Consider the following 144,179-nt stretch of genomic DNA (forward strand, 5'->3'; position numbering starts at 1 on the left):
CCAATCAGCGACGGGCACACTCCGGCGGCAAAATGGCCGCTCCTTACTCCCCGCAGTCAGTGCCCGCTCCATACTCCCCTCCAGTCAGCGCTCACACATGGTTAAAGGGAACCTGTCACCCCGTTTTTTCAGTAGGAGATAAAAATACCGTTAAATAGGGCCTGAGCTGTGCTTTACAATAGGGTATTTTTTGTCCCCTGATTCCCTACCTATGCTGCCGAAATACCTTACAAAAGTGTCCTTTTCGCCTGTCAATCAGGCTGGTCAGGTCAGATGGGCGTGGTCACAGCGCTGTTTCTCCCCCACCACATCTTGCTTATGTTCCCGTTGGTGGCGTAGTGCTTCTCGCATGCGCAAGTGCCGAATGCACTGCGCAGCTGTAGAAAAAGAGCGCGCTCGCCGCTATTCAGTGGTTTCTCGGTGGGCGCGGCCATCTTCCTGAGGCCGCGCGTGCGCAGATGGAGTCTCCTGCTTCCCGGGGCTTCAGGAAAATGGCCGCGGGATGCCGCGCGTGCGCAGATGGACATCGCAGCGGCCATTTTCCTGAAGCCGAGTTTGAATCCCGCGGCATCCCACGGCCATTTTCCTGAAGCCCCGGGAAGCAGGAGACTCCATCTGCGCATGCGCGGCCTCAGGAAGATGGCCGCGCCCACCGAGAAACCGCTGAATAGTGGCGAGCGCGCTCTTTTTCTACAGCTGCGCAGTGCATTCGGCACTTGCGCATGCGAGAAGCACTACGCCACCAACGGGAACATAAGCAAGATGTGGGGGAGAAACAGCGCTGTGACCACGCCCATCTGACCTGACCAGCCTGATTGACAGGCGAAAAGGACACTTTTGTAAGGTATTTCGGCAGCATAGGTAGGGAATCAGGGGACAAAAAATACCCTATTGTAAAGCACAGCTCAGGCCCTATTTAACGGTATTTTTATCTCCTACTGAAAAAACGGGGTGACAGGTTCCATTTAATGGCAGCGCTAACGGGCCACGGTGTAACGCACTCCATTAACGCTGCTATTAACCCTGTGTGACCAACTTTTTACTACTGATGCTGCCTATGCAGTAAAAAGATCTAATGTTAAAAATAATTAAAAAAAATAAAAAATAGTTATATACTCACCGTCTGTCGGCCCCTAGGATCCAGAACAGGCCTTTCCCGCTCTCCGCGACGCTCCGGTGACCGCTCCATACATTGCGATCTCGCAAGATGATGATGTAGCGGTCTCGCGAGACCGCATGTCATCATCTCGCGAGACCGCAATGCACTCTTCAGACCGGAGCATGCGAGGAGCGTCGGTAACCGGTTCAATCCGGGGACCAACGGATTGTGAGTATATAACTATTTTTTATTTTAAATCTTTTTTTAACAGGGATATGATGCCTACATTGCTATATACTATTAAATAATCAGAACAGAGCCACATATAGTGTCACGACGAGTGTCAGTAAACAGGGTACAAGTGACTAGTCTGCTGGACTCAGGAAGTTTGGCAACCCTAGTGAGGGCCACAATTCCTCATCGGCTGATTCTTGGGAAGAGGGTGGGGGTCCGCTATATCCATGGTGACGCTAAGTACTATCCTGTGGCCCAACTGGTCAAAAACACAAACTGTGGCACTGAGTCCAATGAGGTCAGTGTAGTCAAGGACCTATTGCACCCTATTTTAATAGGGTGGGACTTTGTGTTATTTTGGGACTTGTGGGGAAAAGGGAGGACAACAGCCAGGTTTCTCCCGAAGAAACCTCGTCACAGGCTGCGGATGACAGATTTCCATTTTGTGTACTCGTTGGCAATGAGGATGAGGCTGCATCCACTGAGGCCAGTGTCCCTGAGCTGGAGGTATTTGGGGGAAACTTTGGAACTGCCCAACTCAGGGACCTAACTCTTAAAGGGGCATTTGAAAATGTAATGGTATTAAATGGTGTGCCTCAGGAGCCGGGGGCTGATAATCGGTTCCCCCATTTTGTTGTGATTAGGGATCTGCTTTATAGAGTAATAAAGCCAAGGAATGAGGATAGAGCAGTTACTGGTGACAGGGCCCTATAGACGCAGGGTGTTAGACATGGCTCATTCCCATGTTTTGGGTGGTCACCTGGGGGCAGATAAGACCCAGGAGCGCATTCGGCAGAGATTTTACTGGCCAGGGTATTACAGAGAAATCTTGAACTACTGTTGTTCCTGTTCCACGGGCCAGCTGACCTTCCCAGTGGCCAACTTCCGCAGTCCTCTGGTACCATTGCCTATCATCAAGGTGCCATTTGAGCGAATAGCGATGTACCTGGTGGGACCCCTGGTAAAGTGTGCAAGAGGACATCAATACATATTTGTGGTCCTAGATTATGCTATCCGGTACCCTTATGAAATGCCTCTGCCAATTTACCTCTAAGGAGCTGATCCATATCTTCTCTCGAACAAGGTTGCCGAAGGAGATACTGACGGACCAAGGGACCCCCTTCATGTCGAAGGTCATGAGGGAGTTGTGCAAGACCCTACAAATTTCCCAGCTCAGAACCTCAATGTACCATCCCCAGACTGATGGACTGGTGGAGACGTTTAAAGGGAACCTGTCACCCCCAAAATGAAAGTTGAGCTAAGCCCACCAGCATCAGGGGCTTATCTACAGCATTGTGTAATGCTGTAGATAAGCCCCCGATGTATCCTGAAATATGAGAAAAAGAGGTTAGATTATACTCACCTGGGCGGGCGGTCCGACCTGGGGCCTCCCATCTTCTTACGATGACATCCTCTTCTTGTCATCACACTGGGGCTCCAGCGCAGGCGTACTTTGTCTACCCTGTTGAGGGCAGAGCAAAGTACTGCAGTGCGCAGTCGCCAGGCAAGGTCAGAGAGGCCCGGCGCCTGCGCACTGCAGTACCTTGCTCTGCCCTCAACAGGGCAAAGTACGCTTGCGCCGGAGCCGTGGCGTGAAGACAAGAAGAGGACGTCATCCTATGAAGATGGGACGCCCCGGACAGGATCGCTACGCCCTTCGGACCGGACCGCAGTGGGAACGCCCCTGGGTGAGTATAATCTAACCTCTTTTTCTCATCTTTCAGGATACATCAGGGGCTTATCTACAGCATTACAGATTGCTGTAGATAAGCCCCTGATGCCGGTGGGCTTAGCTCAACTTCCATTTTAGAGGTGACAGGTTCCCTTTAACAAAACTTTGAAGGCTATGCTGAAGAAAGCAGTGGAGAAGGATGGCTGAGACTGAGACTGTCTGCTTCCTTACCTGTTGTTCTCCATCCGGGAAGTTCCCCAAGCTTCCACTGGTTTCCCCCATTTAAACTGCTCTATGGATGACACCTTCGATGGTTCCTGGATGTGGTGAAGGAATCCTAGGTGGCTGAAACCACCTCCTATCGAAGCGTGGTAGAGCATGTCACCCAGATGCAAGAGAGAAATGCCAAAGTGATACCCATTGTGAAGGAGCACCTCCTCAAGGCTCATGAAGCCCAGTCCAGGGTGTATAATAGGTCCACCAGGTTAAGACAGTTTAACCCAGGGGATCGAATACTTCTGCTGGTGCCCACGGTGGAGAAGAAATTCCTGGCCAAGTGGCAGGGTACTTATGAGGTAATGGAGAAAGTTGGTGAGCTCAACTACAAAGTCTACCAACCGAGGAAGCAGAAGCCCTGCCAGGTGTACCACGTGAACCTGATCAAACCGTGGCAGGACAGAGAACCCGCTCCTAGCTCCTTGCCTGCTAGCCAAGTCCAATGTTGGTGTGGAGGATGTTAAGGTGGCAGACACCTTGTCTTGCTCACAGAAGCAGCAGTGCCGACAGTTGCTACAGCGTAACAGAGACCTGTTCTCAGAACTTCCAGGTTGTACGAAGGTCATAGAACATGACTTCCTGACGGAGCCTCATGTCCTGGTCAACTTGAAGCCGTACAGGATTCCCGAAGCACGTCGAGAGGTGATTTCAAAGGAGGTGAAGCGGATGCTGGGCCTGGGAATCATCGAGTAACCCAAGAGTGGCTGGACCAGTCCATTAGTCCTAGTGCCAAAACCAGATGGAGAATAGTGATTTTACAATGACTATCGGAAGCTGAACGAGGTTTCTAAGACCGATGCCTACCTGATGCCCCGGGTGGATGAGTGACCAGGTGGTTCCTAGCACTTCAGAATTTTAACTTCCATGTGAAGGATACGCCAAGGAAATTGCATAGCAATGCTGACGCTCTCTCGAGAGTCCACTGTTTGTTGTCAGAAGATGCCAAGCCCCCCGGCTTTGGGCAGAGGGGGAGAGCATGTAAGATGGCAGCTGGATGAGTCCTTGAGGGCAGATATGTGTCATCGCAGCTATTAGCTGTGGTGATGTGAGCTTGGAAGCATGCTCCAGCACATATAGTGCTGAGAGAGTTATTTGGCCATTCCAGGGCCAGGTTATACGAGCGGTCATAAGAGATGGGTGGGAATGACCACTAATAATAATAATAATAATAATCTTTATTTATATAGCACCAACATATTCTGCAGCGCTTTACAGTTAAACAGTTTCATTCACAACGGTCATAAGTAACAGCGTTAACAATAATATAATGATTAAAGCAAAATAAAACGAACCTGCTTGTGAGAGCTTACAATATACAATGAGGTGGGGGAGATACAAAGTACAGGTGTGTATTTACAATGATGTATTTACATTGAAGGTCCAGCCATCTTCAGGGGGTGGGGGATAGGTGGAGATAGTGAATGGGCTACACAGGCACACTGACACATAAAATGACTTTGATTAGGGAACGTGATAGGCCGCTCTGAACAAATATGCTTTAAGGGAGGGCCTAAAACTGTACAAGTTGTGGCTTGTCCTAATTTCTTGGGGTAGAGCATTCCAGAGGATTGGCACAACGCGGGAGAAGTCTTGGAGCCGGGAGTGGGAGGTACAGAATAGTGCAGAGGTTAGTCAAAAGTCATTTGCAGAGCACAGTGATCGGCTAGGCCGATAGACAGAAATGAGGGAGGCGATGTAGGGGGGTGTCGCACTCTGGCCTGCTGCCGGGATGTTATTATGGTGTCACCCACGGAGGGGGAAATGTCAGATTTAGGGAGATTAGTAGACGGCGGGAGTAGAAAATGTTTGATTTTGGAAAGGTTGAGTTTCAGATGGAGAACGGACATGATGTTGGAGACTGCGGACAGACAGTCAGTGGCGTTCTGTAGTACAGCGGGGGTAAGGTCAGGGGATGACGTGTATAGTTGTGTATCATCTGCATAAAGATGGTACTGAAAGCCAAATCTGCTGATGGTCTGTCCAATTGGGGCTGTGTAGAGGTAGAAGAGAAGGGGGCCAAGGACTGAGCCCTGAGGTACCCCGACTGTGAGAGGAAGAGGAGATGAAGTGGAGCCAGCGAACAGAACACTAAGGCTATTTGCACACAAAGAAAGATCCTCTGCAGATTTTTTCCGCAGCTGGAAAGCCGCTGCGGTTTTTACTACGGATTTATTGCGGATTCTACTGCGGATTCCGCAGCGGTTTTACATCTGCAGTTTTCTATTGGAGCAGGTATAAAACCGCTGCGGATTCCGCACAAAAAATTGATATGCTGCGGAAAATAATCCGCTGCGTTTCCACGCGGTTTTTTCCGCAGCATGTGCACTGCAGATTTCATTTCCCATAGGTTTACATTGTACTGTAAACTCATGGGAAACTGCTGCGGATCCGTAGCTGTGGAAACGCTGCGGATCCGCAGCAAAATCCGAATCGTGTGCACATAGCCTGAAGGCGCGGTCAGAAAGATAGCAAGAGAACCACAAGAGAGCAGTGTCCTTAACGCCTAGTGACTGGAGCCTAGAGAGTAGGAGACGTAGGTCGACAGTGTCGAAAGCTGCAGAAAGGTCAAGGAGAATGAGCAGAGAGTGGTCACCATTACATTTTGCTGTCAGAAGGTCGTTGGTCACTTTGATGAGTGCAGTTTCTGTTGAATGTAGGGGGCAGAAGCCGACTGTGAAGGGTCTAGGAGGGAATGAGTGGAGAGGTAACGGGTAAGGTGGAAGTAGATCAGGCGCTCCAAGAGTTTCGAGATGAAGGGGAGATTGGAGACTGGTCTGTAGTTGTCTGTGCAGGATGGGTCGAGGGCGGGTTTCTTTAATAATGGAGTAATGATAGAGTGTTTGAAGGAGGAGGGGAAAATGCCAGAGGAGAGGGAGAGATTAAAGATTGTAGTTAGGTGAGTTGTAACAACTGGAGTGAGAGCCTGGATGAGATGTGAGGGAATGGGGTTGGTGGTGCATGTAGTCGGACGAGAAGAAGAGAGGAGCTTGGAGACTTCTTCTTCTGTGATGGGATCGAATCTGGAGTGAGCCAGGGGAAATGCAGGGAGGGATGCGTGTCACTGCACTTGGTGGCTGGGAGTGGATTTCCTGACGGATATTATCTATTTTCTCTATAAAGTGGGAGGCCACGTCATCAGCACAAATGTCTGTGATAGGGGCGTGTGCTTTTGGCCTGAGGATGGAGTGAAAGGTGTCAAATAGTTTCTTGGGGTTGTTGGATAGTTAGATCAGGGAGGTGAAGTAGGTCTGTTTGGGGAGGTGAAGGGCAGAATGATAGTTTCTTAACATAATTTAACATATCCCAACCCCAGGGGCGTGGTTTGGCAGATAAAATGGAGGCTGGTGTTTCTCATTCAGGGTCTGTGGCTGGAGGTGTGGAAACCTCCAGTGTGTGTTGTTATAGACACTGACCTGAACGGGCAGTGCTAAATGGACTATTTACTTGCAGTTCGTGTTCACCTTCAGTGTCTGTTGCTAAAGACACTGACCTGAGCAGGTGAACCCACAATACCATATGGACTATTTGTTTTCAGTTTGTTTTTCACTTTGAAAAGCATTGTACTATTTTGAAGTGGCCTTCTATGAGCCCTGACCTAAATCCTATTGAGCATCTTTGCAGGTCTGTGTACGCATAGTCGGCATGGGATTTCTTAAAAACCAATCCACTATGCTGTAACATCTGGACACTGCACAAGTAGGCAGCGTCCAACCCGCATCATTTAATGACCATGTGCACCTACCCTTACTCCGACTGAGGAAGAATGATTGGTACAGATAGTCCTTGATACAGTATAATGCAGGTCCCATATAGTAATAATAATAATAATTTTATTTATATAGCGCCAACTTATTCCGCAGCGCTTTACAAATTATAGAGGGTTTGTACTCATAAGTAAGAAAGTGTGCGGCACTCACCCCAAATTCTGCAGTGGAAAGCGTGAATTTTAATGGAAAACTTCAACAGATAAACATCCGTTACAACATAAGGTAAGCAGGAGGGTGCGGTGTTGGAGCTTGGACAAATGAACTATTAGTTTTCAGCTGCTGAGCACCTAGTACCCCGTAGTAAGCGTGACGCCTAATACTCTGGATCCCATCTCAAGTCCTGACTGCTGTATATGGTATCGCTCTAGTGCCGTCCTATTCTATAGCTCTATGTGGATTATCAAATTATAGAGGGGACTTGTACAGACAATAGACATTACAGCATAACAGAAATACAGTTCAAAACAGATACCAGGAGGAGTGAGGGCCCTGCTCGCAAGCTTACAAACTATGGGGTACATATAGTTAAATGCACTCCCAATGGTCCCTGATAGAGTATAATGCAGCCCCCTGAAAATATACTGTAGCTCTCCTCAGAGTATGCTGCAAACCCCTTCAGAGTATACTGCAGCCCCCCTCAAACAGTATAATGTAGTCCCCTCATGGAGCATAATGCAGCCCCCTCTGAGTATAATGCAGCCCCTTCAGAGTATAATGTAGCCCCCTCAGAGTATAATGCAGCCCCCCACACACAGTATATTGCAGCCCCCTCAGAGTATAAAGCAGCCACCACAGAGTATAATGCAGCCCCCTAGAGTACAAAGCAGCTCCCTCATAGAATAATGCAGCCCTCTCAGAGTATAATGCAGCCTCCTCAAAGTATAATGCAGCCCCCCCAGAGTATAGAGCATCCCCCTCAGAGTATAATGCAGCCCCCTCAGAGTATAAAGCAGCCCCCTCAGAGTATAATGCAGTTCCCTCAGAGTACAATGCAGCCCCCTCAGAGTATAAAGCAGCCCCTTCAGAGTATAATGCAGCCCCACAAAGTTTAAAGCAGCCCCCAGAGTATAAAGCAGCCCCCTCAAAGTATAATACAGCCCTCCACACATAGTATAATGCAGCCCCCCACAAACACACACAGTATAATGCAACTCCTACACACACATAATATAATGCAGCCCCTTCAGAGTATAATGCAGTCCCCCTAAAAGTATAATGCAGACCCCTCAGAGTATAATGCCACACCCTCAGAGTATAATGCAGCCCCCTAACCGTATAATGAAGCCCCACACACACACACAGTATAATGCAGCCCCGTCAGAGTATTAAGCAGCCCACTAAGTATAATGCAACCCCCTCAGAGTATAATCAAGCCCCACACATTTTATAATGCAGCCCCCCACAAACACACACAGTACAGAGCAGCCCACCACACAGTATAATGTAGTCCCCTCATGGAGCATAATGCAGCCCCTTCAGAGTATAATGTAGCCCCCTCAGAGTATAATGCAGCTCTCAAGAGTATAATGCAGCCCACTCAGAGTATAATGCAGCCCCATCAGAGTATATATAATGCAGCCCCCTCAGAGTATAAAGTAGCCCCACACATAGTATAATGCAGCCCCCCACAAGCACACACACAGTACAGTGCAGCATCCCAACACAGTATAATGCAGCCTCACCACACATAGTATAGTGCAGCCCCCACATACACAGTATAGTGCAGCCCCCCACACACAGTATAATGCAGTCCTTGATACAATATAATGCAGATCCCATATTGTACATATAGTTAAATGCACTCCCCATGGTCCCTGATAGAGTATAATGCAGCCCCCTGAAAATATACTGTAGCTCCCCTCAGAGTATACTGCAGACCTCTTCAGAGTATACTGCAGCCCCCCTCAGAGTACACTGCAGCCCCCCTCATAGAGTATAATGTAGTCCCCTCATGGAGCATAATGCAGCCCCCCTCAGAGTATAATGCAGCCCCTTCAGAGTATAATATAGCCCCCTCAGAGTATAATGCAGCCCCCTCTGAGTATAATGCAGCCCCTTCAGAGTATAATGTAGCCCCCTCAGAGTATAATGCAGCCCCCCACACACAATATATTGCAGCCCCCTCAGAGTATAAAGCAGCCACCACAGAGTATAATGCAGCCCCCTAGAGTACAAAGCAGCTCCCTCATAGAATAATGCAGCCCTCTCAGAGTATAATGCAGCCTCCTCAAAGTATAATGCAGCCCCCCCAGAGTATAGAGCATCCCCCTCAGAGTATAATGCAGCCCCCTCAGAGTATAAAGCAGCCCCCTCAGAGTATAATGCAGTTCCCTCAGAGTACAATGCAGCCCCCTCAGAGTATAAAGCAGCCCCTTCAGAGTATAATGCAGCCCCACAAAGTTTAAAGCAGCCCCCAGAGTATAAAGCAGCCCCCTCAAAGTATAATACAGCCCTCCACACATAGTATAATGCAGCCCCCCACAAACACACACAGTATAATGCAACTCCTACACACACATAATATAATGCAGCCCCTTCAGAGTATAATGCAGTCCCCCTAACAGTATAATGCAGACCCCTCAGAGTATAATGCCACACCCTCAGAGTATAATGCAGCCCCCTAACCGTATAATGAAGCCCCACACACACACACAGTATAATGCAGCCCCGTCAGAGTATTAAGCAGCCCACTAAGTATAATGCAACCCCCTCAGAGTATAATCAAGCCCCACACATTTTATAATGCAGCCCCCCACAAACACACACAGTACAGAGCAGCCCACCACACAGTATAATGTAGTCCCCTCATGGAGCATAATGCAACCCCTTCAGAGTATAATGTAGCCCCCTCAGAGTATAATGCAGCTCTCTCAAGAGTATAATGCAGCCCACTCAGAGTATAATGCAGCCCCATCAGAGTATATATAATGCAGCCCCCTCAGAGTATAAAGTAGCCCCACACATAGTATAATGCAGCCCCCCACAAGCACACACACAGTACAGTGCAGCATCCCAACACAGTATAATGCAGCCTCACCACACATAGTATAGTGCAGCCCCCACATACACAGTATAGTGCAGCCCCCCACACACAGTATAATGCAGTCCTCGATACAATATAATGCAGATCCCATATTGTACATATAGTTAAATGCACTCCCCATGGTCCCTGATAGAGTATAATGCAGCCCCCTGAAAATATACTGTAGCTCCCCTCAGAGTATACTGCAGACCTCTTCAGAGTATACTGCAGCCCCCCTCAGAGTACACTGCAGCCCCCCTCATAGAGTATAATGTAGTCCCCTCATGGAGCATAATGCAGCCCCCCTCAGAGTATAATGCAGCCCCTTCAGAGTATAATATAGCCCCCTCAGAGTATAATGCAGTCCCCTCAGAGTATAATGCAGCCCTCTCGAGTAAAATGCAGCCCCCTCAGAGTATAATGCAGCCCTCCACACACAGTATAATGCAGCCCCCTCAGAGCATAATGCAGCCCCTTCAGAGTATAATATAGCCCCCTCGGAGTATAAAGCAGCCACCTCAGAGTATAATGCAGCCCCCTAGAGAACAAAGCAGCCCCCTCATAGTATAATGCAGCCCTCTCAGAGTATAATGCAGCCTTCTAAAAGTATAATGTAGCCCACCAGAGTATAAAGCATCCCCCTCAGAGTATAATGCAGCCCTCTCAGAGTATAAAGCAACCCCCTCAGAGTATAATGCAGTTCCCTCAGAGTATAATGCAGCCACCTCAGAGTATAATGCAGCCCCCGAGAGTATAAAGCAGCCCCCTCAAAGTATAATGCAGCCCCCCACACATAGTATAATGCAGCCCCCACAAACACACACACAGTATTGTGCAACTCCTACACACACATAATATAATGCAGCCCCTTCAGAGTATAATGCAGTCCCCCTAAAAGTATAATACAGTACCCTCAGAGTATAATAGTAACATAGTAACATAGTTAGTAAGGCCGAAAAAAGACATTTGTCCATCCAGTTCAGCCTATATTCCATCATAATAAATACCCAGATCTACGTCCTTCTACAGAACCTAATAATTGTATGATACAATATTGTTCTGCTCCAGGAAGACATCCAGGCCTCTCTTGAACCCCTCGACTGAGTTCGCCATCACCACCTCCTCAGGCAAGCAATTCCAGATTCTCACTGCCCTAACAGTAAAGAATCCTCTTCTATGTTGGTGGAAAAACCTTCTCTCCTCCAGACGCAAAGAATGCCCCCTTGTGCCCGTCACCTTCCTTGGTATAAACAGATCCTCAGCGAGATATTTGTATTGTCCCCTTATATACTTATACATGGTTATTAGATCGCCCCTCAGTCGTCTTTTTTCTAGACTAAATAATCCTAATTTCGCTAATCTATCTGGGTATTGTAGTTCTCCCATCCCCTTTATTAATTTTGTTGCCCTCCTTTGTACTCTCTCTAGTTCCATTATATCCTTCCTGAGCACCGGTGCCCAAAACTGGACACAGTACTCCATGTGCGGTCTAACTAGGGATTTGTACAGAGGCAGTATAATGCTCTCATCATGTGTATCCAGACCTCTTTTAATGCACCCCATGATCCTGTTTGCCTTGGCAGCTGCTGCCTGGCACTGGCTGCTCCAGGTAAGTTTATCATTAACTAGGATCCCCAAGTCCTTCTCCCTGTCAGATTTACCCAGTGGTTTCCCGTTCAGTGTGTAATGGTGACATTGATTCCTTCTTCCCATGTGTATAACCTTACATTTATCATTGTTAAACCTCATCTGCCACCTTTCAGCCCAAGTTTCCAACTTATCCAGATCCATCTGTAGCAGAATACTATCTTCTCTTGTATTAACTGCTTTACATAGTTTTGTATCATCTGCAAATATCGATATTTTACTGTGTAAACCTTCTACCAGATCATTAATGAATATGTTGAAGAGAACAGGTCCCAATACTGACCCCTGCGGTACCCCACTGGTCACAGCGACCCAGTTAGAGACTATACCATTTATAACCACCCTCTGCTTTCTATCACTAAGCCAGTTACTAACCCATTTACACACATTTTCCCCCAGACCAAGCATTCTCATTTTGTGTACCAACCTCTTGTGCGGCACGGTATCAAACGCTTTGGAAAAATCGAGATATACCACGTCCAATGACTCACCGTGGTCCAGTCTATAGCTTACCTCTTCATAAAAACTGATTAGATTGGTTTGACAGGAGCGATTTCTCATAAACCCATGCTGATATGGAGTTAAACAGTTATTCTCATTGAGATAATCCAGAATAACATCCCTCAGAAACCCTTCAAATATTTTACCAACAATAGAGGTTAGACTTACTGGCCTATAATTTCCAGGTTCACTTTTAGAGCCCTTTTTGAATATTGGCACCACATTTGCTATGCGCCAGTCCTGCGGAACAGACCCTGTCGCTATAGAGTCACTAAAAATAAGAAATAATGGTTTATCTATTACATTACTTAGTTCCCTTAGTACTCGTGGGTGTATGCCATCCGGACCCGGAGATTTATCTATTTTAATCTTATTTAGCCGGTTTCGCACCTCTTCTTGGGTTAGATTGGTGACCCTTAATATAGGGTTTTCATTGTTTCTTGGGATTTCACCTAGCATTTCATTTTCCACCGTGAATACCGTGGAGAAGAAGGTGTTTAATATGTTAGCTTTTTCCTCGTCATCTACAACCATTCTTTCCTCACTATTTTTTAAGGGGCCTACATTTTCAGTTTTTATTCTTTTACTATTGATATAGTTGAAGAACAGTTTGGGATTAGTTTTACTCTCCTTAGCAATGTGCTTCTCTGTTTCCTTTTTGGCAGCTTTAATTAGTTTTTTAGATAAAGTATTTTTCTCCCTATAGTTTTTTAGAGCTTCAATGGTACCATCCTGCTTTAGTAGTGCAAATGCTTTCTTTTTACTGTTAATTGCCTGTCTTACTTCTTTGTTTAGCCACATTGGGTTTTTCCTATTTCTAGTCCTTTTATTCCCACAAGGTATAAACCGCTTACACTGCCTATTTAGGATGTTCTTAAACATTTCCCATTTATTATCTGTATTCTTATTTCTGAGGATATTGTCCCAGTCTACCAGATTAAGGGCATCTCTAAGCTGGTCAAACTTTGCCTTCCTAAAGTTCAGTGTTTTTGTGACTCCCTGACAAGTCCCCCTAGTGAAAGACAGGTGAAACTGCACAATATTGTGGTCGCTATTTCCTAAATGCCCAACCACCTGCAGATTTGTTATTCTGTCAGGTCTATTAGATAGTATTAGGTCTAAAAGTGCTGCTCCTCTGGTTGGATTCTGCACCAATTGTGAAAGATAATTTTTCTTGGTTATTAGCAGAAACCTGTTGCCTTTATGGGTTTCACAGGTTTCTGTTTCCCAGTTAATATCCGGGTAGTTAAAGTCCCCCATAACCAGGACCTCATTATGGGTTGCAGCTTCATCTATCTGCTTTAGAAGTAGACTTTCCATGCTTTCTGTTATATTTGGGGGTTTGTAACAGACCCCAATGAGAATTTTGTTACCATTTTTCCCTCCATGAATTTCAACCCATATGGACTCGACATCCTCATTCCCTTCGCTAATATCCTCCCTTAAAGGGAGGATATTAGCACCCTCAGAGTATAATGCAGCCCCCTAACAGTATAATGCAGCCCCACACACACACAGTATAATGCAGCCCCCTCAGAGTATAATGCAGCCCAACACATAGTATAATGCAGCGACCCAGAAACACACACACAGTACAAAGCAGCACCCCTAACAGTATAATGTAGTCCCCTCATGGAGCATAATGCAGCCCCCCTCAGAGTATAATGCAGCCCCTTCAGAGTATAATGTAGCCCCTCAGAGTATAATGCAGCCCACTCAGAGTATAATGCAGCCCCCAAGCACACACACACATTACAGTGCAACCCCCCACACACAGTATAATGCAGCCCCACCACACACAGTATAGTGCAGTCCTCCCACACATAGTATAGTGCAGCCCCCCACATACACAGTATAGTGCAGCCCCCACATACACAGTATAGTGCAGCAGACACACACACAACACAGTATAGTGCAGTCCCCCACACACAAAATCATGCAGCAGACACACACACATGCACAATATTTACCTCTCCTCCTCGTTCCCCACTACTCTGGTTTCTGCAGATAGTCTCAGCTCTCATCAGCTCCCGCTGGCACACGCTGAGTCAGAGGCAGAGTGATGGGAGAGGGAGTGTCACATGACGCTCTCTACTCCATCACTGCTTTCAACTGTATCTGCATCTATGATGGCAATAAGTTGAATACACGATGCGCTGGGCCTCTTTTATTCAGGGGCCCCATAGCGGCGGCGTGGTGTGCCGCTATTAGCGGCACGCCACTGGCTGTGGGCCCTAGACAGCTGCCTGGTCTGCCTGCCCCTAACCTGGGCTCTGCTTATCTGCTTAGTAATTAGGGTGTCAGGCTGACACCTTTTCATTAGTATGCCTAGAGCTAGGTGTCAATGACAGCTGCTGACACCAAGCCCTAATCCCATTACCCTGATGCCATACTGCATCAACATGAAAAAGGTGGTTTTGAACCAAAAAATTACAACACAAAACTTAAATATCTTTATTTAGCTCAAAAAGCCTTCATTGCTGTACAAAAATGCATGCAAAAAATGCATACAAAAATGTGGTAAAAACGCGTGTTTTTGCCGTAGTGTTTTTCCAGCTAAGAGATGGAGAAACCTCTGCAAGCAAATGCTCAACGTGCGCACATAGCCTTAGAATTGGTTTTTTAAACCTTCAAACAGGGCCGGCGTCAGCACCTGGCGCACCTGGGCAAATGCCGGGGCCCTGGGGAGAGAGGGGGGCCCACTCATGCTGTCATAGATACAGCTGGGAGAGCAGAGCAGGAGATAACATGCTCTCTCCGCCCACAAAGTCACTGCTGGCTGCGTTCTCTTAACCCCTATGTGCCAGCTCTGACACAAGCATCTTCTCACTCAGTCAGTGCAGCCAGGCAGGCACACATAGGGGTTAAGAGAAGGCAGCCAGTGTGACATTGTTTGTGGGTGGAGAGAGCACGTTCTCTGCTCTGCTCTCCGCCCCTGGCTGGCTGCCGTGCTGCTGAAGTTATGAGGCAGATTCAGGAGGAGCTCCTAGTCCTACCAGTGCCTGAGTGAGTGGCGCTGCTATATACTACGTGGGCTGCGCTGCTATATACTACGTGGGCTGCTATATATTACGTGGGCTGCGCTGCTATATACTACGTGGGCTGCTATATACTACATGGGCTGCGCTGCTATATACTACATGGGCTGCGCTGCTATATACTATGTGGGCTGCGCTGCTATATACTACGTGGGCTGCGCTGCTATATACTACGTGGCTGCGCTGCTATATACTACGTGGGCTGCTATATACTACATGGGCTGCTATATACTACGTGGGCTGCGCTGCTATATACTACGTGGGCTGCGCTGCTATATACTATGTGGCTGCGCTGCTATATACTACGTGGGCTGCGCTGCTATATACTACGTGGGCTGCGCTGCTATATACTATGTGGGCTGCGCTGCTATATACTACGTGGGCTGCTATATACTACATGGGCTGCTATATACTACGTGGGCTGCGCTGCTATATACTACGTGGGCTGCTATATACTACATGGGCTGCTATATACTACATGGGCTGCGCTGCTATATACTATATGGGCTGCGCTGCTATATACTATGTGGCTGCGCTGCTATATACTACGTGGGCTGCGCTGCTATATACTATGTGGGCTGCGCTGCTATATACTACGTGGGCTGCGCTGCTATATACTACGTGGGCTGCTATATACTACGTGGGCTGCGCTGCTATATACTACGTGGGCTGCTATATACTACATGGGCTGCGCTGCTATATACTACGTGGGCTGTGCTATATACTACATGGGCTGCTATATGCTACGTGGGCTGCTATATACTACATGGGCTGCTATATACTACGTGGGCAGTGTTATATACTACATGGCTGTGTTTATATGCGATCATGAATCGGGATATGTGTTAAAGGGGGGGCCCACTGAGATTCTTTCGCCCGGGGCCCTCAAAAACCTGGAGCCGGCCCTGCCTTCAAACCTTTATGCTGCTCCTCGCTGCCACTCACCCAAAGTAACAGAGCTAAAGCTGGTTTATCATTGAATAGTTTCTTACTCCCCCAATTTTTTTTTTTTTTGCCGCTTACTAGTGCAATAATGACATCAAATTCTGATAATAAAAAACTTGATGCCCTGAGGTGAATACACATGAAAGCAGCTACAAGGAATATACAAATGGCACAAAAACGAGCATCAAAGTGTGCACTAAAGGGTGTTATCGAAAAGGGTTTAAATGACTTGTGCGACAGATGTCACACCATTAGCACACAGATAAGGATCCCCCCCCACATCAAACTCAAGTCACTCCAGGGTGGCTCAAATGTATCCTTGGCATAAGAGCTGGCATCAAATTAGGTAGGCAGTGACTGTTCACAGATTTGAATAAGTAGCCTGTGTTATTAAAGAGTTAAAAGACTTTGATCTCACACTGCAGACACATAGAAGAAGATGCCCGGCAGCAAAGTCAGCTCAGTCCAAGCTGGCCCAACCACGTGCTGGGTATATGAGTTGGCATCAATGTGGGCAAGTGGTGTTTTTAAAACTTTAGCATTGTTCCAAAGTAGCAAAACTGTCAGTGGTAATGCAGAGATCAGCGGCACAACAAAAGGGTCAGCGGCAGCACAGAACAGGGGTCAGCGGTAACAGGGAGGTTAATGGCAGTACAGAGGAGACATCAAGGGCAGCACAGAGGTGTCAGCGGCAGCACAGATGAGGGGTCAGCGGCAGCACAGATGAGGGGTCAGCGGTAGCACAGATGAGGGGTCAGCGGCAGCACAGATGAGGGGTCAGCGGCAGCACAGATGAGGGGTCAGCGGTAGCACAGATGAGGGGTCAGCGGCAGCACAGAGGAGGGGTCAGCGTAAACACAGAGAGGTCAGCGGCAGCACAGAGGTGTCAGCAGCAGCACAAAGGAGCGGTCAGCAGCAGCGCAGAGGGGTCAGCATAAACACAGAGGTCAGTGGCAGCACAGGAGAGGGGTCAGCGTAAACACAGAGGTCAGCGGCAGCACAGAGGAGGGGTCAGCGTAAACACAGAGAGGTCAGCGGTAGCACAGAGGGGTCAGCAGCAGCACAGATCAGGGGTCAGTGGCAGCACAGAGGAGGGGTCAGTGGCAGCACAGAGAAGGGTCAGCGGCAGCACAGAGGAGGTGTCAGCGGCAGCACAGATGAGGGGTCAGCGGTAGCACAGAGGGGTCAGTGGTAGCACAGATGAGGGGTCAGCGGCAGCACAGAGGAGGTGTCAGCGGAAGCACAGATGAGGGGTCAGCGGCAGCACAGATGAGGGGTCAGCGGCAGCACAGAGGAGGGGTCAGCGGCAGCACAGAGAAGGGGTCAGCGGCAGCACAAAGGAGGGGTCAGCGGCAGCACAGATGAGGGGTCAACGGCAGCACGGATGAGGGGTCAGCGGCAGCAAAGAGGAGGGGTCAGCGGCAGCAGAGAGGCGGGGTCAGCGGCAGCACAGATGAGGGGTCAGCGGCAGCACAGAGGAGGGGTCAGCGGCAGCACAGATGAGGGGTCAGCGGCAGCACAGATGAGGGGTCAGCGGCAGCACAGAGGAGGGGTCAGCGGCAGCACAGAGGGGTCAGCGGCAGCACAGAGGAGGGGTCAGCGGCAGCAGAGGAGGGGTCAGCGGCAGCACAGAGGGGTCAGCGGCAGCACAGATGAGGGGTCAGCGGCAGCACAGGAGGGGTCAGCGGCAGCACAGAGGAGGGGTCAGTGGCAGCACAGAGGAGGGGTCAGCGGCAGCACAGATGAGGGGTCAGCGGCAGCACAGAGGAGGGGTCAGCGGCAGCACAGAGGGGTCAGCATCAGCACAGAGGGTTCAGCGGCTGCACAGAGGAGGGGTCAGCGGCAGCACAGAGGAGGGGTCAGCGGCAGCACAGATGAGGGGTCAGCGGCAGCACAGAGGAGGGGTCAGCGGCAGCACAGAGGAGGGGTCAGCGGCAGCACAGAGGAGGGGTCAGCGGCAGCACAGAGGACGGGTCAGCGGCAGCACAGAGGAGGGGTCAGCGGCAGCACAGAGGAGGGGTCAGTGGCAGCACAGAGGGGTCAGCATCAGCACAGAGGGTTCAGTGGCAGCACAGAGGAGGGGTCAGCGGCAGCACAGAGGAGGGGTCAGCGGCAGCACAGAGGGGTCAGCGGCTGCACAGAGGAGGGGTCAGCGGCAGCACAGATGAGGGGTCAGCGGCAGCACAGAGGAGGGGTCAGCGGCAGCACAGAGGGGTCAGCATCAGCACAGAGGGTTCAGCGGCTGCACAGAGGAGGGGTCAGCGGCAGCACAGAGGAGGGGTCAGCGGCTGCACAGATGAGGGGTCAGTGGCAGCACAGAGAAGGGGTCAGCGGCAGCACAGAGTTGGGGTCAGCATCAGCACAGAGGAGGGGTCAGCGGCTGCACAGATGAGGGGTCAGTGGCAGCACAGAGAAGGGGTCAGCGGCAGCACAGAGTTGGGGTCAGCATCAGCACAGAGGGGTCAGCGGCTGCACAGGGGAGGGGTCAGCGGCAGCACAGATGAGGGGTCAGCGGCTGCACAGGGGAGGGGTCAGCGGCAGCACAGAGGAGGGGTCAGCGGCAGCACAGAGGGGTCAGCGGCTGCACAGAGGAGGGGTCAGCGGCAGCACAGAGGAGGGGTCAGCGGCAGCACAGATGAGGGGGTCAGCGGCAGCACAGAGGAGGGGTCAGCGGCAGCACAGAGGGGTCAGCGGCTGCACAGGGGAGGGGTCAGCGGCAGCACAGAGGAGGGGTCAGCGGCAGCACAGAGGGGTCAGCGGCTGCACAGGGGAGGGGTCAGCGGCAGCACAGATGAGGGGTCAGCGGCAGCACAGAGAGGTCAGTAGTAGTTGCTCAGGATCTGTGGTCACGTGTGATTAGAAATCAGGAAAAGTTCTTGTTTCCTTCATGTTGTCCTGCTCTCAGTAATGGCACCTATGGAGGGAGGAGGAGGCCAGTCCTCGCCTCCAGCCTGCACACATAGGACCAACATGAATGATCGGAATGACAAGACATGAGCACGAACACCGCTGCACGCCCGTGGAGCAGGGCTCTGACTGCAGCAGAGGGGGTCGCTGCTCCGGCGGGTGGCCTCAGGCGCCCCTGTACAGGAGACTCGGGCATGTGTCTATTTGCAGGCAGGGCCCAGACAGACAGGCGCTTTATTAAATGCCGGCAGACAGCCAACACCAGGTAGTACTGCCCCTTTAAGGCGCGTACCACACACGACCCGCATACGCGCAACCCACAGAGTCGAAACAAAAGATTCTTCAACTGACGTCATGGTGTTTCCTCCCACATAGTGAGGAAAGTAGGCGGGTCACAGTGTTTGGCCAATAGATGCACTCTATTTCCCACTACGGCTGTGGGTGAAACTCACTGATACTGAGGCGTGGAACACAGACTTTGCGTTCCACGGATAGAAGGAGGCCGTGCTGTGCGGCGCGCTCCCGTAGTGCTGCTCTGTCTGGATCGCTTGTGGTCGCGCAGTGAGTGGTGGCTGTGCGTTGGTTACTATGGCGGAGCTGCCGGCCTTCTTTATCATTACCATCAACGTCCTTCTTCTCAGTGGCGGCCCGAGGCTGATTAATGGTACGTGAAGGAGCTTTGTGTGTGTTTCCGGGCGTGCTGAAGCTAGGAGTCCGCGAAGAACGGGAGGAGGAGAGTGCACACAATGAGGAAGGGGAGGAGGTTACCTGTACATACACAGTGCAGACATGATTCCGGGCCGGAGTGTGTGCACTGTAGTGATGGCCGCTGTGCAGAGGAGAACCTGGGCATGACTGAGGAAGACGGGTGATTGTATGAGGAGCGATAGAGTGAGTGGTGTATGAGGGGACAGGGTGCAATGTGGAGGGCATGGAGGAGAGGGGGGACAGGGGGCAATGTGGAGGGCATGGAGGAGAGGGGGGACAGGGTGCAATGTGGAGGGCATGGAGGAGAGGGGGGACAGGGGGCAATGTGGAGGGCATGGAGGAGAGGGGGGACAGGGGGCAATGTGGAGGGCATGGAGGAGAGGGGGGACAGGGGGCAATGTGGAGGGCATGGAGGAGAGGGGGGACGGGGCAATTTGGAGGGCATGGAGGAGAGGGGGGACAAAGTGCAATGTGGAGGGCATGGAGGAGAGGGGGGACAGGGGGCAATGTGGAGGGCATGGAGGAGAGGGGGGACGGGGCAATGTGGAGGGCATGGAGGAGGGGGGCAGGGTGCAATGTGGAGGGCATGGAGGAGGGGGGCAGGGGGCAATGTGGAGGGCATGGAGGAGAGGGGGGACAGGGGGCAATGTGGAGGGCATGGAGGAGAGGGGGGACAGGGGGCAATGTGGAGGGCATGGAGGAGAGGGGGGACAGGGGGCAATGTGGAGGGCATGGAGGAGAGGGGGGACAGGGGGCAATGTGGAGGGCATGGAGGAGAGGGGGGACAGGGGGCAATGTGGAGGGCATGGAGGAGAGGGGGGACAGGGGGCAATGTGGAGGGCATGGAGGAGAGGGGGGACAGGGGGCAATGTGGAGGGCATGGAGGACAGGGGGCAATGTGGAGGGCATGGAGGAGAGGGGGGACAGGGGGCAATGTGGAGGGCATGGAGGAGAGGGGGGACAGGGGGCAATGTGGAGGGCATGGAGGAGAGGGGGGACAGGGGGCAATGTGGAGGGCATGGAGGAGAGGGGGGACAGGGGGCAATGTGGAGGGCATGGAGGAGAGGGGGGACAGGGGGCAATGTGGAGGGCATGGAGGAGAGGGGGGACAGGGGGCAATGTGGAGGGCATGGAGGAGAGGGGGGACAGGGGGCAATGTGGAGGGCATGGAGGAGAGGGGGGACAAAGTGCAATGTGGAGGGCATGGAGGAGAGGGGGGACAGGGGGCAATGTGGAGGGCATGGAGGAGAGGGGGGACGGGGCAATGTGGAGGGCATGGAGGAGGGGGGCAGGGTGCAATGTGGAGGGCATGGAGGAGAGGGGGACGGGGCAATGTGGAGGGCATGGAGGAGAGGGGGGACAAAGGGCAATGTGGAGGGCATGGAGGAGAGGGGCAGGGTGCAATGTGGAGGGCATGGAGGAGAGGGGGGACAGGGGGCAATGTGGAGGGCATGGAGGAGAGGGACAGGGTTCAATGTGGAGGGCATGGAGGAGAGGGGGGACAGGGGGCAATGTGGAGGGCATGGAGGAGAGGGGGGACGGGGCAATGTGGAGGGCATGGAGGAGAGGGGGGACGGGGCAATGTGGAGGGCATGGAGGAGAGGGGGGACGGGGCAATGTGGAGGGCATGGAGGAGAGGGGGGACGGGGCAGGGTGCAATATGGAGGAGAGGGGGGACAGGGTGCAATGTGGAGGGCATGGATGAGAGGGGGACAGGGTGCAATGTGGAGGGCATGGATGAGAGGGGGACAGGGTGCAATGTGGAGGGCATGGAGGAGAGGGGGACAGGGTGCAATGTGGAGGGCATGGAGGAGAGGGGGGACGGGGCAATGTGGAGGGCATGGAGGAGAGGGGGACGGGGCAATGTGGAGGGCATGGAGGAGAGGGGGACAGGGGGCAATGTGGAGGGCATGGAGGAGAGGGGGACAGGGGGCAATGTGGAGGGCATGGAGGAGAGGGGGACAGGGGGCAATGTGGAGGGCATGGAGGAGAGGGGGGACGGGGCAATGTGGAGGGCATGGAGGAGAGGGGGACAGGGGGCAATGTGGAGGGCATGGAGGAGAGGGGGGACAAAGTGCAATGTGGAGGGCATGGAGGAGAGGGGGGACAGGGGGCAATGTGGAGGGCATGGAGGAGAGGGGGGACAAGGGGCAATGTGGAGGGCATGGAGGAGGGGGGCAGGGTGCAATGTGGAGGGCATGGAGGAGAGGGGGGATGGGGCAATGGGGAGGGCATGGAGGAGAGGAAGCATGCATTGTGGAGGGCATGGAGGAGAGGGGGGACAGGGGGCAATGTGGAGGGCATGGAGGAGAGGGGGGACAGGGGGCAATGTGGAGGGCATGGAGGAGAGGGGGGACAGGGGGCAATGTGGAGGGCATGGAGGAGAGGGGGGACAGGGGGCAATGTGGAGGGCATGGAGGAGAGGGGGGACAAAGTGCAATGTGGAGGGCATGGAGGAGAGGGGGGACAGGGGGCAATGTGGAGGGCATGGAGGAGAGGGGGGACGGGGCAATGTGGAGGGCATGGAGGAGGGGGGCAGGGTGCAATGTGGAGGGCATGGAGGAGAGGGGGACGGGGCAATGTGGAGGGCATGGAGGAGAGGGGGGACAAAGGGCAATGTGGAGGGCATGGAGGAGAGGGGCAGGGTGCAATGTGGAGGGCATGGAGGAGAGGGGGGACAGGGGGCAATGTGGAGGGCATGGAGGAGAGGGACAGGGTTCAATGTGGAGGGCATGGAGGAGAGGGGGGACAGGGGGCAATGTGGAGGGCATGGAGGAGAGGGGGGACAGGGGGCAATGTGGAGGGCATGGAGGAGAGGGGGGACGGGGCAATGTGGAGGGCATGGAGGAGAGGGGGGACGGGGCAATGTGGAGGGCATGGAGGAGAGGGGGGACAGGGGGCAGGGTGCAATATGGAGGAGAGGGGGGACAGGGTGCAATGTGGAGGGCATGGATGAGAGGGGGACAGGGTGCAATGTGGAGGGCATGGATGAGAGGGGGACAGGGTGCAATGTGGAGGGCATGGAGGAGAGGGGGACAGGGTGCAATGTGGAGGGCATGGAGGAGAGGGGGGACGGGGCAATGTGGAGGGCATGGAGGAGAGGGGGACGGGGCAATGTGGAGGGCATGGAGGAGAGGGGGACAGGGGGCAATGTGGAGGGCATGGAGGAGAGGGGGACAGGGGGCAATGTGGAGGGCATGGAGGAGAGGGGGACAGGGGGCAATGTGGAGGGCATGGAGGAGAGGGGGGACGGGGCAATGTGGAGGGCATGGAGGAGAGGGGGACAGGGGGCAATGTGGAGGGCATGGAGGAGAGGGGGGACAAAGGGCAATGTGGAGGGCATGGAGGAGAGGGGGACAGGGTGCAATGTGGAGGGCATGGAGGAGAGGGGGGACAGGGGGCAATGTGGAGGGCATGGAGGAGAGGGGGGACAAGGGGCAATGTGGAGGGCATGGAGGAGGGGGGCAGGGTGCAATGTGGAGGGCATGGAGGAGAGGGGGGACGGGGCAATGGGGAGGGCATGGAGGAGAGGAAGCATGCATTGTGGAGGGCATGGAGGAGAGGGGACAGGGGGCAATGTGGAGGGCATGGAGGAGAGGGGGGACGGGGCAATGTGGAGGGCATGGAGGAGAGGGGGGCAGGGTGCAATGTGGAGGGCATGGAGGAGGGGGGCAGGGTGCAATGTGGAGGGCATGGAGGAGAGGGCGACGGGGCAATGTGGAGGGCATGGAGGAGAGGGGACGGGGCAATGTGGAGGGCATGGAGGAGAGGGGGGACGGGGCAATGTGGAGGGCATGGAGGAGAGGGGGGCAGGGTGCAATGTGGAGGGCATGGAGGAGGGGGGCAGGGTGCAATGTGGAGGGCATGGAGGAGAGGGGGACGGGGCAATGTGGAGGGCATGGAGGAGAGGGGGGCAGGGTGCAATGTGGAGGGCATGGAGGAGAGGAAGCATGCATTGTGGAGGGCATGGAGGAGAGGGGGACAGGGTGCAATGTGGAGGGCATGGAGGAGAGGGGGGCAGGGTGCAATGTGGAGGGCATGGAGAAGAGGGGGACAGGGGGCAATGTGGAGGGCATGGAGGAGAAGGGAAGCATGCATTGTGGAGGGCATGGGGGACAGGGTGCAATATGGAGGAGAGGGGGCAGGGTACAATGTGGAGGGCATGGAGGAAGGGGGCAGGGTGCAATGTGGAGGGCATGGAGGAGAGGGGACAAAGTGCAATGTGGAGGGCATGGGGAGAGATGAAGGCATGGGGTAGAGGGGAAACATACAATGTGGGAGAGGGGGCAGGGTACAGTGTGGAAGAGCATGAGGGAGGGGCAATTTGGATGTGGCGTAAGGCCGTGTGGATGGAGGTGATAAATAAAGGGCACTGATGTGGCACAATTGGCATAAGTGAAGAATTGCTTTTAGAGCAGGCCTGCATATAGTGGTGACTCCCCACAGATGTGTATCGCCCTATCCCTGCATGTTCCACTTCTATAACTTATAAATCACTCTGACCCGGGGCATTTGAGTTCATTTGTTAGGTTTAGTTTGCAGTCCAGCACATACATTGAGTTGTGTTCAATATCTTACACTGCAGCTGTCATTCAGTACAGTAGTTAGAATCAATGAGTAGATGGCTACAAGCGTCTGTGGACGGAGTCCAGACCGTTAGGTTTTTGTCCTTTATCAAATCTGGTTTACAACAATGAAATGGATCCAGTGGTTAAACGTACCCCAATATTACATATCGCCGGTGTCGTTCTTTTCTATGAAGGATCAAAATTGAATCCATATTGAGTATCTTATTTTGAAATCTGAATGATGAAAGATTGTCATTTATGTTCCATAGTGGCCTGAGCGAACAACATTCACACTTTAGCTTGAGATTTTGGGTGATCATAACTGTGTACAATGGGACAGAAATCAGAAGTTCCTGAGAGATGATTTGGGCTGTGTGCACACATTGAGTGTTTGCAGCACATTTTTCTGCAGGAAAAACATGTTTTTGCACAAGTTTTCTCTAGTAACCACCACGACAGCACACCTGGAGGATGTTACCCCTTTCCTAATAGGGACAGGAAATGACAAGAGGTTAAATGACCCCTCCCTCATCCTCCCCCTCAGTGTTTTTTCCTGTCCCTACTAGGGATGAAGAGGTCATCCCAGGTGTGCTGTGCCGGCAGCGGTCACCAGGGGGAAAGCGATTCTATGCCGGGCAGCTGGGGAGCAGACTTACCTCTCTTCCCCGAGCGCTGCTCCCGTCTCTCCGGACTCGGGACTTCCGCCACCAGTCCGCACCGTCAAGGCAAGGTCTGGGCGGCATTCTTCGGCTGGAGGCCTCTCTGAGCTCTCCAGCCCCTCTCCTCCTCCAGCGCTGTGCGCGCAATGAGGGCTTCCGGTCTGAAGCCGGCGGCAGGAAGTGACGTCAGACGCCGGCCGGCTTCGGTACTCAGGAAGCTCCTTTGCGTTCCACGCTGGAACGCATGTCAGTTAGCGTGGATTTCGGCGGTTTCTCCCCCCACATCCGGACATTGGAGGAGGAGGTCCTCTCACAGGAGGACAGGTGCTGTGTCCGGTCGCCTATTTAAGAGCCCCGGACAAGAAGACGTCTCAGGTAAGACCACGGTGTGGTGAAAATCATGGAGACGTCTGCCTCTCGCTCTGCTATTGCAGATCCCAGCACCATCCCGGCCCCAGTAAGTAATCTGGCCCTGGGTGTCCACTCCCTGATGCGGGTTGCAATCTTATGATTCCTTCTCCCCCTTTTTTTCAGGGGGACAAGGAACCCGCATCAGGAAGCAGATCCAAAGCGGCACGAAAATGTGCTGTCTGTGCAAAGAAACTGTCCTCTTCATATAAGAAGACATTATGCAAAGAATGCACAGAAAAAGTGGTCAGAGAAGAGCAGCCATCTCTAATGGAAGAGATTAAAGGCTTGATCCAGCACGAGATCAGAAGCTCTCTGGCCACACTCTCCCAGCCCACACCCTCCCCCAGTACTCCTCCGGAAGCTAAGAGAAGGAAGCTTAATCCAGAGGATGAGAGGCATGAGGAATCTCAGGAGGAGATGTCGGACGAACATCCAGAGGAAGGTGAAATATCCTTAAACTCAGAGGCTTCTCAGCAGGAGAGATACTACTTCTCCTCCAGTGACATAGAAGAACTCCTTACAGCAGTGAGGAAGACTATGGAGATTGAAGAAGAGAAAACAGCTCAATCAGTACAAGATGAGATGTTCGGGGGTCTTCGTTCTAAGAAAAAACAAGTATTTCCCATCCACAGAAACATCCGTGATTTAGTTCTAGAAGAATGGGAGACTCCGGAAAAGAGGTTGACCACCCCGGCAGAAATTAAGGAACGTTTTCCGGTAGATGACGAAACTGCTTCATGCTGGTCGGAGATTCCTAAAGTAGATATCCAGATCGCTAGGGTAGCTAAGAAAACCACGCTACCATTTGAAGATGCCTCCCAGTTAAAGGACCCTCTGGAGCGTAAAATGGACGGGCTGCTAAGAAAGTCTTGGGAGACATCTGCATCTTTACTTAATATCAATTCGGTGTCTACCTGTGTAGCCAGATCAATGCACCGCTGGCTGGGTCAATTAGAGGAACACCTGTCCTCAGGCACTCCCAGGGAGGAGATCCTGGCCTCTCTACCTATCTTCCAGAAAGCGACAGGATTTCTAGCGGATGCCTCAGCTGAGTCCGTGAGGGTGGCAGCAAGGTCATCAGGATTATCAAATTCTGTAAGACGGGCACTCTGGCTGAAATCATGGTCTGGAGACATGACCTCAAAGATGAGGCTCTGTTCGATTCCCTTTAAGGGGAATTATATGTTTGGGCCGGCCCTGGATGATCTACTGGAGAAAGCTTCAGATAAAAAGAAGACATTGCCAGAACCTAGAAACCCTAGGAAAAGACCCTTTCGCTCTCAACAAGAGCATACTCCTCAATACAGAGGCAAGGGTAAAACAGGGCGCTGGAGTTACCCAAAAGGAGGGAGAGACAGAAATCTCTTTCTTTCCCAGCCTCAAAACCAGAGAAAACAATGACGCCACCAGGGTAGGGGGTCGTATTTCAAACTTCCTCCCATACTGGCAAGCAATCTGCTCAGACCAATGGACGTTAACATCAGTCAGAGATGGAATAAAAATAGAGTTGATATCATATCCTCAAAAGATGTCAAGAACAACATCTTTAGCTACACCAAAGCTACAGTCCATATTGATAGCGGGAGTACAAGATCTTCTACTCAACAAAGTAATCTCCTCAGTCCCGGAAGACGAGAAGAACAAAGGACATTATTCAAATTTGTTTCTAATAAAGAAACCAAACGGATCCCATCGAATAATAATCAACCTAAAACCTCTGAATCAACATGTCGCCTACAGAAGGTTCAAGATGGAATCGGTAAGGTCCACAGTACCCCTCATAGGACAAAATTTCGTCATGGCGACGATAGATCTACAGGACGCGTATTACCACGTCCCAATCCATCCAGCTTATCGAAAATTCCTAAGATTTGCAGTCGCCAGGGGAAAAGACGTAGACCATTTCCAATTCGATGTCCTGCCATTCGGGCTATCCTCCGCCCCGAGGATATTCACGAAGATCATGTCCGAAGTAATGGCCTACATCAGAGGTCAACGAATATGCATAATTCCATACCTCGACGACCTACTGATAGTGGCCCCCTCAGTTCCCACTCTTCAGGAACACCTTCAGAAGGTAGTCCAGATCCTATCGTCCCTAGGCTGGATAGTGAACCACAAGAAATCGGAGATGGTTCCATCAACAACAAAGGTCTTTCTAGGGGTCCTACTAGATTCTCGCAGCCAGACATCTTTTTTACCAGATCAAAAACGGACCTTGCTTACAGCAAAGATCAGAACATTGAAGGACAAGAAGATAACTTCTCTAAGATGGGCCATGTCGGTTCTCGGGACCATGACGTCGTGCATCCAGATGGTGTCATGGGCACAAGCCCACACCAGAGTACTCCAGACTTATATTCTGTCAAATTGGGACGGATCCCCAGATTCTCTGGACAGAAAGATCAGGATACCACCGCACGTAAAGTCATCCTTGACGTGGTGGCTACAAAAGGAAAACCTACTGAAGGGAATTTCCTGGTCGCAGGATCCAGCAATCTCTATAACAGTAGATGCCAGCGAAAAAGGTTGGGGAGCTACGGTAGCCCAACACATATTTCAAGGGAGCTGGCCAAGCGAGATAAGTCAACGATCCTCAAACTTCAGAGAATTAAAGGCTGTAGAGGAAATCCTCAAAGCAGCGGTAACGCTTGTACAGAATTCCCATATCAAGATCTACTCGGACAACATGACAACAGTTGCCCATCTTCGTCATCAGGGAAGTACAAGACACGAGGATCTAAAGGCCATATCAGCCAGAATATTTTCCTGGGCCGAAGAACATGTTCTCTCTCTTTCTGCCCTGCACATAAGAGGGGAAATAAATGTACAGGCCGACTTCCTGAGCAGAGAAAAGATCCATCCCGGAGAATGGGGTCTAGACCCAGAGACTTTTCAGTTTTTGGTCAGAAAGTGGGGTCAGCCGGAAGTGGACCTGTTTGCGAACGCCCAGAACACAAAAGTGGATCAATTTTTTTCTCTAGATCCAACCGATCCGGGGCTAGGAGTAGACGCATTGGCCCAACCATGGACATTCTCTCTGGCCTACGCGTTTCCTCCATTACCAATTCTACCAAAGGTCCTACAGAAGATAAGGACAGAAAGAGTCAGTGTAATCTTAGTAGCTCCATTCTGGCCCAAAAGAAGTTGGTTTGGGTCCCTCATCAGCCTAAAAGTAGATGGACCAATAGCACTACCTCCGATCAAGAACCTCCTCTATCAGGGGCCAATACTTCATCCAGACCCCGAAAGATTACACCTGAATGCCTGGCTTCTGAATTCTCAATTCTGAGAACCAGAGGGCTATCAAAGAAGGTCATTAGTACGCTACAGAAAAGCCGGAAGACCGTTACCAATTCCATTTATCAGAAAATATGGAAGACCTATATATCATGGAGTGCTCCTGAACGGCCCAACCCAGATAGGCCGAACTTAGCCCGAATCCTTGATTTTCTACAGGATGGATTAGAAAAAGGTCTCAAACCCAGCACCCTCAAGGTACAGGTGTCGGCACTAAGCTCGTATTTCGACCAACCTCTATCCGAACACAGATGGATAAGAAGGTTTATGACGGCAGCATCCCGCATATCTCCAAGATCCATTAATATAGTCCCGTCTTGGGACCTCAATATAGTTCTGAAGGGACTTACACTTCCACCTTTTGAACCCTTGTCATCAATACCAATGGATAGACTCGCCTGGAAAACCACCTTCCTGATAGCTATAACGACAGCCAGGAGAGTAGGTGAACTACAGGCCCTGTCGATCAATGAACCTTACATGAGGATTCTACAAGATAGGCTTATTCTGCGATTGGATCCATCATTTCTTCCAAAAGTCGTCTCTGACTTTCATAAGTCACAGGAGATAATTCTCCCTTCCTTTTATCAAGAACCAAAAAATGAAGAGGAACAACAGTTCCATACTTTAGACGTTCGAAGAACGGTACTTTATTACCTTCAGATCTCAGATAAAATTAGGAAGGATCAAAATTTACTTATCCATCTTCATGGGCAGAATAAGGGAAAGAAGACTTCCAAATCTACAATTGCCAATTGGATCAAGAGAGCAATCTTGGAGGCCTATCAGATCCAAGGCCTTCCACCGCCAGAGAAATTCACAGCTCACTCTACCAGAGCAACAGCTGTCTCCTGGGCCGAGAAAGCCAGTGCTTCCATTGAGCAAATATGCAGAGCGGCCACGTGGTCCTCGGTCCATACATTTTCTAAACATTACAGGCTAGACCTGATGTCAAAGGAGGACTTAGCCTTTGGAGAAAAAGTCCTTGGGGCTATAGTCCCTCCCTAATAGATTACTCTTGGGTACTGCTCCAGGTGTGCTGTCGTGGTGGTTACTAGAGAAAATAGAATTATTCTTACCGTTAATTCGGTTTCTAGTAACTCACCACGACAGCAGGAGTAATCCCTCCCTATGCTTGTTATACGTTCTGAAAAGAATAAATATAATTTGAAGCATTCATTCTCCTGTGGTCCTTTATAATAACACTGAGGGGGAGGATGAGGGAGGGGTTATTTAACCTCTTGTCATTTCCTGTCCCTATTAGGAAAGGGGTAACATCCTCCAGGTGTGCTGTCGTGGTGAGTTACTAGAAACCGAATTAACGGTAAGAATAATTCTATTTTTTTTTTTTTCAGTCATTTGGGTAGAAAATGCTCAAAGAATTGACATGCTGCAGCTTTGCAAAAACTTTTAGTTCAAATCTGCAAGAGAAAAATGAAAATCAGCACATGCTTGATTTCAGAAATCTTTCCTTTTGCTGACACTTTTTTTTTTTTTCCTGACAAAAATGCAGTGAGAGAGTAAGCCCTTGATGTCCAATATATAAAAAAGCTGTTGAATAATATATCTTCATGGTTATGGCCTAAAACATAGGCACGGAAATGTTTTACATCTCAGGATCAGTTGTGGTTCTGTACTCTCCTGTCTGTATACTCTTGTGCTTCCTCCCCTGGCCAGCTGTGCTATGGGCCCACCATGAACTGGAGCATCTCTGCATAGTTGGACACAGCAATTACACAGCACACAGCAGGGCCACATTTATAAGATTATCTCCACACAGTAACATTTTTTTTAACACATCCAATTGTGGAAATTATTTTTATTCCAAGATCTATTGATTAAAATGTACTTTGTGTTTGTGGGAAAGCTCATTTAAGATCTTTACATGGGTCGTTATCAGTACTCTTGGGGCATGGTCATACACTTATTTTGCTGAGTTTTTGCAGCAGAGCCTCATGTTTTTGAGGAGGATTTGGAGAGTTTCAGCTCAGTTTCTGCTCCCAAAACTCAGCAAAGAATCTGTGTGCAGATAGCTTTATCACTGTTGCAGTGTTACTGTATTTTTCGGACTATAAGATGCAGCGGACCATAAGACGCACTATTAATTTTTGGGTGGAAAATAGGAAAAAAAAGATTTTTTTTTATTTTATTTTTTTAAATATGAGGGTCCGTCTTATAATCCGAATTTAAGGTATCATACCTGGGGGTGACATCGGCAGCGATTGAGCGGGGTCACTGGAAGCACGGTCCCTTCCTCAGGTAGCCGGCAGCAGCAGATGTGGGAGGAGTGGGCACCCCAGTGATGTGTAGCTGCGGGCTCAGTGTCGGCGGTGAGGCAGAGCGGAATGCATTACTTTCCGGTGGCCATTTTCCGCGGTGCCTGCGCACACTGCGATCTCGTCAATCCACTCTTCTTCACCGTCAACATGTGTCCTGGGGCATCGCACCTCTGCTGCCAGCTTCCAAAGGAAGGAACTTTGCCTCAGGTAATCCTGCTCCACCATCGCCGCTACCCCCAATAAAGCTACATTTGGACTATAAGAGGCACCCCCTATGTTTCCCCCCCCCCCCCCCCAAAAAAAAAAAAAGTTTTTGGGAAAAAAATTCTTAGTTTGAAAAATGCGGTATGTATTTTCACATGGATGGCTAAAATGATACACACTGTAGCCTGATGTAGTTTTCTGTGAGCTAAAGGTATTGTGTGCATGTGTGTTTCTTCTTTTGAGCTGGTTTGCGTGTATACTAAAATGCATACATTAAATTTGGGGTTTGGCCTGTAAATGTCATCCCTTCCTAGCATTGTATATCAGAATGATTGTAGTTGTGACTTCTCATTGACGTCGGATACTCTGTCTGCCTCCTCTATAAACCGCACTTATTGCTAGTGGATGATGCTTGACAGCATTACATGGGTTGGCCATGAGATCAGGCTGCCTTCAGCAATTTGAGACTTAATTTTGATGATGGAGCCCAGCTAAAGACCAGACAGACACATTTTCACAGCTGTCATGAGGCTTTTAAGATATCACAGTTACACTTTATTTGCTTTTTACATCTACAGAAATGTAAAGTCTTTTTTTCTTTTTTTCTTTTTCTCTTCCCCGTGGGATTTTTGTTTTCCGATCTCTTGCTTCTGAGGTTGGATACAACTTTAGTTTTATGCTGGTTGTCACCGTTTCTGCTCTCTCCAAACCAAAATTTTTAAATAAAAAAAAAAAAAATTCATAATTGACCATTGTCTAGTATGTTAAAATATGTAAAAAGTACCTGTAACAAAATGCACCTTTTTAATAGACCTTCTGAGGCCCACATGTCAGTAACTTATAGCAATGTGCATGAATACATCTTTAGCATTTAAAAACTGCCAGTGACGGCACACCCCAGGATAGTGCTGTTAGCTTTGTATTTTGTTTTTTTTTATTGTTTATATTGATTGTTGATTTAGTGATCGGGCCCAATTTTTGACCACTGTCACTTTATGTAGCAATAACTTTGGAATGCTTCAACGTATCATGTTGATTTGGAGACTTTGTTTTTTCATGACTCATACTTTATGATTAACGGTGAACTTGGGTTATGTTTTTTTTTATTTATAAAAATGTCAGATGTTTTGACAATTTCAAATAATTATTGTAGCAATGTTCAAACTTTGAATGATAATTCCTTTAATCCATATAGTCACACCACACAAAAACAATAGTAAATAACATTTCCCTCATGCCTGCCTTACAACAGCACCATTTGTAAAATATATAAACAGGAGGAACATGAGTCATTAGGTACAATTAATAAATATACATTTTATTGCAAAATCAAAAACACTAATGATCACAAATCATCACAAGTAGATCGATTTAAAATCACAGACACATGCAGAGAAAAGAGGCAAGAAATGAATAAACAAGGGTCATTCTTTACTCCTGCCCTGTTGTATATATGGGTCAAAAACTATTTTAAGGTGCTCGTGCAAAAAGGTGCATCGTAGTAACGGGGTAAAGTCCCCACTCACATGCTTAGTGCCATTATACATAAAGTGTTTTAGCACCAGGAGGACTTACCACAGGCAGGAAGAGGACGACCCTGGGGATCTACTAACACCCCAACTAGGGTTGTCCTCCTCCTTTACCCCGTTACTACGATGCACCTTTTTGCACGAGCACCTTTTTGTGGGACTAATTTAGCTTTGAAGTGACTTTGGGTGTCCTATATATTGGAGTCCCCCAAAAGTGATACCATTTTTAAAAACTGCACCCCTCAACAAATTCAAAAGTGCTTTCAGGTAGTTTCTTAACCCTTCAAGAATTTTTCAGGAATTAATGCAAACTGACATGAAAGGAATGAAAACAATGATTTTTTACCACCTATATGTTTCTAACTTCTGAACAGGCCGCTATATCTGGATGACTTTAAGGCCGTTATTTGGCCATGAATTATCATTGCAAACTTCAGGACTGCAGGATCAAGATCTCAGGGTGCCAATGGGGTTACAGAGGGAGCCTCCACACTGTTAACCATCTAGATGCTGTAGTCACTATTTGCATCAGTATTTAATGGGCTAACTGCCATGGTCGGTGCCAACACTGATCATGGCTGATTCGGCAAGTTGTCAGCTATAGCATACAGCTGATAGTTGCTGGATTGTCACCCATTGGAGGATGCTAATCACTTATACCGCAGATCAGTTTTAAAGGGAATCTGTCACCCCCAAAATCGCGGGTGAGGCAAGGCTAGGGTCACATTGCGTTATGTGACCCTGTTTAACAGACTACGTTACACCGCGGCATAACGCGGTGTAACGTAGTCCGTTAACGCCATTGATTGTAATGGCGAACGCATCGCTAGCGCACGCCCACATTGGGCGTGCGCTAGCGATGTGCCGTCATTTGAGTGATGGACCGCGAACGCTGCTTGCAGCGTTCGTGGTCCGTTCTTCGCTAGCGCAGATCGGCAAACGCGATCCCTTTTGGGACATTGCGTTAGCACAGTCCATAGCGCTATGCGCTAAACGGACTGCCCTAACGCAATGTGACCCTAGCCTAAGCCCACTGGCATCAGGGGCTTATCTACAGCATTCTGGATGTATTCCCCCGATGTATCCTGAAAGATGAGAAAAAGACGTTAGATTATACTCACCCAGGGGCGTTCCCCGCTGCTGGTCCGGGTCCGGCACCTCCCATCTTCATCAGATGACGTCCTCTTCTGGTCTTCACACTGCGGCTCCTGCGCAGGTGTACTTTGTCTGCCCTGTTGAGGCCAGTGCAAAGTACTGCAGTGCGCAGTCGCCAGGAAAGGTCAGAGAAGCCCACGCCTGCGCACTGCAGTACTTTGCTCTGCCCTCGACAGGGCAGACAAAGTGCGCCGGAGCCACAGCGTGAAGACCAGAAGAGGACGTCATCTGATGAAGATGGGAGGCATCGGACTGGACCGCAGCGGGGAACGCCCCTGGGTGAGTATAATCTAACATCTTTTTCTCATCTTTTAGGATACATCGGGGGCTTATCTACAGCATTATAGAATGCTGTAGATAAGCCCCTGATGCCGGTGGGCTTATCTCACCCGCGATTTTGGGGGTGACAGGTTCCCTTTTAAGTCCTTTTGGTGGTCATTAAATTAAAGAGGTTGTCCACTACTCTGATCACCTATTCTTAGGATAGGTCATCAATGTCTGATCATCTGGGGTTTGATATCCCTGCCGATCAGCTGTTATCAATGGTTTCAGTGGCCGCTTGCTGGAAGTGCTCACTTGCCGAGCTGCTTGTAGTGGCCGGGGTTAGTACTGCACGTCCTCCTTTTGGTTTTAAAAGGCAAATGTGCATTACCAACCCCGGCCACTACAAGTAGACGGAGCAGCTCGGGAAGTGAGTACTTGTGGCCGCCAATAACAGCTAATCGTCGAGGGTGTCGAAACCCGGATGATCAGATGGCCTATCCTAAAGATAGGCCATCACTGTAAAAGTAGTGGACAACCTCTTAAACTACCACTTTCTGTTCTCAGATGTGCAGTTTTTCTTTCCCCTAGGCTATGTTCACAAGTCCATGTCTCTGCGCATATATCTCTAATATTGATGTTACTACTAGTGATGAGCGAGCGTGCTCGGAGAAGGTGTTATCTGAACATGCCCGTCTGCCAACAGTTACTTTGGTGTGCTTGAAAAATGTTAAAGTCCCCGCGGCTGCATGTCTCACGGCTGTTCGACAGCCGCAACACATGCAGGGATTAACAAACAAGCAATCCCTGCATAATGCCTTATCCGAGCATTTTTGCTCATCATTATTTACTACTAGGGTTGATCAAATAGCTTCCGATGAGAGGTTATCCGAATCACAGAGCCGTGACACCATGCAGCTGCGGTGCCAAACAGTTGATCGGGAGCGCTCCAGGTATCCGGGTTCCCTATGCAGCTATTCGGATAAGCAGAGGTGTAGTAATGGCTGATTACAGGGAACAGTAGAATGCATTCCACTGCACAGATGAATGTTGGCCAAAGCTGCTGATTTTTAGCTGGATGTGTGACTAGTATGGGCTAGTCCCTGCTCTTTTCTGCTTTCATGGCAGAGGTTAGGGAAAAGTTCTTCTTTGTGTAACTTGCAAGACAGGTTAAATTTTAGCTGTCCGTATTCCTAAGAGACAAGATGGCAGAGAAGGGTCTGCTCATGGTTTTTGTTAGGGAATATAGACATCCACTGTACGATCAGTCAGTTGTTTGTGTATGGCTGTCTTTAGTGCTCCCATAAGGACGGCTAGGCAGTACTCACTGCCCTCCACTGCAAAACAACTTTATCATTTCCTGAAATATGTAATTTGTAACTAATATGCTTACAAGTAAAGCAAGACGTTCTAGCAGTTTGGCATTATAAAATGTCATTAAATAAACATTGTTAGTTTTCTCGTAAATATGTTCTGCCAAGATATGTAGGAGTATACCTTAGTATTAACAGCCGCCTGTTTCTCGTGGGGAGGTAGCGATTAGGAGCCAGGAAAAATCACCAACGCGCTGATAAGTCAATGCTCGGTGATTTTCTAATTATTGGACATGTCAGACGTTGCTCTTTAGTTAAAACATGATTTTTTTTACAGCATCTCCATAAATATGATATTATTACATCGGGTTCTTATAGAGTGTTGTGTATGTATAATGTACCACTATACACGGTGGTCCAAGCATGGAATGAAAACCGGATTGTAGAGAGGACACAGACTGGAAACATTTACAAAATCTGATGCAATGCATTAATCTAAAGCTTTGTTTAGGCTTTTGACCATTTTACGTTGGAAGCTTTGGAGATATGGAAAATATGACTGGTAGATTAGGTTGATAATATCTGCGGAGCTGACACATACTGAGAATGTGAGGTCTAGACTTGTGCTTTGAAGGTATAAGTCCGAATTCAGATGTTCCTGTATCAGTCTTTGGGTATCTTGGTTATATATGACTATCAAGTTCAGGTCCCAAACCGGTGTAATTGAGCGTTTGGTTAGTGCTCTCCAGATGTTTCCTATAGTAAAGAAGTGTACGTTAACAAGTAGCGGATACTCTATCGATAGAGTTCAATATCAACTTGTCACTCTCACGTACAAAGCGCTCCACGGTCCAGCGCCATCATACCACCCTACCCGTGTCCTCCATTCTGCTAATGACTTAAAACTACAATCCTCCATAATCCGAACTTCCCATTGACTTCTTGCGTGCATTACCCAGGACACAGCGATTAATTCCCAATCCTTTTATTAGGGCCGGGTTCACATTGCGTTAATAGCAGCCCGTTAAACACACGTTAATGGGCTGCTGTAAACGCAAGTGCCATTATGGCAGCCCGCTAGCGCAGATGGAGCATCTGGTAGCTCTATCTGCGGTAGCAGTGACGGATCCGGAAACGCTGCAGCCCGCGTCTCAGGTTCCGTCACTCATTGACGGCACATGGCTAGCGTACGCCCATTGTGGGCATGCGCTATCTATGCGTCCGACATTGTATTCAATGGCAGCGTTACCAGACTACGTTACACCGCGGTGTAAACGTAGTCCGTCTAACGGATGCCAGGAACGCAATGTGAACCCAGCTTAAGTTTGGCCTATCGCATTTCTTTAGACTGGCCTACCGCCTCGCCTCGCTTGTCCAACTCCCCGTTTGGCCCATACAACATTTTCTTTCAAATCAGGACCCTTGTAGCATCTGATCACACACCCTCCACTCACTCACTAGCCCTCTGTGTCTGTACTGTACACATACTGGCTGGTGACCGGTCATGCAGCGTTATGTGAACACCCTATTATTATGTTGATGGATGGACCTTGCAACACAAGCACATTTTACCATTTACCTTTCGTGTCTCCCCTATTTCTCCATAAAACTTCACTTTTTACAACTTTGTAAGAGTAACTTAATGGGTCCAGGGCAGGAAAAACAAAAACGGATACTTTCCTACTGGACGAGCGTCACTCCTCCCCATTCAGTACTGTGTCCCTTGACAGTCTCTTGGCTTCAATATCCAATTGGGGGGGGCACCACATGACCGCAGCAGTCAATCAACAGCCACTGATCGTGTGTCAGGAAGTTAAACAGGGAGACTAATCAGCTGTCATTTAATTGTGGGGGTCTCTGGTGGAGGTAGGTGGTACTGCGTGTGGAGGAGCTGTGCCTGTCTGATAGGTGAGACTTTCTATGTTTTACCTCTTTTATTTTGGTGGAAAACTTCTTTAAAGTGAACCTGTCGGCAGGATTGTGCACAGAAACCTACAGACAGTGTCAGGTCGGCACCGTTACACTGATTGAATGATACCTTGGTGGATGAAATCCGTCTTGTGGTTGTTTCTTAATCTTTATTTTCAGTTTTGAGTTAATGATATGCTCGTGCCCCGGGGCGGCCTGTGGGGGTCTTTATGTGGTGCTCTGATTAGGTATTCTGTATGGCTTCTGACAGGTCACTGATCCCTCACTGACCTGCCCCCTATTTTAGGCGGGGTTGGGATATGTGGTGCTCTGATTATATATTCATACTGCTGACATGTCAATGACCTGCCCCCTAGTTTGCATAATGAATATAAACTAATAATAATAATTTTATTTATATAGCACCAACATATTCCGCAGCGCTTTACAAATTATAGAGGGGACTTGTACAGACAATAGACATTACAGCATGACAGAAATCACAGTTCAAAATAGATACCAGGAGGAATGAGGGCCCTGCTCGCAAGCTTACAAACTATGAGGAAAAGGGGAGACTCGAGAGGTGGATGGTAACAATTGCTTTAGTTTTTCGGACCAGCCATAGTGTAAGGCTCAGGTGTTCATGTAAAGCTGCATGAACCAGTTAACTGCCTAAGTATGTAGCAGTACAGACACAGAGGGCTAATAACTGCATATAGTGTATGAGAACAAGTTGTGAGGAACCTGATTATGTTTTTTTTTTTTGTTGAATGGGCCACACAGGGATACTTAGGTTAATGCGTTGAGGCGGTAGGCCAATCTGAACAAATTAGTTTTTAGGGCACGCTTAAAACTGTGGGGATTAATCGTATTAACCTAGGTAGTGCATTCCAAAGAATCGACGCAGCACGTGTAAAGTCTTGGAGACGGGAATGGGAGGTTCTGATTATTGAGGATGTTAACCTGAGGTCATTAGCGGAGCGGAGGGCACGGGTAGGGTGCTAGACTGAGACCAGAGAGGAGATGTAGGGTGGTGCTGAGCCATGGAGTGCTTTGTGGATGAGGGTAGTAGTTTTGTACTGGATTCTTGAGTGGATGGGTAGCCAGTGTAATGACTGGCACAAGGTAGAGGCATCGGTGTAACGGTTGGTGAGGAATATGATCCTGGCTGGAGCATTCAGGACAAATTGGAGCGCGGAGAGTTTTGTAAGAGGGAGGCCAATTAGTAGAGAGTTACAATATTCCAGACGAGAATGAATAAGTGAAACAGTAAGGCCATGTTCACACTATGCAGTTTTTACTGCGGAACCGCGGCGATTTTGCCGCTGCGGGTCCGTAGCTGTTTTCCATGCAGGGTACAGTACAATGTTACCCTATGGAAAACAAAAACCGCAGTGCACATGATGCGGAAAAACCCGAAAAAAAACCGCGCTGAATTGTTGCGGAAAAAAAGAAGGACCATGTCACTTCTTTGTGCATAATCGCAGCGATTCTGCACCCATAGAAATGCATTGATCCGCTTACTTCCCGCATGGGGCTGTGCACACCATGCGGGAAGTAAGCGGGTAATGTGCGGGTTGTACCTGGGGTGGAGGAGAGGAGACTCTCCTCCAGGCCCCGGGAACCATATTTGTGTTAAAAAAAAAAAAAAGAATTAAAATAAAAAATCATGTTATACTCGCCTCTGAAGTCTCAGCGCTGCACGCGGCCGTCCGGTCTCAGGTTTGCTATGCATGACCGTGACGTCACCGAAGGTCCTGGTCGCACAGCATCTTTGGAACCGGACTGCCGCCTGCAGCGCCGAGGAGATCGGGACGTCAGAGGGTGAGTATATCATCATTATTTTATTATTTTTACACTACTATTGATGCTGCATATTGCTGCATATGCAGCATCAATAGTAGGGGTAAAATCCCGCAGCGGAACCCGCAGGACAAACCGCGATAAATCTGCAGGGATAACCGCAGCGGGTTTGCCCTGCAGATTTATCAAATCCGCTGCGGGAGAACCCGCGGGACAAAACGCAACGTGTGAATGTGGCCTAAGAGTTTTTGCAGAGTCGAAAGTAAGAAAAGGGCGAATTCTAGAAATGTTTTTGAGATGCAGATAAGAAGAGCGAGCCAGTGATCGGATGTGGGGGGTGAATGAAAGCTCGGAATCAAGTATGACCCCAAGGCAGCGGGCATGTTGCCTTGGAGTAATGGTGGACCCGCACACGGAGATGGCAATGTCAGGCAAAGGTAGGTTAGTAGAGGGAGAGAACACGAGGAGTTCAGTTTTTGACAGGTTCAGTTTCAGATAGAGGGAGGACATGATGTTAGAGACAGCGGTAAAGGTACCGTTACACTAAACGATTTACCAACGATCACGACCAGCGATACGACCTGGCTGTGATCGTTGGTAAGTCGTTGTGTGGTCGCTGGAGAGCTGTCACACAGACAGCTCTCCAGCGACCAACGATGCCGAAGTCCCCGGGTAACCAGGGTAAACATCGGGTTACTAAGCGCAGGGCCACGCTTAGTAACCCGATGTTTACCCTGGTTACCATTGTAAAAGTAAAAAAAAAAAAAAACTGTACATACATTACTGTCACGTCCCCCAGCGTCAGCTTCCCTGCACTGTGTAAGCGCCGGCCGTAAAGCAGAGCGGTGACGTCACCGCTGTGCTCTGCTTTACGGCCGGCCGGTGCTGACAGTCAGTGCGGGAAGCTGACGCCGGGGGACGTGACAGGAATGTGAGTATGTAGTGTTTTGTTTTTTGTTTTTTTTAACTTTTACAATGGTAACCAGGGTAAAGATCGGGTTACTAAGCGCGGCCCTGTTTACCCTGGTTACCAGTGAACACATCGCTGGATCGGTGTCACACACGCCGATCCAGCGATGACAGCGGCTGATCAGCGACCAAAAAAAAGGCCCTGATCATTCCCAGCGACCAACGATCTCCCAGCAGGGGCCTGATCGTTGGTCGCTGTCACGCATAACGATTTCGTTAACGATTATCGTTGCTACGTCACAAAAAGCAACGATATCGTTAACGAAATCGTTATGTGTGAAGGTACCTTAAGACAATCACTGATGTTTACTAAAAAGGTCGGCGTGATAACAGGAGAAGTGGTGTATAATTGGGTGTCATCAGCATAGAGATGGTACTGGAAACCAAATCTACTGATTTTGTCCAATAGGGGCAGTATACAAAGAGAAAAGGAGGTGGCCTAGGACTGATCCTTGAGGAACCCCAACAGTAAGGTGAGAGGAGGAGGAACCAGCAAAGAATACAGTGAAGTAGCGGTCAGAGAGATAGGAGGAGAACCAGGAGAGAACGGTGTCCTTGAGGCCAATGGAGCGGAGCATAGTGAGGTGGAGCTGATGATCCACAGTGTCGAATGCTGCGGAGAGATCCAAGAGCATTAGCATGGAGTAGTGACCATTAGATTTAGCTGTTAGTAGGTCTTTAGAGACTTTAGTGAGGGCAGTTTCAGTAGAGTGTAAAGAGCGGAAACCAGATTGAAGAGGGTTGAGAAGAGAGTTATCTGAGAGATAGCGGGTAAGACGGGAGTGGACCAGGCGTTCCAGGAGTTTAGAGATGAAGGGAAGATTAGAGACAGGTCTATAATTAGCGGCACAGTTTTGGTCGAGGGATGGTTTTTTAAGTAATGGATGTGTGATGGCATGCTTAAATGAGGAAGGAAAAATACCATAAGTGAGAGAGAGGTTGAATATTTTTGTTAGGTGAGGGGTGACAGCCGGGGAAAGGGACTGGAGGAGATGTGACGGAATGGTGTCACTGGTGCAAGTGGTTGGGCAAGAAGATGCAAGGAGCCTGATTACTTCTTCTTATGTAACTGCTTCAAAGTCAGAGAGTGAACTAGATGCAGTGGGGGAGGGAGGACAGTGCATGGTATGAAGGGATTGGGAGATAATTTCCTGTTGAATGTGGTCAATTTTTTCTTTGAAGTAATTGGCCAGATAGTCAGCGCGGAGATCCGTGGTTGGGGCCTGCACTCTTGGGTTGAGTAGGGACTGGAAAGTGTCAGAGACGTTTAGGGTTATTTGACAGTGAGGTGATCAGGGTGTTGAAATAGGTTTGTTTGGAGAGGTGAAGGGCAGAGTTGTATGTTTTTAGGATGAACTTATAATGGATGAAATCTTCGGGTAGATTAGATTTTCCCCACAGACGTTCGGCGCACCTGGAGCACCGCTGCAGGAAATGTGTTTGCAGCGTGTGCCACGGTTGTTGCCATCTGTGCTGAGTTGTTTTATGTATAGGAGGTGCAGCTTCATCCAGGGCACTTTGCAGGGTTTCATTGTAATGCTTCAGAGCAGAATCAGGACATGAGATGGAGGAGATTGGGGCCAATGAGGACTGCAAGTTCTTCATAAGTTTCTGGGTGTTAATGGCCTGTATGTTTCTATAAGTGTGGAAAGTGGGGGTGACCTGAGCGGGATGGCAGTTCTTGATAGAGAATGAAATAAGGTTGTGGTCAGAGAGCGGGAGAGGGGAGTTTGTGAAATCATCCACTGAGCAAAGTCGGGAGAAGACCAAGTTGAGGGAGTTTCCATCTTCATGCGTTGGAGAGATAGTATGCTGTGAGAGGCCGAAAGAGGAGGTTAGAGATAAAAGGTGAGAAGCAGATGGGGAGAGGGGAGAAGCAATGGGATTGTTTAATCACCCATGATGAGGGTGGGGATGTCACAGGAGAGAAAGTGTGGAAGCCAGGTGGCAAAGTGATCCAGGAACTGATGAGGAGCCGGGAGGACGATACACCACCGCCACTCGCATGGAGAAGGGGATGTAGAGTCTGACAGCATGGACCTCAAAGGAAGGGAAGACAAGTAAGCCTACTTGGGGGATAACTTGGAAGGTACATTTGGGTGAAAGGAGCAGACCAATGCCTCCACCTGCTCTGTTGTCCAATCTTGAGGTATGAGAAAAGTGTAGTCCACCATATGAAACCAATGTGTGTATTTGAAAAAAAAACATGTCCCTTCATCAAAATGGGGTCACCTGCGCACTATCACTTGTCAGTTAGTGCCTATTATATTGCTGTGCTGAAAAGGAAATAAAAAATCACCATTAATATGGCGCCATGGGCTGCACATTAGCATCTATCGCGTTCTGATAGATTCTACTGTGCAAGTGCCGCCGCCGGAGCCTTGTTACTGCAGCCCCCAAAAAAACCCACTACATCAATATGGTGAAGGCGCAACCGACTGCGTCATTTTGATGGTGATTTTTTTTTTTTTTTCCCCAGCAAAGCTATGTAATAGGCACTAACTGACAGGCTGGCCGCCATTTTGATGAAGTGACTTTTCTTTTTTTTCAAATACACACATAGTTTATTCATTATGCAAACTAGGGGGCAGGTCAGTGAGGGATCAGTGACCTGTCAGCAGTCTGCATTATGAATATATAAGCAGAGCACCACATACCTCAGCATGCCTTGGGACACGAGAATCTCAATAAAACACAAAACTAAAAATAAAGATTAAGAAACAACAAGACTGATTTCATCAACCAAGGTATCATTTTATTCAGTATAACGGCGCCGACCTGACACTGTGTTAGTTACTGAGCACAATCCTGCTGACAGGTTCACTTTTATCTGGAGGCTTAACAGAAAAAAGGCACAATTCAAAGTTATAAGAAAAAATGATCCAGAATTGTTTCTTCATGGAGATCATACTGATCACTAGAACCTACAAGACAGGAGGGCTGACAGACCCTCTAAGATGTTTATTATGTCACATAAAGCTGAAAAAATGGGTAACATCACATCCGTAATCATGGGTGTAATTCTGAATTCTGTAGAAATGGGATGATGAATCGCCACTGCTATTAATGGTCGACGGATTCTGACCATTTAATGTGTGTATGTATATATACAGAATGCTGTAGATAAGCCCCTGATGCCGGTGGTCTTAGCTCGCCTTCGATTTTGGGGTGACACAGGTTCCCTTTAATTCATAGTTTTGATGCCTTCAGTGTGAATTTACAATTTTCATAGTCATGAAAATACAGAATAATCTTTATATAGATAGAGATATATATATTTTCTTATACACTCACTCACTCTTGAGAGCCCTCTGGTCCAGGGAATGAAAATTCCGACAGATTGGCCTTTTCTTTCTTTTCCTCTTTGTCCCCCTGCTCTATTTATATATGTGGGCAGCCGATACATGTATCGGAAAGAAAAAATAAACAGGAATTTCTAATGCGCCTTGATGAAGTTCTTGCTGTAGGTCGCTGGTCTCCTCTTCTCAGAACCACAAGTACTAAATGCTGTGTATGGATCCATAACTGCAGCCATCGTCTCATTGTAGGTCACACTGTAACCCCATAAATCTGGCAGCTGGAACATATTGTAGCTGCTGCTTAGTTTAACATGCAGACAGACTACATAGGATTTATGTATTGTTTTCCCAAGCTCCAGGTGCACATTATGGCTCATTTACACAGGCCAGTTTTCCATAAAAGATATTAGACTAATGATTTCACACCACGTTCAGCATATTGATGCCAAGAGGCACAGTATTCATGCCAATGCTTTCTTCATGAAGGATCAATCTTACGAATTCTAGAAATATGCACTGACCATTGCAGGGTAAATTGACATACAATGTATATGTTAAATCATCATTTTTTTTTTTTTTTTAAATGTAGTTATAGGAGTTTGTATGTTCTCCCATTTTGTGAGTTTCCTCCTGGTTCTGTGTTTCCTCTCACGCTCCAAACACATTCTGATGGGGAAACTAGATTGTGAGCTCCAATGGGGACAGAGATGATGTCTGTAAAGCGCTGTGGGATATGATGGCAATATATAAGTGAGTAAAATGGGCTGCGTTGTTGGACAGGCACGAGACATGCAGCTGCGGGGTCTAGAACATATTTCTCAAGCACGCCGAAGACGCTCTGATAACACCTTATCGGAGCACATCTGCTCATCACTACTAAAGGTACCTTCACACATAACGATATTGTTAACGATATCGTTGCTTTTTGTGACGTAGCAATGATATCGTTAATGAAATCGTTATGTGTGACAGCGACCAACGATCAGGCCCCTGCTGGGAGATCGTTGGTCGCTGAATAAAGTCCAGAACTTTATTTCGTCGCTGGACTCCTGCTGACATCGCTGAATCGGCGTGTGTGACACCGATCCAGCGATGTCTTCACTGGTAACCAGGGTAAACATCGGGTACTTAAGGCCCCTTCACATTAAGCGACGCTGCAGCGATACCGACAACAATCCGGATCGCTGCAGCGTCGCTGGAGAGCTGTCACACAGACAGCTCTCCAGCGACCAACGATGCCGGTAACCAGGGTAAACATCGGGTAACTAAGCGCAGGGCCGCGCTTAGTAACCCGATGTTTACCCTGGTTACCATCCTAAAAGTAAAAAAACAAACACTACATACTTACCTACAGCCGTCTGTCCTCCAGCGCTGTGCTCTGCACTCCTCCTGTACTGGCTGTGAGCACAGCGGCCGGAAAGCACAGCGGTGACGTCACCGCTCTGCTTTCCGGCTGACCAACGCTCACAGCCAGTACAGGAGGAGTGCAGAGGACAGCGCTGGAGGACAGACGGCTGTAGGTAAGTATGTAGTGTGCTTTTTTTACTTTTAGGATGGTAACCAGGGTAAACATCGGGTTACTAAGCGCGGCCCTGCGCTTAGTTACCCGATGTTTACCCTGGTTACCGGCATCGTTGGTCGCTGGACAGCGGTCTGTGTGACAGCTCTCCAGCGACCAAACAGCGACGCTGCAGCGATCCGGATCGTTGTCGGTATCGCTGCAGCGTCGCTTAATGTGAAGGGGCCTTAAGTACCCGATGATGTTTATGATTTTCTTATTTACTTGCTGTAGCTTGTATTATATCTATAATATTGGAGCCTGTCCTTTCATGCCATTCATCTCTGATTTGCTAAATTTGCGTTTTTATATGCACTCCCCACCGCTTGTAGTTGTCGTAATTGGTTGCTCTGAGGCCTGAAATCCATCCCAATATGAAAAGGTCGCAAGCCCCCTGAATGCTGTGTGTGATCCATCACCCCTCTCTGATTTTATTTTTTTTATCTCTGTGCATTGTATTGGCAGAACAATAACGTTAATTCTTTTGATTTTTGCTGAGGTTTTTTCGGGTCATATGGGGTGCACCTGCAGCCGTCTGGTTTAACGAGGCCGCCTATCTGGTGGCGAGACTGGAGCAGCACCTGCGTGCCTTTCATGCTCAGTCGCTGAGGGCAATATTCCTCTTGCCGTAAATGCCATTCTCCATAACTGAGCAGAACAAAGCTCCCATTCTTTGTCTGGAAATCTGACGTTCAGACATGTCAAAACCGGTCCCTGAAGGTTGGGTTTCATACGCAGACAGGCAGCCATGATCTATTGACGAGAAGTTGGCTGGAGTCTGGGAGGCAGATGTGTGCTCATGTATTGTATCGGGGTACAGTAACCGCGGCCTGGCTGCCATCGGAATTCGGCGCGGTTCCTATTTAAGGCATGTGCTATGTCTTCTGAAAGCGACCCGATGTATAGGCTTATCTGCACATACCATCCTCATTCCCCTGTCTGCCGAGTCTTGTCCCGCAGACATGTCTGGCTACACCTCTCCCTGGTGCATAAGATCACGGAGAGGAACGCTCTGGCCTTGGTCTATCCATTTCAGACATTGATCAGGGCTTGATGTATTGGCTCGGTTGATATGTGGACGGCACATAAAAGGTAAACGGATGCAGCGAAATTTCCTGTCGCAGAAAATCTAGACCCTTTACCATAGCCTGTGCCGCAATACTAATGATATTACCTGCAATGTAGTTACAGTAAGCATCTATGGACCTTGCAGCACCGTGTAATTAATTTATGCTGAAAACTATTGAAAAATGGAGGAGATACGTTTTAGGATGGGACGGGACTTTAGCAAGAGCTGTTGATGATTATAGATGATGTATCATAGCTGATCTGTACGCTGTTAGTCTCATGCATTTATGTATTGATACATCTATGATGTGAGCAGTCTAGTTATTCTGATTATGCCAACATGCTAGTGCTGAGAGATTGATGGTCTGCTGAGAAATATCCCAGACCGAATCGGGCTGCAGGCAGAGCAATTAGTCTAGTGTAATGTTCCGTTCGTTATGAGCATGGTGGTACTGTATTCTAGACAAGAATGTAACAAAAGTAAAAACTGATGAAGCTGATGCGAAACGCACGTCGGGGCGGTTTTCTATGGACTGGTGAGAGTTTACGTAATATACTTATGGATCTGTATTATGTTTTGTATTCTGGTATTTACTACCATGCTTTCACTATGATGCCTTTTATTACATCGGTATACGTCAGTAACATCTAGGTCATACAGGGCTGTATATACCTTGTATTTATCTCTTGTATCTGACTGTGTACCCTGAAGGTATGGTACGTTATCTCTCATCAGCCTACAAGTAGAATCTGGTCTTGTATGTGTGTTCCTATTTGAACTATTAAGACAACGTTTATATTTTTAATATGTCTTCTGCTTCTTCTAGCTTTGTATGCAATTTATGGCCTATTTACTGTCTTGCTCATGATATCTATATAGATTTAAACTTAAAAAGTGTAACTCGATGAAGTTCGTATTGTCCAAATGGAGTCATTTATTTAGTCCTGTTCACCTACAGACCAAAGTCTGGTTGGGAGGAGGCATGCAGTAACGGAAACCCACACACCAGTGCCGCTCCTTGCACCCCCAACGCTGGTTTTCTCTTGGAAAGCTGTGGCCAGTATGAGATTTGTAGGTAGTAGTACTATATGGCAGCTGATGAAATGAATGGCCTTCCTTGTAGCCCGGGGACGGCTGGAGATCTCCAGGACGAGTACTGCTTGTGTATGGCCCTCCTGGGATTTTTTCAGCCATGCTTATGTGTAATTATTTTGATTATTTCATGGCAGTGTTGCCAAAAATGTGAAGCTGGAAAATGTTAGCATGAACAACATACTTTTTGGCCATCCATTTATCTTAATGACGGAATTTCAGCTGAAATAGATGCATTTTCTGGGTAATTGTCCCTTTCAGCTCCATCACATACTTTTGGGCCACCCGTTTAATACTTTAGTAACATTTATTTTAATCCTAAATGTCTGTAGATTTAAAGGGAACCTGTCACCTGAATTTGGCGGGACCGGTTTTCGGTCATATGGGCGGAGTTTTCGGGTGTTTGATTCACCCTTTTCTTACCCGCTGGCTGCATGCGGGTAAGGAAATCAGATGGTGCAGGGTGATCTGGTTCTCCCCTTTTGCCCCGACGCTCGCCCCGGCCCGCCCCCGGAAGAAGCTAAGGGTGAAACGCTTGTCGGGACGAGAGGGGAGATTCAGATCACCCTGCACCATCTGATTTATCACCTAAACGCATTAGGGATCTACAGCTTTAGGCCGGCTTGACACTTGCGAGTTTTACGGACGTAAGAGCGCAGAAACTACGTCCGTAAAACTCGCAAAAAATACGGCACAATTATTCTCTATGCCCCTGCTCCTATCTGCCGTATTTTACTGATCAGTATTGTACGGCTTTCTACGGCCGTACAAAATCGCAGCATGCTGCGTTTGTCACCGTACTGCACAAGAAATACGCCAATGAAAGTCTATGGAAGCGTGAAAAATACGGATTTCACACGGACAAGCAGTGTGACTTTGCGAGAAATACGCAGCGCTGTTAGAGAGAAAAGCCGGTAATTCAGTGCGGTGTACAGTAAAATCACACTGACAGCTTACAGTCCAATAGGTAGAATAAATGTGTACACATAGAATAGGTATATATATATATATATGTCAGTGAGACACATATATGTATATATATTAATATTTATTCCAGCGCTTTACAGCTTGAAAGCCGGTAATTCAATTACCGGCTTTTTCTTTCTCCTTCCTAAAACCCGACATGATTTGAGACATGGTTTACATACAGTAAACCATGTCTTCTCTCCATTTTTTTTGCAGATTCCACACTACTAATGTCAGTAGAGTGTATCTGCAAAATTTGGCCGTTCTAGCTCTTAAAATAAAGGGTTAAATGGCGGAAAAAATTGGCGTGGGCTCCCGCGCAATTTTCTCCGCCAGAGTAGTAAAGCCAGTGACTGAGGGCAGATATTAATAGCCTGGAGAGGGTCCATGGTTATTGCCCCCCCCCCCCCCTGGCTAAAAATATCTGCCCCCAGCCACCCCAGAAAAGGCACATCTGTAAGATGCGCCTATTCTGGCACTTGGCCACTCTCTTCCCATTCCCGTGTAGCGGTGGGATATGGGGTAATGAAGGGTTAATGCCACCTTGCTATTGTAAGGTGACATTAAGCCTAATTAATAATGGAGAGGCGTCAGTTATGACACCTATCCATTATTAATCCAATTGTAGTAAAGGGTTAAATAAAACACAAACACATTATTTAAAATTATTTTAATGAAATAAAAACAATGGTTGTTGGAGTATTTTATTCTACGCCCAATCCAATCACTGAAGACCCTCGTTCTGTGAAAGAAAAAACATAATAAACCAACAATATACTTACCCTCCGCAGATCTGTAACGTCCAACGATGTAAATCCTTCTGAAGGGGTTAAAACATTTTGCAGCAAGGAGCTTTGCTAATGCAGGCTGCTCCTCGCTGCAAAACCCCGGGGAATGAGTCTAAATATAGATCAATGAGCTATATTTAGCTTCATTTACGGTGAGGCGCCCTCTGCTGGATGTTCATAGATCGTGGGAAATTTCCTAGAAAGCTCCCAGGCTTTCTAGGCAAGTTCCCACGATCTATAAACAGCCAGCAGAGGGCGCCTCACCGCAAATGAAGCTAAATATAGCTCATTGATCTATATTTAGACTCATTCCCCGGGGTTTTGCAGCGAGGAGCAGCCTGCATTAGCAAAGCTCCTTGCTGCAAAATGTTTTAACCCCTTCAGAAGGATTTACATCGTTGGACGTTACAGATCTGCGGAGGGTAAGTATATTGTTGGTTTATTATGTTTTTTCTTTCACAGAACGAGGGTCTTCAGTGATTGGATTGGGCGTAGAATAAAATACTCCAACAACCATTGTTTTTATTTCATTAAAATAATTTTAAATAATGTGTTTGTGTTTTATTTAACCCTTTACTACAATTGGATTAATAATGGATAGGTGTCATAATTGACGCCTCTCCATTATTAATTAGGCTTAATGTCACCTTACAATAGCAAGGTGGCATTAACCCTTCATTACCCCATATCCCACCGCTACACGGGAATGGGAAGAAAGTGGCCAAGTGCCAGAATAGGCGCATCTTCCAGATGTGCCTTTTCTGGGGTGGCTGGGGGCAGATGTTTTTAGCCAGGGGGGGGGCCCAATAACCATGGACCCTCTCCAGGCTATTAATATCTGCCCTCAGTCACTGGCTTTACTACTCTGGCGGAGAAAATTGCGCGGGAGCCCACGCCATTTTTTTCCGCCATTTAACCCTTTATTTTAAGAGCTAGAACGGCCAAATTTTGCAGATACACTCTACTGACATTAGTAGTGTGGAATCTGCAAAAAAAAATGGAGAGAAGACATGGTTTACTGTATGTAAACCATGTCTCAAATCATGTCGGGTTTTAGGAAGGAGAAAGAAAAAGCCGGTAATTTAATTACCGGCTTTCAAGCTGTATAGCGCTGGAATAAATATTAATATATATACATATATGTGTCTAATGATATATATATATATATATATATATACATTTTTTTTTTTCTTTTTGGGACACATGGATCATTTCTATAGCGGTATGTTGGTTTTGCAAGCCTGCGAGAAAACCACGCAGTACGGATGCCATACGGATTACATACGGAGGATGCCATGCGCAAAAAAACGCTGACACACCCTGCCTACGGAGGAGCTACGGACCACTATTTTCGGGACATTTCAGCGTATTACGGCCGTAATATACGGACCGTATTTTCATACGCTGAGTGTGAAGCCGGCCTTAAGGTAATGTCATTTATGATTCATGTTTTATGAGGACGGCTTATGGTGTATGCCCGGTCAGGGCACTATTGAATAGCTAAATTCCACCTCTTATACTTGGCATATTTGACAATGCCTTAGCATATAATAGCTTGAGCTAACTCTAAGGGTATGTGCACACATTGCGGATTCTCTGCTGATCCGCAGCGCTTTTTGCAGTGCAGAAACGCTGCAGATCCGCAATTGATTTACAGTACAATGTAAATCAATGAGAAAAAAAATGCTGTGCACACTTTGCGGAAAATCCGCTGCGGATACGCTGCGGTTTAAAAGAAGTAGCATGTCACTTTTGCTGTGCTAATGGTGCGTAAAAATCCGCATGGAAAACGCAGCAGATTCATAAAACGAGCATGTCAATTCTTTTTTGTGAATCTGCAGCGTTTTTGTACCCATTCCATTATAGAAAACCGCAGGGGTAAATAACGCAGCAAAAACGCACAAAAACCGCTGCGGAACCGCACAAAAATCGACAAATCCGCAGGTGCGTTTTCTGCCAGGAGAGGCAGAATCTGCACCAGAAATTCCTAAACCTAATCCGCAATGTGTGCACATAGCCAGAGCTATGTGCACACGCTGCAGATTTGCCTGTGGAATTTTCTGTGCAGATTCTGAATTTCTTGACAGAAAACGCAGGTCAGAATCTGCTCCTTTTTTTGGTCTGTGCACACGTTGCAGATTTTTGTGCGGATTTCTTACTTTTTTTACCCCTGCAGATTTCTATTATGGAATGGGTGCAGAAACGCAGTAGAACTGCACAAAAGAATTGACATGCTCCTTTTTTGAATCTGCTGTTCTCAGGTACATATTCATGTTATATGGCTGTGGGTGGTATTCTGATCTCCTCTGGGTATTCTTTGTATTGTATGTACCAAACCTTTTTTTCTTTGAATTTTTTCAATAAAATAAGATATATTTTGGTAGCTTTTGGTTCTCTTCTTTGGGCTCAGGGGTTAATTCATACTGCGTTTCCCACTTGTTGTTTTATGTGCACACGTCGCCGATTTCCTGCGGAACCGCAGCATTTTTTTCCGCGCAGAAACGCTGCAGATCCGCAAGTGATTTACAGTACAATGTAAAATCAATGGAAAAAAAAAATGCTGTGCTAATGGTGCGTAAAAATCCGCATGGAAAACGCAGCAGATTCATAAAACGAGCATGTCAATTCTTTTTTGTGCATCTGCTGCATTTTTGCACCCATTCCATAATAGAAATCTGCAGGGGTTAAAAAAAGGAAGAAATCAGCCCAAAATCCGCAAACAAAAGTGCAGATTCTGACCGGCGTTTTCTGCCAAGAAATGCAGAATCTGCACAGAAAATTCCACAGTCAAAGCCGCAACGTGTGCACATAGCCTTAAGGTACCGTCACACTAAGCGACGCTGCAGCGATACCGACAACGATGTCGATCGCTGCAGCGTCGCTGTTTGGTCGCTGGAGAGCTGTCACACAGACAGCTCTCCAGCGACCTACGATCCCGAAGTCCCCGGTAACCAGGGTAAACATCGCGTAACTAAGCGCAGGGCCGCGCTTAGTAACCCAGTGTTTACCCTGGTTACCAGCGTAAAAGTAAAAAAAAAAAAAAACACTACATACTTACCTACCGCTGTCTGTCCCCGGCGCTCTGCTTCTCTGCACTCCTCCTGTACTGGCTGTGAGCGTCGGTCAGCCGGAAAGCAGAGCAGTGACATCACCGCTCTGCTTTCCGGCCGCTGTGCTTACAGCCAGAAAAAGCAACGATATCGTTAACGATATCGTTAAGTGTGACGGTACCTTTAGGGTATTTGAATGCAGTATTTTTGCCTCTTTTTCTATAGTGCATTCAATGGGTGAAAACACTGGGAACAAACTGCCTAAGGGTATGTGTCCACGTTCAGGATTGCATCAGGATTTGGTCAGGATTTTCCATCAGTTTTTGTAAGCCAAAACCAGGAGTGGATGATAAATACAGAAGTGGTGCATATGTTTCTATTATACTTTTCCCCTAATTGTTCCACTCCTGGTTTTGGCTTACAAATACTGATGAAAACTCCTGACCAAATCCTGATGCAATCCTGAACGTGGACACATACCCTTAGGGTGCATTCACACTAAGGAAATAATCATTTCTTTATTAATGACCTGTTTAAACGGACTGCCAATTGTCTAACGAATGAGCAAAGTACTCATTTGTTGGGTGAGATGATTTTTACACTTTTTCTTATTGTCATGTGAGTTGCTGAGATAAGTGATATTCGATGTGCACAGAACAATCGTGTTAACAATCGTTCTGTCCCGTTGGCCTGTCTAAACCGCTTGAGCACTGCAATCGCTTAGGGCACCTTTAAACTTTTTTTTATTTTATTGCTTTATTTTTTTTTCCTTATTGGTCTTGGCCCATTGACTTCTAAAACTGTCACCTATTAGGGCTCTTAGATTATGTTCACATGTGCTGAATATTCAGCGTTTTTAGTATTTTCTGATGTGACCAAATGTTTATTTTAACGAAAATAAATACGGTGCTAATGTATTTTTTACCTTGTGATGCATTAAGTTGCAGTGGCTTCAATTATTTTAAAAAATGCAGCTTCTGGCAGTGTTTTTTTTTTTGTGGCTACAATGTTTTTTTTCTATGTTCTTCTTGGTATGATTTTTTTTTTTTTTGCTTTCCCTGAGCTATGATGGTTTACTACGTTCTTATGTCTACATTTAGTTTTTTTTCCCCCTCACTTTACCTTTTAGATTTCTTTAGGGTACCAGAAAAAAAAAAGCTGGAAATGGCTTTAAAACAAAAAATATTGCTAAATAAAAATGCCACTATAAAAACACCTTTTAAAAGCGTAAAATAAGTGCTTAAAAAAAAAAAAAAATACCTTTGTGAATTGTCACGGATTTCATGGCGCTTTGCAGAAAGCAGATTTCCGTGGCTGTCAGCCATGGGTTAATGGTGTCACAATTACAAATGTTTTAACGTCTGTCTCACTGTAGCCAAAAATCCGTCTGCTGGAATCCCGGTAACATCAGAGCGCACAATCCACGCCACTATTGTTACAGCTCCGACCTCGCCAGGGAAAGAATGCTGCTGCGTTTCCCCAGCAGGAATGTATTGTGCAACCTCTGCGCTCAGTAATGGGGTGAGGTTGGTGCAATGAAGACGAGGACAATGTGTAGAGGGAGAGAATCGTTTCACCAAGCCAAAAGCAAGAACAGGCTATTCAATGAATGGATAACACGCCATGCCTATATATTGTGCGTTCTGCAGCTCTGCCCATCCATGCTAGCAGCCGGCGAGGTCGTCTCCGAAGCCACCACCCCAAAGTGATGTGCAGGGACCTGTCGCTCGCCCTTGTATGTTTTTACAGCGTTCCATTCTTCTGTGCCAAACTCAGCGGCACGATTCTGGGAAAATGGATCTAACTGTATACAATGGACTTCACTCCGGTCATTAGAAAACATTCTCTTCTAATTTAATGTGTTTTTTTTTTAATACATTTGTTGGCATCCATTTGAAATAATATACACCCCTTCTGTGCCTTTTGATGGTCTCCCATTGTACAGTAGTCTGAGCTTTTTAATAAGATCTATTTGGATATAAACCTGGAAGCCCTTCTAAAAGAACGAGCTGTACGGTAAAGATCCAGCCAGAATACAAGTTCATTCTAAAGACAAACTCTTCTTTGATTTCTAGTGGTGTATATGCTCCATGTTCTGGTGGATTAATGTTGTTTGGGAGCTCCGCAGGGTACTACCCACGTATATACGAGGTGTTCTAATCCCGAATACTTATGATGGTATCTGTATTTGAGATCTTGTTGTTTACTATTTTTCCTTGAGCCTCATTGCTTTGTCCAGTGTGTATAGCCCAGAAGATGGCCAAGACTGTGTCTGTCCCAAGTTTTTTTTTTTTTAATTTAAATATGAAGGTTCCATTCACGGATTATAATGTTCAAGATCTCTGCTACAGAAGTAGAATATAGTATATTTAGTTTAAACTCCCTTAACGTTTACAATTTAAAGAGGTTGTCTGCCGGACCTTACAATGGTGCCCATGATGATGATCCGCTGCCGGCACGGCATATCATTGCCACAAAAGCAGTGATCAGTGCTGGGGCAATTACAATACAGGTGATTGGGATTTGCCAACACAAACTCCTTGACCTTGCAGATCCCAGGACTAATCCTATAAGCCAGCGCAGATAGAGAATTTTCTTCCAGCACTTTGAATGCTGGATAGAAGTATTATTAATGTTCAGAATGATTTTATGATTGGTAACAGTCACTTTTCTGTTGTATTAAAAATAGTTTCCAATCCAAGCATTGGAAATCCGTTCAGTCTTAGGCCGGAGTCACACTCAGCGTGGGGAAATACGGTCCGTATTTTACATGCGTAATACGCAGAAATTATCCCAAAACAGTGATCCGTATGTCATCCGTAGGCAGGGTGTGGCAGCGTATTTTACGCATGTTATCCTCCGCATGTAATCCGTACAGCGAGATTTTCTCGCCCGCTTGCAAAATGGACATAGAATGGATCCATGGGCTCAAATATTCATGAAAACATATATACAATCTGTCAGTGAGACATGCGAATATTGTAATAGATATATATATATATATATATATATATATATATATATATATATATATATCATAATAATTTTATTTATATAGCGCCAACATATTCCGCCGCGCTTTACAAATTATAGAGGGGACTTGTACAGACAATAGACATTACAGCATAACAGAAATCACAGTTCAAAATAGATACCAGGAGGAATGAGGGCCCTGCTCGCAAGCTTACAGACTATGAGGAAAAGGGGAGACACGAGAGGTGGATGGTAACAATTGCTTTAGTGTAAGGACCGGCCATAGTGTAAGGCTCGGGTGTTCATGTAAAGCTGCATGAACCAGTTAACTGCCTAAGTATGTAGCAGTACAGACACAGAGGGCTAATACTGCATAAAGTGTATGAGAACACGTTGCGAGGAACCTGATTTTTTTTTTTTTTTTTTTTGAATGGGCCACACAGGGATAGTTAGGTTAATGTGTTGAGGCGGTAGGCCAATCTGAACAAATGAGTTTTTAGGGCACACTTAAAACTGTGGGGATTAATCATATTAACCTAGGTAGTGCATATATATCTCTATATATATCTCTATATAGTATTTTCTGGGGTATAAGGCCGGCTTCACACTCAGCGTATGAAAATACGGTCTGTATATTACGGCCGTAATACGCTGAAATGTCCCGAAAATAGTGGTCCGTAGCTCCTCCGTAGGCAGGGTGTGTCAGCGTTTTTTGCGCATGGCATCCTCCGTATGTAATCCGTATGGCATCCGTACTGCGTGGTTTTCTCGCAGGCTTGCAAAACCAACATACCGCTATAGAAATGATCCATGTGTCCCAAAAAGAAAAAAATATATGTATATATACTGTGTATGTGTGTATATATATATATATATATATATATATATATATATATATATATATATATATATATATATATATATATATATATATATATATATATATATATATATATATATACACACATACATACAGTAGACACATATATGTGTATATATTACTATTTTTTCCAGCGCTATACAGCTTGAAAGCCGGTAATTCAATTACCGGCTTCTTCTTTCTCCTTCCTAAAACCCGACATGATTTGAGACATGGTTTACATACAGTAAACCATGTCTTCTCTCCATTTTTTTTGCAGATTCCACACTACTAATGTCAGTAGAGTGTATCTGCAAAATTTGGCCGTTCTAGCTCTTAAAATAAAGGGTTAAATGGCGGAAAAAATTGGCGTGGGCTCCCGCGCAATTTTCTCCGCCAGAGTAGTAAAGCCAGTGACTGAGGGCAGATATTAATAGCCTGGAGAGGATCCATGGTTATTGGCCCCCCCCTGGCTAAAAATATCTGCCCCCAGCCACCCCAGAAAAGGCACATCTGTAAGATGCGCCTATTCTGGCACTTGGCCACTCTCTTCCCATTCCCGTGTAGCGGTGGGATATGGGGTAATGAAGGGTTAATGCCACCTTGCTATTGTAAGGTGACATTAAGCCTAATTAATAATGGAGAGGCGTCAATTATGACACCTATCCATTATTAATCCAATTGAATGAAAGGGTTAAATAAAAGACAAACACAATATTTAAAATTATTTTAATGAAATAAAAACAATGGTTGTTGGAGTATTTTATTCTACGCCCAATCCAGTCACTGAAGACCCTCGTTCTGTAAGTAAAAAAACATAATAAACCAACAATATACTTACCCTCCGCAGATCTGTAACGTCCAACGATGTAAATCCTTCTGAAGGGGTTAAAATATTTTGCAGCCAGGAACTTTGCTAATGCAATGCTACTCCTTGCTGCAAAACCCCGGAGAATGAGGCTAAATATAGATCAATGATCTATATTTAGCTTCATTTGCGGTGAGGCGCCCTCTGCTGGATGTTCATAGATCGTGGGAACTTACCTAGAAAGCTCCCAGGCTTTGTTTGTTTTTGACACATGGATCCCTTGTATTGGCGTATGTTGGTTTTGCAAGGCTGCGATAAAAACACGCAGTACGGATGCCATACGGATGTCACACGGATCATTTGATGCGAGAAAATCGCATCCTCGCACTGCACTCGGATCACTGTTTTGTAAAAATTTTTGCGATTCTCCTCCGTCAAAAACGGACCGTTTTTTTATACGTTGTGTGTGTGTCCGGCCTAAGGCTGGAGTCACACATGCGAGAAACACGTCCGTGTCTCACATGTGAAATCCAAGCTCTGGCGCCGGCACTCCAGAGCGGAGCGTGCGGCTCCATGTATTGCTATGTGGCCGCACGCTCCGCTCCACAGTGCCGGCGCCACAGCTTGGATTTCACATGCGAGACACGGACGTGTTTCTCGCATGTGTGATCCCGGCCTTGTCCATTACTCACTAACTGATCTCTGCCGATTGTTTCTTTCAACACTCTATGGGCAACGTATCCGTTAATGCAGCATCAATAGTCAATTTCTAATGGATTTAACAAGGAAATGTTTTTTTTCTTGCTAGGTCTGTTAGTAATAAAGGGCAATGGATGTGGATACATTGTCCATAGACTCCAATGTTAAAAATTCGGCATAGATCAGATATCTATATAGATCTTCCTTCTCACCCCCCGATAGGGGTTTTTTTTTTTTTTTTTTTTGTCCTTTCTCATTCTCGGCTCCTCTGCCAGAGGCCTGGGAGTTTGAGGGTTGTGTGCAGGATCTTGGTTGTTCCCAGAATTGTGCTTTTCTGGACAGAGGGCTCAGATGTAGCTCCTGGGATCTGTTGTAGCCATTTTCCCAACTCAGGCTACTTTCACACTTCCGTCTTTTCAGATCCGTTGCAATGCGTCGTTTTGGGAAAAAAACGGATTCTGCAAATGTGCCCGCAGGATCCGTTTTTTCCCATAGACTTGTATTAGCGACGGATGGCCACACATCACATCCGTCGTGCGACGGATCCGTCGTGTTTTGGTGGAGCGTCATCTTGAAAAAAACGTTCAATGTAACGTTTTTTTGTCTGCGTCTAAAAAACGTACAGCGACGGATCTTGTGGCGTCCGTCGTTGGCTAGAATGGAAGCCTATGGACCGTTGCTGTCCGTCAAATGACAGAATCCAGCAACAGATTGTTTTTTTTTACCCTGAGCATGCCTGGATGGATTTCTATTCTTTTAATTTAACCCATTTTTCCTGCAGCTGCTGCATCGACGGATCCGTCAAAAAACAGGATCCAGTGCATCCGTTTTTTACAGCCTGCACAGGATCCGTCTTTTCAACACTTTGACAGATTGTGACTGATTCTAAAAGACGGAAGTGTGAAAGTAGCCTAGTGTCGTTTTCAATATGTCGCAATGCGTCGTTTAGACTAGTCATAGACTAACAGCGACATATTGCGACGGTTGCGTCGTGTTGTGGCGGCCCACCGGCAGCAAAAAAATGTTACATGTAACGTTTTTTGCTGCGCTGTGTCTGCCATTTCTGACCACGCATGTGCAGCCGGAACTCCACCCCTGCCTACCTGCACCTCACAATGGGGCAGCGGATGCGCTGGAGAAATGCATCCGCTGCCCCCGTTGTGCGGCGCTTTCACTGCTTGCATTGGTACGCCGCAACGTCGCATAGTGACGTGCAGTGCACGACACAAGTGTGAAAGTAGCCTTAGGGGTCACTGCTCCAAGTGCTCCTTATCACCACTGGAATCAGGGTATGTGCACACGTCAGGATTTCTTGCAGAAATTTTCCTGACAAAAACCGGACATTTCTGCCAGAAATCCGCATGCGTTTTTACTGCGATTTTGGTGCGTTTTTTGTGCGTTTTTTCCCAAATGCATAGAATTGCGGGGAAAAACGCAGAAAATCCGCAAAAGTAATGAACATGCTCGTTTTTTTCACGGAAAAAAACGCATCCATGTGCACAAAACATGCAGGATGCATTCTAAATGATAGAATGCATAATTTATGCGTTTTTAATGAGGTTTTTATAGCGTTATAGCGAAAAAACGCGAAAAAAATGCAAAAAAACCTGAACGTGTGCACATAGCCTTACTGTTGCCTTCACCTTCCACATCTTCTCCAGTTCTCCTTTGAGGCCCTGGTATTTCGCCAGCTTCTCAAGTTCCTTTGTTGCGGTCACTTGGCACTGCCACATCTATAATCATTGCTGTCTTCTGATCCTTGTCTACTATCACAATGTCTGGTTGATACAGGAAAGATAAATATCTTGGTACCGTGTTAGCCAGTAGATAGAAAAATATTTAGTGGTCCTCAGTGGTTGATACCTTTTTAACCAGTGTCTGGTTGGTCAGCCAACACCTGCCTATCCGTCTGGATCTTGAAGCCCCACAGGATTTTAGCCCTTTCATTTTTAGGTTAGACACATGAAGGATCATATAGACCTGGGTGCAGTAAGAATTGTTCCCATTTATTGTCCTGCTGGATATAGTGATCACCTAACTGAGCCCTGGTTCACACATGGCTGAATTGCTTCTTTCATTTAGGATGGGCTTATTTAAAGGAAAAAACAAGCAAAAACTTGTACCAAGGTCCTATGTGTATTGTGCTCCTCTTACCCACCACATTAAGATTGTCGCTAGACTCCATCCTTGGGCAATCTGTGTGGTTGCAGGTAGTTGGCCACAATGTTGGCTGTTTCCCACTTGATCGGCGGGTAATGCAGTGCAAAGATGATTTATACGCTACTCAATTTACATAGAAAAGGATATATTTATATTCAGTACTTTGTATTCGTAGTAAACTGGATTCAAAAATATGCTGGATCAAATATTTACATTTGTTCCCATGTAATTTTTACCTATTCTATAATTTTTCTACAAATAAAAATCTGAAATGATGCTTAAAATCCACAGATCTTTTAGATCTTGTTCCCACGTAGTGTAAATGCTGTGTTTTTTGGCTGCATTTTTGTGCATAAAATTTGCTGCGTTTCCGTACAAGCGAAGTGGATGCAATTTCATGAAAACTCGGGGAAAAAAAGTGAGACAAAAAATGCGGCATGCTTACAATTGGAGATATAAAATTAAAGCACAACTCCAGCTTTTCTTATTTTAACCACTGGAGCCGTGTTTTAAATCTAAGTCCCCTGCCCGTAACCTCATATTCTCCTGGCGTCTTCCATTTCTGTCAGCTCCGCTTGGGGATCAAGGGACTTGGGTTTAAAACAGCACTCCAGCAGTGAAAAAAAAAACCCAGACTCTTGCAGTGATACTTTTAAGTCCTCCATACACATTACCTTAATGTATATGGGAGCCCTGGATAAATTACTGATGGGGGGCTGGGGGGTATTGATCGGGCAGGTCCAATTTCAGACTACGGGCTCATTTCCACTTGCGAGGAAAACGGACGAGTGCAATCCGATAAAAAATCGGATTGCATTCGGACCAATATTATTCAATAGGTGTCTTTTCATTTGCGATTTTTTTTTTTTATTTTTATTTTTTTTAATTTATTTATTTTTTTCTCAGCCGAAATCGGACTGAGAAATCGCAGCATGCTGCGTAGTGCTGCGAGTCTCGGACGAGACTCGCCAATACAAGTCAATGGGTGCGAGAAAAAAACGCATGGAATACGGACCATCCGTATTCCTTACGTTTTTTACTGATACCTTACAATTCTGGAAACAGGAACACATGGGCTACTTGCACAGTGAACAAGTCTGTATGATCATGTTCACACACCACCAAGAAACCTGAAGACACAAAAGAGAATAGTAAAACCAAAAACACTCAGTTTGAAAAAATGTTGCAGTAATCCGCAAGTGCTAGTAAAAGATGTAAAAAACAGGGTATTTGGTTGATACGTTTTTTGCAAAAAATGTATACTAAGCTGCTCTACCAATCTTCACGGTATACCCTTATCAGAGCAGTCCTAACTAATGTATGCAATCCCTATCTGATGTATTTAAAAACCTGATCATCTGTATATAACCTGTGTGAACAGGGATTGCATACATTAGTTAGGACTGCTCTGATAAGGGTATACCGTGAAGATTGGTAGAGCAGCTTAGTATACATTTTTTGCAAAAAACGTATCAACCAAATACCCTGTTTTTTACATCTTTTACTAGCACTTGCGGATTACTGCAACATTTTTTCAAACTGAGTGTTTTTGGTTTTACTATTCTCTTTTGTGTCTTTACCTTACCATTCTGTGGCATAGAACATTGTAAATGGTCTTGTAAATGACTGTATAAAAATAGTTGCAGAGAAAAAAAACGGATTGCATACGGATGTAAAACGAATGGTGCGATTAAAAAATCGCATTGAACTCGCATGACAATCGCATACTTTTCATCCCTTTTTTTCGGTCCAGATTACGGACCGTTATTTTTCTCGCAAGTGGAAATGAACCCTACAGAGAAGTTCTGTCTTACACGCACAGTTGTTTTAGTGGGAGATTTGCATCATTGTCAGAGTGGTGGGGGCCATACCTGTGGAACAGAGGGACGCAGACTGTGTTCCCAAATCGGCACCAGTGGAGGGAGGCGATTTAATGTAAAACTCCAGAGCAGGGTGGACTTGCGCAGCTTTAATGCATCTGGTTGCTGCCACATAATTGGCGTACGGGATATTGGCATTCACAAGCAGGTGCACCTAATAAAAAGGCCGCGGGATGTATGTGATGTATTGCTGTTTTTCTTGTTCTTTCCCATTGATTAAATGACTCTTTACTCTGTAATGTTACAAGAGGACGGTATGAGGCATTAGTCAGAGAGCTGCAAGCTTCATTACTGTTTGACACATCCGGCGAGAAACGTGAAGATGGTAATTAATGTGATCCAGGGTGTAGATTGATACTTTACTTCACAGTTTTCTATCGAATTGACTTCATGTTCATTTATATTTCATCCCCCGCTCACATAAAATCTGCACTCATCTGCCCACGTCATTCTTAATTTTGTTTGGGACGGCGGCAGACTCTGGAATTTGTCCCTTCCATCCGTGTAGAAGTGACTGACACTTCATTCCCAGCCAAGTGTCTGCGCTGATCTGCTGGGAGATGTCCTGGAGGGTCCGCGACGCCATGCTGCACAATAAATATTAGACAAACATGTATGGACGGGGAGAGGATGCATCCTGACAACCTCCATGGCTTCTATTAGGCAAACTTCATTCTTGTGAATTAGATGCCACTTTGGAGGAAGCCTGACACTGATGTCTTTTAAGAATCAGTTTCTTTATTTACCTGTCCCTGCCCACATCACTGGTTGCTGCCTCTGTACACTGTGCATGGGCAGAAAGCTGCCAATTATTATTGGGTTATACTGAACTCATGAATCTAGAGGATTGCCTGATGGCACGTTTACTAGTGAAAATCTCCTGCTAATTTTTTTAATTTTTTTTTTATTAATCAAATCTGCAGCAAGCCACCCCGTGAGTGACACATCACTGGAATCAGGGTCTCAGTCTCTACACTCAGTACATACACATCAGCCTTGTTGTATATTTAAAGTACACTGTAGATCTGGGGTGGGCAATTAATTTTTCTGAAAGGCCACATGAGCCATGACTTTTGTGGAGGGCAGAACCAATAGGCTGAAATTACCGGTAATTATGCTCAATGTTAATATTAACAAATTACATTTTTATCGCTTAATATTGAGCAGAAGTAAGTGCCGACATGAGCCTCGACACGGCCTTCTATATACAGTATGAACCAATTCAGCCTCCCTATATAGTGAGCCCCCACACAGCCCTCCCTATATACAGCGTGAGCCCCCACTCAGCCTCCTATATACAGCGTGAGCCCCCACTCAGCCTCCTATATACAGCGTGAGCCTCCACACAGCCTCCCTATATACAGCGTGAGCCCCCACACAGCCTCCTATATACAGCGTGAGCCCCCACACAGCCTCCCTATATACAGCGTGAGCCCCCACACAGCCTCCCTATGTACGGCGTGAGCCCCCACACAGCCTCCCTATATACATCGTGAGCCGCCACACAGCCTCCCTATATACAGCGTGAACCTCCACACAGCCTCCTATATACAGCGTGAGCCCCCACACAGCCTCCTATATACAGCGTGAGCCCCCACACAGCCTCCCTATATACAGCGTGAGCCCCCACACAGCCTCCCTATATACATAGTGCGCCCCCACACAGCCTCCCTATATGCATAGTGAGCCCCCACACAGCCTCCTATATACATTGTGAGCCCCCACACAGCCTCCCTATGTACGGCGTGAGCCCCCACACAGCCTCCCTATGTACGGCGTGAGCCCCCACACAGCCTCCCTATGTACGGCGTGAGCCCCCACACAGCCTCCCTATATACGGCGTGAGCCCCCACACAGCCTCCTATATACGGCGTGAGCCCCACACAGCCTCCCTATATACAGCATGAGCCCCCACACAGCCTCCCTATATACAGCATGAGCCCCCACACAGCCTCCCTATATACGGCGTGAGCCCCCCCACAGCCTCCTATATATGGCGTGAGCCCCCACACAGCCTCCCTATATACAGCATGAGCCCCCACACAGCCTCCCTATATACGGCATGAGCCCCCACACAGCCTCCCTATATACAGCATGAGCCTCCCTATATACGGCATGAGCCCCCACACAGCCTCCGTATATACAGCATGAGCCTCCCTATATACGGCATGAGCCCCCACACAGCCTCCGTATATTTATCATGAGCCTCCCTATATACGGCATGAGCCCCCACACAGCCTCCCTATATACGGCGTGAGCCCCCACACAGCCTCCCTATATACGGCGTGAGCCCCCACACAGCCTCCTATATACGGCGTGAGCCCCCACACAGCCTCCCTATATACGGCATGAGCCCCCACACAGCCTCCCTATATACGGCGTGAGCCCCCACACAGCCTCCTATATACGGCGTGAGCCCCCACACAGCCTCCCTATATACAGCATGAGCCCCCACACAGCCTCCCTATATACAGCATGAGCCCCCACACAGCCTCCCTATATACATCGTGAGCCGCCACACAGCCTCCCTATATACAGCATGAGCCCCCACACAGCCTCCCTATATACAGCATGAGCCCCCACACAGCCTCCCTATATACAGCGTGAGCCCCCACACAGCCTCCCTATATACAGCGTGAGCCCCCACACAGCCTCCCTATATACGGCGTGAGCCCCCACACAGCCTCCCTATATACGGCGTGAGCCCCCACACAGCCTCCTATATACGGCGTGAGCCCCCACACAGCCTCCCTATATACGGCATGAGCCCCCACACAGCCTCCTATATACGGCGTGAGCCCCCACACAGCCTCCCTATATACGGCGTGAGCCCCCACACAGCCTCCCTATATACGGCGTGAGCCCCCACACAGCCTCCTATATACGGCGTGAGCCCCCACACAGCCTCCCTATATACAGCATGAGCCCCCACACAGCCTCCCTATATACAGCATGAGCCCCCACACAGCCTCCCTATATACAGCATGAGCCCCCACACAGCCTCCGTATATTCATCATGAGCCTCCCTATATATAGCATGAGCCCCCACCTGGCCCCTATAAGCACATGTAACAATCCAAAGACATATGAGAGAAAAGAAAAGAAAAAACCTACTCGCCTCACTTCGGTCCCCCCCACATGCTGCACCTTGTACACAGACTCCCCGCGGCAGCACATTGAAGTGACTTGGCCGCACCTTGCGCACACGCTGATTGGTGGAAGGAGCCGCCGTCCCCTCCTTCACCATTGTATTCAACTTACTGTAAGTCAGCATGCGGATAGTGGTGATGGCCGCTGTTTTCAACCTCTCAGCTCCTCTGTCCTTGTACAATTATATCCTTTACATGTCGGCGGCCTCAGGTCTTGCCGGAGTTCCCTGCTATGAGCCGGTTTCACTTGCAGCATCTGCCTGGACTGGAAACGGATATGTTTATAGTTGCATTATTACATTGCTCTTTCACCCTTGAAAAGTGATTGATTTTTTTTTTTTTTTGTATAACCTTGCAGCATATAGAAGATAAAAAGAAAAACAAAATGGATGCGAACAAATGCTGCATATGTTTAAAAATAACTAAAATAATGTACACCTTTTACAGTGCAGCGGTTAACCTGATTTGTTGTAAAAGATGCTATTTTGGGGGGAGTTGCAATGTAAAACGTTAGATTTGTTATTGTAATTTTTAACAAAGTGGTGTGTTCTTATATTTGTCAGAATGATGAATGAATAGAATAGGGCCGAGACGTGACGTGGCTGTGTGCTTGCCTTACAGTAGTTGTGCTCCAGGCAGCCACATGCCGTATTTACCACATTGAGTAGTTTTTTGTTTTTTTTTTACTAGTATTGTTTTTGTAGAAAACCATTTTGCAGACTGCATGGTATGTGGTTTGTCTTTTGAAGTCTGAATAAAGTAGTAAAACGTGTAGGTATTGGGTTTCGTCTGGGATTTAAGGAGTGACATTGTCGTTAGGTTATGGTTCACATATTCTGCTCATATTAACAGACTAATTACTAGCACTTTTAGACCTAATACTATCTAATAGACCTGACAGAATAACAAATCTGCAGGTGGTCGGGCATCTAGGAAATAGCGACCACAATATTGTACAGTTTCACCTGTCTTTCACTAGGGGGACTTGTCAGGGAGTCACAAAAACACTGAACTTTAGGAAGGCAAAGTTTGAACAGCTTAGAGATGCCCTTAAACTGGTAGACTGGGACAATATCCTCAGAAATAAGAACACAGATAATAAATGGAAAATGTTTAAGAACATCCTAAATAGGCAGTGTAAGCGGTTTATACCTTGTGGGAATAAAAGGACTAGAAATAGGAAAAACCCAATGTGGCTAAACAAAGAAGTAAGACAGGCAATTAACAGTAAAAAGAAAGCATTTGCACTACTAAAGCAGGATGGCACCATTGAAGCTCTAAAAAACTATAGGGAGAAAAATACTTTATCTAAAAAACTAATTAAAGCTGCCAAAAAGGAAACAGAGAAGCACATTGCTAAGGAGAGTAAAACTAATCCCAAACTGTTCTTCAACTATATCAATAGTAAAAGAATAAAAACTGAAAATGTAGGCCCCTTAAAAAATAGTGAGGAAAGAATGGTTGTAGATGACGAGGAAAAAGCTAACATATTAAACACCTTCTTCTCCACGGTGGAAAATGAAATGCTAGGTGAAATCCCAAGAAACAATGAAAACCCTATATTAAGGGTCACCAATCTAACCCAAGAAGAGGTGCGAAACCGGCTAAATAAGATCAAAATAGATAAATCTCCGGGTCCGGATGGCATACACCCACGAGTACTAAGAGAACTAAGTAATGTAATAGATAAACCATTATTTCTTATTTTTAGGGACTCTATAGCGACAGGGTCTGTTCCGCAGGACTGGCGCATAGCAAATGTGGTGCCAATATTCAAAAAGGGCTCTAAAAGTGAACCTGGAAATTATAGGCCAGTAAGTCTAACCTCTATTGTTGGTAAAATATTTGAAGGGTTTCTGAGGGATGTTATTCTGGATTATCTCAATGAGATAATGTTTAACTCCATATCAGCATGGGTTTATGAGAAATCGCTCCTGTCAAACCAATCTAATCAGTTTTTATGAAGAGGTAAGCTATAGGCTGGACCACGGTGAGTCATTGGACGTGGTATATCTCGATTTTTCCAAAGCGTTTGATACCGTGCCGCACAAGAGGTGTCTGGGGGAAAATGTGTGTAAATGGGTTAGTAACTGGCTTAGTGATAGAAAGCAGAGGGTGGTTATAAATGGTATAGTCTCTAACTGGGTTGCTGTGACCAGTGGGGTACCGCAGGGGTCGGTATTGGGACCTGTTCTCTTCAACATATTCATTAATGATCTGGTAGAAGGTTTACACAGTAAAATATCGATATTTGCAGATGATACAAAACTATGTAAAGCAGTTAATGATAATGTGTGCAAAACTGTAAAGCGCTGCGGAATATGTTAGCGCTATATATAAAAAAAAAATAAAGATAAATAAAGAATACAAGAGAAGATAGTATTCTGCTACAGATGGATCTGGATAAGTTGGAAACTTGGGCTGAAAGGTGGCAGATGAGGTTTAACAAAGATAAATGTAAGGTTATACACATGAGAAGAAGGAATCAATATCACCATTACACACTGAATGGGAAACCACTGGGTAAATCTGACAGGGAAAAGGACTTGGGGATCCTAGTTAATGAAAAACTTACCTGGAGCAGCCAGTGCCAGGCAGCAGCTGCCAAGGCAAACAGGATCATGGGGTGCATTAAAAGAGGTCTGGATACACATGATGAGAGCATTATACTGCCTCTGTACAAATCCCTAGTTAGACCGCACATGGAGTACTGTGTCCAGTTTTGGGCACCGGTGCTCAGGAAGGATATAATGGAACTAGAGAGAGTACAAAGGAGGGCAAAAAAATTAATAAAGGGGATGGGAGAACTACAATACCCAGATAGATTAGCGAAATTAGGATTATTTAGTCTAGAAAAAAGACGACCGAGGGGCGATCTAATAACCATGTATAAGTATATAAGGAGACAATACAAATATCTCGCTGAGGATCTGTTTATACCAAAGAAGGTGACGGGCACAAGGGGGCATTCTTTGCGTCTGAAGGAGAGAAGGTTTTTCCACAAACATAGAAGAGGATTCTTTACTGTTAGGGCAGTGAGAATCTGGAATTGCTTGCCTGAGGAGGTGGTGATGGCGAACTCAGTCGAGGGGTTCAAGAGAGGCCTGGATGACTTCCTGGAGCAGAACAATATTGTATCATACAATTATTAGGTTCTGTAGAAGGACGTAGATCTGGGGATTTATTATGATGGAATATAGGCTGAACTGGATGGACAAATGTCTTTTTTCGGCCTTACTAACTATGTTACTATGTTACTATGTTAGTGCTATATCCTATGTATGTATACTACAGTATGGACTAATGATGGCCTTGTGGTCTTACCAAGCACCTACTCTAACATTATTAAGACATTGCATAACCTTGAGTGTGTACCTGCAGGATTTCATCAATGTAAGGAGACCTTTAGGCTATGCTCACACCTTTGCGTTTTTGCAGTTTTTTTTAACGCACATTTTCAGCTATATTTTACAGTACCAATAAAGTCTGACATTTCAGAAATCTCATGCATGCATATTTTTTTCTTCCCAGACTGTTTTGTGAAAGTTGCGTTTTTGCCAAATGCGGCGTGTCACTTCTTGCAGTGTTTTTCACCCATTGAAAGCATTGGGTACAGAAAACGCAGACATCAAGTTTTGCTGTACCCTGACAAAAACGCAGTAAAAAAAAAACACTGCAAAATACGCAGAAAAAAATAAAACCTGTTTTTTGTTAGCGGCTTAAAATTTGCATTAAAAAGTGTTGCAAAAACGCAAGGTGTGAACATAACCTTAAAATAGGTTTCAACTCATTGATGGGAAATCTGATCTTGCACATTTCCAGTAAACTGACTCAGTTATGCAATGCTCTTTATAGGCTTTCATAGATTGCGTTATCACAATTCTCACTATGTGATCAGATGTGTGCTGCACAGGAAATCCCATATTAGTGATTTAGTCACCCGCCTGTGGAGTTCAGGATCGCGCTGTCCTGGTGCCAACACTTATCACCATTATGGTTCATTATGAGCCTAATTCCGTTTCTCAGTAAGCAATTTACTAGGGCAATAATGGCCAATATACACGATTGGGTTCCTACTCCCTATCCCATGCCCTGGGCCGCCAGATTTCTCGCTGACTTGCCCATACGCATTTCCAGGCATTGCTGAGATGGTCCGAGCCCCTCTGCCTTTGGCTTCACTCCTGTGGAACAAAGGATCAATCTGTCCTCTGTGGGGATGTGATACCTCTGTATACAATCGAGTCATCCAGGCTTTCCAAAATCAGGAGGTTTGAACAACTTGCATCTAAGGAGTATGGAGCACCATTATACCCTCCAGGGCAGCAGTGCATGCCGGCTTTTGTGGACCAAAAAATTGCACTGTTGGTTGGACTGAACCTTGAGACTACGTTCACATGACCGTATTTTTGGTGTGAGTGCTGTCTGTGGGAAAAACTGACTTCACTCAGAATTGGGCTGTTCAGATGACCAGTTTAACACAGATCGATGTCCATTTTGTGAAAATTACTGCGTTCTATAGTGTCCAGTATTTTAGAGGAGACTGAATGGGTGCAGAAAAAATCTGACCCTATATGAATCAACAGTATGGCATCTAATTTTATATGGCTACATTGCAATTCTTAACATAGGAGATTGTATTTGGTCTTTTTTTTTTCCTTTACTGCTGATGTCAATACAGATTGAAAATTGGGAATTTTTGTTTTTTATACATGGTCATGTGATTTTGGCATAAGTGCTCCTGCAGATGTCCGTGAGACTTGATCCTAGCATGAACCGTAAAGCAAACTGTCCACAGGTCTCCCAACCCGAACTAGATGGCCTCCTATGTACCATTGTGGTTGTTCCATACAAGTTGGGAGTCCTGCGGGCGGTCCGTGCTCCGACAGTCTCATGGATGTCTGCAGAAGCCCAAGGGGAAAGGATTTAGCAGATTTGGCACATCCGCCATATATTTGCACTGGACGCCACTATGGCTGATCCTGTCGTGTCTGAAAAGAATCTGCAAAATCATGGCAGTCAGTTTGAATCCGCCGTTTTCATCAAATGGCGGATCCGCCGTTTTTTTTTTTTTTTTTTTTGGCGGATCCGCTATTTTCCCATAGACTTGCATTAGCGACGGATTGTGGCGGATGGTCGTCCGTTCCATCCGCCATGTGATGGATCCGTTGAAATTTTGCGGACGTCATCTAGACATTGACTGACATTGCAACGTTTTTTGTCTGCGCCGAAATGGCGGTTCATGACGGATCCGTCGCGTCCGCCATATCTTAGAATGGCTGCCTATGGGCGACAGAGCCGTTGCGACCGTCATTTGGTGGATCCGTCACCCCAATCCGCTTTTTCAATTGAGCATGCTCCAAAAAGTAGATACTTTTCCCAGATACACGGATGCGTCAAAAAGAAAGGATCCGTTAGAACCGTTTTCTCAACAATTGTGAGATCTGTCACGATGTCGGAGCAGACTGACGCCAAACAACTGAAGTATGAAAAAAGCCTTAACTGATCACTGATCACAACCAAGAATTTCATTATTTACATATCTAGAAATATTCTTTCACAGAATTGAATGAATGAATGTGCGCACATGGATAAATCAATGCCAGTCTGAGGGTGGGAAAGCTGAGCCAGGTGTAATATTGCAATTTTAATTTACTTTCTGTATTTTCTTTTCTCCTCCAGCCCTCACTTGTCTCTGCTCTAGTTGCATCAGAACCAATCATACGTGTGAGACAGATGGGGCTTGCATGGTCTCAATCGCCAACATCGACAATGTCGAGCATCATATGCGAGCCTGCATTTCTGCAAGTGAACTCATCCCACCAGGAAAACCATTTTATTGTATTAGCTCCGAAGATATTCGCAACACTGAATGCTGCTACACCGACTACTGCAACAAAATCGATCTCCTGGTACCAAGTGGTGAGTATTAATCACCCAGGTTGGCGTGTAGGCTGATTTATGGATGTCCTGCTGGGTGTTATGGGAACACGGCACTTGGTTGTTTTTTATATTCTTTAGTGTTAAGTAACCAACCTGACGTTGGCGTTCCCCGTTTATGGTCAACGCAGGGCTGGATGGATAATGTGCCTGAATTGCAGAAAAAAAAGCAAAAACCACTTCCATTAGACACATGATGCATATATGTATAAAAAAGGTTTCTTCCTCCAGGCAGCATTATTCGTAGAGGGAGATGTTTAGAATCGTACTGTAGTCTGATACCTAAGTTTTCATCTCTGTACCATTTAAAAGCTAGTTGAGAAAACGTAAAAAAAACAAAACAAAAACAACTTAAATCGATGTTGAAAACATATATGGTGAAATTCAGACAGACGTGGTTGGAAATGACTCGCGCTTGCATAGTTTTGACACATATGTCCTATGTCTGTGGTCACACAAATGTGAACCTGTCACCCATAGTCATGTTCCTATGAAGTCAGTCGATATTGTTTCCAGCAGATAGTTTAGTTTAGTCGAACTCGGCTTCAGGAAAATGGCCGCCGCGATGTCCATCTGCGCACGCGCGGCATCACGCGGCCATTTTCCTGAAGCCTCGGGAAGCAGGAGACTCCATCTGCGCACGCGCAGCCTCAGGAAGATGGCCGCGCCCACCGAGAAACCGCTGAATAGCGGCGAGCGCGCTCTTTTTCTACAGCTGCGCAGTGCATTCGGCACTTGCGCATGCGAGAAGCACTACGCCACCAACGGGAACATAAGCAAGATGTGGGGGAGAAACAGCGCTGTGACCACGCCCATCTGACCTGACCAGCCTGATTGACAGGCGAAAAAGGCCACTTTTGTAAGGTATTTCAGCAGCATATGTGGGGAATCAGGGGACAAAAAATACCCTATTGTAAAGCACAGCTCAGGCCCTATTTAACGGTATTTTTATCTCCTACTGAAAAAACGGGGTGACAGGTTCCCTTTAACCCCTCTGTGACCTTAGACGTACTATCCCGTCGAGGTGCCCTGGGCTTATCTGACCCTGGACGGGATAGTACGTCATATCCGATCGGCCGCGCTCACGGGGGGAGCGCGGCCGATCGCGGCCGGGTGTCAGCTGCTTATCGCAGCTGACATCCGGCACTATGTGCCAAGAGCGGTCACGGACCGCCCCCGGCACATTAACCCCTGGCACACCGCGATCAAAGATGATCGCGATGTGCCGGCGGTGCAGGGAAGCACCGCGCAGGGAGGGGGCTCCCTGCGGGCTTCCCTGAGACCCCCGGAGCAACGCGATGTGATCGCGTTGCTGCGAGGGTCTCACCTCCCTCCCTGCTCCCTCCAGCCCCGGATCCAAGATGGCCGCGGATCCGGGTCCTGCAGGGAGGGAGGTGGCTTCACAGAGCCTGCTCAGAGCAGGCACTGTGAAGCCTGCAGCGCTGCATATCAGATCAGTGATCTGACAGAGTGCTGTGCAAACTGTCAGATCACTGATCTGTGATGTCCCCCCCTGGGACAAAGTAAAAAAGTAAAAAAAAATTTTTCCAAATGTGTAAAAAAAATTAAAAAAAATATTCCAAAATAATGAAAAAAAAAAAAAAAATATTATTCCCATAAATACATTTCTTCATCTAAATAAAAAAAAAAAACCAATAAAAGTACACATATTTAGTATCGCCGCGTCCGTAACGACCCGACCTATAAAACTGTCCCACTAGTTAACCCCTTCAGTAAACACCGTAAGAAAAAAAAAAAAAAAACGAGGCAAAAAACAACGCTTTATTATCATACCGCCGAACAAAAAGTGGAATAACACGCGATCAAAAGGACAGATATAAATAACCATGGTACCGCTGAAAGCGTCATATTGTCCCGCAAAAAAAGAGCCGCCATACAGCATCATCAGCAAAAAAATAAAAAAGTTATAGTCCTGAGAATAAAGCGATGCAAAAATAATTATTTTTTCTGTAAAATAGTTTTTATCGTATAAAAGCACCAAACCATAAAAAAATGATATAAATGAGGTATCGCTGTAATCGTACTGACCCGAAGAATAAAACTGATTTATCAATTTTTCCAAACGCGGAACGGTATAAACGCCTCCCCCAATAGAAATTCATGAATAGCTGGCTTTTGGTCATTCTTCCTCACAAAAATCGGAATAAAAAGCGATAAAAAAATGTCACGTGCCCAAAAATGTTTTCAATAAAAACGTCAACTCGTCCCGCAAAAAACAAGACCTCACATGACTCTGTGGACCAAAATATGGAAAAATTATAGCTCTCAAAATGTGGTATTGCAAAAAATATTTTTTGCAATAAAAAGGGTCTTTCAGTGTGTGACGGCTGCCAATCATAAAAATCCGCTAAAAAAACTTGCTATAAAAGTAAATCAAACCCCCCTTCATCACCCCCTTAGTTAGGGAAAAATAAAAAAAAATGTATTTATTTCCATTTTCCCATTAGGGCTAGGGTTAGGGCTAGGGTTAGGGCTAGGGCTAGGGTTAGGGCTAGGGTTAGGGTTAGGGCTAGGGCTAGGGTTAGGGCTAGGGTTAGGGTTAGGGCTAGGGTTAGGGCTAGGGTTAGGGTTAGGGTTGGGGCTACAGTTAGGGTTGGGGCTAAAGTTAGGGTTAGGGTTTAGATTACATTTACAGTTGGGAATAGGGTTGGGATTAGGGTTAGGGGTGTGTCAGGGTTAGAGGTGTGGTTAGGGTTACCGTTGGAATTAGGGTTAGGGGTGTGTTTAGATTAGGGTTTCAGTTATAATTGGGGGGTTTCCACTGTTTAGGCACATCAGGGGCTCTCCAAACACGACATGGCGTCCGATCTCAATTCCAGCCAATTCTGCGTTGAAAAAGTAAAACAGTGCTCCTTCCCTTCCGAGCTCTCCTGTGTGCCCAAACAGGGGTTTACCCCAACATATGGGGTATCAGCGTACTCAGGACAAATTGAACAACAACTTTTGTGGACCAATTTCTCCTGTTACCCTTGGGAAAATACAAAACTGGGGGCTAAAAAATAATTTTTGTGGGAAAACAAAAAGATTTTTTATTTTCACGGCTCTGCGTTATAAACTGTAGTGAAACACTTGGGGGTTCAAAGTTCTCACAACACATCTAGATAAGTTCATTGAGGGGTCTAGTTTCCAATATGGGGTCACTTGTGGGGGGTTTCTACTGTTTAGGTACATTAGGGGCTCTGCAAACGCAATGTGACGCCTGCAGACCAATCCATCTAAGTCTGCATTCCAAATGATGCTCCTTCCCTTCCGAGCCCTCCCATGCGCCCAAACGGTGGTTCCCCCCCACATATCGGGTATCAGCGTACTCAGGACAAATTGGACAACAACATTTAGGGTCCAATTTCTCCTGCTAACCTTGGAAAAATACAAAACTGGGGGCTAAAATATAATTTTTGTGGAAAAAAAAAATATTTTTTATTTGCATGGCTCTGCGTTATAAACTGTAGTGAAATACTTGGGGGTTCAAAGCTCTCACAACACATCAAGATGAGTTCCTTAGGGGGTCTACTTTCCAAAATGGTGTCACTTGTGGGGGGTTTCTACTGTTTAGGTACATTAGGGGCTCTGCAAACGCAATGTGACGCCTGCAGACCATTCCATCTAAGTCTGCATTCCAAATGGCGCTCCTTCCCTTCCGAACCCTCCCATGCGCCCAAACGGTGGTTCCCCCCACATATGGGGTATCAGCGTACTCAGGACAAATTGGACAACAACTTTTTGGGTCCAATTTCTCCTGTTACCCTTGGTAAAATAAAACAAATTGGAGCTGAAGTAAATTTTTTGTGTAAAAAAGTTAAATGTTCATTTTTATTTAAACATTCCAAAAATTCCTATTAAACACCTGAAGGGTTAATAAACTTCTTGAATGTGGTTTTGAGCACCTTGAGGGGTGCAGTTTTTAGAATGGTGTCACACTTGGGCATTTTCTATCATATAGACCCCTCAAAATGACTTCAAATGAGACGTGGTCCCTAAAAAAAAAATGGTGTTGTAAAAATGAGAAATTGCTGGTCAACTTTTAACCCTTATAACTCCCTAACAAAAAAAAAAATTGGTTCCAAAATTATGCTGATGTAAAGGAGACATGTGGGAAATGTTACTTATTAAGTATTTTGTGTGACATATCTCTGTGATTTAATTGCATAAAAATTCAAAGTTTGAAAATTGCGAAATTTCACCAGGATCCGTTGAAGCGTTCCAGAGTTATAACCTCATAAAGGGACAGTGGTCAGAATTGTAAAAATTGGCCTGGTCATTAACGTGCAAACCACCCTTGGGGGTAAAGGGGTTAAAGGTGTTGGCTCATCAGTATATAGCGCATTTGTGATACGACACATCCTGGTGTTCAGTGTTTAGTAAAGTGGAGGTCCCACATCACTGCTGGGCATAGGTGGGCAGCAGAGCAGCCGCTACCTGGCTTCTGCCCCACTAGAGCAGTACACTACATCCTAGTACATGTGAAGATCCGTTCTCCTGTAGGAATTAACGTTTCCATCTTGTTTTAGGTAAATTTGGTAGTGGTTATTTGAAGTTTTTACGGTTCTTTTACTGCTTTCTGTTTTAGGCGTCACAAAGGAGAATCCGCCATCAGGCTGGGGCCCAGTGGAGCTTGTAGCGGTCATAGCTGGTCCTGTATTTCTCATTGGCGTGATCATTATTGTGGTGGTCCTTTTCCACTGCCACCAGCGGGTTTACCACAACCGGCAGCGACTTGACTTGGAGGATCCATCATGTGAAATGTATCTGGCAAAAGATAAAACTCTTCCAGACTTGATCTATGACCTGTCTACATCAGGATCTGGCTCAGGTACAGTTCCTGGTACTTTTGTATGTGGGAGCGTATGATCTATACATTTATTCATGTTAAGGGTTTATGGCGCGAGTTACAAAAAGGACAATTCTAGGTGTAGAAATGAAGTAAAATCTTGCTTGATTTATCAGAAAAGATGTAGAGTGTATTATGTAGGATGGCTTACATCACCCACACATAGTAGTAATGGAATCTGCTTAATGACTGTCATGAGATGGCTCATGTGTATAGACTCCATGGTGGGGTATGGCTGATAGATGCCACTGTTGGTCATCTGTCAGTCTCTGTTTAATGTATCTATTGAGTATTTTTCTTGACCTGTAACTTAGTGTGTTTTTTGGCCACTGTCTGAGACCAGCCTTAAAGGGAATTTGTCACCACGTTTTTGCCACCTAATCTTTGAGCATCATAATATAGAGACAGAAATGCTGATTCAAATGATGTATCACTTACTGGGCTGCTTGCTTTTAGGTTTGTTAACTTCCTGCTGATAAAACAGTAATTTTATCATACTAATCTTGCTGCCAGGTAGTCCTCCATATTTATAAGCTGTGTAACCCCGCATCCACCACTGATCTGCAGCTTTCTGACCATGCACAGTGTGCATAGAAAGCAACCAATCAGTGGATTGGGTGGCGTTATACAGAGCTTTGCATTCAGAGAACTGATGAAGAAAAAATATGCTGCAGATGGATCAAAATTGCATCAAGCAGCGCAGTAAGTGACACATCGCTGGAGTTTGGGTATCTGCCACTACATCATGCTGGTTGTCAGAAGGGGTAATAAAAATCTTTTAAAAGAACCGTTTTTGGAAAATGGCATCACATGTGAAAATGTCCTGAAGTACCATATTGAACGTTGCAGTTGTCAATATGAGGAAGGCTATAGCAAATCTGTTATAAACCCCAGATGGGTAGGGCACACGTGTCACCGTTAATAAGAATCTTGTATCCACAGGACTTCCACTTTTTGTGCAGCGCACTGTAGCCAGAACAATCGTCCTGCAAGAAATCATCGGGAAAGGACGCTTTGGTGAAGTGTGGCGTGGGAAGTGGAGAGGAGGGGATGTGGCGGTCAAAATTTTCTCCTCTAGAGAAGAAAGGTCATGGTTCCGGGAGGCCGAGATCTACCAGACTGTGATGCTGCGTCATGAGAATATTCTGGGATTTATCGCCGCCGACAACAAAGGTATAGTACATCAAACCACTATAATCCCTCTACATCTATAGATACTGTAAGTCTACAGATGTTGATCATACCGCCATTTTTAGAAGTCCGTTCATTGTCCAACCAAACCATGTTAATGTTCATTTTGCAGACAATGGGACGTGGACGCAGCTGTGGCTTGTGTCTGATTACCATGAGCATGGCTCCCTCTTTGACTATCTGAACAGATACACCGTTACCATAGAAGGGATGATAAAACTTGCCCTCTCAGCCGCCAGTGGTCTTGCCCATTTGCATATGGAAATAGTTGGAACTCAGGGTAGGTTGTTTTTTTTTTTTTTTTGTTTGTTTTGTTTTCATTAACTCTTCAACTTTTCTACAAAGTATCCTTACATTGACTATCAAAAATTTTCTACTTTTTCTTTCATAGGAAAACCTGGAATTGCTCACAGGGACCTCAAGTCCAAAAACATCCTGGTAAAGAAAAATGGTGTTTGTGCCATTGCCGACCTGGGTCTTGCTGTCAGACATGACTCTCTCACAGACACCATCGACATTGCACCAAATCAGAGAGTCGGGACCAAACGGTGAGTAACTTGTGTTCTGTTCCTCACTTTTCTTTTTTTACCCCTATTGTAGTGAACAGATTTTTCTTTCTGGATTCTGTTAACTAGATTGACTCAAACCATTGTGGAATATTAGCAGCCCAGCGGTAGACAACATGGAATCGATGCAGCCAGAGACGGTGCACAAGCTCGGCTCAATCGAGGCTTCTCCTGTGCTTTGTTAATGTGCAGAATTATTGCAAAGCCTTTACACGGTGACTCAGTGGTTAGCACTGCAGCCTTGCAGCGCTGGAGTCCTGGGTTCAAATCCCACCAAGGACAACATCTGCAGGGAGTTTGTATGTTCTCCCCGTGTTTGCGTGGGTTTCCTCCCACATTCCAAAGACATACTGATAGGGAATATAGATTATTATTTAGAATTTAAAATATAGATTATTATTACTATTGTATATTATTATTACATCCAAGCAAAACCTCAGCTGTCATAACTAGTCATCCACTTCCCTGACTAACATGTGGCCTACTACCAGCCACCCGAAAAAGAAGCTGAAAGGTTGTTTCTTCACATCGCTCTCACTGGAGTCTCGCAGTGCACGATAAGGCCCTACACCTTCAGACTGGATTTCCCCAATCTACGATCTGCACACGAAACACCTTTCTGGTGATGAGCACAACACCAGGACTGACTGAGGGCTAACGAGAGAACCCGGCCCGAAAGGGAGGGACGGACCCCACTACCATAGCTGCCCATCATTCCTTAACAATCCAGACCCAAAAATGACCAAAACTCTTAGCAAACTATACTTTACTAGAAATATTCAGCTTTCCTGAATTTCTTATCCCTCACACAGCTTTTCCAGAATAAGATAAACTTACTCCAGCCTCGTGTCCTTGTGGCCTACAAGAGCAGATGGGAAACCGGGCCCGCTGCATCAAAGCTTTCATGATAGATTTCTGGCATAAAAGCTTTGAAGAGTTACAACTCTTGCGTTTCATCCACATTGTGTCACTTTGGTGGTTTCCCAGCTGTGACAAAATACATGGTGTGTTGAGACCGCCGCTTGTCAAATTTGTGATTAGCGTCTGTGTTGGCTGCCCCACACAGCTTACCCGAGCGGCTGGAGTAGGATTTATGGTGAGGCGCACCACGAGGTGGACACCGCTCCTTTGAGGTTCCTGATTCATGAAGAGGCTTGTGCTTCTTCATGAATCGGGAGCATTAAACTCCAACACTTCTCATCAAGCGCTGATCCATCAGTTCTGGGACTTGCGTCTTAGAAATAGGGTTGGACTTCTATATCTTTACTTTAATGCTAATATAATTTTATATAACTTTCTTTAAGGATTAGCTAAAAACTGAATGTCTTATAGTAAAGTAGTGGCACACTCGTTATGATTTTCATTATTGAAATGAATTTAGTTAGAAATGTAGTAAAAGAAAATTATTTTTATCTTCATTTGTTATAACTGTCAAGAAGGGGGAGAAACAGACAATTGTGTCTTTGTGGTGGAGGTCCATGAAACTTACTAGATTCCTTCCCTTTCTAATGTAGATATATGGCTCCAGAAGTCTTAGATGAAAGCATAAATATGAAGCACTTCGACTCCTTTAAGTGTGCAGACATTTATGCCCTTGGCTTAGTGTACTGGGAAATTGCCCGTAGATGCAGTGCTGGAGGTAAGAAACTTATTCTCCCAAGGTGTATCAAAGGAATTAGTGCGTGAAGCTGATAATCCTCCTTAATTTGTAAAAATATTACATGTTAAAGGGAATGTCAGTGGGTTTTTGCTTTTATAATCTGAGCGCAGCATAACCTAGCACAACAGATTCCAATGATGTATCACTTACTGATCTGTGTTGTGGTTTCAACACAGTGTTTAATCAGCAGGAGATTATCACTGCCTGACTAGATCTCAGGTGCACAGCAGTCAAGCTAATCTAACTCCGCCCCCCTCCACTGATTAGCAACTTGCGGTAAGTGTAAACAAGAAGCTGCCAATCAGGGGTGTGGGCGGGGTTATACACAGCTCAGCATTCTGGCCACTGCTGCATCTACAACAGTGAAAACAGGGATTCTATCAAAATTGCACCAAGCAGCCCAGTAAGTGGTATATCCCTGGAATTGGGGTCTCTTGCCCAATATTATGCTGTTCTCAGAATACATAACACAAACCTGCTGGCAGATTCCCTTTAATGACCTGAAGAATGTATACTTGGAGAGATGTAATGCTGGAGCAGATGAAGGCTGCACTGATGAAACATTATATATTACTTGTTGCAGTGACCAAGAATGTTGAATGTTTCAAGGGAAAGTGTCTCCTCTTTTTCTGCCCCTAAATAACCCCCATGGCTCGGTGTACCCAACCGGAATAAGTCATAGTAAAGATGCCTTTGTTAAAACTATTCCTTGGGGCACAAAGTAGAAAGTGATAGAAGGGACAACTAAGGCTACGTTCACATTTGCGTTGTGCGCCGCTGCGTCAGCGACGCAACGCACAACGCAAATAAAAGCGCACCAAAACGCACGCAAAAACGCTGCGTTTTGCGACGCATGCGTCGTTTTTTGCCGAAATTTGGACGCAAGTAAAAAGGCAACTTGTTGCGTTTTCTTTGCCCAACGCTTGCGGCAAAAAAAAAAACGCTTTCGTCGCACAACGCAGCACAACGCATGTCCATGCGTCCCCCATGTTAAATATAGGGGCGCATGACGCATGCGTCGCCGCTGCGTCGCCCGACGCAAACACGCAAAACACTAATGTGAACGTAGCCTTAGCTGGGGGCATAGTTAGAAACTGAATTATGGTCAAGCACAACATCCAAAATAAGTTTATTGGCAGAACATTTGCTGACCGTTTTCCTGTAAGTTCCCTGTAGCTTTCTCCTGTACTTATTCTGCTAATTGTCTAAATTGTGGATTTATTCCCTATATCTTTATAATGATTGGGGATTTGGGTGATTTTGAAGTGACACGATTTATTCTTTGTTTTCTTAACAATTGTTTTTTTATTCCAAAAACACAGAACGTATATAAATAAAAGAGCATAATAAATTGACGAAATAGAAACCATTCTATGTAGAAATGTTTGATATAACTCAATGTATCAATATAAATTGCTGTGTAATAGGTTAATGAATTGTGATGAAGTCAAGTGCTCGTTGCTCGGGTATGCACAGAATATGGCGGGTGCTCTGATGACATGTTAGTCTTCATCTGTTGGACACACACACAACGTATGGGGATTGCCTGACAAAACACTGGCAGTCCCCGCATATTTTGTGGCTGTCTAACATCCGTGAGACATATGGCCATGGGGACTCTTAACATCTCACGCGAGCACCCTCGGCAAACCCGAGCACCACTCCAGTGTTTTTTTTTTTTTACACTGCTGGAGCTGGACTGGTGCACTTAGTCTCATACTTAGGCTACTTTCACACATCAGGTTTTTGCTGTCAGGCACAAACCGGCGAATTTTGGAAAAAGCGGATCAGTTTTTTTTCCACCGGATCCGTTTTTTTGCTCAGAGTTGTATTAGCGCCGGATTGCGCCTGATGGCCACACGTTTTATCCTTTTTTTTGCCGGATCCGTCTAAAATTAGTTTTCCGGAGGCCGGAGAAAACGTTCATAGGAACATTTTTTTTCTGTCCCGCAAAAAAAAACGCCCAGCGACTGAACTGGCGAAAAACGTATGAAACTGAGATGTGATGAATCCTCTCTCTGTCTCTCTGACTCTGTCTCTCTCTCGTCCAACCTGTATCCCCAGGTAAAATTAAAAAAAATAAAAAACTGATGCGTCACATCAGTTTTTCAAAATTAGCAATGGATCCATTTTTTCAAAAATTTGCCGGATTATGCCTGACGGCAAAAACATGATGTGTGAAAGTAGCCTTACCTGCCGCCGTCTTCCACTTCTATCGCCACCGCGCCCATCAGTCTCCTACAGTTTGTGAGCTGCCGGATTACTCCAGGATTTCCTTCCTGGCTTACGCTGAGAGCTTGTTCCATAACTTCTGGTTAGTCACAAGATGGCGCCGCGGGACCGTAGCAGTGCTAAAATAACAAAGTGAGAGCAGGAACATTACATTAGAAGCACCACTTAAGCCCTAAAACAAAAAAAAAATGCTTGTGACTTTTTAAAAACCTTGTTCCACTGCAGACGAAATCGAGAAGGAGACTTCTAGTGCAGCCAGTAGTCTTGGGGTAAGTTCACACTGCCCTTTTTTTTTTTTTTTCTGCAGCAAAACCTGATCATCTTTGGCAGGAAAGAAGCTGCGTCAAAAACGCAGGTTTAGATTTTTTCTCTTTGTCCATGCTAATATCCTTGGATTTTCACCAGCAAAATCGCAGCAAATAATGATACCTGTGTTTTTGCTGCGGTTTATCAAGACCCATTCAAGTCAATGGGTGAAAAAACTCAGCAAAAACGCTGAAAGAAGTGACGTGCTCTGTCCAAAAAACGCAACAAGGCACAAAATACTGATCATACAAAAAAAACAATGTGTGTACATGAGATTTCTAAAATCTCATAGGCTTTGCTGGTACTGTAAAAAGCAGCTGAAAATTAGCATTAAAAACCCCCAGCAAAAACGAACTTACCCTTACAGCTGAAGGACCTGGCTAACCTGGGAAACACAGATTTTTGTATAGAATTTAGTTTTAATTATGCAAATTGTCTCTTCAGAGAGGAAGAGGACTGGAACTCTAGTAGCAATCCTAGAAGTCAATATCGACCCTTTAACGAACCTTGCAGTACGAGGTAGGATAAAGGGTCGACATTGACTGTTAGGATTGCTACTTCCTATAGGTGGCACTAGAGTCCAAGCCCTCTTCCTCTCTGAAGAGACAATTTACATATTTAATTTCCCAGAAGGTCATGCCAAGCTAAGTCTCCTCATACTGGCGTGCCAGGCCTGGCATGTCACTCTCCACAAAGAGAAAACTTACCCCCTTAGATCTCAGTTTTAAGTATAAAATGAAAGTTGATTAGCCATCGCAGTGGACAGGCCACCCAATGTCTTAGGAGCAATTATTTATTTATATAGCACCATTAATTCCATGGTGCTGTACATGAGACGGGGTTACATCAAAATACAAATATCACTTACAGTAAATAAACTAACAATGACAGACTGGTACAGAGGGGCGAGGACCCTGCCCTTGCGGGCTTACATGCGAGCAATCACTGATTAGATCCACCCACTGGACTCCTGAGCCCAGGACAAGCAGAAATGTACGTGTATAAAGCACATCCTACTCTATAACATGTTACGTATGGATTGGAAGAGGTGTTCACCAAATTCTTTTATTTGTGAGGCTTGCATTTCTCTCCGTTGTAAATGAAACCTTTAGAATAATGCTATACTATGGGGCACAGAGAAATCCTAATTTATATGCAAAGACCTATTCACCATGTTTTATTATTTTTTGCTTTAGTGCTGATTTTGTAACTGAAAAAACCCCCCAAAACAAACATAATTCTAATTTCAGGTTTCCACGAGGAATATCAGCTTCCATACTATGATCTAGTACCATCAGATCCTTCAATTGAAGAAATGCGAAAAGTTGTATGTGACCAGAAATTACGGCCTAACATACCCAACTGGTGGCAGAGTTACGAGGTAATTGCCCGTAAATATATAGTAGCTGTTAAATGCTATAGCACAGAGCTCATTGTTTCTAGGGCCTAATACCACTGGCCTTGGTGCTGAGGAATCCAAAAATCGTGAGTATTCTGCCATGAAAGTTACAAAATACCAAAGTAGATGAGGTAGAATACCGTGTAGTCTAGTTAGTGATGCCTTACAACAGAGGTCCCCAACCTTCTTGACCTTGGGAGCCACATTCAGCACTGAGAGAGGGTTGCGAGCCACATTCATCTGTGAGAGGGGGTCACGAGCAACATCCTGCTTATGTCCCCCTCAGTCGTGTCGACCAAAGCCACCATTACGGGTATAATGGTAACCAAAGCTTTTCCACAGAAATCACTCCAAAGCAGCACACTGAAATCCAGAGGTTCCCACAAAGCCCCAATTCAGTATTATCCCATCAAGGACTCCCAACACTCTGTTGTATCCAGCTTCAAGAACCTCCTCAAAGGGCTTGTTTCCAATTGCGAGAAACACGTCCGTGTCTCGCATGTGAAAACCAAGCTCTGGCGCCGGCACTGTGGAGCGGAGCGTGCAGCTCCATGTGAGGCTATGCGGCTGCACGCTCCGCTCTGAAGTGCCGGCGCCACAGCTTGGTTTTCACATGCGAGACACGGACATGTTTCTCACAAATGGAAACGAATCCTAACAGGTAGTATCATCCTCCAGCGTACCATACCTAAAATATCTCTAAACCCCAGTATATGTGCATCCAGATCGTATCTTCTGTGCTGGGCTACTCAAATATCCACAATTTTGAGATGTGGTCTTCATAGCTCTTTGCTAGACCTGGAGTTAATGCACCAAGCTGGCAGACAGTCGCGAGTCACAATTTCTGGGACCGCGAGCCACATGTGGCTCCCGAGCTACAGGTTGGGGCCCCCTCCCTTACACGCATCATAGGAATCAATTGAACGTGGGGATGTAAAACAAAAATAATGGTCAAGAAGTAGTGAAAGTTAGGCTTTGTCACATGGTCCAAAGCTTAAAAGAAGCCCTCCTGTGGGCATATGTGCATGTAGTGCACTCTGTTTGCTGTCCCAATCAGTGGAGGTTCTTGTGTCTGAACCCCGGGTGTCTTATTGACTTGTGGCGAAACACTTCTGTAATGTAGCTGACAAACTGAAAATTACCCTCCGTACTGAAGCCAGTATTTAATGTATAGACATGTTTGTAGGATCGATTTTTAAGGCCTTTTTTTTCCCTCCCAACTAGGCTCTTCGGGTGATGGGTAAAATGATGAGAGAGTGCTGGTATGCGAATGGAGCAGCGCGTTTGACAGCTCTGCGCATCAAGAAAACACTGTCACAGCTCAGCATACAGGAGGATGTGAAGATCTGAATCCTCTACCAGTGCTCCTGACAAAATGTGGAAAATTCATACAAGCTGCCATGATGTAGTACATAAGTATGAGGCCTACCTCAACGTTTCTTCCCAGACAACTGCCAGTTGAACAATGGGGCCTTTTGGCCAAAATGGAAGAGAACAGCACACTTAATTATATGTTTGGGTCTGAAACAGAAACCTTTTTTTTTTTTTTTTTTCTATTTCCTTTTTTCTTTTTCTTAGCATGACTATATGGAATCAGATTCAGGTGATTACCACGTAGCCTGATTTTTAATTTTATTTTATGAAATACCAATGGTGGCACCCCCTTTTCCATCTGTGTAGGGTAAAATCCACTTCATGAAACTTGCTTAAAGTGGTTGAGGGTATCCTCCAGTACACCCGACCATGCTCATCTACTGGTTCAGGTCCTAGTGAGCAAGCCGAAGTTCCTCTTTGGATTTACCCTAAACATGTACAAGATAACTCCCAATGAAAGGACTGTGTTCAGGCTTTTGTACAATGACAATGGAGCTTGAAAGCAAACACTACACTGTCCATGTAGACCTGCGTCCATGCATGTGCAAGGGTGTGTGTAGCTAATTTTTGACCCGTGTTTTTGTAGGTGCACACGTGTACATGTGAGCTTGTCTGCATGCGCCAATATAAAGGTCCACGTTTTCGAGGTGTCGATATGTAGATCACTTTGAGTGACACTTCATCTAAAGTTTGCATACAGGGCCACTTCTTACCTTAATTTTTATTTAATTTTTTTTTTTTTTTTTAATTTTGAAAAAGCAAAACCCAAACTCTTAGCTTGTTTGAACATAACACTAACATCCGCTTTCCAGGAAGAGGAGATTCATGCTGGTGAAAACTATTGGCAATAGTAATATTACAATAAAAGACCCTCAGCTTGTGCTCTCCGAGCGGATGTGAAGCGAGGAGGACCACCTGCAAAACTCCATCGTCATTTGTAAATGAATCTCAGGTGTCAAGCATTTGCCAACAGCAGGGATTTTAGATGTTTGTGCTCATTAAATTGACCGGCATGAGAAGATGTCGATCCTTTCCAGCCTGCCTTCTGGGGGGACTGACATGGAACGAGAGCCTGGTCTTCAGATGCTGATCAGCAACTCCAGAGAGACTGTTCTGGTCGCCTCGGCCAGGCTCCAGCAGCAGGTTGGAAGCGGGCTTCGAAAATCTGATTGACACATCATATTTTAATACAGGATCTCAGTTGAATGGGAGAATTTTTTTTTGGTTCAGCATCTACAGTACAATAACTCTAAAGCCATAACTTTTAACTGGAGTGTTTTATTTTATTTCCTTTTTAATTCTTAGCGTTTTTGGGATTTTTTTTTTTTTTTTTTTCCGGGAGGGGAGAGTAGGGATTTTAACTTTTTTTTATTAAGTATTTTAATTCTTTGTAAAAAAGAGAAACGAAAAAAATCGGAAATCTCTATATATAAATATATACACACATACATAAATATAAATATTACCTCTCAGTCTATTGTTTGTATAGAGATCACAACAACAAAAAAAACCAAATGCGCCAAGCTATATTTACACTGGAACTATTTGTACTTGTACATGGAATTTTCTTCTAGACGCTGGATTGGTCCTCATGGTTACATGTCACATTTTTTATAATGCCATGCCGTCATTGTCTGTTTCTTCAGGTGTACACCATTTTCCTGTGTGTATCCTTCAGGGGTTTTAGTGACGTGTCCAAAGTTCTATAAATATATATATATATATTTTTCTGCTTTCTGTGCAGAACTGTTAATAAACTCCCAGTTTTTCTTGTCCGAGGTGCTTCTCAGTCTCATCCAGCTCACTAACATACTAATGTGACGCTGGCTTGTGCATTAATGGGGTGTCTGTAAACATTAGTGTTCTGGGGATGGGGTGTCACTCTGTCACTTGGGCTGTAGTATTTGTATAAAGCATTAATCATTCTGTGCAATCTCTTGGTAAAACATTTACACACATATGCAACATATCATCTTCCGAAATCTCATTTTGGTAAAATACAAGGATAGGAACGGTGAATTACTAATCGAGCTGTGCTGGCGAAGCAATTGTGCTATCCAGTCCTAAGTGGTTATGTAGCAGGGGAAAATTAGGCAATTTCTTTTAATTTTTTATTTTTATTATATATGGTTTTTTTTTGTTTGTTTTTTTAAACACGCCTAATTGAAAAATTGTAGAATTTGTATATTGAGAACCAAACTTGATCTTAACTACTGGTATGATGGCACGGTTTGTAGACTTCCAGCTAGTATCTGAGTCGTTGCTCTTACTTTTTATTGATTTGTGCCCTATTGATTTGCAATGGTTATGATTTTTTTTTTCTTCTAGATAATCTGTAGAAGGCATAAGAAAGATAAGGGGTCTTGCTGCAAAACTATCCTAAAACTATGCTGTAAGTCACTGATGCAAACACAACTCTTGTAAACGCCAACCAAAGTTAATGCAGCAGTGATGCCCCTGCAAACCGACAATGCATTAAATGACAGAAGCATGGTGCCGGGTCATACAGTCCATGGCATCAGCTTGGCATCATGTCTATACGTATGTTATACATCTTATCTGAACAAGCAGAAATGAATGATTGAATGTTCTCCATCATATAAATCCTTTTATTTGAATCTTCCTTAGATGTGTAACCAAGACTGCTTATGTTTTGCCTTATCTGGGCCAACTTTCTGTGCCAACCCTTCTTTTAGCAAGAGTTTTTAGCCACCCCGTTGCAAATAAACGATTTCTTGGGCCATATGCAGATTGCTTCTAAATATATTTATTTTTGTGTAATCTCAGTGGATTCTGTATGTTTTTAGGGCCATGTTGTCCATTGATAGGCGCTGGCCACAAAGACGAAATTTCTTCCATTGCTTTGGTCACCTCCATTCAGTGCCTACAAAGAACGGACATCATCCCATGCAGTGCAATCATCTGACAATGTTTGAGGGTGTATGTTTCGACTTTTTTGGCACACTCCTCACAATGATAAGTAAAAAGGCACTATATTCTTGGGCAATATTCCAGGTATTTAACCTTTTTTGTTTTCATTTTCTGTTTTCCCCATGGATATGTGCCTTGTTCTTTTGTTGTACATCATCTCATGTGCATATGGGCTTAAGTTTGGTGACAAATGCATTACCTTGTGTAACCACTACTTATTGGGAGGTAGATTGTTATTTACTTTTTAAATATTACCATGAAAAATATTCATCTCAGACTGCTGTTTGTATTTTTTAATGAAAGTTTTGACTTGCTAAATCATCATACGGCGGATTATTGGCCCTTCTCTATTTTTATTTTTTTATTGTATATATGGTGACTATTTTCCAGCTTTCGGCTGATTGGTAGTTTTAGGCCATAAGCACATAATTTAGTGGTGGTAGAATTAAACCTTTTCAGTTGAATTGTAGCATGATTTCTAATCATTTCTCAGGATGTCCAAAATGTTTTACAGTAATCAGAAGATGTAGGTACATAATAATCAACAGGGACAGCAAAACTTGCCATGATTTGCGTTGCCTGCATAGGCTAACTGCTACACAGGGGGATGTCTCGCTTTTCCTTTTTGCAGAAACAGTTGAGTCTTTACTGAATTTTATGTTTGATCTGCCGGTCCATATGCAACAGGTGTGGAATCTTTCATCTTTCCATCTCCTTACTTTAAAGTATTGAAACGTGATACATTTGAGCAGGTTATGAGGTTTTTCCCCATAAAGAACATTGATAGCATATCCACTTTTGGAGAGTTGAACCAGCGCTCAATTTTTGGAATACAGTCGATGATTAAGACTGTTGTGAAACGCGTTGGACTCTTTCTGAGAAGTTTTAAGCAGATATTTTAACCTGCGTTAAAATAAAATTTGTTGCCCATAAATTGAGAGCTGGGATGACTTCTGTTCTTTGATAGCTAGCCACATTAAACTATGGAGAAATTCATGCAGATGGATTTGAGAGGGCAGAACACTAGTAAGCTGGCTTTGTGGTCTTCACATCTCCCATGTGGGCCACTGCCAATGGAGCATTGGGTACCTTATTAGATTAGTGATTTCTTCAGCTAATTAAGTCCCAGATACCTTTTGGCATATTAGGGAAGTCAGCAAAATTTCACCCCTCAGATTATTGATGTGCATGTAGCTCTTTCAAAGAAAGGTCCAGCAATAACTTTACAAAGCTAGTCGGTTCTTCCATTACTGAGAAATCAATGGCAACGGAGCTGTCAGTCAAGGAGCAGGAGGAGGTGACACTGGGTGGGAATAGAGCTGGAGTGACAGCTGTCAGATCTGCAAATAGCCTTTCATTCTTGTTTGCATATCAATTCAAAAGCTGATGAGAGGAATGGACTGGTTATGTTAAGGGTATTGCTGGACTTGGCTTTAAAAGATCTACTTGCACATATAAACAGTCTTGGGGGTGGGGTAAAATCCCGCGGACAGGAATACTCCTTAAATGGACATATTATGAATGATAATTGTAGGAATAACAATTTAAAGGGGGTTGCAAAGGATTTGTTTTCTTCTTTCCTCTAGAACTTATGCCACGTTTGTCCGTAGGCTGTGCCCGATACTCTGCTTGGAGCCATTTCCGTGAATAGCTCAAATCTACAAAACCAGACCACTTCCATTGGCAAGAGTGGTGTTTTTTGGGGAAGAAAACCGCAAACCTTTTTAACTACGTAGCCAAAATGTCTTAAACATTTGGGAATTTGTGATGTACAGGATCTTCTATAAATTTACAGCAGGTTGGTCTTCAAAGGGTAGAAAGAAACTATGTTTAGAAAACCAGAAAAAGATTCTACATATGTTGTGAAAGGAGGACCTGTAGCAAGAATGGACCTGTTGCCACTTGGAGATACGAGGAACAACTTTGTGAGTTTAACCAATGTTAAAGAAAAAAATCATTTTCTTGTGACATGAAAGAGGTTACGAGTAGTTTGTGAATTTGGCTTATGAACTGGATATATATTTCTACAGATTCAAAGCTGGCAATTTTACAGATATCTAATTTTTTATTTTATTCTGGGTCTTCAGATGTCTTCCATATTTTTCTTATGGCTATAAATCTCAGTGGAGGAACAAAAGGGTGCACTTTCTTAATCTACAGCCTCCATTTAAGGCTGCTTACTTTGAATGTATATGCACCATATGTAAACTCTGCAAACCTCTCATGACTTAGTTCAGGTAGCCATGCTTAAGCTTACTTTAGAACTGAAATGCAATCTGAAGGTTCTTCTATTTAAATGGCCTTTAATAAGAATCTTTTTCCGTTTTGAAAGTTTGAACCTGTTTCCTCACAAACGTGTTCCCTTCTGGTCTAGGTAGCCAACATCAATCATAAAATCCAGTGACCAGATACTGGTATATAAAGCTATCCTTCCAGAGAACAGTGATCGCTCGCAGTCAGACGCAGAACGTTTCTGCTCTACTGAGTCGTCACTTGGCTCTAGAAGAGATATATTTGGTACTTGTCTTTTCATCCAGGTTTTCATTGTATTGGAAAGGACTGTAAAAGAACCACTTAGACACTTTACCTCCTCAGTATGCAAATGTAAATACATTGTATGATAGAAAATCTTTTGTTAATATAAAAAGCTGTCCAATTTCTGCTGTACATTAAAAATTTGTTTTATTCATGTTATTTGTGTGTTTTTTCATTTGTTTTACTTTTCTACAGATATAAGGTTATTTCTTTTTATCTGTCATTTCACTGAATAGCCTCTTTAGCCAGAACCACAATATAGGGCTGGCAATCCTATAGAAGAAAGGTATATGGCCTTAGTGCAATCTAGGCTGATAGTATTATTTTGAATTTGATTATAATAGTCCCTGATAATGAAAATTTTAATTTTTACTGAAATATTACATGTACCGCAAAAAATTCATTGTAGCTCAATGGGCAGCCCTTGTTGCCTTGTAACTCCATTTTCCTTTTTCTAGTTTGGAAGGGTTTTATCCAGATTTTTCATAATATATACTGAACAAGATATTGTATATTATATCCTACAGGTATAGAGCATAGCAAGTACATTTTGTTTCCCTTCATTTTAAAAACGGAGATGGTCCACTACAATGTATAATGCGCACTTTAATTTAAACTTTTTAAATATGTATTTATGGTATTTACAGTTGTAACCAGAAGTTTACATACACTATATAAAAAAAACATATATGCATGTTTTTCTCAATATCTGACCTGAAATCAGAATAAACCGTTCCTGTTTTAGGTCAATTAGGATTACCATAATTATTATTTGCCAAATGCCATAATAATGAGAGAGAAAATGTTTTTGAGGCATTTTCATTACTTACTGCAAAGTCAAAAGTTTACATACAGGTCCTTCTCAAAAAATTAGCATATAGTGTTAAATTTCATTATTTACCATAATGTAATGATTACAATTAAACTTTCATATATTATAGATTCATTATCCACCAACTGAAATTTGTCAGGTCTTTTATTGTTTTAATACTGATGATTTTGGCATACAACTCCTGATAACCCAAAAAACCTGTCTCAATAAATTAGCATATCAAGAAAAGGTTCTCTAAACGACCTATTACCCTAATCTTCTGAATCAACTAATTAACTCTAAACACATGCAAAAGATACCTGAGGCTTTTATAAACTCCCTGCCTGGTTCATTACTCAAAACCCCCATCATGGGTAAAGGTACCTTCACACATAACGATATTGTTAACGATATCGTTGCTATTTGTGACGTAGCAACGATATCGTTAATGAAATCGTTATGTGTGACAGCGACCAACGATCAGGCCCCTGCTGGGAGATCGTTGGTCGCTGAATAAAGTCCAGAACTTTATTTCGTCGCTGGACTCCCTGGAGACATCGCTGGATCGGCGTGTGTGACACCGATCCAGCGATGTCTCCACTGGTAACCAGGGTAAACATCGGGTAACTAAGCGCAGGGCCGCGCTTAGTAACCCGATGTTTACCCTGGTTACCATGCTAAAAGTAAAAAAAAACAAACACTAGATACTTACCTACAGCTGTCTGTCCTCCAGCGCTGTGCTCTGCACTCCTCCTGTACTGTCTGTGAGCCGGAAAGCAGAGCGGTGACGTCACCGCTCTGCTTTCCGGCTCCCAGACAGTACAGGAGGAGAGCAGAGAAGCAGAGCGCAGCGCTGGAGGACAGACGGCTGTAGGTAAGTATCTAGTGTTTGTTTTTTTTTACTTTTAGCATGGTAACCAGGGTAAACATCGGGTTACTAAGCGCGGCCCTGCGCTTAGTTACCCGATGTTTACCCTGGTTACCGGCATCGTTGGTCGCTGGAGAGCGGTCTGTGTGACAGCTCTCCAGCGACCAAACAGCGACGCTGCAGCGATCCGGATTGTTGTCGGTATCGCTGCAGCGTCGCTAAATGTGAAGGGGCCTTAAGACTAGCGACCTGACAGATGTCAAGAAGGCCATCATTGACACCCTCAAGCAAGAGGGTAAGACCCAGAAAGAAATTTCTCAACAAATAGGCTGTTCCCAGAGTGCTGTATCAAGGCACCTCAATGGTAAGTCTGTTGGAAGGAAACAATGTGGCAGAAAACGCTGTACAACGAGAAGAGGAGACCGGACCCCGAGGAAGATTGTGGAGAAGGACCGATTCCAGACCTTGGGGAACCTGAGGAAGCAGTGGACTGAGTCTGGTGTGGAAACATCCAGAGCCACCGTGCACAGGCGTGTGCAGGAAATGGGCTACAGGTGCCGCATTCCCCAGGTAAAGCCACTTTTGAACCATAAACAGCGGCAGAGGCGCCTGACCTGGGCTACAGAGAAGCAGCACTGGACTGTTGCTAAGTGGTCCCAAGTACTTTTTTCTGATGAAAGCAAATTTTGCATGTCATTCGGAAATCAAGGTGCCAGAGTCTGGAGGAAGACTGGGGAGAAGGAAATGCCAAAATGCCTGAAGTCCAGTGTCAAGTACCCACAGTCAGTGATGGTGTGGGGTGCCATGTCAGCTGCTGGTGTTGGTCCACTGTGTTTCATCAAGGGCAGGGTCAATGCAGCTAGCTATCAGGAGATTTTGGAGCACTTCATGCTTCCATCGGCTGAAATGCTTTATGGAGATGAAGATTTCATTTTTCAGCACGACCTGGCACCTGCTCACAGTGCCAAAACCACTGGTAAATGGTTTACTGACCATGGTATTACTGTGCTCAATTGGCCTGCCAACTCTCCTGACCTGAACCCCATAGAGAATCTGTGGGATATTGTGAAGAGAAAGTTGAGAGACGCAAGACCCAACACTCTGGATGAGCTTAAGGCCGCTATTGAAGCATCCTGGGCCTCCATAACATCTCAGCAGTGTCACAGGCTGATTGCCTCCATGCCACGCCGCATTGAAGCAGTCATTTCTGCCAAAGGATTCCCGACCAAGTATTGAGTGCATAACTGAACATTATTATTTGTTGGTTTTTTTGTTTGTTATTAAAAAACACTTTTATTTGATTGGATGGGTGAAATATGCTAATTTATTGAGACAGGTTTTTTGGGTTATCAGGAGTTGTATGCCAAAATCATCAGTATTAAAACAATAAAAGACCTGACAAATTTCAGTTGGTGGATAATGAATCTATAATATATGAAAGTTTAATTGTAATCATTACATTATGGTAAATAATGAAATTTAACACTATATGCTAATTTTTTGAGAAGGACCTGTACATTCCATTAGTATTTGGTACAATTGCCCTTAAACTGAATGACTTGGGTCCAACGTTTTGGATATTTTTCCACAAGCTTCTCACAACAATTAGTTGAATTTGGGCCCATTCCTCCTGACAAAACTGGTGAACCAAGTGGAAGTGCGCTGGCTCTATTACAGGTAAGAATGACTAGAAGTAAGTGAAATAAGAGCATGGGTCTCAGAAAATATAAGCTAGATTGAGGCAAGTACTAGTGCTTCTCACTAAATTACAATATCCTCAAAAAAGTTAATATATTTCAGCTCTTCAATACAAAAAAGTGAAACTCCTATATTATATAGAGTCATTGCATACAGTGATCTATTTCAAGTGTTTATTTCTTTTAATGTTGATGATTATGGCTTACAGCTAATGAAAGCCCAAAAGTCATTATCTCAGTAAATTAGAATTAACAAAAATCACCTGCAAAGGCTTCCTAAGCATTTAAAAAGGTCCCTTAGTCTGTTTCAGTAGGCTCCACAATCATGGGGAAGACTGCTGATTTGACAGATGTCCAGAATGCCTCACGCCGACCAACCGCGAAGCCTAGAAGAAATACACTGCTCAAAAAATAAAGGGAACACTTAAACAACAGAATATACCTCCAAGTAAATCAAACTTCTGAGAAATCAAACTGTCCACTTAGGAAGCAACACTGTTTGATAGTAAATTTCACATGCTGTTGTGCAAATGGAATAGATAACAGATGGAAATTATTGGCAATTATCAAGACGCAATAAAGGAGTGGTTCTGCAGGTGGGGACCACAGACCACATCTCCGTACCAATGCTTTCTGGCTGATGTTTTGGTCACTTTTGAATATTTGGTTGTGCTTTCACACTCATGGTAGCATGAGACGGACTCTACAACCCACACAAGTGGCTCACGTAGTGCAGCTCATCCAGGATGGCACATCAATGCGAGCTGTGACAAGAAGGTTTGCCGTGTCTGTCAGCAGTGTCCAGAAGTTGGTGGTGTTACCAGGAGACAGGCCAGTACACCAGGAGATGTGGAGGGGGCATAGGAGGGCAACAACCCAGCAGCAGGACCGCTACCTCAGCCTTTGTGCAAGGAGGAACAGGAGGAGTACTGCCAGAGCCCTGCAAAATGATCTCCAGCAAGCCACAAATGTTCATGTGCCTGCACAAACAGAAACCGACTCCATGAGGATGGTCTGAGTGCCCGACGTCCACAGATGGGGGTTGTGCTTACAGCCCAACACCGTGCAGGACGCTTGGCATTTGCCACAGAACACCAGGATTGGCAAACTCGCCACTAGCGCCCTGTGCTCTTCACAGATGAAAGCAGGTTCACACTGAGCACATGTGACAGACTTGACAGAGTCTGGAGATGCTGTGGAGAGCGATCTGCCTGCAACATCCTTCAGCATGACCGGTTTGGCAGTGGGTCAGTAATGAAGTGGGGTGGCACTTCTTTAAAGGGCCATACAGCCCTCCATATGCTCGCCAGAGGTAGCCTGACTGCCATTAGGTACCGAGATGAGATCCTCAGACCCCTTGTGAGACCATATGCTTGTGCGGTTGGCCCTGGGTTCCTCCAAATGCAGGACAATGCCAGACTTCATGTGGCTGGAGTGTGTCATCAGTTTTTGCAAGATGAAGGCATTGAAGGTATGGACTGGCCCGCCTGTTTCCCTGACCTGAATCAGATCGAACACATCTGGGACATCTTATCTCGCACCAATGTCACGTTGCACCACAGACTGTCCAGGAGTTGGCGGATGCTTTAGTCCAGGTCTGGGAGGAGATCCCTCAGGAGACCATCCACCGCATCATCAGGAGCATGCCCAGGCATTGTAGGGAGATCATACAGGCACGTGGAGGCCACACACACTACTGAGCATCATTTCCTTGTCTTGAGGTATTTTCACTGAAGTTGGATCAGCCTGTAACTTCATTTTCCACTTTGATTTTGAGCATCATTCCAACTCCAGACCTCCGTGGGATATTAGTTGTGATTTACCTTAATAATTTTTAGGTTTTATTGTTTTCTACACATTCTACTATGTAATGAATAAAGATTTATAACTGGAATATTTATTTCAGTGATATCTAGGATGTGGGATTTTAGTGTTCCCTTTATTTGGACCAAAAGAGTTCAGAACCAGCTGGCACGAAGACTGAAGATCCGCCACCAGTCCATCCTCCAATACGTCAAGACTAGCCTCAGAGGAAGGAGGAATATCATCTGGACCATCCTCCTCAAATCAATGAGACGCTCATGAAATGCCTGGAATTAACATTCCAGCTGTAGCAACAGCGACAGCTTCAAATCTAATAATAAAAAGAATAGGCATAAAATAGTCATTATTAGATTGACCCCTGTCTGACCTTGGATGGGATAGTACGTCCGAGGTCAGTACCCCTGCTTTGATGCGGGCTTCGGCGGTGAGCCCACATCAAAGCCGGGACATGTCAGCTGTTTTGTACAGCAGACATGTGCCCGCAATAGCGGCGGGTGGAATCGCAATCCATCCGCTGCTATTAGCAAGCTAAATGCCACTGTTAAACGCTGACAACTGCATTTAACTAGCGCTTCTGGCTATCGGGCCGGAAATGCACACATTGCTGACCCCCGTCATGTGATCGGGGGTCAGCGATGCATCGGCATGACAACCAGAGGTCTATTGAAGACCTCTATGGTTGTTGATGCCGGATTGCTGTGAGCGCCACCCTGTGGTCAGCGCTCACAGCAATGCAGCAATTCTACATATGAGCGATCTGAGCATCGCTCCTATGTAGCAGAGCCGATCAGGCTATGCTAGCTTCTAGCCTCCCATGGAGGCTATTGAAACATGGCAAAAGTTAAAAAAAAATGTTTTAAAAACTATGAAAAAAAAAGATAAGTTTTAAATCACCCCCATTTCGTCCCATTCAAAATAAAATAAGAAATCAAATATACACATATTTGGTATCGCCGCGTTCAGAATGGCCCAATCTATCAATATAAAATGGATTAACCTGATCGCTAAATGGCATAGCGAGAAAAAAATTAGAAACGCCAGAATTACGTTTTTTTTTGGTCGCTGCGATATTGCATTAAAGTGAAATAATGGACGATTAAAAGAACGTATCTGCACCAAAATGGTATTCAAAAACGTCAGCTCGGCTAGCAAAAAATAAGCCATCACCCGACCCCAGGTCCCGAAAAATGGAGACACTACGGGTATCGGAAAATTGGGCAGTTTTTTAAATTTGGAATTTTTTTTACCACTTAAACTTTAGTGAACCTAACAAAAAAGCCAAACAAAAAACCAGTGTAGGATTGCAATTTCACCCCACTTGGAATTTTTCCCGTTTTCTAGTACACGACATGCTAAAACCAATGATGTTCAAAAGTACAACTTGTCCCGCAAAAAAATAAGCCCTCAAATGGCCATATTGTCGGATGAGGGAACAATAAAAAAAGTTATGGCTCTGGGAAGGAGGGGAGCGAAAAATGAAAACAAAACTGAGAAAAGCTGGGATCATGATGGGGTTAAAAATCTTTAACCCCTTAACCCCCTGAGCTTTTTTGTTTTTCGCTCCCCTTTTTTCCAGAGTCATAACTTTTTTAGTTTGCGGGACAAGTTGTACTTTTGAACCACACCATTGGTTTTACCATGTCGTGTAACTGAAAACGGGAAAAAAATTCCAAGTGCGATGAAATTGCAAAAAAAGTGCAATACCACACTGTTTTTATTGTTTGGCTTTTTTACTATGTTCAGTAAAGGCTAAAACTGACCTGCCATTATGATTCTACACATCATTACAAGTTCATAGACACCAAACATGTCTAGCAGAGGCGTAGCTAGGGTTTCAACTTGGGGGGGTGGGCAAAACATCTGAGTGGGCCCCTAACCAGCTAACCCTGATTAGTTACGGTTGCGCACTCTAGTTGTGAATATAGTGGAACCTCAGAATATGACCGCGCTGTTATTGAAAATAAATCTTTATACAAAAACGAACATTGATGTTACCGCCATATTGTGACCATATGCAACTTTGATGGTCACAATACTCTGAGTGCTCCTATAACAATGATGCTTAACTGCCCACTTAACATTTAATAATGTCCCCTAAGTTCCCCCATGTACTGCTCCATTATACACAGTATGGTGAGCTCAAAGCTTCCCTATACACAGTCTAAGGCCCCCACAGCTCCCTTATACACAGTATGATGATTCTATAACTCCCCTATACACTGTATGATGTTCCCACTGCTCCCCTCTACACAGTATGATCCCACTGCTCCCCTATACACAGTATAATGCTGACAGAACTCCACTATAGAAAGTATAATGTCCCCCAGAGCTCCCATATATACAGTGTAATGGGCCAAAAGCTCCCATATGCACAATATGCCTTCACCGTTCCCTATGCAAAGTATGACGGGCCTGCAGCTCCTGCCAAACAGTATGATGTTCCCCACAGTTCCCCTGTACACAGTATGATGGGCCTGCAGCTCCTGTCAAACAGTATGATGTCCCTCACAGTTCACTATACACAGTATAATGGGCCCACAGCTTCCTTATACACAGTATGATGGGCCCGCAGCTCCCTTATACACAGTATGATGAACCCACAGCTCCCGTATACACAGTATGATGGACCTGCAGCTCCTTTATACACAGTATGATGGGCCCACAGCTCCCTTATACACAGTATGATGGACCCGCAGCTCCCGTATACACAGTATGATGGACCCGCAGCTCCCGTATACACAGTGTGATAGACCCGCAGCTCCCGTATACACAGTGTTATGGGCTCACAGCTCCCTTATACACAGTATCATGGACCCACAGCTCCAATATACACAGTATGATGGGCCCGCAGCTCCTTTATACACAGTATGATGGACCCGCAGCTCCCGTATACACAGTGTGATGGACCCGCAGCTCCCGTATAAACAGTGTGATGGGCCCGCAGCTCCCATATACACAGTGTGATGGGCCCGCAGCTCCCATATACACAGTGTGATGGGCCCGCAGCTCCCTAATACACAGTATGATGGGCCCGCAGCTCCCTTATACACAGTATGATGTGCCCGTAGCTCCCTTATACACAGTATGATGGGCCCGCAGCTCCCTTATACACAGTATGATGGGCCCGCAGCTCCCTTATACACAGTATGATGGGCCCGCAGCTCCCTTATACACAGTTTTCTCTATCCCCATGATGGCACCACGGAGAGAGGGGTCCGCCCCCAGGGACAGGAAACCTACAGATGAAAAAGGGCGTACCTCTCTCCCACATCAGTTGGTTTCCTGTCCCTGATGGGGAACCTACAGCGACGTACCTGAAGATTCTTCGTGGGATTCCAGGGTGCTGGCCGGTCGGTTCCTGACAGGGGGCGCCCTGTCACGGCTGTGTCCAGCCGGTTTTCTCCCCCCTTTTCTCCGACCCTGAGGCACCACCACGGGGGTCGGCGGGCCCTACGGGTGAGTGTTACAGGGGAAGGCAGTGAAGAGGATCGAGCCTGCCTTCCCCAAGGAAAAAAAAAAAAGGGGGAGGAAAGAGGCAGGTGACGGCGGTCACCATTACAGCCTCTGCACCGCTAATAGGTGCGTGGGGGTAGCGGCGGCTACGCTACCATTATCAGGAGCCTGGAGGCTAGAGGCAAAGCGCCGCACACACCGCTGAACCGCCGCCCAAACCGGAAGTACGGGCTCGGGCGGAACGTTAGAACGCGCGCACAGGCGTCCCCAATAATATCTTCCCTATAGGACGCCTGTGCCGCGAACCGGAAGTGACGCTCGCGCATGCGCAGATGACCACTTCTGCCGGCGGCAAGTTTAAAAAGCAGCGTCCTCGGTAGAAGAAACGTGGAAAACCCTCTCTTTTGGCAAACGCAGTGCGGAGCCATTACGAGCGGTAAAGAACCACAAGAGGCACAGGAATGTGCACAATCATCACCTGAGGAAGTACTGCGTCCGCGCTCACAACATCAGCGCAAGGGGAACGCTTCATCCCAGCAACGCAGCAGCAGCGGACGCTCAGGGTCACAACGCAGCCGAGTCTCTGGGGGAAATACACGGCCGGCGACTAATCCAGTGGATACAGTCCCGAGGCCAGAGACGGTATCTCTTAGTCGTAAGGGGTGAGTGATCTACGTGAAAGTAATAATGTAATACGAGATTACTTTTTTCTCCTAGGGAAGGAAATGTACAGGCAAATCAAAGCACAAAGTGTGTGCGATATGTTCGGAAGAACTTCCTTCCTCATGGGAAAAAAAGCTATGCGGGCCCTGCATAGAAAAAACCATCCAGGAGGAATCTCCGGCGTTCGCGTCAGACCTGAAAACTCTAATAAAAAATCAAGTGGAAAGTGCCCTCAAAGGCATTAAAATTCCGAGGAAAAAACATAGATCAGGTGATAAGTCTCCCGAGTCCAGTATAGACGAATCAGAAAACGAGACATCTGACTCTAATGATTCATCGACATCCGAGACCTCCTCACTATCATCGGAGGGGGGACGCAGTTGCTTCCCCATCGAGGAGACAGACGCATTGGTAAAGGCCATCAGAACAACTATGGGTCTGATAGACGAACGCCCTAAAAGAACAGCACAGGACATAATGTTCAGCGGACTAGAACAAAAGAAAAGAAGAGTATTTCCAATAAATGAGAAAATTCATTCTTTGATTAAGAAAGAATGGAAGAAACCGGATAAAAAAGTTCTCTTGACCCCCAAGAGAAAGTACCCGTTCGATGACCCAGCCTGCTCATCCTGGAGCAAGGCACCCAAACTTGATGTGGCCATAGCAAAGGCCTCTAAAAAGTTCGCTCTGCCCTTCGAGGACATGGGCACTCTAAAGGATCCAATGGACAAAAAGGCAGACACCTTCTTAAAAAACTCCTGGGAAGCGGCAGGAGGAGGACTAAAGCCAGCCATCGCAGCCACCTGCACGGCCCGTGCTCTAATGGTATGGCTTGAACATTTGGATTCGCAACTAAAAGAGAAAGTCACAAGAGAAACAATACAAAAGTCAGTGTCCATGATGAAAGGGGCAGCAGCTTTTCTGGCGGACGCTTCGGTGGACTCAGCAAGATTATCAGCCAGGTCGGCTTCTTTCTCAAACGCCGCAAGACGCGCCCTGTAGCTAAAGTGCTGGCCGGGGGACCTGCTGACAAAGACCAAGCTTTGCTCAATACCTTGCGAAGGTGAATTCCTGTTTGGGTCAACGTTGGACGACATCCTCGACAAAGCAGGAGATAAAAAGAAATCTTTTCCCGGGTTCCCCAACCAGTCATATAGGCGCTCCTTTCGGAACAGAAAGTTCATGCGCAGAAGACCTCCAAAAGGAAATAAAGACGGATGGGAAGACAGAAGAAACAAAAACAGGGGCTTCTTGTTCAACAAACCCCCCCCTCCAGATAATAAAAAATCCCAATGAAGGTACTCCCCGGGTCGGAGGGAGACTAGCCGAGTTTCTTCCAGCCTGGGAGAGAATTTCAGACAGTCCTTGGATTCTAGGTATTATACGAGAAGGCCTCAAATTCAAATTTCGTGTTCCTCCCAGCAACTCCTTCATGGTAACGCCTCAAAAACAATCACTCGAACAGTCAGCTCTCCAGAAGGAGATTCTGAGCCTAGTCCAGAAAGATGTATTGCAAGAAGTTCCATACCAGGAAAGAGGCACAGGGTTCTATTCTCCTCTCTTCCTCCGAAAAAAACCGGACGGATCATACAGAACGATCATAAATCTCAAAAAACTAAACAGTTTCCTGGAGATACATTTCAAAATGGAGACAATAAAATCTTGCGTGAGAATACTCTTTCCTTTGTGTTTCATGACTGTTCTAGATTTACGAGACGCATATTACCATGTGCCCATCCACAGAGATTACCAAAAATATCTCAGACTGGCAGTAAATATCCAGGGGGAAGTAAAACACTTCCAATTCCGGGCTCTCCCCTTCGGGATAGCTATCGCTCCTCGGGTATTTACAAAAATAATGTCAGAGGTAATGGCTCACATACGGGAACAGAATATCTTAATAGTTCCCTATTTAGACGACCTACTCGTGGTAGGGAACTCGTTTCAACACTGCGAACAACAGTTGAATCTGGTCATAGCCTCTCTGTCGAGTCTAGGGTGGCTGCTAAACATACCCAAGTCCAAAATGGTGCCATCCCAGGTACAGGAGTACTTGGGGATAGTCCTAGACTCGATCACGCAGACATGCTATCTTCCTCAGGAGAAAGTACAAAAAATGACACAGGCAGTGTTACAGCTGATGGTATCCCCAGTCACCACTCCGAGGAGAGCAATGTCCCTCCTGGGCTCTATGACTGCCTGCATTCCGGCAGTTCAGTGGGCACAACTTCATTCCCGGGATCTACAATGAGAGACTTTAAATTTAGACATATCTCTGCACGGAAATTTAGACGGGCAGTTAAGTATTTCTCCAAACACGATACACTCCCTAGCATGGTGGGCAGACCCAGGGAATCTAACCAAAGGGGTTCCTTGGGCGCTACCGACGGAGAAGATTCTAACGACGGATGCAAGCCCCTGGGGCTGGGGAGCACATATAGGCGATCAAGTGGCACAGGGGAGTTGGAACAAAAGTCAAGAGCTAGACTCTTCCAACATGAAAGAACTGCTAGCGGTAAAACTGGCCCTAACACACTTTCTATATCTCCTTCACGGTTATCATGTAAAAGTCTTTTCGGACAACCAGGTAGTGGTTGCATATCTAAATCACCAAGGGGGAACCAGGTGTCGAGCTCTGATGGAGGTAACCCAATCCATCTTCCACATAGCGGAACACAGTCTAAAGTCCTTGACAGCTCTCCACTTAAAAGGCTCCGAAAACCAAACTGCAGACTTCCTGAGCAGAACATGCTTAAAGCAGGGAGAGTGGGAGCTAAACCAATCGGTCTTCGATCAGATCGTGAATCTCTGGGGCCTACCAGTAATAGACCTATTCGCGAACAGTCAAAACCGCAAAGTAAAAACATTCTGCTCAATCGATCCCCGGGGGAACCCTGTAGCTCTAGACGCATTGACAATTCCTTGGAACTATCACCTTGCCTATGCGTTCCCCCCAATGTCACTCATCCCCTTAGTGCTGAGGAAAATTCGGGAGGAGGGGACTACAGTGATACTAATAGCGCCATTCTGGCCCCGCAGAATATGGTTTTCTTGGCTAAGAAAAATGTCCATATCAAGTCCATGGGTTCTACCAGACACGCCGAAACTTCTGTCCCAGGGTCCAGTATTTCACCCCAATGTAAAAAATTTACACATGACAGCGTGGCTTTTGAAAGGAGGTTGCTGAGGGACAAAGGGTTCTCTCCTAACTTGGTGTCCACTCTATTACAAAGTAGAAAACGCGTAACCACTAGAATATATGGGAAAGTGTGGAAAAAAATTCATGTCAGTATCGGGGGCAGACCCGTCTGGGGAAGTTCCCATAAGGAAAGTCCTTGAATTTTTACAGAAAGGTCTGGAAAGAGGGTTGGCTACAAGCACTCTGAAGGTTCAGGTAGCAGCCTTGGCAGCACTGTATGATTATGATCTGGCCAGAAATCGTTGGGTCATGCGATTTATTAAAGCCTCATCTAGGTCCAGACCTATTCCTCTCCACAACTCTCCCCCATGGGATCTAAACCTCGTACTAAACGCTCTAACCAAACCTCCCTTTGAGCCCCTGACAGAAGTTCCTTTAAAGATCTTATCTCTAAAAACCACACTCCTAGTGGCCCTAACCTCAGCTCGTCGTGTCAGCGATATACAAGCGTTATCTTCATGCCCGCCCTTTACTCAGATACTTGATGACAGAGTCATTCTAAAAACTGACCCGGCTTATCTCCCTAAAATAGCGTCACAGTTTCACAGAACGCAAGAAATTTCTTTACCCTCCTTTTGTCCCAACCCTAAAAATGAGGGGGAAAAAACACTGCATACCCTAGACGTAAAAAGATGTCTGGTCCAATATCTATCAGCCACTAGGGAGTGCAGGAAGGATAGGGCTCTGTTTGTCTGCTTCCAGGGTCCACGCAAAGGACAAAAAGCATCGAAAGCCACGTTAGCAAGATGGATAAGAGACGCCATCGCCCTATCCTACTCATCCTGTGGGACAGCTATCCCAGAGAACATAAAAGCTCACTCGACCAGAGCAGTGGCATCATCCTGGGCGGAGAGAGCTGGCGCTTCAATACAACAGATATGTAGAGCGGCCACTTGGTCTTCCCAGTCTACATTTTTCAAGCATTACCGCTTAGACTTGACCTCCTCTGATACTACCTTTGGGCGAAGGGTTCTAGAGGCAGTGGTCCCTCCCTAATAGCTCTATCTATTCAAATCTCTCCGTGGTGCCATCATGGGGATAGAGAAAATGGTAGTTACCTGCCGATAACGGTATTTCTCTGATCCCATGATGGCACCCGTATATTCCCTCCCTTTTCACACACAGGTGTGCACTTGATAATGTACTACTAATTAGTTTTAGTCACGGTGCCTCTGTTAAGTTAAATAGGTTAAGTTTAATTTGTACAAATATTGAGTTGCAGCTGAAGTTCTGTATAAGGCTCTGTAATCCAACTGATGTGGGAGAGAGGTACGCCCTTTTTCATCTGTAGGTTTCCTGTCCCTGGGGGCGGACCCCTCTCTCCGTGGTGCCATCATGGGATCAGAGAAATACCGTTATCGGCAGGTAACTACCATTTTTGTGCAGATTTCACCTGCGTTTTACCACCTGCAGATTCCTATACAGTAGCAGGTGTAAAACGCTGCGGAATCTACACAAATAATTGACATGCTACGGAAAATACAACGCAGCGTTTCCACGCGGTATTTTCCGCACCATGTGCACTGCGGATTTGGTTTTCCATAGGTTTACATGGCACTGTAAACCAGACGGAAAACTGCTGCGAATCTGCAGCGGCTAATCCGCAACGTGTGCACAAAGCCTGAGAGTGAGAAAGAGGCCAGAACGAGGCTCCCACAGACTCACATTGATTAGTGACCTCTGCGCTGCCCCATGAAGCACTGGAGCCACGGACAGGTCACAAACTGCAGGCGACGGAGCCGAGCGGAGACAAAAACAGATGAAAACGCCAGAAGATGAGTATCAGACTGAGGGCAGGGGACATGGATTTTCAGCACCGCTCCAGCAATGAAATAAAAAATAATGCTGGAGTGGTGCTGTAAATGTGATGCAGCTCTTGGTTACTGTATGTGGGCTCCTTATACTAATACTCATAAAAGACCCAGGTGGTACGCATCAAATGCTCCCTAAGCCCCCCATCCCCAATCTCCAGCCTCCCCAGACAGCAAATATTACATGTGCATACCTGCCAACTTTTGAAGCTGGGAAAGAGGGACAGAGTTTGTGGCGTGCAACGCGCGCTGCCGCAAATTTTAGGCTACACCTCTGACCACACCCATTCACTAGTCACACCCATATCCACGTCTCAACCACACCCATTAAGAACTGGTGATCACACTGTTCATAAAGAATAATTATAAACAAAAAAATATGGCCACACAGTGCTCCATACTGTATAATGACCGCACATGATGCTCCATACTGTATAATGGCCACACATGATGCTCCATACTGTATAATGGCCACACATAGTGCTCCATACTGTATAATGACCACACATGATGCTCCATACTGTATAATGACCACACATGATGCTCCATACTGTATAATGGCCACACATGATGCTCCATACTGTATAATGACCGCACATGATGCTCCATACTGTATAATAACTGCACATGATGCTCCATACTGTATAATGGCCACACATGATGCTCCATACTGTATAATGACCGCACATGATGCTCCATACTGTATAATGGCTGCACATGATGCTCCATACTGTATAATGACTGCACATGATGCTCCATACTGTATAATGACCGCACATGATGCTCCATAGTGTATAATGACCGCACATGATGCTCCATACTGTATAATGACTGCACATGATGCTCCATACTGTATAATGACCGCACATGATACTCCATACTGTATAATGGCCACACATGATGCTCCATACTGTATAATGACCGCACATGATGCTCCATACTGTATATTGGCCGCACATGATACTTCGTACCGTATAATGGCCACACATAGCTACTCCTACACACGGCTGCGCTCCGTACATTTTGCATACACGGCTCCGCTCCATACACATGGCTCCACTCCATACATCTCATACACACACGGCTCCGCTCCATACAACTCGTACACACAACACTACTCCGTACACCTCATACACACACCGCTCCGCTCCATACACATTGCACAAGCTGCTCTGCTCCGTATACCTTGCGCACACACACGGCTCCGCTGCGCACACCTCATACACATACGGCTCCTCTCCATACATCTCGTACACACACGGCACTACTCCATACACCTCGCACACACACGGTTCCGCTCTATACACATTGCACACACTGCTCCGCTCACCTTGCACACACACAGCTCCGCTGCGTACACCTCATACACATACGGCTCCTCTCCATACATCTCGTACACACGGCTCTACTCCGTACACCTCGTACACACACGGCTCTGCTCTATACACATTGCACACGCTGCTCTGCTCCGTATACCTTGTACACACATGGCTCTGCTCCGCACACCTCGTACACATGTGGCTCTGCTCTGTACACCTTGTACACACGTGGCTCCACTCCATACACCTTTCACACTCTGCTCTCATCCGCACACCTCTTACACACACGACTCCGCTCCATACACCTTTCACACGCTGCTCCGCTCCGCACACCTCGTACACACGTGGCTGTGCTCCGCACACCTCGTACACACGCGGCTGTGCTCCGCACACCTCGTACACACGCGGCTGTGCTCCGCACACCTCGTACACACGCGGCTGTGCTCCGCACACCTCGTACACACGCGGCTGTGCTCCGCACACCTCGTACACATGCGGCTGTGCTCCGCACACCTCGTATACACGCGGCTGTGCTCCGCACACCTCGTACACACGCGGCTGTGCTCCATACACCTCGTACACACGCGGCTGTGCTCCGCACACCTCGTACACACGCGGCTGTGCTCCGCACACCTCGTACACATGCGGCTGTGCTCCGCACACCTCGTATACACGCGGCTGTGCTCCGCACACCTCGTACACACGCGGCTGTGCTCCATACACCTCGTACACACACGGCTGCACTCCGTACACCTCGTACACACGACTCCGCTCCGTACACCTTTCACATGCTGCTCCATACACCTTTCACACGCTGCTCTGCTCCGTACACCTCGTACACACGCGGCTGCGCTCCGTACAGCTCATGCACACGGCTCCGTACACATCGTACACACACGACTCCGCTCCATACACCTTTCACACGCTGCTCTGATACATACGCCTCGTACACACATGGCTCTGCTACATCCACCTGTAAACACCTCCTGACCTCACACATACACTGCCTTACCCTCCTCCGGCGCCATGGCAACCAGTAAAGTCCTGTACATGGAGGTCCTCCTCCCGATCATGCGACCCCTGACTCCTCCCATCCTGTGACCTCATCACAGGTACTGTGCGCACAGAGCAGCCATTATGTGGTGTGCTGCTGTGTGGGCCGGGTGCAGGGACTCAGGGAGCTCTCAGCTGACCGGGTGATATACATACCTCCCAACCAGTGCGGGACAATTAATGTCCCGCCCGGGATCGCGGGGCTGACTGTCAAAATCAGGACAGTCCCGCTGGATCCGGGACGGTTGCGAGGTATGCATGTGATGGAGTACATATCTATAATATAACGCTGGGAGCGTCACTCTGTCCGAAGCCTTTATAGACTGCGCAAGCGCCGGCGCAGTCTGGACCCCACAGAGTGACGCTCCCAGGAGATCGCGGTATGCGTAAACACTGAACGCACACCGCGATCTCCACCGGAGAGGCAGGGACCGCCAGGAGGGTAAGTATCGGCTATATTCACCTGTCCCCCGTTCCAGCGCTGCGTGCGGCTCCGTCTCCCAGTCCTCTGACTGTGACGTTCAGTTCAGAGGGCGCGATGACGCACTTAATGCGTGCCGCCCTCTGACTGATAAGTCACAGCCAGAGGACCCGGAAGATGGCGGCGCGCAGCGGTGGAACGGGGCCAGGTGAATATAGCAAGTGTCGGGGGCCTGAGCTAGCGGCGATACCGGCACCTGACCACCACAGCGCCGGAGACCCCGCCTGCTCAGGCCCCCCAGCACTCGGCGCCCAGCGACGATAGGTGAGTATGGTATTTTTTTTATATATATTGCAGCAGCATACGGGGCATATACAATGGAGCATCTTATGGGGGCCATCAACCATAATGGAGCAGTGTACGGGGGCATATACCATGGAGCATCTTATGGGGGCCATAAACCTTTATGGAGCAGTGTACGGGGCATATACCATGGAGCATCTTATGGGGGCCATAACCCTTTATGGAGCAGTGTACGGGGGCATATACCATGGAGCATCTTATGGGGGCTGTTATGATGCGGTGGTCTAGGAGCAACATGGAACGAGCTCTGAAGGAAGTGGTAACTGTACTGACTGCAGTCCCTAAGCTCAACACAACACTAGAAGCAGCCGTGGAATGCTCCTAACTCTCCCTATGCATCTCGTCACAGCCTAAGAGCTAACTACCCCCAAAGACAGAAGCAGGAAAACTATCTTGCTTCAGAGAAAATCCCCAAAGGATAGATTAGCCCCCCACAAATAATGACTGTGAGTGGAGAGGGAAAAAGACATACACAGAATGAAACCAGGATGCGCACAGGAGGCCAGTCTAGCTTGATAGATAGGACAGGATGGAATACTGTGCGGTCAGTATAAAACACTACAAAAATCCACGCAGAGTTTACTAAAAATCTCCACACCTGACTAAAGGTGTGGAGGGTAAATCTGCTTCCCAGAGCTTCCAGCAAGACAGAATTAATTCATACTGATAAGCTGGACAAACATAGAAAGCACTGAACGGATAAGTCCACAATCTGTGAACAGAACAGAGCAAGTAAGAACTTAGCTTTGCTGAACTGGTCAGGAAAACCGGGAAATCCAAAGAGATGTGAATCCAACCAGAAACCATTTTCAAGTGGCACTAGCTGAAGGAACAGCCAGACCTAAATAGCCGAGCAGAAGAGAAGATAAGTGGAGGCAGCTGATGACAGCTAACTCCAAGGAGCAACCATACCACTTGAAACCACAAGAGGGAGCCCAAGAGCAGAACTCACAACAGTACCCCCCCTTGAGGAGGGGTCACTGAACCCTCACCAGAGCCCCCAGGCCGATCAGGATGAGCCAAATGAAAAGCACGAACCAAATCAGCGGCATGGACATCGGAGGCAACAACCCAAGAATTATCCTCCTGGCCATAACCCCTCCACTTGACAAGATACTGAAGCCTCCGCCTCAAAAAACGAGAATCCAAAATCTTCTCAACCTCATATTCCAACTCTCCCTCAACCAACACCGGGGCAGGAGCGTCAACCGAGGGAACAACGGGCACCACATATCTCTGCAACAAAGATCTATGGAAAACATTATGAATGGCAAAAGAGGCTGGAAGAGCCAAACGAAACGACACCGGATTAATAATTTCAGAAATTTTATAAGGACCAATAAACCGAGGCTTAAACTTAGGGGACGAAACCTTCATAGGAACATGACGAGAAGACAACCAAACCAAATCCCCCACACGAAGCCGGGGACCAACACACCGACGGCGGTTAGCAAAACGTTGAGCCTTTTCCTGAGACAACGTCAAATTGTCCACCACATGAGTCCAAATCTGCTGCAGCCTGTCCACCACAGAATCAACACCAGGACAATCAGAAGGCTCAACCTGCCCAGAAGAAAAGCGAGGATGAAAACCAAAATTACAAAAGAAAGGAGAAACCAAAGTAGCCGAACTAGCCCGATTATTAAGGGCAAACTCGGCCAAAGACAAGAAAGACACCCAATCATCCTGATCAGCAGACACAAAGCATCTCAAATAGGTCTCCAAGGTCTGATTAGTTCGCTCAGTTTGGCCATTAGTCTGAGGATGAAACGCCGAAGAAAAAGACAAATCAATGCCCATCCTAGCACAAAAGGACCGCCAAAATCTAGAGACAAACTGAGAACCTCTGTCAGACACAATATTCTCCGGAATGCCATGCAAACGAACCACATGCTGAACAAACAATGGAACCAGATCTGAGGAGGAAGGCAACTTAGGCAAAGGTACCAGATGGACCATTTTAGAGAACCGGTCACAAACAACCCAGATAACAGACATCTTCTGGGAAACAGGAAGATCCGAAATAAAATCCATGGAAATATGCATCCAGGGCCTCTCAGGGACCGGCAAAGGCAAAAGCAACCCACTAGCGCGGGAACAGCAAGGCTTGGCTCGGGCGCAAGTCCCACAGGATTGCACAAAAGCACGGACATCGCGCGACAAGGACGGCCACCAAAAGGACCTAGCAACCAAATCTCTGGTACCAAAAATCCCAGGATAACCAGCCAACACTGAACAATGAACCTCAGAAATTACCTTACTTGTCCATCTATCAGGAACAAACAGCTTCCCCACAGGACAGTGGTCAGGCCTATCAGCCTGAAATTCCTGAAGCACCCGCCGCAAATCAGGAGAGATGGCAGAAAGAATCACCCCTTCCTTAAGAATGCCAACCGGCTCAAGGACTCCAGGAGAATCAGGCGAAAAACTCCTAGAGAGGGCATCAGCTTTAACATTCTTGGATCCCGGAAGATACGAGACCACAAAATCAAAATGGGAGAAAAACAGGGACCATCGAGCCTGTCTAGGATTAAGCCGCTTGGCCGACTCGAGGTAAATCAGATTCTTATGATCGGTCAGGACCACAACGCGGTGCTTAGCTCCCTCAAGCCAATGTCGCCACTCCTCAAACGCCCACTTCATAGCCAACAACTCCTGATTGCCGACATCATAATTGCGTTCCGCAGGCGAAAACTTTCTGGAAAAAAAAAGCACACGGTTTCATCAAATAACCATCAGACTCCCTCTGAGACAAAACGGCCCCTGCCCCAATCTCAGAAGCGTCGACCTCAACCTGAAAAGGAAGAGAAACATCCGGCTGACGCAACACAGGGGCAGAAGTAAATCGGCGTTTAAGCTCCTGAAAGGTCTCAACAGCCGCAGAGAACCAATTTGTCACATCCGCGCCTTTCTTCGTCAAATCAGTAAGGGGCTTAATCACACTGGAAAAGTTGGCAATGAAACGGCGACAGAAATTAGCAAAGCCCAAAAATTTTTGAAGGCCCTTCACAGATGTGGGTTGAATCCAGTCATGAATAGCTTGGACCTTAACAGGATCCATTTCTATAGACGAGGGAGAAAAAATAAAACCCAAAAAAGAGACCTTCTGAACTCCGAATAGGCACTTAGACCACTTCACAAACAAAGCATTGTCACGAAGGATCTGGAACACCATCCTGACCTGCTTCACATGAGACTCCCAATCATCAGAAAAAATCAAAATATCATCCAAATATACGACCATGAATTTATCAAGATAATTGCGGAAAATATCATGCATGAAAGACTGGAACACAGATGGAGCATTAGAGAGCCCAAATGGCATCACAAGGTATTCAAAATGGCATTCGGGCGTATTAAATGCAGTTTTCCATTCGTCACCCTGTTTAATACGAACAAGATTATATGCCCCTCGGAGGTCAATCTTAGTAAACCAACTAGCCCCCTTAATCTGAGCAAACAAATCAGTAAGCAAAGGCAAGGGGTATTGGAATTTGACCGTGATCTTATTAAGAAGACGATAATCAATACAGGGTCTCAAGGAGCCATCCTTCTTAGCAACAAAAAAGAAACCCGCTCCCAATGGTGACGAAGAGGGCCGAATATGCCCCTTCTCCAAAGACTCCTTAACATAACTCCGCATGGCGGCATGCTCTGGTACAGACAGATTGAAAAGTCGGCCCTTAGGGAACTTGCAACCAGGAATCAAGTTAATAGCACAATCACAGTCCCGGTGCGGTGGAAGGGAACTGGACTTGGGCTCATCAAATACATCCTGGAAATCCGACAAAAACTCAGGGACCTCAGAAGAGGGGGAAGAGGAAATTGACATCAAAGGAACGTCACTATGTACCCCTTGACAACCCCAACTAGTCACAGACATAGTTTTCCAATCCAGCACCGGATTATGTTTCTGTAACCATGGAAAACCAAGTACAACAACATCATGCAGGTTATGCAACACCAGAAAACGGCAATCCTCCTGATGTGCTGGAGCCATGTACATAGTCATCTGCGTCCAGTACTGAGGTTTATCCTTGGCCAAGGGTGTAGCATCAATACCCCTCAAAGGAATAGGGCTCTGCAAAGGCTGCAAGGAAAAACCGCAGCGCCTGGCGAATTCTAAGTCCATTAAGTTCAGGGCAGCGCCTGAATCCACAAATGCCATGACAGAAAAGGACGACAATGAGCAAATCAGGGTCACAGATAAGAGAAATTTAGGCTGTATAGTACTAATGGTAACAGACCTAGCGACTCTCTTAGTACGCTTAGGGCAATCAGAGATAACATGAGCCGAATCACCACAGTAAAAACACAGCCTATTCTGACGTCTGAATTCCTGCCGTTCTATTCTAGTCAAAATCCTATCACATTGCATAGGTTCAGGACTTTGCTCAGAGGACACTGCCATATGGTGCACAGCTTTGTGCTCGCGCAGACGCCGATCAATCTGAATGGCTAGAGACATAGATTCGCTCAAACCGGCAGGCGTAGGAAAGCCCACCATAACATCTTTAACGGCTTCAGAAAGACCTTTTCTGAAAATAGCAGCCAGAGCCTCCTCATTCCATTTAGTGAGCACAGACCATTTTCTAAATTTCTGGCAGTATAATTCTGCCGCTTCCTGACCTTGACACAAGGCCAACAGGGTTTTTTCTGCATGATCCACAGAATTAGGTTCGTCATACAATAATCCGAGCGCTTGAAAAAATGCGTCTACATTCAATAATGCCGGATCCCCTGTTTCAAGAGAAAAAGCCCAGTCTTGAGGGTCACCACGCAGCAAGGATATGATGATTTTTACTTGCTGAATGGGATCACCAGAAGAACGGGGTTTCAAAGCAAAAAACTATTTGCAGTTATTTTTAAAGTTCAAAAACTTGGATCTGTCCCAAAAAAACAAATCAGGAGTAGGAATTCTAGGCTCTAAAGCCGGAGTCTGAACAACATAATCTTGGATATTCTGTACTCTTGCAGCAAGTTGATCCACACGAGAAAACAAACCCTGAACATCCATGCCAGAGCATATATCCTGAACCACCCAGATATCAAGAGGAAAAAAAAAAAAAGAGACAAACTAGAGCACAGAAAAAAAAATGGTTCAGAACTTTCTTTTCCTTCTTTTGAGCTGCATTAAATTCGTTTTTGGCCACTTGTACTGTTATGATGCGGTGGTCTAGGAGCAACATGGAACGAGCTCTGAAGGAAGTGGTAACTGTACTGACCGCAGTCCCTAAGCTCAATACAACACTAGAAGCAGCCGTGGAATGCTCCTAACTCTCCCTATGCATCTCGTCACAGCCTAAGAGCTAACTACCCCTATAGACAGAAGCAGGAAAACTATCTTGCCTCAGAGAAAATCCTCAAAGGATAGATTAGCCCCCCACAAATAATGACTGTGAGTGGAACGGGAAAAAGACATACACAGAATGAAACCAGGATGAGCACAGGAGGCCAGTCTAGCTTAATAGATAGGACAGGATGGAATACTGTGCGGTCAGTATAAAACACTACAAAAATCCACGCAGAGTTTACTAAAAATCTCCACACCTGACTAAAGGTGTGGAGGGTAAATCTGCTTCCCAGAGCTTCCAGCAAGACAGAATTAATTCATACTGATAAGCTGGACAAACATAGAAAGCACTGAACGGATAAGTCCACAATCTGTGAACAGAACAGAGCAAGTAAGAACTTAGCTTTGCTGAACTGGTCAGGAAAACAGGGAAATCCAAAGAGATGTGAATCCAACCAGAAACCATTTTCAAGTGGCACTAGCTGAAGGAACAGCCAGACCTAAATAGCCGAGCAGAAGAGAAGATAAGTGGAGGCAGCTGATGACAGCTAACTCCAAGGAGCAGCCATACCACTTGAAACCACAAGAGGGAGCCCAAGAGCAGAACTCACAAAAGTGCCACTTACAACCACCGGAGGGAGCCCAAGAGCGGAATTCACAACAGGGGGCCATAAACCATAATGGAGCAGTGTACGGGGGCATATACCATGGAGCATCTTATGGGGGCCATAAACCTTTATGGAGCAGTGTACGGGGGCATATAATATGGAGCATCTTATGGGGGCCATCAACCATAATGGAGCAGTGTACGGGGCATATATTATAGAGCATCTTATGGGGCCATAAACCTTTATGGAGCAGTGTACGGGGCATATACAATGGAGCATCTTATGGGGGCCATCAACCATAATGGAGCAGTGTACGGGGCCATATACCATGGAGCATCTTATGGGGGCCATAAACCTTTATGGAACAGCGTACGGGGCATACACTATGGAGCATCTTATGGGGCCATCAACCATAATGGGGCAGTGTACGAGGGCATATACTATGGAGCATCTTATGGGGGCCATAAACCTTTATGGAGCAGTGTACGGGCATATACTATGGTGTTATGATCAGGTGGCCTTGGAGCAGCATGAAATGACCTTCGCTGGAGCAGTGGTAACTTTACTGACCGCAACCCCTGATCCTATCACCGCAACTAGAAGTAGCCGTGGGGTGTGCCTAACCAGACCTAGACACCTCGACACAGCCTAAGGACTAAATATCCCTAAAGATGGAAATAGGAAAACTCTCTTGCCTCAGAGTAGACCCCCAAAGGATAGGTAGCCCCCCACAAATAATGACTGTGAGTAGGAGAGGAAAAGACACATGCAGACAGAAAACAGGGATAAGCAAAGGAGGCCACTTCTACCTAGATAGGAAAGGATAGTACAGGATACTATGCGGTCAGCATAAAACACTACAAAATATCCACAGCAGAAAAATACAAAAACTCCACCACCTAACTAAAGATGTGGAGAGTATATCTGCGACTCCAGCGAGTCCAACTAGACTGAGAAAAACAACAGGCACAGTCTAGCAGGAACAAAATAGAAACAAGATAAGCACAGAAAATAAACACACAGCAATGTGTCTAAAAAAATGAAGAAAACACTTATCTTAGCTGAATTGGCAGCAAGCAGGAGGGGCCAGGCAGAGGACCAACACTTCCAAAGGAACATTGACTACTGGCAAGGACTAATGAGTCCTGCACAGCTAAATACCCCAGTCAGAATTGCAATTATCCGAAACTCCTGTCCAAGACTGCTGCTCAGGAATAACTGCATTACCATCAACAAGCACCGGAGGGAGCCCAAGAGCAGAATTCACAACACTATGGAGCATCTTATGGGGCCATCAACCTTTATGGAGCAGTGTACGGGGCATATACTATGGAGCATCTTATGGGGGCCATAAACCTTTATGGAGCAGCGTATGGGGCATATGGATGGGAGCAGCAAATTAAAGAACGGTGGCACAGGATGGGAGCAGCACATGACAGAATGGGGGTGCAGGATGGCAGCAGCACATGACAGAACGGGGGTGCAGGATGGAAGCAGCACATGACAGAACGGGGGCGCAGAATGGGAGCAGCACATGACAGAACGGGGCGCAGGATGGCAGCAGCACATGACAGAACGGGGGTGCAGGATGGAAGCTGCACATGACAGGATGGGGCGCAGGATGAGAGCAGCAAATGACAGAATGGAGGTGCAGGATGGGTGCAGCACATGTCAGAATGGTGCAGGATGGGTGCAGCACATGTCAGAATGGTGCAGGATGGGTGCAGCACATGTCAGAATGGAGGCGCAGGATGGGTGCAGCACATGTCAGAATGGGGGCGCAGGATGGGAGCAGCACATGTCAGAATGGGGGCACAGGATGGGAGCAGCACATGACAGGATGGGAACGCAGGATGGGTGCAGCACATGACAGGATGGGGACACAGGATGGAGCAGCACATGACAGGATGGGGACGCAGGATGGAGCAGCAGGATGGAGCAGCACATGACAGGATGGGGACGCAGGATGGAGCAGCACATGACAGGATGGGGACGCAGGATGGAGCAGCACATACCAGGATGGAGACCATATACCAATATAAATGCTCGCCACCCGGGCGTAGAACGGGTTCAATAGCTGGTAATATCATAACAAACATTATAATATTCAGCCCCCAGTCACCTATCCCCCCTCCCCCACCTCACCAACCTTCTGCCCTCACAACTCCCAAATGGTCTCACATTCACCCCGCAGTCCCCTGTCTCCCCTCCCCCACAATACCCCCATGGTCTCACATTCACCCCCCAGTACCCTGTCCCCCCTCACTCACTTTCAGCCCCCACAATACCCCAACGGTCTCACAGTGACATACCTAAATTTAATAAATCTAATAAGTTCCATCCCCACTTACTGATAAAGTTTGCACTGCAGGCAGGAACAGGAAATAAGTGAAATGCAAGGTGTGGGCACTAGGACCCAGCGTGCGTGAGTCAATCCCAGCATGCACAGTTCGAAGAAAAACTGCAGCCAGGAAAAGCTTCAGGTCAGAGTCAGACAGGCAAAACCATTCACTGCAGGGGGGAGACTGCAGCCGGCCACTGTGCTAGCAGCCTGCAAACATCAGACGGGAGCAGACATTATACTGCTCTTCTCCTATGCAGTGTTCTGCCTCGTCACAGAAGTGGCCTTGCCCTGGCTCCCAGTGGGCCCCTTCATGTGACAGGGCCCAGGGCGATGGCCCCCTCTGCCCCCCCAGTAGCTACGCTACTGATGTCTAGGTTCTATTTTATCTAAGTGGTAAAAAAAAATTCCAAAGTTTGCTAAAAAAAAATAAAAAAAATAGTGCAACTTTCCGATACCATAGCTTCTCCATTTTTTGTGATCTCGGGTTGGGTGAGGGCTTATTGTTTTTGATAGATCAGGTGATTCTGAACGTGGCGATACCAAATATGTGTAGGTTTGATGTTTTTTCTATATTTTTAAACACATTTTTGTTTTTATACTCGATCGCCTCTGCTACATAGAGGTGATGCACAAATCACCTCTATGCAGCAGAATTACAGCATTGCTATCAGCACCGACCACAGGGTGGCTCTCATAGCAATCTGCCATCAACAACCATAGAGGTCTCGAGGAGATCTCTGGTTGTGATGGCAACACACCGATAACCTCACGTGACGGGGGTCAACGGTTTGCATACTTCCGGCCGCGCGGCCGGCAGCGCTTTTTAAATGCCGCTGTCAGAGTTTGACAGCGACATTTAACTAGTTAATGGGCGCGGGCGGATCGCGATTCCAATCAGCGACAGGCTTAGTCTGGCCGCGAATTGGCCCCTCCCTACTCTCCTCCAGTCAGTGCCAGTAGGGTTGAGCGAAACGGATCGGACAAATTAAAAAATGGCTGACTTTCGGCAAAGTCGGGTTTCATGAAACCCGACCCGATCCTAGTGTGAGATCGGCCATGAGGTTGGCGATCTTCGCGCCAAAGTTGTGTTTCGTATGACGCTTTCAGCACCATTTTTCAGCCAATGAAAGAGGACGCAGAGTGTGGGCAACGTGATGACATAGGTCTCGATCCCCACCATCTTAGAGAAGGGCATGACAGTGATTGGCTTGCTTTCTGCAGCAGTAATAAATCACTTGGCACTCAAATGGTTTCTTTCAGATGAAAAAGTGAACATCCCATTTATTTGTGCATCCAGTTCAAAGATTATTTAAACGTTTTCGGTCAAATCACAAGACCTTCATCAGAAATATCTTTAACAAAACTGGAAGCATAGGACAATGGGGTATAGGCAACCCGGGATAGAAAGTGCACATGGAACGTCTCACGGATCCTGAAGAGAGGAGGGCGTGTATCCGCCGCTGCACATGGCGCTCATAGACATCCAGTCCGTTGCGCTGTGTGGAGTGGTCCCGGGGGTTTGCTGTCTAATGCCAGTACTTCCGGGTTTATGAAGCACTGAGAGGGTCATGTGACCCTGCACACTGGAGCTCGGACGAGCTCAAAGGAAAACAACTCAGAGGGGGAGACTAGATAATGGAATGCTCCAGGAGAGTCTCAGACTTGACGTCTATGAGCGCCATATGCAGCGGCGGATACACGCCCTCCTTCTCTCGTCAGGATCCATGAGACGTTCCAGGTGCGCTTTTCCATCCCGGGTTGCCTAGGCTCATATACCCCATTGTCCTATGCTTCCAGTTTTGTTAAAGATATTTCTGATGAAGGTCTTGTGATTTGACTGAAAACTTTAAATAATCTTTGAACTGGATGCACAAATAAATGGGATGTTCACTTTTTCATCTGAAAGAGACCATTTGAGTGCCAAGTGATTTATTACTATTGGATTGACAGGCCGGAAACCTGACTTGTTCATCACACAGGATCCTTGAGTGCCGTGTGTTTTGTCTTTATTGCTTTCTGCGGCGTCACAGGGGCCATCTTACTTCTACCGATCGTAGCATAGGGAGAGGTTGCTGCAGCTTCATCAGAAGAAGGGATATAGTTAGGGAAGGAAGATTAAGCCCCGAAACTGCTTGTGCTGTAGCGATTTCCACTGTCCAACACCACCATTTGTTTGCAGGGACAGTGGAGGCTAGATTTATGTGCATCAGCTCTGTAGCTTATTAGGCTGCCTTATAAGGCTCCCTGATAGCTGCATTGCTGTTTGCACGCTGCTGTGCAAACCAACTGCTTTTTTAAAAGCAAAAATCCTGTTGCTCCTTTCTGCACAGTTATGTTGTTTATTTGTCCACACTTTTGTGTGCAGCAGTTAAAATGGATAGTGGTGTTAGACACAACCAAACCTCATGGGTTAAATGAAGCTCTAAATTTCGCCCCTTTCCTGTAATAAGACATAATGGGTTACTCTCAATAAGGTTTCCCCTGTGGATTTTCCTCTTTTGTGTGTTGTTTTAATTTGTGTGTAATTTTATTCTTATTTTTTATTAATTTAGATTGCTTTGTGTGTGTGGGATTGACTTCTCCCATTGATCACGGTGGGGTTCTCAAGCAAGCAGTTGCACTATATGACATCTTATTCTACTCCCTGCAAGAATATGGATCATGGATCCTTGTAAGAATATGGACTATGGATTGCCGCCGGAACCGGACTCATATACGCCATCTATATTGTGCATACTATTTATACGGTGGTGGCAGTTTTGTGTGTGCTGTTCCATATCCATACCCGCTAGGGAGTACATGCTGTAGTGCGCGCGCGCGCTTGCCTCGGTCCCTGCGCCCCTGGTGTCCGGCCTGTTCACGTCCGCGGATGTTGATTCGGTTGCTAGGTTTCTTGCGGCCAATCACCATCTGCTAGACGTAGGCCGGGCTACGGGGTGGTAGGGGCGGTGAGTCGCGAGCGCATGCGCCGCTTTATATGGCTTGATGACTCACCCGGTCACATGATCAGCATGTGACCTGGGAATTATGGGATATAAGGTCCTACAGCCCACAGAAACAACACATCCCCTTGAGAAAGCAGTATAACGGCAGCGAAATGTGCGTCGGGGGTAGCGCCCAATCCAGGGGGCATCTTCATGTGGTAAGATCCTTGGTTTATGTGGGGTCCCAGGAGAGATTTCTACAGTGATTTTTGGTGTTAGACACATATGGTTCCCTGGGACACACTTTATCTCCACCCTTGTTTGCGGTAGGATATGTCTCCCTTTATTGCATTCATTACCTTCCCACATGCACACTGCCACAGTGGCTATACTTGCAGGACGTGGGGTGTGTAGGTTGTTTTGCCATTAGGAGGTATTTTTCTCCGCTCCTGGGGGTCGCTTAGGAGATTTAGGATCTTATTTGTGTCATATTTTGAGTATGGTTACATTTGGTCCACACTTATATATATATATATATATATATATATATATATATATATATATATATATATATATATATATATATATATATATATATATATATACTGTATATATCTACATGTATGTCCCTCTGGTATGTTTCATTGGTGTTTTTTAATTGTGTTAATTTTTTTTTTATTTTTTTTACTAGTTTTCTAATAAACATGTATCTTTTTCTAAAAACTCCTGTTGTCCTCCTATATGTATATCGTTATATGGGGAGTAGCTTGTGAAGTGAGCCGAGATATGTTCTCTGGCCACTGTTCTATTATGAGTCTGGGTTTATTTGGTGTGCTAATTATCAAAATGATGACCGATGACGATTACTGGTTGGCCTGCCTCCTGGATCCACGATATAAGGGAAAATTACAAAATATCATGCCACATGAGAACCTTGAGCAAATATTGGCTACCAAAAAAGCAACTCTTGTAGACCGTTTGGTTCAGGCATTTCCAGCACACAGCAGCGGTGATGGTTCTCACACGAGTCATAGGGGGCAACATGGCAGAGGTGTTAGAGGTGTACAAATCCGAAGTGGCGTTGGACAGAGGGGTTATATGACCAGTTTGTGGAGTGATTTCGCAATGACCGCTGACACGACAGGTACTGCTGCATCGATTCAAAGTGACAGGAGACAGCATTTGTCCAGTATGGTTACGAACTACTTTTCCCCCCTTATCGATGTTCTTCCTCACAGGTCATTCCCCTTTGATTACTGGGTGACGGTCACGGTGTGAATCGTGACAAATTAGTGGCAGCGGTCAGGGGAATCCTGACATTTGGTGGCAAGGCGGTGGGATATCTTAGAGCATTAGTGATTTGGTTTGAGTAATCATTCCTCTCACTAAAAACTTGCAGAAAGTTCTTGCGAGGACTCTGCGCAAATAAGTTTGGAGAACGAACTCAGTGTTTTTTAGTTGTGAGACAATTGCGTACTGGTAATTATCCCCTCCCTTCTCTTCGTTTTTCTATCCTATCTTTTATTTGGCAACCATGGCTGCGAAAGGGGAAGCCTGGTACAACCAGCAGAAGAAGGACATTCTTGCTGGGATATGCATGTACTATGGCCTGAACCCCCAGGACAAGTCCAAGGCTCAAATGGTCGCTGACCTGGTGCAATTTGAAGCTGACCAAGCCAGGTCACAGAGCCCAGAGGCCGCAGAAGCCAGCACCAGCAAACATGGTGCTGCAGCAGAGGTCCAACCACTAAATGCTGGCCCTGTTAGCAATCCGGGCGAATTGGACCCCCACCTGCAGGCGGCCTTGAAAGAATTCCCCACTGACGACCATGAGGGACGTCGGCAGCTGATTCAGCAATACCGGCAGGAGGCCCAGAAAGCCGAGAGAGAGAGGCCCGAGCTGAGAGAGAGGCCCAGCGAGCCGAGCGGGAGGCTGAGAGAGCCGAGCGCCAAGCCCAGCGAGAACATGAACTGGAGATGCTCCGGCAGGGGGGGATGCCCTCCACCGCCCAGAGACGTGAGCCCAGCAGCGCTCAGATACCTAAGCCCCGGCCCGATCACTTCCCTGTTATGGAGAAGGACGGAGACTTGGACACGTTTCTGCGGGCCTTTGAGAAAGCCTGCAGACAGTACCGGCTGCCTACAGATGAATGGGCACGATACCTGACACCAGGGCTGAGAGGCAAAGCTCTGGAGGCGTTTGCTGCCCTCCCTCAAGAACAAGATGGTGACTATGAGGCCATCAAGCAGGCTCTGATAGCCAAGTACCAGCTTACACCCGAGGTGTACCGTAGAAAGTTCCGGACCCTCCAACGTGGCCCACACGACAGTTACAGTGATGTTGTGCATGGACTGGGGACCCACTTTGACCAGTGGACCCAAGGACTGTCAGTGACCACCTTTGCACAGCTGCGAGACCTGATGATCAAAGACCAGTTCTTTCATCTTTGCCCAGCTGAGGTGTGACAGTTCGTGATGGACAGAGAACCCAAAGACGTGACAAAAGCAGCGCAGATTGCCGATGCCTATGAGGCCAACCGTAGATCGGAAGTGCGGAAGCCAGTCACCACCAGCTGGAGAGGGGGTAAGCCTGCAACCAACACCAGTATCCCTGCCAGCCAACACACCAGAGGTCCTGGCCCCGTGGCCAACAGCACCAGACCTACCACCGAACCGAAAGAGTGGGGAAGGCGGGGCCTGCTCTTAAGGCTCCCCTGATCCCTTTGCCAGTGATAGAAGAGCCTTTCCAGAGGATCGCGGTGGACATTGTGGGCCCGCTGGCCATCACCAGCAGCTCTGGAAAGCAATACATCCTTACTGTGGTAGACTACGCTACCCGGTACCCAGAGGCAGTAGCTCTGTCGTCAACTAGGGCAGATAAGGTGGCGGATGCCCTGTTGGCCATCTTTTCACGTGTAGGGTTTCCCAGGGAAATGCTTACTGATCAAGGGACCCAATTTATGTCTCGCCTAATGGAGGCTCTCTGTAAGAGAATGCAGGTGAAGCACCTGGTATCGAGTGCGTATCACCCACAGACCAATGGCTTGTGTGAACGTTTCAATGGTACCCTCAAACAGATGCTACGCATGCTGGTTGAGACTCAAGGGCGCGACTGGGAGCGGTACCTCCCACACCTGCTGTTCGCTTACCGAGAGGTTCCGCAGGCCTCGACGGGGTTCTCCCGCTTTGAGCTCCTGTACGGCAGGCGAGTCCGGGGACCCCTTGGGTTGGTAAGAGAATCCTGGGAAGAGGAGCCGAACCCTTCTGAAGTGTCCATAGTGGAGTATGTCATGCGCTTCCGTGACAAGATGCAGACCTTGACGCAGTTGGTGCATGACAACATGACGCAGGCTCAGGCTGATCAGAAGCACTGGTACGACCAGAACGCCCGGGAGTGGACCTACCACGTGGGTCAAAAGGTGTGGGTGCTGGTCCCCGTACCAACGGATAAGCTTCAGGCAGCCTGGGAGAGCCCGTACGTCGTCCACCAACAGCTCAACCCGGTCACTTACGTGGTCACGCTTGACCACGCTCGGGGTAGGCGAAAGGCCTTTCACGTCAACATGATGAAGGCTCATCACGAACGTGAACCTTTCGTCCTACCGGTCTGCAGCTTGCCCGAAGACGGTGAGGAAGACACCCTCCTGGACATGCTGGCCCAAGCCAAGGCCAATGGGTCCATCGAGGACGTGGAGGTAAGCGCCTCGTTAACTGAACCCCAGCGGTTGCAGTTGCAAACCACACTGGAACCCTTCCGGGTCATGTTCTCCAACCGACCTGGGAGGACTGAGTTAGCCGTCCACGAGGTGGACCCCGGGAATCACGCCCCACTACGGCGAACACCCTATCGAATCTCTGACCAGGTGCAGCAGATTATGCGCCAAGAGATCGATGAGATGTTACAGCTGGGGGTGATTCGACGGTCAAAGAGCGCGTGGGCATCACCTGTAGTTCTTGTGCCAAAGAAGGACCGGACCATCCGGTTCTGCGTGGACTACAGGGGGCTCAACGCCATCACAGCCTCCGACGCGCACCCAATGCCGCGCATCGAGGAGCTGCTGGATAAGTTAGCTGGCGCAGATTACCTAACAATAATGGATCTGAGTAGAGGATACTGGCAGATTCCTCTGAGCCCCGAGGCGCAGGAGAAGTCCGCCTTTATCACGCCCTTCGGACTGTACGAGTCCACGGTCATGCCCTTCGGCATGAAGAATGCCCCTGCCACTTTCCAGCGGATGGTCAATCTCCTGCTTCAGGGACTGGAGAAGTACGCAGTGGCGTACTTGGATGACATTGCCATCTTCAGTTTCTCCTGGGAGGAACACCTGCAGCATCTCGAGGAGGTGCTCAGGCGAATTCACCAAGCAGGACTGACTATCAAGCCCGGAAAGTGCCAGATGGGCATGAGGGAGGTTCACTACCTGGGGCACCGGGTAGGCGGGAACACCCTGAAGCCAGAGCCTGACAAAGTGGGAGTGATCGTGAACTGGCCCACTCCCGTGACCAAGAAACAGGTGATGTCCTTCTTGGGCACTGCAGGGTACTATAGGCGCTTCGTACAGCCCTATAGTAGCCTGGCAAAACCTTTGACGGACCTCACCAGGAAGAAGCTACCCCACATCGTCAACTGGACAGATGGCTGTGAGGGGGCCTTCCAGGCATTGAAAACCGCACTGTGCAACGCCCCTGTGTTGAAAGCAGTCGACCGTTCTTGGTGCAGACCGACGCCAGCGAGTTTGGCCTTGGTGCTGTGCTCAGCCAGGTTGACTCGGAGGACCAAGAGCACCCCGTGTTATACCTGAGCCGGAAGCTTTTGCCGAGGGAAGTGGCCTACTCCACCATCGAGAAGGAGTGCCTGGCCATAGTCTGGGCCCTGCAGCGCTTGCAGCCCTACTTGTACGGTCACCCCTTCACTGTGGTGACCGACCACAACCCTCTGCGCTGGCTAAACGCCATGTGTGGAACCAACGGCAGGTTGCTTCGCTGGAGCCTTGCCCTTCAGCAGTTTGACTTCACCATTGAACACAAAACGGGCAAAGAGCATGGGAATGCAGATGGACTCTCCCGCCAGGGTGAACCTACTGAGGTGCCCATGGAGGCATACCATGGGGTTCTGCCTCCCTAGCGCACACCAAAAGGGGGAGGTGTCACGATATGGTATGAAATATCATAAGTAGTTCTCTTGCTAGCCTGCGTGGGCTAAGCCCCCCTTCTTGGAGTGATGCTGCAACAGTTTGTAGCTTCAAATTCCTTCCCTTTCACTCAGCCAAGAGCTGCTTTGCCAGTGTAGATGGGGGAGGAATAGTTTATTACCTCTAGCTCAGAGAGCCGAAGTATTTACGACCGGCATTCTTGCAGTGGAAAGTGACAGGCTAGAACTGGATTCTAACTTTCCAGAAATGCATGGAAGTCCTTTGTCTTGTTTTGTTAAGATATTACACAACCCGTTTACGTAAAAAACACGAAAATATATATTCTTTACACCCCTCGGTGGATCTATTCACCACGTAAAACCTGAGCTTCTAACTCCGTCTGGTAAAGAAGTAGGGTTTTCTCTGTAAATATGGATCCCAGATAGGACATATTTGATCTCATTAGAATGCTCACGTTAATCCGAGATGAATGATGAGTTTGTTAGGACTATGACATGTTTTGTAGTGAAGTTATAGAAATCAGAGAAAATAGTTTAACCCCTTTCTGCCATTAGACGTACTATTGCGTCCATGTGGGGTGGGCTTTACTTCCCAAGGACGCAATAGTACGTCATATGCGATCGGCAGCGCTCACGGGGGGAGCGCCGCCGATCGCGGCCGGGTGTCAGCTGTTTATCGCAGCTGACATCCGGCACTATGTGCCAGGAGCGGTCACGGACCGCCCCCGGCACATTAACCCCTGGCACACCGCGATCAAAGATGATCGCGATGTGCCGGCGGTACAGGGAAGCACCGCGCAGGGAGGGGGCTCCCTGCGGGCTTCCCTGAGCCCCCCGCAGCAACGCGATGTGATCGCGTTGCTGCGAGGGTCTCACCTCCCTCCCTGCTCCCTCCAGCCCCGGATCCAAGATGGCCACGGATCCGGGTCCTGCAGGGAGGGAGGTGGCTTCACAGAGCCTGCTCAGAGCAGGCACTGTGAAGCAGCCTGCACTCCTATCAGATCAGTGATCTGACAGAGTGCTGTGCAAACTGTCAGATCACTGATCTGTGATGTCCCCCCCTGGGACAAAGTAAAAAAGTAAAAAAAAAAAATTTCAAATGTGTAAAAAAAAATAAAAAAAAATATTCCAAAATAATGAAAAAAAAAATAAAAATATTATTCCCATAAATACATTTCTTTATCTAAATAAAAAAAACAATAAAAGTACACATATTTAGTATCGCCGCGTCCGTAACGGCCCGACCTATAAAACTGGCACACTAGTTAACCCCTTCAGTAAACACCGTAAGAAAAAAAAAAAAAAACGAGGCAAAAAACAACGCTTTATTATCATACCGCCGAACAAAAAGTGGAATAACACGCGATCAAAAAGACAGATATAACTAACCATGGTACCGCTGAAAACGTCATCTTGTCCCGCAAAAAACGAGCTGCCATACAGCATCATCAGCAAAAAAATAAAAAAGTTATAGTCCTGAGAATAAAGCGATGCAAAAATAATTATTTTTTCTATAAAATAGTTTTTATCGTATAAAAGCGCCAAAACATAAAAAAATGATATAAATGAGGTGTCGCTGTAATCGTACTGACCCGAAGAATAAAACTGCTTCATCAATTTTACCAAACGCGGAACGGTATAAACGCCTCCCCCAAAAGAAATTCATGAATAGCTGGTTTTTGGTCATTCTGCCTCACAAAAATCGGAATAAAAAGCGATCAAAAAATGTCACGTGCCCGAAAATGTTACCAATAAAAACATCAACTCGTCCCGCAAAAACCAAGACCTCACATGACTCTGTGGACCAGAATATAGAAAAATTATAGCTCTCAAAATGTGGTAACGCAAAAAATATTTTTTGCAATAAAAAGCGTCTTTCAGTGTGTGACGGCTGCCAATCATAAAAATCCGCTAAAAAACCCGCTATAAAAGTAAATCAAACCCCCCTTCATCACCCCCTTAGTTAGGGAAAAATTAAAAAAATGTATTTATTTCCATTTTCCCATTAGGGCTAGGGCTAGGGTTAGGGCTAGGGCTAGGGCTAGGGTTAGGGCTAGGGTTAGGGCTAGGGTTAGGGCTAGGGTTAGGGTTAGGGCTAGGGTTAGGGCTAGGGTTAGGGCTAGGGTTAGGGCTAGGGTTAGGGCTAGGGCTACAGTTTGGGTTGGGGCTAAAGTTACAGTTAGGGTTTAGATTACATTTACGGTTGGGAATAGGGTTGGGATTAGGGTTAGGGGTGTGTCAGGGTTAGAGGTGTGGTTAGGGTTACTGTTGGGATTAGGGTTAGGGATGTGTTTGGATTAGGGTTTCAGTTATAATTGGGGGGTTTCCACTGTTTAGGCACATCAGGGGCTCTCCAAACGCGACATGGCGTCCGATCTCAATTCCAGCCAATTCTGCGTTGAAAAAGTAAAACAGTGCTTCTTCCCTTCCGAGCTCTCCTGTGTGCCCAAACAGGGGTTTACCCCAACATATGGGGTATCAGCGTACTCAGGACAAATAGGACAACAACTTTTGGGGTCCAATTTCTCCTGTTACCCTTGGGAAAATACAAAACTCGGGGCTAAAACATATTTTTTGTGGGAAAAAAAAGATTTTTTATTTTCACGGCTCTGCGTTTGTTGTGAATTCTGTGGCTGAGTTCACTTCTGTGGTCACAAGTGGTATTGCAGTCTCTGGGCTTCCTCCCTCAGGTGTTTTGGTGAGCTCGTTGGCTGCCTTGCTATTTAGCTCCACCTGAGTCTGTCTTCCTTGCTCCTTGTCAATGTTCCAGTGTTGGATCTGAGCTACTGCATCTTTCCTTGGGCCTGCTGCTCTGCTAGATAAGTGCTTCTAGTTTGTTTTCTGTTTTTTCTGTCCAGCTTGTTATTATCTTTTGCTGGAAGCTCTGAGAAGCAAAGGGGTGCACCGCCGTGCTGTTAGTTCGGCACGGTGGGTCTTTTTGCCCCTTTGCGTGGTTTTCGTTTTAGGGTTTTTTGTAGACTGCATAGTTCTCTTTGCTATCCTCGCTCTGTCTAGAATATCGGGCCTCACTTTGCTGAATCTATTTCATTCCTACGTTTGTCTTTTCATCTTGCTAACAGTCATTATATGTGGGGGCTGCCTATTCCTTTGGGGTATTTCTCTGAGGTAAGTCAGGCTTGTATTTCTATCTTCAGGCTAGTCAGCTCCTCAGGCAGTGCCGAGTTGCATAGGTAGTTGATAGGCGCAATCCACTGCTGCTTCCAGTTGTGTGAGGATAGTTCAGGTACTGCAGTCTACAGAGATTCCACGTCTCAGAGCTCGTCCTATTGTTTTGGGTTATTGCCAGATCTCTGTATGTGCGCTGATTACTGCACGCTGTGTTGCCTGATTGCCAGCCATAACAGTACAAGGAGCCATTCAATGATTTCCAATAGAGGGAAAAAAGAAATCCTGACATCATTTTTTTTTCTTAGCTCTGTCTTCAGTCTTTTTTTTCCCCTAGACATTAGAGTGCTTCAGGACACAGCTGTGGACATGGATATTCAGGCTCTGTGCTCCTCAATGGATAATCTCGTTGTAAATGTACAAAAGATTCAAGATACTATTGATCAGAAATCGATGCTAGAACCAAGAATTCCGATTCCTGATTTGTTTTTTGGTGACAGAACTAAGTTCCTGAGCTTCAGAAATAATTGTAAGCTATTTTTGGCCTTGAAACCTCATTCTTCTGGTAATCCTATTCAACAGGTTTTGATTATTATTTCTTTTTTGCGCGGCGACCCACAGGACTGGGCGTTTTCTCTTGCACCAGGAGATTCTGCATTGAGTAATGTTGATGCATTTTTCCAGGCGCTGGGATTGCTTTACGATGAGCCTAATTCAGTGGATCAAGCTGAGAAAAATCTGCTGGCTTTATGCCAGGGTCAGGATGATGTAGAAGTATATTGTCAGAAATTTAGAAAATGGTCAGTACTCACTCTGTGGAATGAATCTGCACTAGCGGCTTTGTTCAGAAAGGGTCTCTCTGAAGCTCTTAAGGATGTAATGGTGGGATTTCCTATGCCTGCTGGTTTGAATGAGTCTATGTCCTTGGCCATTCAGATCGGTCGTCGCTTGCGCGAGCGTAAATCTGTGCACCATCTGGCGGTATTGTCTGAGAGTAAGCCTGAGCCTATGCAGTGCGACAGGACTATGACTAAAGTAGAACGGCACGAACACAGACGTTTGAACAGACTGTGTTTCTATTGTGGTGATTCTACTCATGCTATTTCTAATTGTCCTAAACGCACTAGGCGGTTCGATAGCTCTGCCGTTATTGGTACTGTACAGTCCAAATTCCTTTTGTCCATTACCTTAATGTGCTCTTTGTCATCATATTCTGTCATGGCGTTTGTGGATTCAGGCGCTGCCCTGAATCTGATGGATTTGGATTATGCTAAACGTTGTGGATTTTTCTTGGAGCCTTTGCGGTGTCCTATTCCGTTGAGAGGAATTGATGCTACACCTCTGGCCAAGAACAAGCCTCAGTACTGGGCCCAGCTGACCATGTGCATGGCTCCTGCACATCAGGAAGTTATTCGCTTTTTGGTACTGCATAATTTGCATGATGTGGTCGTGTTGGGGTTGCCATGGCTACAAACCCATAATCCAGTATTGGATTGGAACTCTATGTCGGTAACCAGCTGGGGTTGTCAGGGAGTACATGGTGATGTTCCATTTTTGTCTATTTCGTCATCCATTCCTTCTGACATCCCAGAGTTCTTGTCGGACTTTCAGGATGTATTTGAAGAGTCCAAGTCTGATGCCCTTCCTCCGCATAGGAATTGTGATTGTGCTATCGATTTGATTCCTGGTAGTAAATTCCCTAAGGGTCGTTTATTTAATTTGTCCGTACCTGAACACACCGCTATGCGCAGTTATGTGAAGGAGTCCCTGGAGAAGGGACATATTCGCCCATCGTCGTCACCATTGGGAGCAGGGTTCTTTTTTGTAGCCAAGAAGGATGGTTCGCTAAGACCGTGTATTGATTACCGCCTTCTTAATAAGATCACTGTTAAGTTTCAGTATCCCTTGCCATTGATTTCTGACTTGTTTGCTCGGATTAAGGGGGCTAGTTGGTTTACTAAGATTGATCTTCGTGGTGCGTATAATCTGGTGAGAATCAGGCAGGGAGATGAATGGAAAACGGCATTTAATACGCCCGAGGGTCATTTTGAGTATCTGGTGATGCCGTTCGGACTTGCCAATGCTCCATCTGTTTTTCAGTCTTTTATGCATGACATTTTCCGTGAGTATCTGGATAAATTCTTGATTGTTTACTTGGATGACATTTTGATCTTCTCAGATCATTGGGAGTCTCATGTGAAGCAAGTCAGAATGGTTTTCCAGGTACTGCGTGCTAATTCCTTGTTCGTGAAGGGATCAAAGTGTCTCTTCGGTGTGCAGAAAGTTTCATTTTTGGGGTTCATCTTTTCCCCTTCTACTATCGAGATGGATCCGGTTAAGGTTCAGGCCATCCAGGATTGGACTCAGCCGACATCTCTAAAAAGTTTGCAGAAATTCCTGGGCTTTGCTAATTTTTATCGTCGCTTCATCTGTAATTTTTCTAGCATTGCCAGACCATTGACCGATTTGACCAAGAAGGGTGCTGATTTGGTTAATTGGTCTTCTGCTGCCGTGGAAGCTTTTCAGGAGTTGAAGCGTCGTTTTTGCTGTGCCCCTGTGTTGTGTCAACCTGATGTTTCTCTTCCGTTCCAGGTCGAGGTTGATGCTTCTGAGATTGGTGCAGGGGCGGTTTTGTCACAGAGAGGTTCTGGTTGCTCAGTGTTCAAACCATGTGCTTTCTTTTCCAGGAAATTTTCTGCTGCTGAGCGTAATTATGATGTGGGCAACCGAGAGTTGCTGGCCATGAAGTGGGCATTCGAGGAGTGGCGTCATTGGCTTGAGGGTGCTAAGCATCGCGTGGTGGTTTTGACTGATCATAAGAACCTTACTTATCTTGAGTCTGCCAAGCGCTTGAATCCTAGACAGGCCCGTTGGTCGTTATTTTTTGCTCGTTTTGATTTTGTGATTTCATACCTTCCGGGCTCTAAAAATGTGAAGGCGGATGCTCTGTCTAGGAGTTTTGTGCCCGACTCTCCGGGGTTATCTGAGCCGGCGAGTATCCTCAAGGAAGGAGTCATTGTGTCTGCCATCTCCCCTGATTTGCGGAGAGTGTTGCAGAAATTTCAGGCTAATAAACCTGATCGTTGTCCGGCCGAGAAACTGTTCGTCCCTGATAGGTGGACTAGTAAAGTTATCTCTGAACTTCATTGTTCGGTGCTGGCCGGTCATCCAGGAATCTTTGGTACCAGGGAGTTGGTTGCTAGATCCTTCTGGTGGCCATCTCTGTCACGGGATGTGCGTGCTTTTGTGCAGTCCTGTGGAATTTGTGCTAGGGCTAAGCCCTGCTGTTCACGTGCCAGTGGGTTGCTTTTGCCCTTGCCGGTCCCGAAGAGGCCTTGGACACATATTTCGATGGATTTCATTTCTGACCTTCCCGTTTCTCAAAAGATGTCTGTCATTTGGGTGGTCTGTGATCGTTTTTCTAAAATGGTCCATCTGGTGCCCTTGGTTAAATTGCCGTCCTCCTCTGATTTGGTGCCTTTGTTCTTCCAGCATGTGGTTCGTTTACATGGCATTCCTGAGAATATTGTTTCTGACAGAGGTTCCCAGTTTGTCTCGAGGTTCTGGCGAGCCTTTTGTGGTAGGATGGGCATTGACCTATCTTTTTCCTCGGCCTTCCATCCTCAGACTAATGGCCAGACCGAACGAACCAATCAGACCTTGGAAACATATCTGAGATGTTTTGTTTCCGCTGACCAGGATGATTGGGTGTCATTTTTGCCGTTGGCTGAGTTCGCCCTTAATAATCGGGCCAGCTCGGCTACCTTGGTCTCTCCATTTTTCTGCAATTCTGGGTTCCATCCTCGTTTCTCTTCAGGACAGGTTGAGTCTTCGGACTGTCCTGGTGTGGATTATGTGGTGGACAGGTTGCAGCAGATCTGGACTCAGGTAGTGGACAATTTGACCTTGTCCCAGGAGAAGGCTCAGCTTTTCGCTAATCGCAGACGCCGTGTGGGACCCCGACTTCGTGTTGGGGATCTGGTTTGGTTATCTTCTCGTCATATACCTATGAAGGTTTCCTCTCCTAAATTTAAACCTCGTTTTATTGGTCCGTATAGGATTTCTGAGATTCTCAATCCGGTGTCTTTTCGTCTGACCCTCCCAGACTCCTTTTCCATACATAATGTATTCCATAGGTCGTTGTTGAGGAGATACGTGGCACCTATGGTTCCATCTGTGGAGCCTCCTGCCCCTGTTTTGGTGGAGGGGGAATTGGAGTATATTGTGGAGAAGATTTTGGATTCTCGTGTCTCTAGACGGAAACTCCAGTATCTGGTCAAATGGAAGGGTTATGCTCAGGAAGATAATTCCTGGGTTTTTGCCTCTGATGTCCATGCCCCAGATCTTGTTCGTGCCTTTCATGTGGCTCATCCTGGTCGGCCTGGGGGTTCTGGTGAGGGTTCGGTGACCCCTCCTCAAGGGGGGGGTACTGTTGTGAATTCTGTGGCTGAGTTCACTTCTGTGGTCACAAGTGGTATTGCAGTCTCTGGGCTTCCTCCCTCAGGTGTTTTGGTGAGCTCGTTGGCTGCCTTGCTATTTAGCTCCACCTGAGTCTGTCTTCCTTGCTCCTTGTCAATGTTCCAGTGTTGGATCTGAGCTACTGCATCTTTCCTTGGGCCTGCTGCTCTGCTAGATAAGTGCTTCTAGTTTGTTTTCTGTTTTTTCTGTCCAGCTTGTTATTATCTTTTGCTGGAAGCTCTGAGAAGCAAAGGGGTGCACCGCCGTGCTGTTAGTTCGGCACGGTGGGTCTTTTTGCCCCTTTGCGTGGTTTTCGTTTTAGGGTTTTTTGTAGACTGCATAGTTCTCTTTGCTATCCTCGCTCTGTCTAGAATATCGGGCCTCACTTTGCTGAATCTATTTCATTCCTACGTTTGTCTTTTCATCTTGCTAACAGTCATTATATGTGGGGGCTGCCTATTCCTTTGGGGTATTTCTCTGAGGTAAGTCAGGCTTGTATTTCTATCTTCAGGCTAGTCAGCTCCTCAGGCAGTGCCGAGTTGCATAGGTAGTTGATAGGCGCAATCCACTGCTGCTTCCAGTTGTGTGAGGATAGTTCAGGTACTGCAGTCTACAGAGATTCCACGTCTCAGAGTTCGTCCTATTGTTTTGGGTTATTGCCAGATCTCTGTATGTGCGCTGATTACTGCACGCTGTGTTGCCTGATTGCCAGCCATAACAGCGTTATAAACTGTAGTGAAACACTTGGGGGTTCAAAGTTCTCACAACACATCTAGATTAGTTCCCTGGGGGGTCTAGTTTCCAATATGGGGTCACTTGTGGGGGGTTTCTACTGTTTAGGTACATTAGGGGTTCTGCAAACGCAATGTGACGTCTGCAGACCATTCCATCTAAGTCTGCATTCCAAATGGCGCTCCTTCCCTTCCGAGCTCTGCCATGCGCTCAAACGTTGGTTTCCCCCAACATACGGGGTATCAGCGTACTCAGGACAAATTGGACAACAACTTTTGGGGTCGAATTTCTCCTCTTACCCTCGGGAAAAATACAGAACTGGGGGCTAAAAAATAATTTTGGGGGGAAAGATTTTTTTTTTTAATTTTCACGGCTCTGCGTTACAAACTGTAGTGAAACACTTGGGGGTTCAAAGCTATCACAACACATCTAGATGAGTTCCTTAGGGGGTCTAGTTTCCAAAATGGTGTCACTTGTGGGAGGTTTCTACTGTTTAGGTACATTAGGGGCTCTGCAAATGCAATGTGACACCTGCAGACCATTCCATCTAAGTCCTCATTCCAAATGGAGCTCCTTCCCTTCCGAGCCCTCCCATGCGCCCAAACAGTGGTTCCCCCCCACATATGGGGTATCAGCGCACTCAGGACAAATTGGACAACAAATTGTGGGGTCGAATTTCTCCTTTTACCCTCGGGAAAATACAAAACTGGGGGCTAAAAAATAATTTTTGTGGGAAAAAATTTTTGTTTTATTTTTACGGCTCTCCATTATAAACTTCTGTGAAGCCCTTGGTGGGTCAAAGCGCTCAGCACACATCTAGATAAGTTCCTAAGGGGGTCTACTTTCCAAAATGGTGTCACTTGTGGGGGGTTTCTACTGTTTAGGTACATTAGGGGCTCTGCAAACGCAATGTGACACCTGCAGACCATTCCATCTAAGTCTGCATTCAAATGGCACTCCTTCCCTTCTGAGCCCTCCCATGTGCCCAAACAGTGGTTCCCCCCACATATGGTGTATCATCGCACTCAGGACAAATTGGGCAACAAATTTTGGGGTCCAATTTCTCCTGTTACCCTCAGGAAAATACAAAACTGGGGGCTAAAAAAATAATTTTTGTGGGAAAAAAATTTTGTTTTATTTTTACGGCTCTGCATTATAAACTTCTGTGAAGCACTTGGTGGGTCAAAGTGCTCACCACACCTCTAGATAAGTTCCTTAGGGGGTCTACTTTCCATAATGGTGTCATTTGTGGGGGGTTTCAATGTTTAGGCACATCAGTGGCTCTTCAAACGCAACATGGCGTCCCATCTCAATTCCTGTCAATTTTGCTTTGAAAAGTCAAACGGCGCTCCTTCCCTTCCGAGCTCTCCCATCCACCCAAACAGTGGTTTACCCCCACATATGGGGTATCCGCGTACTCAGGACAAATTGTACAACAACTTTTGGGGTCCAATTTCTTCTCTTACCCTTGGGAAAATAAAAAATTGGGGGCAAAAAGATAATTTTTGTGAAAAAATATGATTTTTTATTTTTACGGTTCTACATTATAAACTTCTGTGAAGCACTTGGTGGGTCAAAGTGCTCACCACACCTCTAGATAAGTTCCTTAGGGGGTCTACTTTCCAAAATGGTGTCACTTGTGGGGGGTTTCAATGTTTAGGCACATCAGTGGCTCTTCAAACGCAACATGACGTCCCATCTCAATTCCTGTCAATTTTGCATTGAAAAGTCAAACGGCGCTCCTTCCCTTCCGAGCTCTCCCATCCGCCCAAACAGTGGTTTACCCCCACATATGGGCTATCAGCGTACTCAGGACAAATTGTACAACAACTTTTGGGGTCCAATTTCTTCTCTTACCCTTGGGAAAATAAAAAATTGGGGGCGAAAAGATAATTTTTGTGAAAAAATATGATTTTTTATTTTTACGGTTCTACATTATAAACTTCTGTGAAGCACTTGTTGGGTCAAAGTGCTCACCACACCTCTAGATAAGTTCCTTAGGGGGTCTACTTTCCAAAATGGTGTCACTTGTGGGGGGTTTCAATGTTTAGCCACATCAGGGGCTCTCCAAACGAAACATGGCGTCCCATCTCAATTCCAGTCAATTTTGCATTGAAAAGTCAAATGGCACTCCTTCGCTTCCGAGCTCTGCCATGCGCCCAAACAGTGGTTTACCCCCACATGTGGGGTATTGGCATACTCAGGACAAATTGTACAACAATGTTTGGGGTCCATTTTCTCCTGTTACCCTTGGTAAAATAAAACAAATTGGAGCTGAATTACATTTTTTGTGAAAAAAAGTTAAATGTTCATTTTTATTTAAACATTCAAAAAATTCCTGTGAAGCACCAGAAGGGTTAATAAACTTCTTGAATATGGTTTTGAGCACCTTGAGGGGTGTAGTTTTTAGAATGGTGTCACACTTGGGTATTTTCTATCATATAGACCCCTCAAAATGACTTCAAATGAGATGTGGTCCCTAAAATAAAATGGTGTTGTAGAAATGAGAAATTGCTGGTCAACTTTTAACCCTTATAACTCCCTAACAAAAAAAAATTTTGGTTCCAAAATTGTGCTGATGTAAAGTAGACATGTGGGAAATGTTACTTATTAAGTATTTTGTGTGACATATCTCTGTGATTTAATTGCATAAAAATTCAAAGTTGGAAAATTGCGAAATTTTCATAATTTTCGCCAAATTTCCGTTTTTTTCACAAATAAACGCAGGTACTATCAAATAATTTTTACCATTGTCATGAAGTACAATATGTCACGAGAAAACAATGTCAGAATCACCAGGATCCATTGAAGCGTTCCAGAGTTATAACCTCATAAAGGGACAGTGGTCAGAATTGTAAAAATTGGCCCGGTCATTAACGTGCAAACCACCCTTGGGGGTAAAGGGGTTAAAGTTTACCCAGAATGTAGAGAGAGGAGGGTCTGGATAAGCCAGCCTTTCTGTGATGTCACAGCCTTAAAGTTTTAAGTTTGTGGCAGGCTCCCCAGCTCAGGCTTCTGCTTGATTTCTTCTTCTGGACTTCTTGTCTTCTCCTGAAGCCAGCAGCACGTCCAAATGAGCTGGGATGGTTGCCTGCCATGCTTTGAACATGTGAGTGTTATCTTTTCTCCTTTATTCCCTTTATGTTATAATTACCCGTGTACATATTTGCAATTGTCTCATTTGTAACATCTTTATAAAATATTTTTGATAAAGCACTGCCTAATTTTTATGGGATATAATATTTAATATTAGTTCGTTCTCCTGTTCTAAACCGTACCCTAAGTCTTCTGAAGGGAAATACGCTACTGTTACTGTTGTGTTGGGTTAGCTTCGGACCCGTTTAATCGAAGCTGGTGGCAGTGATACAGTGTGCAGACTGTTGAGTTATGCTGTAGCGGCTGCGGCGTTGATAATTATTGTTCCTGCCTGAGTGGGAGTAGTTATCGCGTTGCTGCAGCGTGCCCAATAGCCAGTACATAGCAGGCAGCCTTTCTGGCGACTAATTACCCAGGGTGCAGTACCTAATCTGACCTGAGAGTAAGGGGGCGCCAGAGAGCTGCAAGTGTTAAGTGGCACTGTGAGCGGGATATACATAAATCCCTGCAGTTTGTGGTATATTGAAAGCAGTGGGATACCTAGAATAAGCCCCTGCTGTAAACTAAGAGGTCAATAGCCTTGGTGTGTTTTCTCATCACATTGTTAGCAGTGGAGGGATAACTAAGATAAGCCCCCCTGCACATGTGATAGCCGTCTGTTGGCCTAAAGTCACTCCAACCCGTGACGTAGGGGTGACGGTCACGGTGTGAATCGTGACGAATTGGTGGCAGCAGTCAGGGGAATCCTGACACTGGGCATCTAAAATAGACACCTGGCCTGAATTGGCAGAATATGCATTACAGGAGCTCGCTTGCCCTGCTGCTAGTGTGCTATCAGAAAGAGTCTTCAGTGCTGCTGGTTCAATACTGACCGAAAAAAGGACACGTCTGGCTACCCAGAATGTTGATGATCTAACCTTCATTAAAATGAACCAATCATGGATTTCAAATTATTTTGCCCCACCTTACCCTGCTGACACGTAGCTTGCCGGAAAAATGTCTTGCTTTTGGCCTCCTCTTACTGACTTCTCCAATTCTCCCATTTGCAGCTGCTGAATGTCCACCATAGGCCATTTTTATACCTCCCTAAATGGGCTGACTCCCCCCACAGGGCCGTGGTCACCACCTGGCGCAAGCACCCGTGCGAGTCCCGTTTGCCTAGACAGGTGGGTGGGCCCACTCTTGGGCGACGGCACTGGCACAGGGTCCCTCATAGTACAATGAAGTGTCTCTGAAGGTGGTGGTGCACAACCAACGTCAGACACACCGTCGTAATATGAGGAGCCCTGTGCCAGTACCGCCGCCCACGAGAGAGTGTTCTCCCCCCCCCCAGCTCGAACAGTGTTCTACCACTTGCAATACTTACCTCTCCCTGGTGGACACTGTGTTGTCTGTGCTGTTAAATCCTTCAATGGCACTGCCATTACAAATTTGTTGAAATGATAGTTAAAATATACAGGGGCCCTGGCTTCCATTTAGACCAGTTAATACTTTGTGCCTACTACCACTGTCTGCTACTCAGCAGAGGAGCCCACCCCTGTACCTAGCTATGCCACCTGTTTAGTCCTGTTACCAATTTTGAACTGCATTTAGCCTACTTTATTATTTGGGCCTATATCTGTGTTTCCTCCTCATCCTGCCCATTTCCCAGCCACTGCTAGATGAGTCTGCTGGTACATTGACCCAGACCACTACATTCCCCTTGCACTCTACACAGCTAGAATCTGACCCTGCTGAAAGTCAGGTTCCCCTTCCCGCATACTATACCACCTTACACGGGGACAAAGAGGAAGGTGCAGATGAAAGTGCAGGTTCCTTCATCAGGTGGGGGGGAGCATACTCGTTGGCGACGTCACTGGCACAGGGCCCCTCATAGTACGCAAAAGTGTCTCTGCCAGTGGGAGGCGCCACCCACCGTCAAACACACCGCCGTACTATTAGGGGCCCTGTGCCAGTGCCAAGGAGTGCCCCCCCCCCTGCTTGCTCAGGATCACAGCACTTGCAAAGTTGAAAAACTTACCTCTCCCTGCTCCACCGCCGTGACCTATTCTGCGTTTCCTGGGCCCACGAAAATCTTGAACCAGCCCTACCTCCCCACAACTTTAGCCAAATGACCCCCAGTTTTCAATGCCTAACTATTATTATAAAGTAAATTAAGATTGACAAGCTTAAGTAATAAGAATTGATGTTTTTGGCATTAACATAGGCACTGTAGGTGTTTTCCTGTCCTCCACTCACTGCCGATTTTAGTTCCCCATTGACTTGCATTGGGTTTCGTGTTTCAGTCGGCCCCCGACTTTTCGCAATAATCGGCCCATTTCACCCGACCCGACTTTTGACAAAGTCGGGTTTCATGAAACCAGACTCGATCCAAAAAAAGTAAAAGTCGCTCAACTCTATCTGTCACATTTTGCTCATGTGTTATGTTTTTGCCTTCAAGTTTACATGGGAAGATCATTGGGAACAAGTGTTCATACTGTCGATGCCTCATAAAGTGGGACGTTCTGAGACATTGTGTCTGCTCCTAATTAGTGTTACAGAGTCCAAGTAGTACAGGGATAGAGCCACGCTGACAAACTAAGTATGAGAACATATCTCTGAATATTACATCATGGTCACTCTCTCACATAGACATTTCCTGGACATACATTGCAGCGATAGATTTGGCTCAGCTTATCTTAACATACCTGCTGGCGTTAACATATATACATCTCATTGGCTAAAGTTAATATGATATACCCCCACCTCTAAGGGTCTAGGTGTGGCTCTTCTTAACTTTCAATTTCCTGTATGATTTAAGTTTTATTTTTCAAAGAAATGAAAGTTACTTCTAATCTGCATACACAGTCAGCCTTCATTTCACAAAGAAGGAGATGCACATAGACACATCTCAATTGTAGACCATAGATAAATAAATCCTGCTCTCACAATACAACGTAAGGACAGGGATATATAATATTGGGCCACAGGTACAGGTCCTGTGATAAATTTTATCCGTCATACTAAAAGTTGCTTTAGTTGGCTGGGAATGGAAAGAGAAGCTGAGTGTTTACAGCGATGTAGTTCTAAGGAGCCGCTCTAAAGATAGAACTACTTATAGAAAGGAATGTACTCGTAAATCAACTGTTAATTTAAAGGGACTCTGTCACCCCCTCCAGCCGTTATAAACTAAAAGAGCCACCTTGTGAAGCAGTAATGCTGCATTCTAACAAGGTGACTCTTTTAGCTTTTGGTGCAGTTATTCCCAAAATAAAGCGTTTTATAACTTGGCCAAAATACCTTTCTTTAGACAGCGAGGCAGGTCTTAACCCCCCTGCTGGAAACGCCACACTGCCGTCACTCAAATCTTCGGCGCCGGGCGCCGCCCCCTCCTCGCTGTTTTCCAATGAATTCCAGCGCCTGCGCTGTTTAGTACTGGCTGGGGCAGGCGCAGTGAGCTCTGGCCGTCTGACCTCACATGCAGTCTTGCAGACTGCTCCTGTGCAGTAGGGGGGTTAAGACCAGCTTCCCTGTCTAAAGAAAGGTATTTTGGCGAAATTATAAAACGCTTTATTTTGGTAATAACAGCACCAAGAACTAAAAGAGCCACCTTGTTAGAATATAGCATTACTGCTGCACAAGGTGGCTCTTTTAGTTTATAACGGCTGGAGGGGGTGACAGAGTCGCTTTAAACAGTTTCTCCCATCTTCATGAATGAATATTGTTGCATAATGCTGGAACAAACAAGCACTATTGCAGTTTACACCTTATTAAAATTTTCAGCTATTATTGTGATATTAACACTTATTTTGTTTGCAGTCAGTAGCGTAGCTACCAGGGGCAGAGGGGGCTATCGCCCCGGGCCCTGCACTCTGAGGGGGCCCACCTGGACCTACGCTACGGTAACTGTATTGGCAAGCACATTGCGCCGATACAGTTATATTCTGTGGCAGAGCAAGGAGATTCGATCTCCCTGCTCTGCCACCCGGCCACTATGGGGCCCCTGAGCAGGCGGGGGGCCCGGTGCCAGCAGTGGGCCCCACCTGTCATCGCAGGTTCAGCTGTATTGGCTGGATGCTAATACAGCTACATAGTTACATAGTTATTAAGGTTGAAGGAAGACTATATGTCCATCTAGTTCAACCCATAGCCTAACCTAACATGCCCTAACATGTTGATCCAGAGGAAGGCAAAAAAACCCCATGTGCAAAGAGTAAGCTCCACATTGGGGAAAAAAATTCCTTCCCGACTCCACATACGGCAATCAGACTAGTTCCCTGGATCAACGCCCTATCAAGGAATCTAGTGTATATACCCTGTAACATTATACTTTTCCAGAAAGGTATCCAGTCCCCTCTTAAATTTAAGTAATGAATCACTCATTACAACATCACACGGCAGAGAGTTCCATAGTCTCACTGCTCTTACAGTAAAGAATCCGTGTCTGTTATTATGCTTAAACCTTTTTTCCTCCAACCGCAGAGGATGCCCCCTTGTCCCTGTTTCAGGTCTATGATTAAAAAGATCATCAGAAAGGTCTTTGTACTGTCCCCTCATATATTTATACATTAAAATGAGATCACCCCTTAGTCTTCGTTTTTCCAAACTAAATAGCCCCAAGTGTAATAACCTATCTTGGTATTGCAGACCCCCCAGTCCTCTAATAACCTTGGTCGCTCTTCTCTGCACCCGCTCCAGTTCAGCTATGTCTTTCTTATACACCGGAGACCAGAACTGTGCACAGTATTCTAAGTGTGGTCGAACTAGTGACTTGTATAGAGGTAAAATTATATTCTCCTCATGAGCATCTATGCCTCTTTTAATGCATCCCATTATTTTATTTGCCTTTGTAGCAGCTGCCTGACACTGGCCACTGAATTTAAGTTTGTCATCCACCCATACACCCAGGTCTTTTTCATTGACGGTTTTGCCCAGAGTTTTAGAATTAAGCACATAATTATACATCTTATTACTTCTACCCAAGTGCATGACCTTACATTTATCCCCATTAAAGCTCATTTGCCATTTATCAGTCCAAGCTTCTAGTTTACATAAATCATCCTGTAATATAAAATTGTCCTCCTCTGTATTGATTGCCCTGCAGAGTTTAGTGTCATCTGCAAATATTGAAATTCTACTCTGAATGCCCCCTACAAGGTCATTAATAAATATGTTAAAAAGAAGAGGGCCCAATACTGACCCCTGTGGTACCCCACTGCTAACCGCTACCCAGTCCGAGTGTGCTCCATTAATAACCACCCTTTGTTTCCTATCCCTGAGCCAGCTCTCAACCCACTTGCACATATTTTCCCCTATCCCCATTATTCTCATTTTATGTATCAACCTTTTGTGTGGCACCGTATCAAAAGCTTTTGAAAAGTCCATATACATTACATCCACTGGGTTCCCTTGGTCCAATCCGGAACTTACCTCTTCATAGAAACTGATCAAATTAGTCTGACATGAACGGTCCCTAGTAAACCCGTGCTGATACTGGGTCATGAGGTTATTCCTCTTCAGATACTCCAGTATAGCGTCCCTTAGAATGCCCTCCAGGATTTTACCCACAGTAGAGGTTAAGCTTACTGGCCTATAGTTTCCGAGTTCAGTTTTTGTTCCCTTTTTGAATATTGGCACCACATTTGCTATACGCCAGTCCTGTGGCACAGACCCTGTTATTATGGAGTCTTTAAAGATTAAAAATAATGGTCTATCAATGACTGTACTTAATTCCTGCAGTACTCGAGGGTGTATCCCATCCGGGCCCGGAGATTTGTCAATTTTAGTGATTTTTAGACGCCGCCGCACTTCCTGCTGGGTTAAGCAGGTGACATTTAATTGGGAATTTTTATCACTAGACATTTTGTCTGCCATGGGATTTTCTTGTGTAAATACTGATGAAAAAAAGTCATTTAGCATATTGGCTTTTTCCTCATCCTCATCCACCATCTCACCCAGACTATTTTTAAGGGGGCCAACACTATCATTTTTTAGTTTCTTACTATTTATGTAGTTAAAGAATATTTTAGGATTATTTTTACTCTCTCTGGCAATGAGTCTCTCTGTCTCAATCTTTGCTGCCTTGATTTGCTTTTTACAGAATTTATTTAATTTTCTGTATTTATTTAATGCCTCCTCACTACCTACTTCCTTTAATTCTCTAAATGCTTTCTTTTTGTCCCTTATTGCGCCCCTTACAGCTCTATTTAGCCATATTGGTTTCCTCCTATTTCTAATATGTTTATTCCCATACGGTATATACTGTGCACAGGTCCTATCCAGGATGCTAATAAACGTCTCCCATTTTCTCTGTGTATTTTTGTGTCTCAGGATATCGTCCCAGTTAATTGCACCAAGATCCTCTCTCATCCGTTGGAAATTTGCCCTCCTGAAGTTTAGTGTCCTTGTAACCCCTCTACTACACATCTTTTTAAAGGATACATGAAAACTTATTATTTTGTGATCGCTATTTCCCAAGTAACCCCCAACCCTTATATTTGATATGCGGTCTGGCCTGTTGGTTAATATTAGGTCTAGCAGTGCGCCCCTTCTTGTTGGGTCCTGAACCAGTTGTGAAAGGTAATTGTCTCTCATAATTGTCAAAAACCGATTACCTTTGCTGGAACTGCAGGTTTCTGTTCCCCAATCTATTTCAGGGTAGTTGAAGTCCCCCATAATAATGACTTCTCCTTGAGTCGCAGCTTCATCTATTTGCTTTACGAGGATATTCTCCATTGCTTCCATTATTTTTGGAGATTTATAACAAACCCCTATCAGTAATTTATTATTTTTTCCCCCTCCCCTTATCTCCACCCACAGGGATTCTACATATTCATTAAATTCACCTATATTATCGCGCAGGATGGGTTTTAAGGATGATTTTAAATATAGACACACCCCTCCCCCTCGCTTATCTGTACGGTCATTTCTGAACAGGCTATAGCCCTGCAAGTTAACAGCCCAGTCATGGCTCTCATCCAGCCACGTTTCAGATATCCCCACCATGTCATAATTATGCTCCAACAACATTAGTTCTAATTCATCCATTTTGTTGGCGAGGCTTCTGGCATTAGTATACATGCACTTTATGTTCCTCTCTGTACTTCTATTTCTTAAATTATTAACTGTTCTGACCCCACCCCCCATGCCACCGCCACCCCCAACTTCCTTATTTGTGCCCAGGACTCTGTCTGCACTATCTTCCCCTCCTATAAAATGAATACCCTCCCCCCAATTCCTAGTTTAAACACTCCTCCAACCTTCTAGCCATTCTCTCCCCCAGCACAGCTGCACCCTCCCCATTGAGGTGCAGCCCGTCCCTAGCGTAGAGCCTGTAGCCAACTGAGAAGTCGGCCCAGTTCTGCAGGAACCCAAACCCCTCTTTCCTACACCAATTCTTGAGCCACTTATTAACCTCCCTAATCTCCCGTTGCCTCTCTGGCGTGGCACGTGGTACCGGCAGTATTTCGGAAAATACCACGTTGGAGGTCCTTGCTTTCAGCTTGCAGCCTAATTCCCTGAAATCATCTTTAAGGACCTTCCACCTACCTCTAACTTTGTCATTAGTGCCAATGTGCACCATGACCGCTGGGTCCTCACCAGCCCCTCCCAATAATCTGTCCACCCGATCAGCGATGTGTCGGACTCGAGCGCCAGGTAGGCAGCACACCGTTCGACGATCCCTGTCTTTGTGACAGATTGCCCTATCTGTTCCCCTAATAATTGAGTCGCCCACTACCAGCACCTGTCTGGCCTGCCCTGCTCTCCTATTTCCCTCCTTACTGGAGCAGTCACTCCTCCGGCTTTCAGAGGCCATGCCTGGCTGCAGCAGTGCTACCCCTGTACTGGCACCCCCCTCATCTGCCAACTTAGCAAACTTATTGGGGTGTTCCAGATCAGGACTAGCCTCCCTGGCACTCTTCCCTCTACCCCGCTTCCTAACTGTCACCCAGCTTGCTACTTCATTGTCCTGCAGCTCCATCCCACCATCCCCCCCCTCATCTGTCCCATTGAGCGTCTGCTCCGTGAGCAGAAGACTCCTCTCCATGTTGTCTATGGATCTCAGTGTTGCCAGCTGCACATTTAGAGTCAGAATCTGGGTTTCCAAATGCACAACGTGCTCACATCTCGCACAGCAGTATGCACCCTCGATCGGCTGCTCAAGGACTGCATACATGTAGCAAGATGTGCACTGGATGGCATTAACAATCGTAGAGCACATTTCCTAATGGGGATTGCACCAGACAGAACAGTTCAATAAAAAAAAATATAAATAAATACAAAGTATTAATAAAAATCAGACAGCAATTCAGTAATTCCTCCCCTGAAAACTCCCTGACTCCAAAGTCACTGAATCACAAGTCACACTTACCGCCGTCCACACTTACACTCTGGTCACACTCAGCTCGCTCACACTCGCTCTGCTGAAGATTTATAGAGATTTTTTTTTTTTTTTTTCCTAGTTCCCCTCAACAGCAATCAACCTTGCTGTTCAAATGCACTTCCAAAAAGGACTTGAGCCCCAAACAGCTGCCCCTTATAAACCCTTAACTATGAGCCCCCACCCTAAGTTAACCCTTATGAATATAGCTACCCCCAATTCAGCAACTCACACCAATTCACACAGGTATTTGTTAAAGGCTTTCCAAATACCTCTTCACTGAATCACAAGTCACACTTACCGCCGTCCACACTTACGCTCTGGTCACACTCAGCTCGCTCACACTCGCTTTGCTGAAGATTTATAGAGATTTTTTTTTTTTTTTTTCCTAGTTCCCCTCAACAGCGATCAACCTTGCTGTTCAAATGCACTTCCAAAAAAAAAGCCGCATTGATGAGAGAAGGAGTGTTACGCTCCTTCTCCCATCATCACCTTATCAGCGTCTGACTCAGACTCTGACAGCGGGAGCGATGACATCATGAGCGGGCGCTCGGAGCGGCAGAGGAGCCAGGAAGAAGAGAGGTGAGTATTTTTTTTTTACTGGGGCTGCCTTATATTGCAAAGTCTGCCTATGGGGGCTGCCTTATACTACAAAGGCTGCCAATGGGGGGTCTGCCTTATACTACAGAGTCTGCCTATGGGGGGCTGCCTTATTACAGAGTCTGCCTATGGGGGGCTGCCTTATTAGAGAGTCTGCCTATGGGGGCTGCCTTATTACAGAGTCTGACTGTGGGGGGGTCTGCCTTATACTACAGAGTCTGCCTATGGTTGGCTACCTTATACTACAGAGTCTGCCTATGGGTGGCTACCTTATACTACAGAGTCTGCCTATGGGGGCTTCCTTGTGCTATAGAGTCTGCCTATGGGGGCTGCTTTATGCTATAGAGTCTGCCTATGGGGGTGCATTATACAATATAGAGTAGGCCTATGGGGAGTGCATTATACTATATGAAGGACTATGGGGAGTGTATTATACTATATTGAGGACTATCTGGTGCATTATACTATATGGAGGCTATCTAGGTGGCCATCATACAGTG

The 144,179-nt window shown here is 46.3% G+C and overlaps 1 protein-coding gene across 1 annotated transcript; it reads left to right on the forward strand.

Moving 5' to 3' along the window:
* The first annotated feature begins 19,608 nt into the window (after positions 1-19,608).
* Positions 19,609-89,664, forward strand: ACVR1B (activin A receptor type 1B). Its single transcript, XM_069758305.1, has 9 exons — positions 19,609-19,772; positions 70,205-70,444; positions 75,051-75,293; positions 76,254-76,484; positions 76,615-76,782; positions 76,894-77,050; positions 78,583-78,707; positions 82,517-82,647; positions 83,890-89,664. The coding sequence occupies exons 1-9, from the start codon at positions 19,697-19,699 to the stop codon at positions 84,013-84,015; spliced, it is 1,497 nt and encodes a 498-aa protein (XP_069614406.1). The 5' UTR covers positions 19,609-19,696; the 3' UTR covers positions 84,016-89,664.
* The last annotated feature ends 54,515 nt before the right edge of the window (positions 89,665-144,179 follow it).

Source organism: Ranitomeya imitator, chromosome 3, assembly GCF_032444005.1.
Source record: "Ranitomeya imitator isolate aRanImi1 chromosome 3, aRanImi1.pri, whole genome shotgun sequence".
In the NCBI taxonomy this organism is placed as follows: domain Eukaryota; kingdom Metazoa; phylum Chordata; class Amphibia; order Anura; family Dendrobatidae; genus Ranitomeya; species Ranitomeya imitator.

Bases quoted from the DNA above. Each gene is read 5' to 3' on its own strand.
- ACVR1B (XM_069758305.1), top strand. From the start codon at position 19,697: ATGGCGGAGCTGCCGGCCTTCTTTATCATTACCATCAACGTCCTTCTT. The intron at 70,445-75,050 runs GTGAGTATTAAT...TTTCTGTTTTAG, and splicing joins CGATCTCCTGGTACCAAGTG to GCGTCACAAAGGAGAATCCG. The intron at 78,708-82,516 runs GTAAGAAACTTA...TTCTAATTTCAG, and splicing joins CCGTAGATGCAGTGCTGGAG to GTTTCCACGAGGAATATCAG.